Genomic DNA, 138372 nt, shown 5'->3' on the forward strand with positions numbered 1-138372 from the left:
CTCAAATGTTGTTAATGGACATATCTTCTAATTAATTTTCATAGATGGTCAGGTGTAACGTAAAAATAAATATTGAACTGTAACATAAAAATGCATGCCACATCGTATCTGACCAGATAATGAATTGCTTTAAACAATAGTAAACTGCACAGTAGATTGAGACTTTGACAGAAAATGAAAAAAATATATAATATAAAATATGAAAACAACAATTATTAATTTCATGAGTTTGAAGCGCTTTTCTGGATTTACCTTCATCAGGAACGCTCAAAGCCGAATATTTTAAAGCCGATGATGTATAAGAACCGAAACAGTTACAGAGCTACATGTATATGACCTAAAAGTACCTAATAAATCATATGATACCATTTGATTAAAAAGTATATTTCGTCACTTTGTCGTTTATCTCCAATTACAAGTCACTGAAGAAAAAAATACAAGGCTAGTTGCTTTTTTAATCCGTTCTTATAATTTATTTGGGTTCAAATATTTTTTTCTTCAAAATTTATGTGTACGCCCGGGCGTTTTGACGTAAACGTAGCTACGCGCATGGTTATGCGTCATTTTTTCCAGAGCTTCTGGGGGTCTTTAGCGGCCCCAGACCCCTTGCCGAAAATTGTGTATTTTGCCTCAGTTTTAAAAGAGGCTATTAGTTTATTCACTTGGACCTTTAAATTTCTTCTCAGAGAAATCCATCACACATTAATTTACCTGAGTAAAAACAAATATCTTCTAAAAGTTGAAAATACATGTTTTACACTCACAAAACTGCATGTGATGTTGTATTTATTCAATATCAATGATATATTTTCAATCTGTTGAATGTAAACAGTGATTCAAACATTAATAAAAGTTGATTTCTGACAAAATTTTCAACATTGTTCCTATGTAAAAACAAAATATTTGTGTTTGACAAAAATAACTGGAAAATGATGATGTTTAAATTAAGGCCTTCTTAAATGTGTTCTATAACTAAACAAAAACAAAAAAATGCAAATTTCAGTAGAAACAATGCTAAATTTTTTGTCAAAAAATCAACTTTTTATTATTGATATTGAATAAATACAAAATCACATGCAGTTTATTGAATTGGAACATGTATTTTCATCTATTTAGAAGATTTTTTTTTTACTCAGGTAAATTAATCAAAGAGTGATAGATTTCTCTTAGAAGAAATTTAAAGGTCCCAGTGAATAAACTACACCAATAGATGAATCTGTGGAAAAGTTTCATTTGGTTCGCAATACGTATTGTTTCAAACTATAAATGGAAGATAACTGCCATAATTCTAGGAGCAAGAAAAGAATGGGTATGGTGTATTAACTACTACTGCGAAATCTCTACACATTCACATGTTACAAAACTCAAAGAACGACGCTTGTATTGCTGTTCTCAATCTCAAAGTCACAGAGAGGTATGAAACTGTAAGTTCAAGATGGCCCCTAGCATAGGCTTGATCGTAATTATTTGCTCTATGTCGTTAAAGCGCTATGCCTGCATGCACATTGAAGACTGACGCAGTTGCGGGGAAATTTCTACAAACTACTGAATATGACAAACAATTTGGACTGCATATATGTGTCTCTTTCTGTTCCGAGAAACATACAAAAAAGTAAAAATGTTAAGTATCGCACAAATGAGAGACGTTATCTCAAGAATCAATATGTAATACCAGTATATACAAGAGCATTTACATCAAGCACGTGAAAAAAAAGCTTAATGTTCCGCACTGTGTTGAGCCCGCATAGTCCATCCCCTTCATGATCATAAATCCCCATATATTTATCTGTTTTTTGTACCATGTGTATACCAATATGCCATATTCTTACTCTGAATATACATTTTACTATCAATGTGCCACTCAACACAGGGTCCTGTTCTCACGCACCTATGGTCATTATGACACAAATTTCTGGTTTTCTTTGTAACTGTTCATGTTTGCATTTAGGGTTCTTTTGTTTTTTTGTTTTTTTGTTTTTTTGTTTTTTGTTTTTTTGTTTTTTTTTTCTTTAATCGTATACTAGGTTCATGCAAGTATTGAATGAATGAATGAGTGAATGACTGACACTAAGTGAGTATTGCAATAGTACGAGTACGACTAGTCGTAACGATTCGTGAAGCTGGGAAAGCCAAACAGCCTCCTACAAAAGTAGGTCACTCTTACCTAGATTTTATATTTAATTGATATTGGTTTAGTTTGACGCTCTGGTACTAATTGATCTATGTCGTATAACATGGTATAAAAAGACATCTCTGAAAATGAAACAGCGTCAAGCCTTAATTGGTTGGAAGAAAAAAGCGAAGATTTATGTTCGAATACTAAGAGACTAAAGATCATTCATTATGTGTATGTATGCGTCTAGTATAATTTAAACGCATATAACAAAAGTTTGGTTACTCAGCATTGTATGCTGCATTGTCCGAATTAAGTTTTTTTCTGATACTAAATGACTACCAATCATTTGTCTGTCCTAAGTCAGGAGCCTGCCATTCAGTGGTTGTCGTTTGTTGCTGTATACTATATTTGGTTTTCGTTAATTGTTTGTACATAACTATGGCCGTTAGTTTTCTCGTTTCAATTGCTTTTCATTTGTCATTTCGGGGCATGTTATAGCTTTTTGAGCGGTATTGACTTTGCTTATTATTAAAGGCCGTACGGTGACCTATAATTGCTACCTTCTACATCATTTAGGTCTCTGGTGGAGAGTTGTCTCATTGGCAGTCATACCAAATCTTATTTTACATTATAACGTCAATGTAAGAATCCACCTCAGGGAACAAAACATCCTTCTACCTAACGTAAACAATTTCAACTACATTTGATGCCGCACAGACACTAACGGCCCCCCACTAACCTAATAGGTTAATTTTACAATCGATGTTATTTCTGCTATACTTTTTACCAAACATCATATATAAGTACAATGTAGGGTTTTCTGTATGCATAGATGATAATTCCGGATTACTTTTGTCTACTTATATAAATGGAACGATTCTAATTCAGTTTATTCACTACACAATGATCATTTGAAGAATTAAATTATCTGTTTAAGCAGTACAAAACATTGTAAGAATTTTAATTTAGATAAATCAAATTTTCCAAATATCAAAGTTTATGACTGGAAATGCTTAAGGAAACTCAACGTGACAATTCCATAAATTAAAGCATCTAGAATTGTTACATGTTTGAAATGTATTTAAGCTTTTAATAAGAACATGGCATGTTCGTGAGAATTGCTGTTATATCGGGCGGCCGTCAAAATATCTGACATGCATTATATTTACAAATGCCACAGTGACTATAATATTTCAACTTTTAGAACGATCGTACAGAAGTGCATATGTATTAAAATGGCATACTAACAGCAGTTAGGAGAAATAATATAGGACTCAAACCGAATCAAGGTATTATTAAATGAAATTAAGGATCATCATAATAATGAAATGATCGACTTTTCCAACTATTTTCCTTGCAAAAATGAGTGCCTTGGTTTTCTACAAACTTAAAAGGCTTATTATTTTTACTCACAAAACGAAATGGACATTCTCAATTAGTGTTACACTACAACTTGAGCAATTGGAATGGTCTAAAAACGTCTCGAGCTACCAAAATTCCGTTGAATTTGATTTTTGTTACAGGTGCAATGCAAACATTTTATGCGAACTCTATGCTGTCACTTAGAAATATCGTCAGTACGCTTAAAGCTTCATTGAAATCTTTTCATCTACCATACAGCGGCCATCAATGCAAATAATTGAAGAGCATTTCACAAGGAGGGTTTGCTTTCAGCAAGACATAAATTTAACCTCAGTTTTCTGGTTGTATACAACTACGATTTGTTACCCCCCCCCCCCCCCCCCCCCCCCAAAAAAATCTATATTCATATATATGTACAAAAAAAATAACAAGTTACAAAAAACGTAATAGATATTGTTCAAATGTGTTTTCCATTTCAGGTCTTAAATACTGACGCATGGGACCTATTTAACAAATCTTTTTTCACTTTAGGGGAAATGTTTTTGAAACATTCCGATATTGCCGCAGACAAACGTGTATAGTCGTCGCTTCTAAGAATTAAACAGAACGGTCCTAAACAAAAAAGATAAATTTCTCTACAGCTAATAATGGTGATTTAAGTGTTGTTATTCTACTTTCATAGTTATATTGGATGAACTCATTAATTAAGTCAAATTGGCAATAAATAAAACGTCAAAAGAAATTAGAAATTTATGAAAATTGTTAAGAAATAGAATTTTTAACGAACATATCTTCTGCTTTTTTTAAATTGTTTTACATCGAGTTTTGGGAGGAAGAATAAGTGGTAACAACACTTGTCAGAGACTCTGCTGATCGTGTAAACACTAAATAAATTGTTGACACAGATTAATGTCTCACCTGCGAGTCATTTTGATAGTTTGATGAAAATGTTGAAATTTAAATATGCAAAATGTTCAGAGTCAAATGGACCATGAATGAGGGGCAGGGACAACTGATCTTCATCAAAATGAGATGTGCCAATGCTAACACAACTACTTACTAAATAACATTGGTTGTTCCCCTTAAACTGACATAACACGAACCATAAATTTTTTTTGACACAGATGCAAAAGCCAGAAACAAACGTGCAAGTCTCATTTCCACAATTTTGTCCAAGGGGAGACAAAATCAAACCATGAAAAATACCCCAAAAAGGGTTCACATGCACTCTGGAATTGAAACTATGGTCACTTGTCAAAATAATGTACCAAAAATGAACAGGTGAAAAGTGTCCAAGAACAGTTTTACAACAAGTAAGTTTTTCCCACATGCAAGACAGGTCAAATTATTCGATATCAAAATCTTTGAAAAGTATTATTTCTAAACTGTTAATTTATCCTTGGTAGTAACCAGGCACAACTTTAGTAATAAATTAGATACGCATTTTATGAAGTAACATTTTTTGTTAAAATTTGTTAAAAATTTAGGCAAAATGACAACTTGAACTTTTTACCCAACATAAAACATCCATAAGACAAAATTTAAACACTCTTTACAAAACAAACAGAACATTTATTGCCTTTTCCATCTCCATCACAGTGAGCCTTCAATATAAAGCAAATATAATTTCTTTGAGGTCGGTAAATCTAAACTCAATGCAATTTGAATAATGATTTAGTGTAATGTCTTTATTAAGTATATTTTTTAAGGATCTGTCCAAAATCAACCCTAACGACTGAAGTGTGAATATGACTTCCTAGGTCATTTGACATATCTGTTAAACATAATATATTACTTGCAATAATTCCAAGTGTAGAATATTGTTGATATCTTCTTGCAAATCCTCTTATGTGAAGACCTTCTTGAAATATCAAAATTTTTCATTGTGGCATATGTCCCATTGATGTTTACCCCAAATATATTACTATTCATTTCCAACAAACCTTCATATTGTTCACCTTTCTTGCATTGTTAGTGAGGAACAGATCTAATCTTGAAACTAAATGTCTACAAAAGGCAAATTGATAATTTCCCTTCTATCAAAATGGAAATAGGGCCATTTTATTCAGTATGGCTAATGACACTACAAAATTGTAAAGTATGATATCTTGAGCAACATAAGTAGAAGACATATCAAAAATCTGGGATAATGGCCTGGACATTCAAAAACAAAAACAACTTACTGGAAACATGGCAAAACATAATGATGGACACATTGATTTATTCACAGAAAGATAAGGTACTATACATTCATGCTATTTCACAGAATCATATTAAAAACATAAAAACAACTCTTGAACCTTTTTTTGAGTATTAAGCATGTTAAGTATGCAGCTTAACCATATATTTTTTTTTTATCAAATAAACATTTTGAACAAAGTATCTTTCAAAATGTTAAAATTTCAGAAACAAATCTTTATAAAAAATATGTCTGAAGGTATAAAAAATTCATTGATTGATACAAATGATAATTTGAAACTGTTACACAGATGCAGGGCTAACAGCAATTGTGTACACATATCAAAGTTTCTTCTATCATACCTGAGAAGTAAGGGAATCGAGATATCAAAAGCAATTCAACACCAATTAACAAACAAATTGATAATTAGATCACAATTATTTCATTTTATTTATACTGAGTGTCAGGAAATTCCTAAAAGCATCTAAATTCAATCACTTATATTAAAATATAAAATAATTTTAAATTGTAACATTTAACTGCATATACTGTCTTAGTTATAGATATTATGACATTGTTTATAAAAAAGTTTCCAGTGGAACTTCTGTTAGGCGGAACAAATATATGTTGAAAGTCCTACCAAACAAGAGAATCTTTCACAAAAAATCATACATATAGAGAAAATTATTATTTTTATTCCTGAATTTTCACATCCAAGTTCATCACATAATCTTTAACTCAATTACATCAGATATTGTCAAAAGAATATGATTAATTATCTACATATTTTACCCACTTATCATGCTTATCCCCTTACAAAGGCCAGAGAATTTCAAGATCCAGTTACACAATTTTTCTGAGGGTATTTAGCATGAAGAAATATCTTAATCTATCAGATGTTCCAACAAGATTGAAAATGTGCATTAACTACAGCTTTCTCCCTGTATGTAACATTAATGTGATGTGATGGAAATTTAATATCAACTTTATTTTTTAAGCTTTAAATTGGTTGTTAAAGTCTACATATGATTCAATTTTAATTTTGGGAATATCTAAAGATTGAAATTTTGTTTTTTCATTTAATTTGTTTCAACGCACTATAGTATATCAAATAATATAGTGAATTCTATCAATATAGACATTATCTAATTAAAACATATTATAAATCACTAAAATATGATAACAGTTATATGATCATAGACGTCATCATAATTTTTAATTGATACATATACTGAACTAAAGACAACACAAATTTGAATATACACATGTACACATTAATTAGTTTTTATTTTACCATGTTTACAATGTACTTATAATTTAACAACATTACTGATTTAGATAAATATACCATGTATGGACTAAGAACCTTTGCTAAATTTATTCATATTATTCTTTCAAAAGCTAAGAGACAGGAAATGAAGAAATATACCCTGATGTAATGATCTTGTCAGTTTAATGCATATATGGTTCGACTTATTTCTATTGTTTCATCAGACTCCAGTAGGGTACCCCTTAGATAACAAGGGCATGTTTAAAAATTGTTTCAGGTCACTTTGAAGCAAACTATACAGTTTTAAACTGGTCAGCAAAACCTGCAATGGTTGCAGGCCAGATTTGACCATGTTGGACCAACCTTCCTGTTAGTGATACATTTAGTACATTATTATATGTACATAGTGATGACAATGTTTCATTCAACAAATAAAATAGTCTATTGTCAAAGTAAAAAATGAGAAGATACCAAAGGAGCTATAAAAACTTTTCTCTAATTCTTTGGCAATTTAACCCTTTCCGGACCCACTGTATAAAAAATTTAATCAAAGTGTGGTTGCCAATGATCTCAGAAGATGATTGGATGAGTTTAAGGTTCATAACCTTTATCAGCTCACTGGATGAATCAAAATGTGCTGACAGGTGTTAATGAAATTGACATCTTTGTGGAACGTGGAAGGCACTCGAAGGGGATTTTTGTTTTATCAAAAATGAAAATTTATTTGATAAATATTAGAGAAACAGATTCTTACATAGTAACTCATGGATTATCCAATCTCAATAGTTAAATTATCAATCTTGATTGGATAAATCCGATAATCAACTGGTACCAATGTAAGAATCTATATGTAAATAACAGAAAAACAGGTAACACCATGGCTAAAAAAAAAGACAAAAAAGATAAATGACAATCAACAAAACAATATACAGAAAACTAAAAACTGAGCTACATGTACACCAACCCACCAAAAATCAAGGGGATGAATTCGGATGCTCCCGAAGTTTATGCAGTTCTGGCAGGGGTACCTGTCTGGTTGCTCACGGCAAGTAAACATTTTGTGATATATGACATTCAGTAATATCACAATCTGATCTCATTTTATGTAAACACTGTCTGATCTCATAAAATTCAAGACATTTAATTATTTACACTACAATCGTTGTCTGACACATGATTGTCCAAATTCTTTCATCATTTCTATAGTACCTTTAAAATAACTTTTTAACCATTGGATTAAAATCATTAACTTCTTTTCACCCTCCTTGTTCTTCTAACAGTGTTTCCTGCCTTTTTATGTTTTGGAGTAATAGAATCAGATATATTTATATCAGAAACACTTGTTTTAGACTGCTTCCTTCTTGTAGCTCTCCTCTTCCCAGCTGCTTCTAGTTTGCTTTTTTCAAGATCTGCATTTGCACTTGCTGCTGAAGATTTCTTCTTCCCTTTTTTCAAGCTTTCTTCTTTAGTCACATTCAGACGCGTTACAGGTCCAACTGCAGTTTTGCTTGTTCTTTTTGTTTTTCCATTTATGTCTGCTTTACTGTCAAGTTCTGTTTTTTCTACTTTTGGTTTCTGGAAAAAATAGGTTATCTGATAATTGTAATTACTATAAACAATAATGAACATAAATAATCTAATTGGTTGATTTCTGAGTCAGATTATGATAACAGTTTTTCAAATTTTTATGACAGCAAGGTTAACATGGTTAAGTTGATTTGTTATATCGTACTCAAAAATTTGTATGACCGCAAATACTGGATTTGGTGTTTCCAGAACACATTTTGCTCTCTGAGTACAGAGATACAGGTTTTATGACTGAGAGTCCTGATTTATAGCTAATAAGACTTTGCTTAGAGACTGAAATGCCTAAGCCCAAATTATTTCAAATATTTTTATGACAGGTACATGTAGGTATATATTATTTGAGTTCAAAGAGCATCTGCTGTCTATTCCATCTTTGTTTTGTATTATTCTATTTAGTAAAAGTTTAATCATTCATAATCTATTTGACCTTTTATTATGTCCACAGACATTTACAGCTTATCCAAAGTAGGTATTCAACAGAACTGAAAAATGCTCCCAAGTTACAACTCTTCCCTGTCAACAAGCTGACTTAATAAGAAGTCATTTTTTGAAGTAGTTCCTGAGAACTGTGACTGAAATATTTGTTGGATGGACAAAGATGACATACATGGTGATTGCAATAAAGCCCCAACTCCTAGAGAGGTATAATGTTTTGTTTGATGGTTTTGATATTGTGAAAAACACACTGGCTTTAAATGAACAAAGGATCCTGCAGAGCTTTATGACGAAATTAATTTCATTGATATGGAATAGTGGAATAAGGATCTGTCACTTTATACCATGGTAGTGGTCAATATTTATAGTGGCTTGATTACCAGGATGTAAAGGTCTACCATAAATATTATAACACCATACATGAGGTTAATACAAATACCTCTCCCTACCATGGTGACACAAACAACCTGTCAAGTGTCAACACATTTTATCATTGCCTGCCAGTGTGAAAATGTAGCACAAAGGACTGATTTAAAAGTGAACAGATTGTAAACCTACTCTGATACTTAATCTACTGAGTCATGATTAATAACACAGGAATAATGTCATTATTAACCTATTTCCCACATCTCCCTCTTAATGGTCCTCCATTTGTGTTAATTTGTCAACAGAATAGCTTAATGAAAATATATATATCAATTGCTTTCTAATTGAAAAATGATATTCATTGGCACAAATTCATATCCAGTTTTATTGCAGACTTTAAACTATCTCAAAGCTCAACTTTTATGGTTTTGTTTACAAGCTGTGTTATAACAGGAGATTCTCTACAGACATTGCAGAAATTTAAATTTTAGAAATTCCTTTGACAATTATAATTTGAAGGGGAGATAATTTATATATGAATGTATGAATGGATTATGTAAGTAACAAAAAGAATAAAATAAATCAATTCCAAAGTATTCATAAAACTTTCTGGCATCTCAAATAGCATAACATCAATATCTTTACACTTCTGTGTCAAGTTTTACATCTGGTATCAAGCTTAAAGGATTGGCACATTTAATCATTATAGAAAATATATATAATCTATACACCTTATCTATGAATGTATGAATGGATTATGTAAGTAACAAAAAGAATAAAATAAATTAATTCCAAAGTATTAATAAAACTTTTGTATTTTTTTTGGAAATCTGCGCCGGTTGACCAGAGAATCTGCGCCGTTTGAACTATTGACGTCATACAACAATCACTTTTCCATTGTGGCGTCAGATATTTTGTATTATGACTTCAAAATTTTACGGAAACCTTTGTGATGTCCAGTAATGGCAGACAAATAGTGATAAGGTGTTTTATTACAAAGTGCATCTCCTCCAAAATTGGCTTGATAAACCTAATATAATATGAGAAAAACTGTGTATCTATATAATATGTGTTTTAATTTTTTACTTCTGATTTTTTAATCCCCTTTTGTAATTTATTGTGAAGTGGCATTTTTTTCTTTCAAAAAGAGTGATGATTTTTGTTGATCACCTTTTGTCTGTTCATTATTACCTGATCTATATGTCCAGTTGGTCACACTTTCGCTGTATCATAACCCTGAACCAGCATGTTCCTCATGATGATATCTTTGTTTAAACTTTATTAAAACTAAAAAATATACATCGAGTGAACCAACACCTTCTTACTGTACAGCTTGTAAAGTTATCAGGATGGATACGGAAGTATGCTGTGGTTGTCATAAAACCACGGGAAAATAAACTAGAGGCTCTCAAGAGCCTGTGTCGCTCACCTGACTCTACTTTGGTTTTAGAAATCATGTAAAGATAGATAAAAATCATAACAGATACCCAAATAATGATTGAGGCCAAATTTTGATTAATATTGGTCCCGTTATTTAATCAAATATCCTGGTGGCCATCTTGAACAGTAAATCGCCAACAAAGTAGCAACACTTGGTCAACAACTCATAAGGAACATTCATGACATGTTTGGTTCAATTCCATTCAGTGGTTCTCTAAAAGAAGACAATTGTATGTATTTCCCATAGGGTCCTATGTTAAACTAAGTCCCCCGCTGTCGGCCATCTTGGATGATGGATCGGCTGCAAAGTAACAACACTTGGTCAACATCTCATAAGGAACATTCATGCCATGTTTGGTTCCATTCCATTTATTGGTTCTCTAAAAGAAGACATTTGTATGTATTTCCCATAGGGTCCTATGTTAAACTAAGTCCCCCGCTGGCGGCCATCTTGGATGATGGATCGGCTACAAAGTAGCAACACTTGGTCAGAACCTCATAAGGAACATTTATGCCATATTTGGTTTCATTCCATTCAGTGGTTCTCTAAAAGAAGACATTTGTATGTATTTCCCATAGGGTCCTATGTTAAACTAAGTCCCCCGCTGGCGGCCATCTTGGATGATGGACCAACTGCAAAGTTACAACACTTGGTCAGCATCTCATAAGGAACATTCATGCCATGTTTGGTTCCATTCCATTCAGTGGTTCTCTAAAAGAAGACATTTTTATGTATTTCCCATAGGGTCCTATGTTAAACTAAGTCCCCCGCTGGCGGCCATCTTGGATGATGGATCGGCTACAAAGTAACAACACTTGGTCAGCACCTCATAAGGAACATTCATGCCATGTTTGGTTTCATTCCATTCAGTGGTTCTCTAGAAGAAGACATTTGTATGCATTTCCCATAGGGTCCTATGTTAAACTAAATTCCCCGATGGTGGCCATCTTGGATGATGGATCGGCTACAAAGTAACAACACTTGGTCAGCACCTCATAAGGAACATTCATGCCATGTTTGGTTTCATTCCATTCAGTGGTTCTCTAGAAGAAGACATTTGTATGCATTTCCCATAGGGTCCTATATTAAACTAAGTCCCCCGCTGGCGGCCATCTTGGATGATGGATCGGCTACAAAGTAACAACACTTGGTCAGCACCTCATAAGGAACATTCATGCCATGTTTGGTTTCATTCCATTCAGTGGTTCTCTAGAAGAAGACATTTGTATGCATTACCCATAGGGTCCTATGTTAAACTAAGTTCCCCGATGGCGGCCATCTTGGATGATGGATCGGCTACAAAGTAACAACACTTGGTCAGCACCTCATAAGGAACATTCATGCCATGTTTGGTTTTATTCCATTCAGTGGTTCTCTAAAAGAAGTCATTTGTATGCATTTCCCATAGGGTCCTATGTTAAACTAAGTCCCCCGCTGGCGGCCATCTTGGATGATGGATCGGCTACAAAGTAACAACACTTGGTGAGCACCTCATAAGGAACATTCATGCCATGTTTGGTTTCATTCCATTCAGTGGTTCTCTAAAAGAAGTCATTTGTATGCATTTCCCATAGGGTCCTATGTTGAACTAAGTCCCCCGCTGGCGGCCATCTTGGATGATGGATCGGCTACAAAGTAACAACACTTGGTGAGCACCTCATAAGGAACATTCATGCCATGTTTGGTTTCATTCCATTCAGTGGTTCTCTAAAAGAAGTCATTTGTATGCATTTTCCATAGGGTCCTATGTTAAACTAAGTCCCCCGCTGGCGGCCATCTTGGATGATGGATCGGCTACAAAGTAACAACACTTGGTCAGCACCTCATAAGGAACATTCATGCCATGTTTGGTTTCATTCCATTCAGTGGTTCTCTAGAAGAAGTTCAAAATGTAAAAAGTTAACGCCGACGACGGACGACGCCGGACGACGGACGCCAAGTGATGAGAAAAGCTCACTTGGCCCTTCGGGCCAGGTGAGCTAAAAAGTTGAAATGGTAAAAAATGTCCAGTGAGGTGTTGTCCATTTTCGGAAAAGATACTGACAATTCATTATGAACTTTTACTTTCACTTTCATTTTAACATCGCCAAACCTATAATTGTGACGTAACGTCTTGTTAACCTTTTTGTAACCCCATGTGAAGCTCATTTTATGTACTTCAGCATTTGTTTCTTATCATTAAATTGTTCTGAAGAAGCCACCATTAGTGGCAAAACATGTAGACCAGAATAAAGCATTTCCTTGCAGTAATCCAGGATGTTGTTGTCTTTTTATAGTTTTAAAACTAAGTTAATTGATGTTTCTTTTTACCTTTAATGCAGTTTTCTCCACTTCTTCAGAGATTTTCTTTTTTCTTTTAATCTTTCTAACTTTCTCCACTAAAATATTTAAAAGTGCACTTTCAATACATTGATCCTTTATATCAACATCAGAATTATGACAAGTGTGCAGACAAAAAAAATGGGTTACAAATCAAATTAAAGTTTAGATAAATGTAAATGTCCTATATATTTATATCAACTTAAACTATTTTCACTAACAACACATAATACAATTTGTTTATTATGAAGTCTCTGTACGAAATAAGAGCAACAGAATGATAAATCAGATGTCACTTCTCTCAAAGCTTGTTATCTAATTTCAAATGTTCATTTTCATTTCTACACTTCTTTTATACTCCAATTCTGTGTTTAAAGTTTTAACGAATAAGATATAAGAAGTCAGCGGTATGGTATCTATTCAAGATCTACAGGCTTGTGGGAGAAAAATCCAAAAGAGCAACAGAAAAGTTACATTGTCATTATATGAGTCACTCATTTTTATGGAATTTTATGAAATTGGAAGGTGTTCATATTGATTTTTGTCAATGCCTCCATGCCCCTGTCTCTCCATCCCCTGTCTCTCCACCCCCTGTCTCTCCATCTGTCCATCTTGTATCAGATTGATATTTTGTCGGTGCCTCCATGCCCCTGTCTCTCCACCCCCTGTCTCTCCCTCTGTCCATCTTGTATCAGATTGATATTTTTCGGTACCTCCATGCCCCTGTCCCTCCATCCCCTGTCTCTCCATGCCCTTGTCTCTCCATCCCCTGTCTCTACACCACCTGTCTCTCCATCTGTCCATCTTGTATCAGATTGATATTTTGTCGGTGCCTCCATGTCCCTGTCTCTCCATCCCCTGTATCTCCATGCCCTGTCTCTCCACCCCCTGTCTCTCCATGTGTCCATCTTGTATCAGATTGATATTTTGTCAGTGCCTCCATGTCCCCGTCTCTCCACCCTGTCTCTCCATCTGTCCATCTTGTATCAGATTGATATTTTGTCGGTGCCTCCATGCCCCTGTCTCTTTATCTGTCCATCTTGTATCAGATTGATATTTTTCAGTGCCTCCATGCCCCTGTCTCTCCATCCCCTGTCTCTTCATGCCTCTGATTCTCCATCCCCTGTCTCTCCATGCCCTGTCTCTCCACCCCGTCTCTCCATCTGTCCATCTTATATCAGATTGATATTTTGTTGGTGCCTCCATGTCCCTGTCTCTCCACCCCCTGTCTCTCCACCCCCTGTCTCTCCATCTGTCCATCTTGTATCAGATTGATATTTTGATTTTAGGTAGTTTCCCTTGAAGTTATGATCACATGGACAAATATTCTTCTCATACTCTTAAACTCATAAATCAATTTTTAATTATTTTCAAAAAAAGAAATGACAATGCTGTTCTTTTTTGGTGTCAGGTTAGAGTAAGGAATATATCTTCTACGAATGTAATTGAAAGGGATAATTCAATTAAAAATATTTTTTCTTATCTGAAATTCAATATACATAGACAAAATGAACTTTGTTAAAGTGTAACAATGGAGGTCAGTTGAGTTATTGGTAAACTCTACCAATCAGTGCAGAATAAATTAATTAAAGAAAATCAATCATACTGTTAGGTTTCAGCTTCATTAAATATCTGCAGAAGTCTTAAGACAAATTAAAGCCATAAGTTTCTGTATCAATAGACTACTTGACATCTTATTCAACATTTTATTGAGAAGGTCGTCATTACCTGATGGTTTTAATGGCCCAGGATTACCATCGTACCACATTGTTCTTTTGTTATGGTCAGCCATGTTTTTCATGCCAGGTTTGTAGTAACACTGAAGCCATTCTGTGAATTTGGAGTAATCTGGATCTCTATTTTCTGGATCATAACCTGTACCTCCTATAATTAAATAGTTGTTAAATTAAACGAATATTGTTTTAGTACTCTCTTGTCAAAAGAGTTCCTGCAATTTAGTTACACCAATTACAAAAGTGTAATAGTCTGAAAATATCAAACACAGACTTTTTTAGGATAACTGAAAAAGTAACAAGAATATGTCCATAGTACACGGATGCCCAACTGGCACTATCATTTTCTATGTTCAGTTGACCCTGAAATTGGGGTAAAAACTCTAATTTGGCATGAAATTAGAAAGATCATATCATAGGGAACATGTGTACTAAGTTTCAAGTTGATTGAACTTCAACTTCATCAATCAAAGTGCTTGTGAGCACTAAAGGGTAAAGATTGCTTTCATTTTGCAATTTGGTGAACTAAAATAAAACATTGAATTGTATTTAACTAGGCAAATTATAAATTTGAGTTGGCATTATCTTCCTTTGTTTATGATTTTACATTTATAGTTGAACCTATTTTTATCACAGATTCATACACCATGCATTACTTATGTAAATTTTAATAAAGAAAATTCTTCTTGATAAGTATGGTAATTCAAATACACATCATATTGTAACTTGTATGTCTAAGTATAACATATCATTAATAAATTGTTTGACATCGACTGGATTGGATCTAAAGAATGATTACTTCACTGCACTATTTTGTTTGAATTATGAAAGGTAGTTATAAACCTTGGAAGATTTAAATATCAAGTCAGTACCATAGGGTTTTGAATCTTTACCCAAAAACTACCTTGACCAAAAACTTTAACCTGAAGCAAGATAAACGGACGGACGAATGGACGGACAAACGAACGAACAGACCGAAAAACATAATCCCCCTAGGTTGGGCATAAAAATTGCTTCCAATTTGCAATCAAACAATGTATAAAGCAAAGAAACATATTTTGGCAACATTCAGAATTGAGTTATTTCTTTTTGTCAAAATAAATAAAGTAGAACTGAACAGACATATTCATACAACATGTACTACTTTCTGCAACTTGAGTAATTACTTGAAAATTGTTTTCTTGAAAAGTTGGTAATAAACAAACTTCCTTGTATAAATTAGATATCTGAAAATAAAATAGATTGATATAGCCCTCAATAGAATCGGGAGGATGTACACATTACTGATTTGCCGGTATGGTGTGTGTACTCACAAAACACAATCTGAAAACCACCCATTTATTCTCTATTCTTTTTCATGGCCAACTTTTCTCTTTTTTTTTATTTTTTGCCCATCATTATCTATTCTGTAAACCACATCCATACTCTTAGACAGATCTTGAGCAGATCTTATCAAACCTTGGAAAAAGAATGAATAGAGTCATCTTTCTTTAAACCATTGTTTTCCATTATTTTTTCTATGTGGCTATATGCATAGCATACATGTATCTCACAATTTATCTATGTAGTGTTTAAAAAGTTCCTTTCTTAGACAATAAATTAATGCAGATGTTTACAAATATGTAGATTGTCTAATGGAGTTGCAAGGCCAACAAACAAAACCAATTAATCCTTTGCGTTTTAGGAACTTATATTTTTTTCTAAAATAAAAAAAAAAAAACTGTTAAAGTTTAAAACAAGTTGAACATCTTAACCACAGCTCATACCAAATATAATACATTGTAGTAAACTGAGATATTTTTGTCATATGATCCATATTTTAAATAGAAAGTAGCATTCTCTCAAATGCAACTTAAATCAAGCTATATGACTGCAAGTCCATGAGTTTCTGAGAGATTGGATGTCAGCAAGCACATGTACATAAAGACATACTGGTATTAGGCTGTTAGTTTTCTCAATTGAATTGTTTCATATTTTTCATGTTGGGGCCTTTTATAGCTGACCATACGGTATGGGGTTTTGTCATCGTTGAAGGCCGTACGGTTGCCTATAATTGATTACATCCACTTCATTTGACCTTTGGTGGAAAGTTGTCTCATTGGCAATCATACCACATCTCCTTATTTTTATATTATTTTTTTTTTTTTAAATTATCCTTATATAAATTCGGATTCCTATGATTTACGCAATAAATATGTACGATGCTGTGCACAATTGGTACTCATCAAAATGCTTACTGTCTGTTGTAACATCTGTACACACGTCGAGTTCAACAAAATGTTCTAAAAACTCACGTAATTTAGCAATATCGTATTTTGAGTCTTTTTGAATAACGATCCTACATGTTGTAAAAGTAATTATACCGTCTGTTTTTCTCCATTCATTTTTAAAAAAAAATGACGAAGACTCAGTAAAGATTTTACACAATAAGTTTTAAGACCAATAAAAAGAACTGACAGGCTAACACTAGTTTACTGATCTAATCTAATTTTTCAATTTCTGATCACTGATTTCTTGTGCAATAACTGTAGCTCCTTTGAATCTCTTATTCGTATGAGCTTAGAAATAAATATAGTTTTATACAAATTATAACCTTATTAAGTCACTAAAGAACTATAGTTTGTTTTATTCTAATGTAACGAAAAAAATGTATATTAATACTTAATCTTATTGGCAATCATACCACATCTCCTTTTTTTACTTTAATAGTTTGGGACAATAAAAAAAAAGATACACACTGTGTGATACACTGAAGTAGAATTCTAATGCCAACATGATCTCTTGATAACACTAGGGATACATATTATAACAAACCTAAATTAATAACTTCATTAGGCAACAAATGACAAAGCTGTAGTATATCTGGTTTCTCTGACTTTATTTTCACTTCATTTGTTTCAGTGAGTAGTGGCTCTAATACAGATTTTGCATCCTGAAATGGTGGAATTCCTCCCCTGAAAAAAACAAAAAAACAAGAGGGATTATTGTCGTTATACATACAAATACAAGTAACAAGGCACATTTATGTTCGACTTTGATCTTTCCAATTTAATTATTTGCTCAGGGTTAACTCTGTACAATAATCTGTATATCCCTCTACATTATTATTGTATTGTAAGTAATTCATGCTAAAATCTACCAATTACTTAAAAATAAAATAACATTAAAACAAGACAATGCAGTTCAGAATCAGAAGAAGATAATATAGAACTAATAATAACAAATTTATTTTATACCAATGTATACCTTTTTCAATTTGAAACCAATATATCAATTTCAATTTCATTTTTGAAATTAGATAAAGTCTGAGGTTCTGTACTAACAGATCTAAACAACTCTGTCGAAAAAGTTTGTTAGAATGTGATACTTGTATTTTTGTGGTTGATTTATTTTTCCCTCACATGTCACATGGCCTGAGAACACAGTTATTTCGTAGTGCATTTCTTTAGACAATAAATTCAAATTAAAATAATCGCACCTACTCTATCTCATTAAGATTTCTACAGTGTAGTGAACTATTTTTGGGACAAATAATATTAAATTTATAGAAAAGTCTACCAGCTCTAACTCAAAATATGGAAAATTCTATGTTAAGGGGGTCTATAATTCAGTTTGACAGCTTCAGACATACTAACTGTACCAAATCACTACTACTAGTGCTTTAACTGTACCAAATCACTACTTTTACATAAATATTTAGCACCCAAATTTTTTTAACATGTAATTTCATCCCCATACTTAATATTTCATGCATAAAAACTAAAGAAATGAATTTGGAAAGTGGAGCAGGATCTGCTTACCCCTCCAGAGCACCTGAGATCACTCCCTGTTTTTTTATACGGTGGGGTTCTTGTTGCTTAGTCTTTAGTTTTCTATGTTGTGTTTTGTATACTGTTGTTTGTCTTTTGATTGTGTTGTCTTTTGCAATGGCTATATATGTCAGTTTGTGTCCGACTTATGAGTTTGTATTTCCCTTTGTAATCTTTCACCTCTCCTTATCACAGTTCTTTTCCATGAACTATATATACTTCTGACTTTGTTTTGCCATGAATTTGTTAGAATTCAGATGTGGCATCATGCTATCCCTAATTCTATTTTCAGAATGTGCATGTACAAATTCAGGGATATGAGGGTATTAGTTAATGTAATCCAGGAGTTATGTATTTATAACTAGAATAACACCTCATGGGCCTCTGACAACAGTACAAAGATAGACAACTGTCAACACTTGTTTCGTAAAATATTGAAAACTTTAAACAACATATTTTAAATACACTTAAGTTAATAATCCCTGTTTATACCCCATACATGAAAGAAAAATATTGCTGTTATCTGGCATCAAGAGAATTGTTACGAGCTAAAGCAGATACATTTTGTACATTGTTATATGTCAGGAATCGGTTTTATTGTACTGTTAATTTACTTGCTACTTGATCCCTGCTAAATAATTCATTCTTTTGTTGTGTCAGTTATCAGCAGTGTTTCACCACTGTATACAGAGTTTGACAATTGTTTAAGGAATTTTTATTAACAAAACTAAGCATTAGTCACACGAATGTAAAAGTAGAATGGAATAAACCAAAATATTGCAATGTTCAAGGTTGACTTATATTTATAGGATCATGGTATTTTTTAAACACCAGAAGAGAAGTGCTGTCTTTTCAATTTCTTTATATTTAGAAGAGAGAGTGGTCACCAATTCAATGAAGTATATTTTCAATTACAATCTTTTTGGGTGTCTAAAATGACTAATGGTGTGTCAGAAAAATGGGATGTCAGAATAGCAGGTGGCCCCACTTACCATCAGTGGTTCATCTTAAACTGATTGAATCCCAAACTTACGGTAAACATGTAAACTATGCAAAATTTTATAAATCAATAGACCATGAATCAGATAAACTCCATGGAAATGTGAAGTGTCAATGCTAATACAATTGCATACCAAATTTCATTGTCCTACATTGTACCACTAGTCGTGACAGTGGTTCCCCTTAAATTGACCTAATCAAAAACTACTACATTGTTAACGGTGCTGAAAACAGCATGCCAAAGTCTCACTTTTCAACTTCTTTCAGACAGAAATAAACTCAATATCACTTTACCTGTAACATATTTCTGCTCGGAGATAGTTTCCAATACCATTAAAATACTTCTGATTCAAAAGCACTTCACAAATTGGTTTTCTGAACACAGACAGGTCAACATTCTTTAATATATTTTCTCTGAAAAGAGAAACACAAAAATCATAATTAAACATGTACATTAGGTATAAACTGTATGTATTTTTTTTCTCAGAATAAATTTATTAACAGCACTAAGAATGTATCCTATTTTCTATTCAATAAATACTGGGTAGACTTGGTGAATTTTGATGACAATAAATGCAATATAGGTACAAGTTGTATACATACAATCAGGGTGAACTTATCAATCTTTTTATAACCTTATTCTAAAGGTATACAATGGTATACATGGTATATATATATAAACATATATATAAAACAAGTCTAAAAGGGTACAACATCACCAAAAAATAATTAAATCATGAACAAATTTTTGAAATTTTGGATAACTAATATCCTTCATCAGTAAGATGTAAAATGAATCTTTATCTTGACATGTGGTAGTCAAACTGAAATAAAAATCTTGAATGCTATACAAATTATTAATAATCAATACGCTGGTAATTTTTTTCAATATTGATGTTTGGGAGGAGGAATAAATTTCTTAAAACTGTAAGAGTCCAAAACGGAAGCCTGAGTTACTGGAAACAAGTGATGGTAGGGAAAATGAGTGACACATTCTATGTTTTTTCATTTATGCCCTCTGGGGAAACTGTCCTAAGCTTTCTTATCCAAAACCTTTCACGAGCAAGTCTGTCGGCCCTTGACCAACCCTCGTTGTGGTCTATGATAGTGATGGTAAGGTTTTTGAGATCAGCTTGGGCGTGCCCAGGTGATCTCAAATGACGACTTACGGGGAGGTCGGGCTTGCAGGTGTAGTCACTTTGATGACCATTCATGATATATATATATATATAGAACCCCTTAAAAGTTATATTAAAGTCAATATTTGGGTTATATTGGTATCAAATGAAAGATTAAGGACATGAGATCAATGCAGAACCTTTGTTGAAAGTTTCTATTGAATAATAAAAAAAAATAGGAGGGAAGATACACAATGTATTTGCCCTGTTGCTCAGATCAGAAGTACCTGTTTAACCAAACTTCTGGGAACCAGTATGCTCTTTTATGCAAGTGAAGGTATGATGAATTTTTTAACACATGTCAGAACAAGGCATAGCTTTGTCACCTTATTTGATCTTAAGACAAAATAGCTATGGACATGATGGTTCATTGTACGACTCGCAGTGGCTAAAAATGACAAGTCCCTGGATTCGCCTTAAAAATCTTAGTGAGAACTCTGATACAGTGACCTATTACATACGTGCTATAGTTGCTGTAAATTTCACGTCATTTAATTGGTCTCTGGTGGAAATACAAAATGTACCCTTTAACATGCTTAATTACATGAACATGCATGTCTTTTAAATTACCTAAATGGAATGTAATCTGTGAGTACACAGGGTCCTCGTTCCACAGACCAGTTTCCATTCGGCTGCCACTTCCCAAAACGCCTATAGTCTACAAAACTCAACACCATTTGTACGCTTTTGTCATTTTCAGTTTTTGTGAAAAAATTTAGATGAGCATGTTTCTGAAGTTCATTTGCTTCATAAAAATCAAATTTACCTGACATCCCGAATTGGAAAACAATGTCAAGTGATTTGTTTTGCTTTTTCGCACATTTTTTATTTTCTTTATGATCATTTGTGATCGATTGTAATGTTAATTTCAGTTCTTTCCCTCTTGTCACAGCAGATATTGTGTATGTTTCTTCATTCCAATCAATATCTGGCTGTCGACTGACTGATGATTTAAGTATTTGCCCTGAAAAGAGATTGTTTCTACAAGTTTGGTTGACAAACTGTGCAGACATATACAATTCTGGTCCTTCTGGCATCCTTGCAGCTTCTGATACACGTGGTTAATGATTACGAAACATCACTTTGTTTACAAATATCAGAGAATTATGGGAGATTTTCCCCGCCAAATTTTATGTAAAATCATATCAACATCGGAAAACATCTCAGATCCGGAAATATGTACATAGACCTATAAGTTGTTAATTTCTGTGTTATTTGGTCTCTTGTGAAGAGTTGTCTCATTGGCAATCATACCACATCTTCTTTTTATAGAGGTCCAGAAGGCTGCAGTCTTGTAATTGACTGCTCCATAGGCTTACATGCAAATCAGCTGATCTTTGAAATTTTTTTAAATAAAATGCTAGATAGAAAAAAATTTTCATGTACATATCTAGTCCAAATAATTATGCCGTCTAGAAAGGCTATTTTTGATTTTTGCTGTTACACCTTCCCGAAAAATTATTATCAAAAAGCCGTACAAAACGTCATAATTATTTGGACTAGTACATATCATGTATGTAGTAATGAGAAAATTGGGATTTAGTCGAAAAAAGTGGGTCATGCCACGAAGAATAAAAAGATACGAAACCCTGAAGTCAAAACTATTTTTTCTACTTTCTGTTTGCTGTTTTTACTAGGCTGCACCACTTCCATGCGCGTAGCTACGTTTACGTCAAAACGCCCGGGCGTACACATAAATTTTGAAGAAAAAAATATTCGAACCCAAATAAATTATAAGAACGGATTAAAAAAGCAACTAGCCTTGTATTTTTTTCTTCAGTGACTTGTAATTGGAGATAAACGACAAAGTGACGAAATATACTTTTTAATCAAATGGTATCATATGATTTATTAGGTACTTTTAGGTCATATACATGTAGCTCTGTAACTGTTTCGGTTCTTATACATCATCGGCTTTAAAATATTCGGCTTTGAGCGTTCCTGATGAAGGTAAATCCAGAAAAGCGCTTCAAACTCATGAAATTAATAATTGTTGTTTTCATATTTTATATTATATATTTTTTTCATTTTCTGTCAAAGTCTCAATCTACTGTGCAGTTTACTATTGTTTAAAGCAATTCATTATCTGGTCAGATACGATGTGGCATGCATTTTTATGTTACAGTTCAATATTTATTTTTACGTTACACCTGACCATCTATGAAAATTAATTAGAAGATATGTCCATTAACAACATTTGAGTGTAAAAAGGTGAGTAAACTAGATCTATAAGGTCAAAAAAATTAATAGAACGACAACATTGAAATGGAGACTTGCTTTTTGACTATGTCTATATAAAGTTTTGATTTTTTGTCGATTGATTGTTTACCCCACATCTCCTTTTAAACCAATCTAATTAAAATATATATCTCTGATTTCGTTATACTCATAAGATACGAGCATACGAGTAAATATAGAATGATATAAATTTTAGATTGCTTCTAAACATATTTTTAAGCAACTGTTTTGGGCATTTTTTCTCTTAAATACATTACCATTATATTCCAAATCAGTACATTTAACTGTAAAAAAACAAATTAGACTATAAAAGAGACGTGAAAGGGATATTCAAACTCATCAGTTGAAAACAAACTGACAATACCATGTCAAAAAACGAAAAACTATGAAAAAGCAAACAACAGTATACAAAATACGACATAGAAACATAAGACTTGACAACATGGACCCCACCAAAACCTAAGGTGATCTCAGGTGCTTCAGAAGGGTAAGCAAATTCTACTCCACGTGTGCAAACCCAGTGATAAGTCTAATTCGGTAGATCACATTAGAGGAAAAGAGGACGGGATTGTGGTAATATCAACAATTGGAACATATCCGTCGTCATTAATCTACTCGTTATGTCGAACGTAAAATTTTCGAAGGGATGATTTCAACTTCACCACTTGGAACTCTTGTGCCTAGTTCACACGTACATTTAATTCGAATTGAATTCGAATCGAATGCGAATCGAATTCGCTAATCGCGTTCACACACTCTTACTTTTTAATTCGAATTGATTCGAATTGGCTAATTCGCATTAACCAATTCACATTATGCCTCGTTCACACGTACATTTAATTCGAATTGAATTCGAATCGAATGCGAATCGAATTCGCTAATCGCGTTCACACACTCTTCTTTTTTAATTCGAATTGATTCGAATTGGCTAAATCGCATTATCCAATTCGCATTAGAAATGCGTTTTAGTTAATACGAATTAAAAGTTAACGTCGTTAGGACAGTAAAGCGAATTTGACGCCTATTTCAATTCGAATTAGGATTTACGTTTGGACGTTAAACGTTTCGAATGCGAATTAAACTAATTCGAATTAGTTAATGCGAATCGAATTCGAATTACGTGTGAACGCAGCATTAGAAATCCGTTTTTGTTGATACGAATTAAAAGTAAACGTCGTTCGGACAGTAAAGCAAATTTGACGCGTATTGCAATTCGAATTAGAATTAACGTCCAAATGCGTTTAAACTAATTCGAATTAGTTAATGCGAATCGAATTCGAATTACGTGTGAACGCAGCATTAGTTCAGTAGCTTCCTTGTAAGCATCCACTATCTATCAAGGAAAAAGTTAAATCACAAAAATACTGAACTCCGAGAAAAAATTCAAAACGGAAAGTCCCTAATCACTGACTGGCAAAATCAAAAGCACAAACACATCAAACGAATAGACAACAACTGTCATATTCCTGACTTGGTACAGGCATTTTCTTATGTAGAAAATGGTGGATTGAACCTGGTTTTATAGCGCTAAACCTCTCACTTGTACGACAGTCGCATCAAATTCCATTATATTGACAACGATGCGTGAACAATATGTCACAAATAGGGGTACAACAACAACACGAACCCCACCAAAAACTGGGGTTGATTTCAGGTGCTCCGGAAGGTCAAGCAGGTCCTGCTCCACATGTGGCACCCGTCGTGTTCATGTTATTACAAAGCCGGTAAATAGTGTAATTCGGTAGGTCACATTCGTTAAAAGGGAATGGGATTGTAGTTACGACATAAGGAACATATCCGATATCATCTGTATAACGGATATTCCATAACGGTCAACTTACTCGTGATTGCGTTCGTAAAATTTACGAAGTGATGATTTCAACTTCACCACTTGAAATATGGCACCCGTCGTGTTCATGTTATTACAAAGCCGGTAAATAGTGTAATTCGGTAGGTCAGATTCGTTAAAAGGGAACGGGATTGTAGTTACGACATAAGGAACATATCCGATATCATCTGTATAACGGATATTCCATAACGGTCAACTTACTCGTGATTGCGTTCGTAAAATTTACGAAGTGATGATTTCAACTTCACCACTTGAAATGATGATAGGAAATGCAAGCTCTGGAATATCTTATCAACTGGCATGTATATACTCCATATGCAGGTGCTGCTGGAATGTTGCTACATAGAAAAGAAAAGTTTACAATTGGAGGCTGAAATCATCTCCTTTGTCGTAAAGTTTTGTTCTTAACCGACCAAGTATGTTGCTATTGATGAGTTTTTAATGACAGATATTGGTATCTCTTTCTCAATAACGCGTGAACATCCGGGGGGTTTCGCCCCCAACCAGGAGGTCGGGGTTCGGGCGTACATTTAAAAATGGCCTAGCTACGCCACTGACTTCGAGTAAACATGATATCCTTCCACTTTCCTGGTTTGATATCCGGCCAAAAAAAGATGCAATATTGTTTTTAAAATCTAAATATATGTTTCAATTCAGTATAAACTTTTAGTCAAACAGAAAAAAATGAGTCCAGAAAAAATTCAGAAAAAAAATGGACTATTTTATTTCACATCATGTTTTGAAACTGGAGTTGTAATACAAGAGTGGTACCATAAGAGATCTTATGAGATAAATTAAATCCTTGCTCACTGCTTGACAGTTTCTGAAGTAATATGTATATGTTATGTTCCATTTTTTTGTTTTTTTGTCCGTTTTTTATTCTACATAATCATTATTATCAATATCATGAATATCTTATGTTGTAATCATTGAAATTATTTGGGCAATGATGGGCCATTTTTAGGAAATACATGTTATCTTATCTTAATATCACGAAGTTATATTTACATTAACGTCCTTTAGACTCTGGTGAATAATTTTATAATTAGCAATAACACCACATCTGCTTTTAAGTACCGTTAAACTATCATTTTTACATTTTTAACTATAAAGTGGCCCATGCAAGCGTGCATGGTATTACACTTAAAAACGATCCGAAGATACCAAGGGGACATTAAAAACTCACAAGTCACAGAAAGACTGACAACTGCAATGGCAAAAAGAAAAGACGAACAAGTCCACAAAACACTACTCAGCAAACTAAAGATTGAGCAACACAAATCCCTCCTAAAGACCGGGGTGAACGCATGTGCTGTGGAAGGGTAAGCAGTTCCTGCCATCCATGCGGTACTCGTAGTGGTCCTAATTTGATATTCATGAAGAAAGCAAAGTCTCTCTGTGTCTTCTCTTAATATCAGTTTAAATAAAATTACCATGCAAGCAATGTATAAAATATTTTCATGATTCAAACGACCATCATGAATATTTATTAATGACCTTTGATATTTTTCTATACATTAAAAGAGATAATACCTAGGGCACACTTAAAAGATTTTTGGTTTGCCCAAATCCTACCCAAAGGAAAAGACAGTGGGTTGGTAGGTAGGCATTTTTTATTTTTTTCGGCAAATAGAAATTGAAGTGTCAGATGTTTTTTAGTCTTCATGCCTATCTGGTTACAAAAATACTATTTCACATCAGGACAATAAAAGATGTTGAGTAAGCAGCTATTTTCTGTCTAGGTAGGGTTAGGGCAAACAAACATATTCTTTTTTATGGCCCTACACGTTATTAAGATAGCAACATTGACTTTACTTTTTTGTAACTTTCTACCCAGTTTCTAATTATAATTATGATAGAATGTTACATAGCTTTTTTTGGTTGTGCTGAAAGTCTCTTCTTAGATAAAACATTTAATTAAAATTATTTAGCAAAAATTGCGATGTTTACTTTGTCTAGACATTTGGGACAGCAATTGACCAAAAGATAAAATAGATAATTATAAAATAATGTAATATTATGTGCAAGTTTAAATAATGTTAATGAAACTACGGTTCAAACTCCATCATGCAGACTGTTGGCTATATTCTTTTAGGGTCTTTATGCTCATATTCATTAAGCTTTTCGTGTATTTTCGTGTACTTAAAACCTTTAAGTTGGCTTTCAATTTGTTTTTGATTTGAAGTTCCTTAAAATAGTAAATCCAGAAAAGCGCTTAGGACACAATAAATTTATAAAAGTATCATTTTCACATTTCAAAACGGTACCATGACCAGCAAAATTTTCAAAGTATTTAGACAACCCAACAATGATTTTTTTTTAGATATTTAAGAATATGGCTTACTTTCCACTCTTACTTTTATCCCAACTTTGGTTTTAAAAAAAAAGTCCGTTAAATTGGTAATTAAGTAAAATGAAAATTTTCAATGAAAATTAGTTTTAAAAAATCCCGACTTTGATTTTTAGAAGAATTTCTTGTTCCTGTATGTCATTTTATAAAAAATTTTCTGATTACACCAATGCCCCCTCCCCATAAAGATGAATTGTCGATTTCCATCAAGTGTAATAACATGTAAAATTACATTTTCTTACCCCATAACTGTTACCTAGTTTGTGCAATAAATTCATGTAAGAAGGTGAAATGGTGCATACTAGTCTAAAACTAAGTCTTTTCATGTATTGCCAGTTTTACATGCAAGTCTCCAACGATGAAGACCCTAGCTAGGTCTCTTTGATTTACCAAACGTATCTTTAATACTAAATGAGAAGATGTGTTCTTCTCCAAATACCAGATTGAATTATAAGTATGATGATGATGCTGACTGGCGGCTACTTAACGTCAAGCAGCAAATTAGATGATTATTCATGACGAGGACATGTTACTGTAATATGAATATTAACCTGTATTATATAAAAATAAGGTGGTATGATTGCCAATGAGACAACTGTCCACCAAAGTTCAAACGAAGTGTATGTAAGCAATTATAGGCAACCGTACGGCCTTCAACAATGAGAAAATCCCATACCGTGTGGTCAGCTATAAAAGGCCCCGACATAAAAAATATGAAACAATTCAATTGAAAAAACTAATGGTCTAATTAATAACAAAACAGTTTACGAAAAACAAATATGACAGACATGAACCAACGACAACCACTGAACTACAGGCTCCTGACATTGGACAGGCACATAAAGAATGTGGTGGGGTTAAACATGTTTGTGAGCGCTCAACCCTCCCCTAACCTTGGACAGTGGTGTAAAAGTACAACATAAGAACAAACTATAAAAATCAGTTGAAAAAGGCTGAACTCATCAGATGGATACAAATAGAAATAGACTGACACACTGAGCCGGACCGTTTTAACGTGCTAGTTCACAAGTATAAAACAGTCCGCAGGAAGACATGTCACTCTTCCCGAATACATTAATATCACTCCGAGCCGACCAGTTTTTGCTCTAACTTCTTTATGCTTAGCAGGCAAAGAAGCAGCACATACCAATTTTATAGTCTTTGGTTAGACCCGGCCTGGATTCGAACCCATGACCTCTCGCACTCAAATGATTGATTGCTTTACGCCGCATCAGCGCAAACATCCCGAACTCGAGGCAAACACGCTACCATGAGAGTACCAAGGCGGTCTATCAGGCGTTCGATGTTTGAGAGATAAGTCATTATTGCTATATCACTCCGCCAGGAAACGTTCATATTCAACCATTGAAATGTTTTATTGTGGCGAAAAAGAAAAAAGGAAACACTGATACATTAAGACTTCTTTCTTTAGAATAGGAATATAACTTAAATGGAATAACCTGAAAAAAATACAATAAGATGTTTCTATGGAAAAAGGGAAGATCAGAACTATAAAACAATGATAATGTAAAAGTGTATGTTTTCTTTCTTTGGTAACGGAAATGACCTTATCAACCCATGTCTATAGTTGTTTCAAGTACATCCCTAAAGCATATTGCACAAGACATATATAAAATATATGAAGTATTTAGATTTTTCAAGATTAAAGGAAAAATTTTATTATTATCCGAGTCCCGATTTCATTTGCGATTTTCCAACCACATCATCGTAGCTTGGAGGCGGTGCTTGCGGTCCATTTGAAGGCGGCCCGGGTGGTAGTAATTCGTATGGCGCAGAAGGAACACACTGTCCATGGGCAAACTCTACTTGTTCAGATGGAAACGTCAATGAGAATTCTGACGACGATGTTGAATCGTTGTCTTGCATATGTGTTATATCTGAATTAAATACAATAACAATAAAAAAAAAATAAAGATGAATATCTTTAGAATGAAAACATTTCAAATTGTCCTTTCAACCAACTATAAACACTTTTGAAACAGTTACTTTTATTTTTCATTACAACAATAATAAAACACGAATCTTTAAAATTTTACATATACAACCAAAAATTCATTTTTAGAAGTCTTTTGATATTGTTTTTATTTGAAAATTGTTAAGTTTGTTGTATCATATATCTACTGTACATATGCGTGTTTGCATTTGGTTGAATTGACCCTATGGATGTATCTGCTATTAAATGAATATTAGATAACTATACCCAGTGGAACACTTCAACACTCAGAATATTATTACAATTTGTGCAGTTTTAAATTATCGACAAATCTTGTTAAAAAACCCAACGTGACAGCATTTAAAAAGAAAGACCCTTTATATAAAAATTTATTCATATAAAAACGAAGTACAAAGAAGGTCAAAATTTAAATATTCATACATTTTTTTTTTCAAAATTTTGTATAATTGTGCACTTTTCAACGAAAGCTATATAGCCGGCTCTTATATTTTGATTATAGTTTTGAACTCTATATTTCAAATATATTCACGTAAAACATCTATTCCTTCAGTAATTTCATTCACACAATATGCTTAAGGATTTTTCGCTACTATTTTTTCAATAGCAGGCTTTTTAAAAGACTATTGAAAATTGATCATAGAACTAAAAAAGCAGAAACAAATTATAGGGTTGTCCTTGTTGTTTAGATATTAAAGCCATTGAAAATTTGGCGGGAAATTATTTTCTCTAGAATTTTCATATATATTTAACATTCATTTGGTACCTTTTATATTTAAAAAAACTATGAAGAATAACAAGGATTTAATAAGATTTACAAAGTGTGTTTTTAAACGGATATGTAATTAAATTATGAAAAGAAAAGTGGGGTTAGCGGGCAAAAATTTTAATAGCACTACATGGATAAAACCAGAGGATTCCGAATATCTGACAAAAAGTCAAAAGCAAGACTTAGCGAACATCCTAAACGCCATAAAATGTAACTTATTTTGCTATACTAATATCAATAATGACAATTATGACACGTGATGACAATAATAATAATAATTTATGTTTTACCCGTTGATTCGTAGTTAAGACGATTTTCAGTGATGGATAATCTTCTTGACCCTTCGGTTAAAGTATCTGTAGATTGTTGACTCGAGCTGGAATTGCCAATTTTCAGAAATTTTCTTATAGGAGTACAAAATCTGTTTCTCAGCTTTTCATTTCTAAAGCAACAGAATAATACAACAGCAGCAATCAGAAAGGGTAAAATTTCTAAGGCTGTGTTCCTAATATAATCCAAAACATTCCAACCTACAACACATATCAAATAACTCAATAATACCTTCAAATAGTTAAATATATTTTGTTGAATTACATTGCATGGCTAAGACGAAGTTTAAAATCGAAAAGATAGCTATAATGTGAAAACCATAATTGCAGAAATGATCCATTCAAAACTTTGATAGTTTTATAACCAGATGGTTAAGATGATAAAGAAAATAATTGAGATCTGTATTTATAGATTATTGATATTAAAGACAAATAAAATGGAGTCCTTGTATCAAAAGTAAGAAACGGAACGAGTTTTGTCTCGTTATTCAGATTTTAAAGAACCGTTCATAATGTCTAGTCTACAATCTACTCGATGAGTTGTTCAGTTGATTTATCAGATTCCCAGTTGGACAGTAAGTCACGAAAGTGAAAGGCATTTTTTTCCTACCAAATGTCAATGAATTACGCCGAAATGATTAAAAACATCCGCATTTTTAATAAATAGCCTGTTCTCTTAGCTTATCCTATAGGGACATTATGATAGGAATACGACTTTTGTGTAAAGAAGTAGCAGAGATTTCCCCCCATCCTTTATGCTTCTTTGCAATGTCGAGCTTAATACGGTTCTCATGCTATCATCGCCCAATGATTTCTTCGTTTCCATTTAATGACTCTCTGTTTGGGCCTTTGGAGAGACACAGTATAGAAAAGATTACAGCACCAACTTTTCGAAATATGACAGCTGGCTTTCACTGGCCCAGTAGTCATTATTACTTTGTACTAGAATGATATCACTTTTATGTTGATACATCATTATGTATACCTGACAAATATCCAATTGGCAAAACGATGTAAAATTTTGATATCCTTACAGTGTCGTTTTCATTGTGTTGTTCTCTAACGTTTGCTACATATATATATATATATATATATATATATATATATATATATATATATATATATATATATATCGGTTGTCTTCAAATATTTTATTTCTAGATTCTAAACTTATATTTATTGCGGAGGAATCACCCTGTCTCACTGAATTGATATTTTAGTCTGGGATACATGATATTTTTATTAGTTGGTAAAGGCTTTGAACACGCTTTTAGTTACTGCGAGTACTGTCAGATCGGTACTTTGTGTCTTTTAAACTCTTTTGGTTAGTTTCTTTTAGTGTTTAGCGTAGATTCAACGAGTCAAGCCTATATCAACTGATTTTTATAGTTTGTTTCTATGTGGTGATGTTACACCATGGTTCCATGATAGGGGATAGCTTTGCGCCTGCAAACATGCTTAACCCCACCACATTCGGTATGTGACTGTTCCAAGTCAGAAACCTGTAATTCAGTGGTTGTCGTCTGTTGCTGTATATCATATTTGTTTTTTGTTTATTGTTTTTAAACACATAATCAGGGTTTGTTTTCTCGAATGAATTGCTTTTTTGTTAGTCATGTTGGACCTTTTCATAACTTGGTATACGGTTTGGGTTTAGCTCTCTGTTTAAGCCATACGGTGAGCTACAGATGTTAGCGTCTACGTTGAATATGTCTCTGGTGCAAAGTTGTCTCATCGGCATTCATACTATATCCTCTTATTTTTATATTGCAGTCATTTTATTTTTTTATAACTGTACATTTTATCAACGGTTTGACCCATTGTAACCCAAATTTACCAGGTAATTTCTATGCGTGTAAAATAAATGTAAGATTTTCAAAGATATAAAAGAATACTAGTACATTATTGATAAGTATAGTAAGTTTTCCTGCCAAATGTCGTCTGTTCTATCTAAGGACCTCGACTTCCTCCGCCATTAAAAATTGGCCGTCATTCTATAACGAAGGTCGCTTAAAGCGATACTAAACACCAACAAGCAAACAAGTATATCAAATTGTATATTATATACCAACCGGCGTCTGCATTTGGAAGGTTCTCACTTGTTATTTTCAGTTTAAGTTTCCAAGACGACTCTTTATAATATCTTGTTAGCTGCATCTTAAAAATCAACTCATAGGCTCTTTCTATACATTTTCTTTCAATCTTTTGCTGTGAGCCATCATAAACCTGCATACGAGAAGTACTCGACGATGCAATAATGATTGATATACTATGATTGAGTAAAACTTCAATACATGTACAATATATATAAATAAGATTATTGTTATACAACATTAATGTACATCAATAAGGTTGCCGTATCAGGTACACTTAACCATTTTCTTCCCATTTAAACAAACACTGTATTGTCTACCAAATAAACATCTTTAGGCAGTCGACTATTACAAAGTGTGTCTTGTCACAAGGTCAGTTGGCAAATATCCTATGTTAAAATAAGGAGATATGGTATAATTGCCGATGACGACGACGAGGGTGGTTTTTAACTACCTTTACTACCCATGAGGGTCTTGCACGGTCGGCTTCGTCAATTGCCAATGAAACAATTATCCATCAGAGTTCAAATGACGAAGATAAAAGCAATTATAGGTCCCCGTACGGCCTTCAAAAATGTGAAAAACCCTGACCGTACAATCAGCTAATAAATGGCCCGACATGAAATATGTGAAAAAATATCAACGAGAAAAATAACGGCCTAATTTATTCAATCTTACATGAGTTTAAACAGACCAGCCACGAGTATTTCAAATTAGAAAAAATAAGGAGATGAGGTATGGCTGCCAATGAGACAACTATCCACCAAAGTTGAAATAAAGTGGATGTAAGCAATTATATAGGCAACCGTACGGACTTCAACATTGAGAAAAAAAGGCCTCGACATGAAAAATATGAAACAATTCAATTGAGAAAACTAACGGCCTTATCTAAAACAAAACAATTTATAAGAAAAACAAATATGACAGACATGAACCAACGACAACCACTGAACTACAGGCTCCTGCTTTGGTACAGGCACTTAATGAATTTGGCGGGGTTAAACGTGTTTGTGAGCGCTCAACCCTCATCCTAACCCCTCGACAGTGGTTTAACAGCACAACATATTAAGAACAAACTATAAAAATCAGTCAAAAAAACTTAACTCATCAGATCAATACAAAGCAATAAAAGCCATGAAAAAGTGGGTATGTGTGGGATGTAGATATATTGTAATTCCGCAGTCATGTCCGGACAGAAAGGGGACGTGAAATCCGGTACCTCTTGTAGAGAGAGTTTCACATTAAGAACTTTTGCAACTACTGTTTGAGGGGACCTGTTATAGGGCTGAATTACTGTCCCTATCCAATATACCCACATTTCCAATGGCATTCCAAATTTCCTGCCCTTTATCCAAGTCGACCCTATGTTGCAGGCCCTACCTATTATTATTAATTGTTCATTTATTTCAGGACCGACATATTGTTATTAATTGTTCATTTAGTGCAGGACCTACCTATTATTATTAATTGTTCATTTATTTCAGGACCGACATATTGTTATTAATTGTTCATTTAGTGCTGGCCCTACCTATTATTATTAATTGTTCATTTATTTCAGGACCGACATATTGTTATTAATTGTTCATTTCGTGCAGGACCTACCTATTATTATTAATTGTTCATTTATTTCAGGACCTACATATTGTTATTAATTGTTCATTTATTGCAGGACCTACCTATTATCATTAATTGTTCATTTATTGCAGGACCTACATATTGTTATTAATTATTGTTCATTTAGTGCAGGCCCTACCTATAAATATTAATTGTTCATTTATTGCAGGACCTACATATTGTTATTGATTGTTCATTTATTGCAGGACTTACCTATTTGTATACGTTGTTCATTTATTCTCGTCCTGTACATGTAAGGAATATTTGACACTGCATGGACATATAAAAATCAATCAATCAATCAATTTTAAATCAATCATTTTATCAACTCAACCTCTAATTCGTGGACATACGCCTCTCGTCTCATTTTCTCCATAACACTTATGCCACTGATTTAATGCACACAACAAATGCTTCTAGAATAACCTTTATTAGGTAAAGTTGAAACCATAAACAACATTCGAAAAATGGTATGATGGAGGAATGACAGTCGTACAGATAATATTGCTTAAATATCTTTAGTTTTTCCACAAAAAAAAAAAGAAATCTATCTGTAAACAGCTATATTTATACTTTTTTATGTTAGATATGATACTGTGATGTATTGCAAACAATGCAATCGAAAAACATTTCTACAGAATGAGTGTCTAACATAAGTATACTATTCCTATATTATTCGTTGTAAGTTAAATATTATCATTTCTAAAGCAAAACAATGCCAAACGGAAAGCAACATTTCTACTGAGCAGAACTTATATTATGTAAGCAAAAATCACAACTTATCTATCCATTCGTCGAGTCTAAAACAATCATATCTACAGACCACAACTTTCTCATTTATATGACGATGGGTATGAATCTATTATCTACAAAGATCATAATTTCGATGTATATTAGCAGAAGAATCCGGTAGTGAAACTAATAGCTATATAGTCTATATTTTACTTATATATTTATGGAATCTGATTCATGAAGGTACTGTCTCTACAACAATGTGTATATTTGATGTTTCCGAAACCGTTATTTCTATTGACCAAAACTTACCCATTTCTGAGATTCTTCTGAAACTATAAGCTCTACATCATACGATGGTAAATCATATTCCTCAGATTCAAAACAAAGTTTCATGTTTATATAGGACTCTCCATTACCACCACTAGTAAAATTAAAAGTACACAGATGTGGGCTTGTTTTACCAAACCATGATAAAGTGTAGGTTTTATCTAGGGAAACCGTCCTGGGAATCTCGTCACAGTTGTAAGAATTAAACATTACTGAAAAAAAACGTTATGATTAAATAAAATGAAGGATGTTTAACTTTTCGAGATTTTCAGCTAAAATTTTGTTTTATTATATGGTCATTTGTGCGATTCCCAAAAGTTTTGATTTTGGTGTCATTTTTGTCTAAATTTGATTCCATAATTGTGAAAGGTTTGGTTTTTAGAATAGTTGTATATTTTCCAATATCTATATATAGTTTCGAACACCACTGACAGTAATTGAATTTTCAAAAACGCACACATATGGAGGATCAAATAAACTCCGGTATTTAGTAATTGACCACATCTTGTCCTGAGATAAAATTTACTCTCATCAGCAGCCGAATGTGTTAGATTATTTTAACGCATTTTGATTCTCGAATGTGACCTACAGAATTAGACTTTCCACCGGGTTTGTATTTACAAGAGCAACACGACGGTTACCATGTGTGGAGTAGGATCTGCTTATCCTCCGGAGCACCTGATATCAGCCCCGATTTTTGGCGAAGTTTGCGTTGCTCAGTGTTTTGTTTTGTTTTCTATGTTATGTTTTGTATAATATTGTTTGTTTTTTGCCATGTCATTATCAGTTTGTTTTCGACTTATGAGTTTGAATATCCTTTTTGGTATCTTTCGCCTTTTTTTAATTGTACAATCTTGAGATTAATGGTTTAGTCAGACGATAATATGCCTTTCGTTACAAAATGGTTTGTTTTGTTGTCTCGGCAATGCAAACATTTAGATAAATTTCATGAATATTGTATTTGTGTTTTTGTTTCATGTACTATGATGTTAGTGTATGCATGTTTTATGTCTTTGTAATTTTTCTTAAGTACAGTAGCGTCATTGTAATTACATGCAATATGGACGCAGTATCTTAATAGGTATATCATTTACGAAACACCTGAAGCTTTCCATCCAGGTCACAGTTGGGCGCTAGGGGTTATGGATACCCTTTTCTCTCTCTTTTCCATGTGAAAAATAAGAATAGAGATGCTACTGTTTAAAATTTAAAGTAAACTATTTAAGAATATTTGTTGAATAAATACAAAAAAGGAAGAAAAAAGGGGGTCCATACCCCCAATCGCCTTTGGTCAGGGTTTACTGTTGTCATTCATGTTGTGCCTGATATTCATATGATGAAGACATAATCTTTCAATCAGTTTAATTGAAGTCTGGAGCTGGCATGTCAGTTAACTGCTAGTAGTCTGTTGATATTTATGTATTATTGTCATTTTGTTTATTTTCTTTGGTTACATCTTCTGACATCAGACTCGGACTTCTCTTGAACTGAATTTTAATGTGCGTATTGTTATGCGTTTACTTTTCTACATTGGCTAGAGGTATAGGGGGAGGGTTGAGATCTCATAAACATGTTTAACTCCGCCGCATTTTTGCGCCTGTCCCAAGTCAGGAGCCTCTAGCCTTTGTTAGTCTTGTATTATTTTTAATTTTAGTTTCTTGTGTACAATTTGGAGTTTAGTATGGCGTTCATTATCACTGAACTAGTATATATATTTGTTTAGGGGCCAGCTGAAGGACGCCTCCGGGTGCGGGAATTTCTCGCTGCATTGAAGACCTGTTGGTGACCTTCTGCTGTTGTCTGTTCTATGGTCGGGTTGTTGTCTCTTTGACACATTCCCCATTTCCATTCTCAATTTGATTTGATCAACATCAAAATTTCTCTAATGGGCTATTCATTTAAATCGATATAATAAAGAAAATGGATAGTTAACTTTGGGAAGCGAAATAAATGTAAAAAGACCTTGCATTCGTTATTAATGTCATAGAGAGCTCAAAGATGTTATGTGATTTGTGGTTTTTTTTGTTGTAAAGTATCTAGTTTATTGTATGTGTTTACTTACGATCAACTGTATTTGAAAGTACTGGTCCGGTAAATACTGAGACAATCGTCGCAGCACAAAAACTGATACATGCATAACTGTTATACATATTTATGGTCTCGAAGTCTACAAAATCATCAAAGATTAAAAAACAAAATCCCAATGCCAGTACCAAACAAAATGTCGTTTACCTCCCTTGAAAGTAAGATTTAGCAATATTTTTGATAGAAATGATTAGCAATAACACAAACATGCCAAGCCTTTTAAACAAATATAAATGGAAGAACGATTTAAAAATAGACGAATATCTATCTACATTAGAAAAATGTTGTATGTGTGACATTGTGGAAAAAATATTGAGGGAAAATCAAATACAATTTGAAAAAAGGACTTACTTTGTATCATTCAATTTCGTTGTCAATTTTATACATGTATACACAATTTTGATTTTATTCTGTCCATTTAATATTGATTTTGTGTGAGCATTAATATTTACCCTATTTCATAATCATTTGTATATACACGTAGCCATGATCAGAATGACACTGGACATTTAACTGGGCTTTCAAATGATATATATATAATTAGTTCAGTATTTCTTTACGACCGCATTTTTCTTAACCTTGTAATAAGACCCCGTTAATATATATTTGGAAATCTTACATTTTTACTACCAAATTTTTACATATTTGTGACATCAGTTAATCACACGCACGGGGGAAAAATATATATTTCAAAACACTATCGAATTTCATTGTCGTACAATTACTAGAACGATGTAAAAAGGAAAATCTGAAATTTTTATTCATTCTATAAAACTCATTAGTTTTCAATTCTGTGAAATCTTTCGGTTTTTTACCGAATATACAAAGATTTTTCTTCCGAGTTATAACAATTTTATTTTTATTTTTAATCCCGGGTCAGAATTTAGGGCACTTTAGATTAAGCGCATTGAACATGAAAAAGCATTTTTGAAAATTTTGACAACCTGTAAACTCTTTAAAAAAATGAAATTACAATGACTTATTACAAGTTTCTTAAGGAGAACAAAATCTGTATTTTAAGCTTTTAAGGAAGAAACACAAAGTAACTCAATATGTAGGTCCAGAACCAGCAGTGTCCATATTAATACCACATAACGTGTTCTCATACTGAAATGCATGTAATATTTGCCACTGGAAATTTAAAACAATCAATTAGTATCATCTTTTTATATTCATATCGGGGTCAGATGGCCATTGACGATCGCTCAATCCTCTCAACTAGTTCAAAGATTTTCTTTAGAAAGCGATATGTTGTTGATAAATGAATTTTTGCTTTTGTGGTGTAAAAGAATCAGGGGTTAAAGGGTCACTTAGTTTTTTTCATTTACATAAGGAGTCGCCAATTATTTTGTCACCCTGTCAGTCTGATATCACTTTGTTCAGCTTCCAGTCCTTCACTACGTTATTTCTACACCTACATGGGTTTGATATATAGGTTAACTCATAGTACTCCGAGAGGACGTTGCCACTAGCATGCCACCAATCTGGTACATGTATTAGAAATACTATCTACATGAAGCATTCAAGAGGCATTTAATCCTTTGAGTTACTATCTTAGAAACATCAAATGAAAAAATAAAACAAAAGTCATATTTTAGATAGTCTGCGGTAAAGGTTCTTTCAAAATATACTGAAAATTCGTGTTTTAACTTAACGTATTTTATAAGAGTGACACGACGGGTGTTGAATGTAGAGCAGGATATGCTTACCCTTCAGGAAGACCTGAAATCGCCCCCAGTTTTTTTGTTTTTTTTTTTTTGGGGGGGGGGGGGGTCGTGTTACTCAGTCTTTGGTTTTCTATATTTATGTTTTGTGTACTGTTGTTTGTCATCTTGTCGTTTCATTTTTTTTTTGTCATGGAATTATCGGTTTGTTTTCGACTTATCTGTTTGAATATTCCTTCGGTATTATTTGCCTCTCTTTTATTCATATTAATTCGAAGTTTTCATTTATCTTACATAATTTAAAAAATATTCAAAAAATACTCTTGTCACTTCGCATTGCAATTTAGATAATTTTGTTCATTTCACAGCATGAAAGAGTCATATATTATGGAAATATGCATACAGAATTTATGAATAAAGAGTCTGAAAATGAAATTCCCAATGGATATCAGATGGAATACCGGCATGAAGTATTTATGAAAACACTTAGTAGGTAATTTCCAATTACTGGATCTCGTACGTATAGTTACTAAATGGCGAGGTTACAACTCATTGAAACTGTCAGCATCCAACAGATAGAATATAGGAGTAGATTGGAATCGGTTATTAAACTATTTGAGACTTGGACGCATATTTATTAGATATCAAGTAAGTATTTGAAAAATCAATTGATGGATACAACTTCTCAAATAGATTTTTATTTTATTTTGATTTGTATCATATGTTTTAGATCGTTAATGTGTTCCTTAAAAGCTTTCTAAATTCTGTTTCGATTTTCAATAGTATCTATGGAGAGGCCGCTTTATCGAACAAAGAAAGCGCACGATCTGTTCAAAATTGTCTGCACAGATTTTTATCGGCGAGTTTCCAATTTGTGTCTGCGACTCTACAATGAACTTATTTGAGTAGGTCAGCTGAAGTTTCTACCATGTGTTTTTGTTTGCATATATAATAACATGAATTAATCCTAGATTAAACTCTAAATTAATATAAAACATAATGTAGCATTTTGGTACGTTTAATCTCGACGTAAGCGTTTAGTACGTGTGATTTAAATATACTGTAACTGGGATTAATTTTTATTTCACAGCCACAAAAGCAAAATGGAAGCCACGAATAAAAGATTTTGAAAGGGAACTTGATCAAAATGTTGTTTATTTGCGGATACGAGATAACTTAGAAAAAAAATGACAAGTGAATTCAGGAAAAGTTAGAAAAAAAGCTTGTCATACCTTTGTGTTAATCATTCTATGAAGGAAAAACAATCGATATCATTGACACGTTATTGAAAAGTAAGCAATGTTTCAATCGTCCCTGGAAAGAATTCCTGGGAAAATAAGACGAGGATTTGTTTATCAATCTTCCGAAGACATTCTCCCTTCTTTAAGAAAAAGACATGATTCGCGCACAACTAAGGAAAAGGAAAAGATTCAACGCAGAGTTGTTAGACATGATCTCTATCCTCCTTTTAGGGAGGAACAAAGTCGGCCGGGAACACCCGTAGTGGGTACCCGGCTTGAACGATATGCAAGTGGTAAAGGCCGAAGACCACAGATACCATATGAAACGGCTGATATGTATGCTAATAACGGGATGTACAAGATGCAACAAAAAGGTTCAGCAACAAGTCGACGAGAAGGATCTGGAAAACAATTGCTTTCTGCAAAGAGATGTCCTACTCCACTTCCGAACGAAAAACCGCTCACAAAATTATGTTGGAACCATCACAGAGGTCTGTTTTACACGAAATACTAAGATCACATCACTTGATTTTTGCTTAAAGTGTCACGTCTATCACTAACTTTAAAGAACTGTTAAATTGCATGATTTCCTCAGCATTATTGCTTAAGTTTTCAATCTGAAACAAAACTTGCTTGCATATGCATATTATTTCCCTAATGATCATATAAATAAAAAGTTCTTATTTTTCATAAATAAAATTGAGAATGGAAATGGGGAATCTGTCAAAGAGACAACAACCCAGCCAAAGAGTAGAAAACAGCCCAAGGCCACCAATAGGTCTTCAACACAGCGAGAAATCCCTGCACCCGGAGGCGGGCTTCAGCTGGCCCCTAAACACAAATGTGAACTAGTTCAGTGAAAATTGACGTCACACTAAACTCCGAAACATATAAATGAACTAAAATTAAAAAAACATACAAGGCTAATAAAGGCCAGAGGCTCCTGACTTGGGACAGGCGCAAAAATGCGGCGGAGTTAAACATGTTAAGTAAGATCTCCCCCCCTCCCCCTACCTCTAGCCAATGTAGAATAAACACAAACACATGTAGCAATACGCACAGTAAAACTAAGTTTAAAAGAAGTCCGAGTCCGATGTCAGAATAGGTAACAGCAGAAACTAAGCAAAATGACAATGGTACATAAATTAACAAAGGACTACTAGCAGTTACTGATATGCCAGCTCCAGACATCAATTAAACTGATTGAAAGAATATGTCTTCATCATATGTCATATATCATATATACATCATATATACTAAACTGTTTACTGTCGTCATAAATTAATGGAATCTCGTTAGAGGTTGTTTTAAGTTATGTATATACCTTTACGTATTTTTGTAATTTAGAAAATTTGGTGTTGAAAGTGTTTAAAATCTTCTATAGTCTGCGAACAATTAGTCAACTACTTAACTAGCATCGGGACGATTTAGTGCTTGGTATGTTGTATAAACACCTGTCTAATCGATGCTGATGACCTTATTATCTATGCATGTTGACCCGTAAACATAATTATACAACATTGTTAATGTTTTGTTGTTGTTTTGTATTTGTCTCATTGAAGTAAAATACAAAGATCTCAAAACATTCATTTGTGATAAATCTGATGTAAGGATTATTAAAATATTGTAAAAAAAATAGGGTTGAAGATTTTAAAAAGGGTAAACTTTTAAAGACAGACACCTTTGCCAAAAGAAAAAAAATGTAAAGGGTTCCGCGGAACCCTGTGTCCTCTTCTGCGATTGATACTGTAAGTGTTAAGAGCGTAATATTGACTGTAAAAAAACAAGTCCATTAATCAGTAAAATACGGAATTTTTTATTTGTAATCTCATTTTTCTTAATATTTTCCAAATTTTGATCTGTGTGCTGTCTTTTGTTGTCATAAAAAAAAAACTTGTGTCCAAGTTTCATAAAATTCCTTAAAATTTTACAGAGATATTGATGTCTGAAAAACTTTAAACCTTAGACTGTGTCGTAATGCAAACTGCACAAAAAACCTAAATCCATTTATAAGTAAAATATGGAAAAACGAACACAAATATATTTACAAAATTCCTCTGGATACTTTAGTTTTGATCATACAAAAGCTTGTGTCCAAGTTCGTAAAATTCCATGAAGGTTTGATACAGTTATTGGTGTCTATCTTATTTTACCACAGACTGAATCTAAATGTAAACGGCAAACAAACAAAAATACTAAATACGAGTGAAAGTAAGATCGCTATCTCTCGCTTCCAAGAAAAATTGTCGCAGTCTCGACAAAAAAGGACTGGAAGTGAAAAAAATACACTCCACAAACAAAATACATAGAAAACTACACAGGAAAGTTTAAGAACTTTACCTTAATACAAAATCAAATTTATAAAAAAATATACCGTAATACATGCTATTTCGTGAACCCTTAAAATTAAATCCGAATGTGAAAATTTGAAAGAAAATAAGACAGAAACAACATAGGCAAAATAGAAATGAAATTAAACAAAACTAATAGTTAAGCAGCACGATCCCCTGTTACAAAAAACCCGGGTGAACCAGTGGATGATCCTGGATGGGGGTTCCGTGGCTTGAAACCCCCCCCCCCCCTTAACCTGGGTTGGAACCCCCTTTTAAAAATAGCTGGATCCGCCCCTGGGTGAACTAAGGTGCTTTAAAACACACAAAAACATTGTCTGCTCCACTTTTGGCACCCGATGATTTTTATCATAATATTCATCTTATCTGTTTTCAGAATTAGTAGAAGAGGACGATTCGGATGATGACATAATAATAAACGAAATGTTAGATATCCGGAGACAACATGAACGTCATTTTACAGCCTCTACCGTTCACATAAATAAAAACAATTTTGACGTTACACTGTCGGACTTAGAAAATGACGCAAGTCATAAGCCTCAAGATCCAATTCAGCTGACGCAAAAAGTTTTACAGACACTGAGAAGTGACAATGTTAATAAAAATCAAAGGATTGTACAGTGGTTAATGGACTGTGAAGAAAAGAACAAATTCACCGGTTCACAACTCCCGTCTCATTTACCGGATATTATGATAAACGCTCGCCATGCTGCTTCCGCCTCGCCTAGTATGATAAAAAGAATGTAGTAAATCTTTTTCAATGGAATAGTTCTTTTGACAATATTGCTTCTGATCTGAAATATTTGATCGTCGTATACTTACATTGAGTAAAATTTATTGTTCATCGTAGATCTAATGAAATACAAAAAGAAGTTCTCGTAGTGATGATGATTAAACATTGCTTGCAAGTAAGAACTTTTTAAGATCTTGCTTCCTTTAGATATTGTATTTCAATACCGTACAGTACTTTAATGTCATTCTAAAAAAAAAGTGTCTATATCAAAACAGTATGCCATAACAAATGATTTGTATTCTCTTTAGGTACCTGTTGGTCATATATCTCCTGCTTTCATTTTGATGGCTTTTGACTTTCCTGATGAAGGTAAATCCAGAAAATCACTTCGGATACAAGACATTTATTAAGTTTTATAATTTTTAATTTAAATTTCCATGCTTTACAACAATATATAAGTATGTTTAATTCAATTTGGATACCTTTCAGTAAATTCTTTTCAAACGAAGTAGGAGAACTATTGACTGTCAGGATCAAGATGAATACAATTGGAAAAATATAGACATCAGAAAATATAGTAACAAAGACCAGTACAATTAAATTAAAAAATACATTCTCACATGGAAACAGCAGACAACACTCTAAATGAACTAAACGTATAATGCTAATTTCAGTACACAAGACATTTGTTTATTATTTAACCATACACTATGCTCAGGGTCAAAAGTATGGGAAGACCAATATATAAAATGGTGCATCACGTTTTGAGCTATATGTACTGCCATAAACAAAACAAAATTGGAATAGTGAATCCGCTTAGTTAGTTACAAGTTCATAATAAAACACGTACAACAGCATTTTGTGCGCAACACTTCCGTTTTTTGAAGAACCATCACCTTGTGCGCTTGGGAAGCCAAAAAAAATGAACATTAATAGCTTGAATATGACATACACAAGTTTTTATTCGAATCAAGACATTATCGTTTCACGGCAACACTAGCCATGAGACAGGTTGTAATCTTAAAAAAACAGGCGGGAGATTCCAAGGGTACATTCAAAACTCATAAGTGAAAGAAAAACAGACAACGGCAAGAAAAAAAACCCCGAAAATACCGATAAAAACCAAAACACTTCATAGAAAAATTGAAAACTGGGCAACACTAACCCGCAAAAAAACACAAAATGGAAGCACATCCTGCTCCACATTTAGCACACTAAGTTGACCATAGACTAGTAGCCGGCCGTTATTTGACAAGTTTGACAATAGTTGTATATTCCGAAGGCACATATACTGAACAGTTTACAGAGGGAACCATCCTAAGTTGACCAACAGTCACAACGAAACAAACACCAATTTCAGAATGCATGATACGTCTTTGTAGGTACTTATATTAAAAAAAACATTTGGGAAGCTACCTAAATCATTACATAATGGTGCCAGCACCTAAACTTTAAATGTTTCTATGAGCAACATATCCTGAGTTAAGTGACGCTTGATTTTTACATCATTGCATTATTAAAAACTAAACATTACTTATAAAAATACGATAGTGCAGCAGAAGCATTGGCTGATAGACGGTAAGTACATGTACATATATCCTAAGAGACTATAGTCCACACGCAGTTGTTCCTACTTCGTGATAGATATCGTTAACTTTGATAACGATTTCCGTATGGATGACTTGATGTGTCCGGAATAAACACCAAACAGTAGCTTTAATGTTCTACTATTAGGATGATGATGTCCGACAAGTGATTGATTCAAAATATTCTTACTAGATCTAATTTAACTTGAAACGAGAGATTATGTACAGTTCGGTCTGATTCAAAAAAAAGATTGTTATATGATAATAAACAATGTGAGTCCTGTTAAACACTAAACTTTTCATGTTTGTGTAAATGCTGGTCTAAATAATTTCTGGACTGTAAACCTCCTGGGGAAAACCTCAAGTCACTTCCGCTATCCGATGCTGAAATGATGTGCAATACTGGTAGTTTTCTTTGGTCAGTTGTTTGGTCTTGACCATCTTCGTGTCTTTTAATAACGATACTGTCTATCCTCCATTAAATTGTAAATTCTACTAATGGCCGAACAAAAAAAAACATCAAAAAACTGGGGAGCATCAAAACAAAAAGGCCTAAACAAAAGAATTAGATTGTAACTGTGAACTTTTTCCGAAGGAACTTGGAACATTTATAAACTGAAAATTTAATGAACAAAAAGTAAAATAACAAAAATACCGAACTCCAAGGAAAATTCAAAACCGAAAGTCCCTTATCAAATGGCAAAATCAAAAGCTCAAACACATCAAACGAATGGAAAACAACTGCCATATTCCTGACTTGGTATATGCATTTCCTAATGTAGAACAATAAATGTAAAACAATTATCGATCTAATAGTAATCAGAGTCACTAAAATCTAGTCCAAATTCGAATTACAACTACTTAGTTATAGATAATCCTATGTTTTCTGAACCTTAAATATCAAACAGTAACCTCAAACGAATTTTAAAAGTATAAAGACGTCATCATAATGCAGTCTGAGAAAAGTATGAACTTGTGCAATGCTTAAAATAAGTATCGATAGAATGTATAACTATATGTGTAATATACAAAATGTTTTTGTGCATAAAATACCAAAAAGACATCAACAGAATAGTCAAAGCAGCTTAAGACAACTTTGTTTTAGGAGTTTCAATTCATTTCTATACAATTATATCATTTATATCCGTTCTTGGTTCGTGTTGTTCAAACTTTACTTTTTGTGTAGTGTATTGTGAATCGATCGTCTTTCCGTCGTTTTTCTTTTAAGGCTATGGTATTTATTTTATTCGATATGGTTTTTGATTTCCCACCCCCCCCCCCCCCCCCCCCCCCCCCCCCTTTGGGATTTTCTTGGGTTTTTTTTATAAACTGAAAAGTTAGTTGAAATATATCTTCTTCATTCAGATTCTGTCAAAGCATTATTTGACTAATTATTATCATAATAGACCCACCTAAACGTAAAACATTATAACAGTATCTGTAAACAAATTTACTAGAATTGTAAGATAACATACATTAAATACAAGAAACAAACAATTAGAGACTACATGTAGATATTGCAATAATTAATACTTTAAGTCCTGATTAAATTTTCTTTTTCTTTATAATTTGATGGTACTAAAAAGGATGTACGAAAAGATATTTCATAGAAAACAAAAGTGCACACGCTGAAATGTCTCGCCTTCTTTACTAAACATTGATATTATGTTGATAATCCTAAATATAAAGCTTTACTACAACTATCACATAAACTTAACATGATCCAAGAAAATGAGGTCAATGTCATATTAACCAAACAAGAAAAACATGTACACGTTACAATCATTCAATACACTAAATATATTTGACCTATTGCTCATAGTTTCTTAGATACAGACTTAACCAAGAAAACTAAACATGGACCAATGAACCATGAAAATGAGGTCAAGGTCAGATGAACCATGCCAGGCAGACATGTACAGCTTGCAATCCTTCCATACAACAAATATAGTTGACCTATTGCTTATAGTATTAGAAAAACAGACCAAAACACAAAAAACTTAACACTGAGCAATGAACCGTGAAAATGAGGTCAAGGTCAAATAAAGCCTGTAAGACTGACATGTACATCATAAAATATTTCCATACACCAAATATAGTTGACCTATTGCATATAGTATTAGAAAAAAAGACCAAAACTCAAAAACTTAACTTTGACCACTGAACCATGAATATGAGGTCAAGGTCAGAAGACACCTGCCAGTTAGACATGTACACTATACAATAATTCCATACACCAAATATAGTAGACCTATTGCATACAGTATAAGAAAAACAGACCAAAACACAAAAACTTAACAATAACCACTGAACCATGAAAATGAGGTCAAGGTCAGATGACACCTGCCAGTTGGACATTTACATCTTACAGTCCTTCCATACACCGAATATGCTAGACCTATTGCTTCTAGTATCTGAGATATGGACTTGACCACCAAAACTTAACCTTGTTCACTGATCCATGAAAGGAGGTCGAGGTCAAGTGAAAACAGATTGTCTGACGGGCATGAGGACCTTGCAGGGTACGCACATACCAAATATAGTTATCCTATTACTCATAATAAGAGAGAAATTAACATTACAAAAAATCTGAACTTTGTTTTCAAGTAGTCACTGAACCATGAAAATGAGGTCAAGAACAATGGCCATGGACATGTGACAGATGGAAACTTCGTAACATAAGGCATCTATATACAAAGTATGAAGCATCCAGGTCTTCCCCCTTCTAAAATATAAAGCTTTTAAGAAGTTAGCTAACGCCGCCGCCGCCGCCGGATCACTATCCCTATGTCGAGCTTTCCGCGACAAAAGTCGCAGACTCGACAAAAATCAAAGCATGCCCTGCATTACTTTTGTGGCGAATAAGAACTTATTTTCCATACACTATTGAAAAAACATAACGGTTATTGTTCAAAAGGGAAATATTTATTTCACCTGCAGAAGTCCTGTCAATGGATGTGCAAAATTTAATACATATAATTGGATAATAGAAATCGCTAAAAATACCGAATACTACAACAAACTATATCAGCCACCAACATCCAAGTCCTCTGGAAAAAACATACATACAACCAAAGACAAATGAACAATACGTGGTCTGTCTTACCTGACTTATGTTCATATTGTAGGGAGAGACAATTAAAACACAGACCAAAATCTTTACAATTTGTAAAATGTTTTTTAAAGCGATTTCAGCAATATAATTGAATTTCTATGTTTTGTGTTGTGTCATTACTGTGGTGCAATGTTGTTTTACACTTAACCGACTTTCCGTTTAGCGCCATACTCGTATCCTACTTGTCAACTTGTTTATTCCTTTTATTTAATAGTTTTCTTCAGATTCAACCAGAAGTGTACTCTTATTGATCGCATTTATATCATCGGCTTGAAGTTATAAGAGATTCGAAAATATATACATGTACATTCCTGTCTCTCTGGAATAGGATATTTGAGATTCTCCTATGATTGTTGCCTGTTATCTATTTTTTGCATGAAGAAATATTTCTCGTATCACACTGCACGGAGTGTGATACGAAAACGTGATACGAAAATGCTTTAATTTGGATAGCTTATCCAGCATCTTGAGACGTTAATACGACATTACTATTGGATATTCTTTGGGTCATTGGTAACTATCAAAGATAATAATTTTGAAGAATGGGTTCATGTAGTACGTATGTGTCGTCATCATTGATTGGTCGGAGGTGCTGATGGAGGTGTATAACGTATAGCGGTTTCATAACTTGGAGGAGGCGTTAATGAATCTCCTGCAACAGACAAAAAGTAATATTTAATGTAGTGTGAAATTTATGAGTGTCAAATGGGAATGAATTAAGGTAGTTTAATATACACATTGATGACTTTTACCTGAAAAAAATGTATAATTTTAATACTAAGACCAACATTTTTTTTATAATTATAGTGCACTATTATAAATAGTTAAATGAACACATCATGATTTTTTCTATTTCTTTTCAGATAAAAACCGATACTTCATATGCAAGATGAATCCTGTAACTGCACCCCCTGACGTCATCGAAATTCGAATTCTTCGATTACATTTATATGAATGATTTTATATTGAAATGAAGTACGCAAACTTTTAGAAAACAATAACCTTCTAGATTTAAGCAGGTATGACAGCTGGCAAGACCTTATAGAACTGAAAGTAGACCTGCTGCAAGTTTGCAGTTAAACAGAAAATAGTGTTTGCATATGTTTGCTGCTAGCTGCAAACTTCACGCAAACATTGCAGCTTTTTGCTGCAAGCTTGCGGCAAGTTTGCGGAAACACCAATGTTTGCAGTAAGATTGCAAGAGAGTTCAGATAATAAAGAATGTTTGCCGCAAGATTTCAGAAATCTTTGACCATTCTATATGTTTGCAAGAACATTGCAAGAATTACACAATATTGACGTAGCATGCCTGGTTGTCACTTCCCGGAAGCTAGCAATTTGAAATTTTGGGCTAGGTCATGTTGATTGTGTTTGAGAAATGCTATATGTAAGAGATCAAGGAGGCATTTTGGTTCATTGATATAAGATATTCAATATGTAATTGTGTAAGTACAAATTAGTCATAGAACTGTAAAAAATAATTAAATTCACCATCATACATATATATAATTATAACTTAACTTTGTTTGAAATACTCTAGCTATATTTAGTTTGGATTTTGTAACTGATTAAATATAAACTGTTTAATAAGTTTAGATCTATTTCAATTCTGTAATGAAATTATTACCTAGCTTGTATATGCTCAATACACATTTGAGATTTATCCATTTATATTTCTTTATATATATTTACATTTGAGCATGCTCCCCATTCAAAAATGAAATAGTTGTATGTATTTCTTTATATTGTTAAAATAAACTTTTTCACTTTTTTGGTCTTTTGGAAAATGTTGGTTGTGCTGTATTTGGACCCCTCTAACAAGAAATTTGTTTTGCATGCACACGTATAAAAATTGCGGTTCTTATCCAACGCAATCATAGGTTTGAACGTTGTTTTCAATTTAGACTTGTATATATTTTTTCGTTTGGGCTTGTATTATATTTGCCTTCGGGTTTATATGATCCGTTCATCCTATTTTGACTCCTCAAAATTCAAGAGTCTATCCTAAATTGAGGTAAATTATATGGCCTTCCAAATACCGTTTCGATTCCTAACATTACTGAAGAGACATTAATTGTCGAAATCCGGATATGGTGTACAAATATTTGCACCTCATGTTTGCGGTATACCATCTTCCCGCAAGTTTATTGTTTTCTGTTTGGTAATAGATTAATTATATGATCCATTTTGTTACATCTCATGATCCGTTTATTTGGCAATCGCCAATGGCAGTCAGCAGGGTTTAAGAACATCAATTGTTCGACCTGCTAGTCAAATGTGTTTTGTTAAAATATACTTTTTCACTTTTTTGGTCTTTTGAAAATGTTGTTTGTGTTGTATTTAGACCCCTCTCTCAAGAAAATTGTTTTGCATGCACACGTATAAAAATTGAGGTTTTTATCCACGCAATCATAGGGTTGAACGTTGTTTTCAATTTAGACTTTTTTCTTTATATATATATATTCACTAAATCATAGATACGTTAGCAAGTATTCTTTCAAAGGCTGTATATGTACAGGATTTTCTTTTTTGAGAATTTTGATGTGTAATTTGAAAGATATAAATTAAATGTGTCTAGGCACATAACATTGGTATATATGTGTAGTTCCTGCAAGTATGCTGCAAACACGCAGCAGAAAGAAATAATAAGTGTTAAAAAGTTTGCAGCAAGTTTGCAGCAAATCTAATTTGCATGATTATGTTTGCCGCAAGCTTACCACAAGCTTCGTGTGCATGGTAAAATGGTTGCGGCAAATTTGCAGCAAACATTTGCTAAAAACTTGCGGCAATATTTGCCATTAGTTTGCTGCAAACGTTTGCCACGAGGCTTATTTTTCGGTAAGGGAGGGCATTAGTGTTTTCCTGGCACTTCTAGTTTTATTTTATTCAATATTTATCATTTTGACATGCTCGCTATTATTCTTCCTGGTATCATCGTGGTAGATATTGATGAACCATATAAAAATGGTTATGGTCATAGAGATGTATTTTTTTTTATTAGCTATTGTTATTTTTTGTTTTATTAATGTTATATATATTTTTGAATTTTTTAAACTTTAATCATAAATTCGTAGAAAAACGACGACGTAAAATGTTATTTCGAAGATAAATACAATAATTAAAAACAAACTCCGTTCATAAATTTAGAAGTTGAAATATAATTGAACAAAATGATAATCAAAAAAGGGAAAAACATATAAACGACCTGAAACTATAGTTGATAAAATCATTGCGGATCCACTGTAATCGAATTTAACTTTTTTAAATTACAATCATCCACGATTTATATACCATAAGTATTTAGGTTTGTACAGAAAAAATATATTGGATGTTAATAAGACTATAAAGTGATCAAACACATTACGAATACCGTTTGCTATGATCGTATCATAACCATATTGGTCTTCTTATTATGTTTCGATGATTCAAATTCCTAAAATATCAGCTTCCAAGCTATCATCTCCTCTGTCATTCATCTTTCCACCAAACTATAGCCATTCGGCATTATGAGCTGCATATACAAAAGTTTATCCATTGAACGATTATAAATAAAGCTGAATTCGAAAAAAATAATGAGTGTGTGCTTGAATCTGTGGAAAAACCAATAGATGCATAATATAATGTAATTTAAAGTTTATATAATAAATGATACCTTGTAATGTATTGTAATCCGGTGGTGGTACGGAAGGCTCCGGCATTAAAGTCGACGTGTGAGTCTGTTCTGGCTCTTGTGGTATTGGATTCATTCCTGTTGTTTCCAAAGATGGATCTTCATGACTCTCGCCTCTCACACTTAAAATTAAAGTTGTACAGCAACCCGCCCATGCAGTACAACACTCCCCACATGGCTTACATATATTTTCACAATCACAGTCACATGAGGGTAAATTTGCTGTACAGTCAAAACATTCACATTTGAAACAATTACATACAGCCTCGCCAATACAAGCAATACCACCACCAATGCTTTCTACTCCTCTTCTAGGTCCTCGGCCAGACTTGATGCAGAAAAACATACCAAATGCACAAACAATAAAGATTACAACAGAAACAACAGTTATACCTATGTTGCTGCTGGTTGGTGTAATCTTTTTATCTGAAATTCAAAGCAGAGAAACCAGGTTGATTAACGATTTAAAAAAAAGTAAATAACAAAAAAAAATGTACTGCAAGGGAAATTCAAAACCGAAAGTCCTTTATAAAAATGGCAAATCAAAAGCTGAAACACATCTCATGCATAGAAAACAACTGTTATATTCTTGACTTGGGTACAGGCACTTCCTTATGTAGAACATTGTGGATTAAACCTGGTTTTATAGCTAGCTAAATCTCTCACTTGTATGGCAGTCGTATAACCGAGGGTTTTCCGGCTATAGTAATTCAAAGACGGAATACCAATACTTTAAGCTATATTAGCAAGGTCCGGACAGTACCAGACCTAAGACCTCAACTGACTTCCGAAAATATCATTCAAAAGCATATATATAAAATATGTATCTATAGAAAAGGATTAGTGTCCAACGGATTAACTTGTCAACGTCAAAGTGATTTCAATTACGACGAATATATATTTAACAATAGAATTAATTAAATACAAAGAAAGGTAAAAGGTTAGATAAACGGATTAACAAACTATCACTTTAGCACTTAAAATATATTGTCTGAATTTGCTTTATTTCTAATTCACATTTTTCCAAATCTTCCAGGTTATATTCGCCACGGAAGCAAGACAAGTCAAAAGTTGGGCTAGTTGGCAGACCTTATTTCATCGGGATTGTACCCTTTTTCATAAGTGGGGCGAGTTGGCAGACCTATATTCAACGGGATTTTACCCTTTTTCAAAAGTGGGGCGAGTTGGTAAACAAGAGTGGGGCGATTTTTCAGAAATGGGGCGAGTTGGTGAAAAAGTGGGGCTATTTGGTGTGGGGCGATTTGGCAGTGGGGCGACTTGTCATGGATTCTCAGCCACTACTCCACCTAAACTCGGTCTCCGAGTTTGCTGAATTGAGACAATTTCACTTCGGTTATCTTCGTGGGTATCCTCCTTGTCGTTGGCGTTGATGCGAATTGTTGGAATAGTTTGTACGCAAACTTTCAATTTGATTCTCGGCGATTGAAAGTTCACGAAGCAAGTTTTGATGTTCACGTATATTGTCGGAATTTAGTACCTTGAGTTTCTGAATTTCGTCTTTAAGTGTTTTGATAAAATGACAGTCTTGCATCTCAGCATTTTTCAAATCCATGGTTAAACGGTATCTAGTGTTAGTTAAATTAAGGTTTTCCTCTTTCAAACGCACTATTTCCTTTTCAAAATTTTCAGTTCTACTTGTATGCTCAGGTAACTCCCGGTCGATCGTTTGGATTAGTCGAACATGTTGTAAACGTTCCAAATTTAATTTGTCAAAACTGTTCCTTAACATTACATTGTCCTTAATAACGGTATCCAATTTCGAATTTTCACATTTGAGGACAGCAATTTCTTTCAGTGAGTTTCGATGAGACGCTTTTAGCTTGTTTAGGTGCTGTTTCGCGGATTCGTCCTGTATGGAGCATGTAAAAGTAGAGATTTCCTTGTCCTCGAGTCCTTGAAACGGAAATTGAGACATTTGTTTCTTCTCTATAAACTTTCTCACCTGTCGCTGTCTCTTTTTTGGTTTTGGGTTGCTGACAAATGCCTTCACGTGAAAACTACACATGCGGGCAAAATGTCCATGATGTCTGCATTTGTAACAATAAGCGTTTACTGCATTACACCGATGGTATGTGAAAACATTCAATATCTTAATTTGATTAGGGACTTTCCGTTTTGAATTTTCCTCGGAGTTCAGTATTTTTGTGATTTTACTTTTTACCGCAATATTTGCACAGAAATTCCAAACAGGTATCTGATCTTCTCATCGGAAACGGATGTCCATTTCTGCAAGGCTAGTAATTCGAAGGTCATTCCATTCTGTTGCTTCTGAAGGTATTCATTTGCTAGTTTGGGGGAACTAGCTCAGGATTGTGCCCGGGTCCTCAACCAACATATAACCGGGGGTTTTCCGGCTATAGTAATTCAAAGACGGAATACCAATACTTTAAACTTTATTAGCAAGGTCCGGAAAGTACCAGACCTAAGACCTCAACTGACTTCCGAAAATATCATAAAAGGTTAGATAAACGGATTAACAAATTGTCACTTTAGCACTTAAAATATATTGTCTGAATTTGCTTTATTTCTAATTCACATTTGACCAAATCTTCCGGGTTATAGTCGCATTGAATTCCATAATATTGATTATATATAAATGTGTGAGCAAAACAAACAGATATAATTGGTAAAATCGTCAAAAATTGGGGTACAGCAGTCAACATTGTAATATAATATTAATCACTATAAAAACAAATAACTGTTTTAACAAAGAAACACAAAATGGCATAAAGACAAAGTACATAAGAAAAAATGAAAGACAATGATTCAAAAATGACCATAGGACAATAACACAAACGCTTTAAGTAGAAAAAGTTGGTTTTTGTTTGCTCAAAATATTTTCTTGTCTGTAGTTCAAATGTTTTCGAAACTAATTCAATGTTTACTGTACCCTATGTTGTTCTTCTGACCGAGATGAAAAAAAAGGTTGAATAAAGAATGAATTATAGAAATCAAATTTTCTCTAAAAATTATTATAGATTCTTTCAGCCGTTTCATTTCAGCATAACACAGAAGGTCTTGATATCAGATACATTGTTAGACCACTTATCTCAGAATTTATTTCACACAAGGGTCGTTTTTAAAAAAAAAGTATTTAACATTCAGTAGCTCCATGTGTGTACTTTTAGCTTTTAACATCAGTTTGACTTATTCTTAAAAGAGCACTAAATCACAAACGAGATTTGATGCAGAAAAACATACAAAATGCACAAACAATAAAGATTACAACAGAAACAAAAGTTATACCTATGTTGCTGCTGGCTGTTGTAATATTTTCATCTGAATTTTAAAGAAGAGAAACCAGGCTGACTAACGATTAAAACGCTTTTTAGTAGAAAAAGTCGGTTTTTGTTTGCTGAGATTATTTTCTTCTGTAATTCATATGTTTTTTGAACTAATTCAATGTTAACTGTACCCTATGTTGTTTATCTGACCGAGATAGAAAAGGAGTTGAATAAAGAATGAATGATAGAAATCACATTTTCTCTAAAAAATATTATAGATTTTTTACTTTCAACAGAAGATCTTTATATTAGATACATTGTTAGACCAATTATCTCAGAATTTATTTCACACAAGGGTCGTTTTTTTTAATTAACTGAAAACTCATGTGTGTACTTTCAGCTTTTAACAACAGTTTGACTTAATTTTAAAATATCGCTAAATCACAAACGCCTGAATATAGCCAAATCAGCAACTTAGACAGAATTTTAAATTTGTTTATCTCAAAACTGTTTTAGATGAACATCCTAAACCAAATCCAAAATTATGCTGAAAGTAAAGTTATATGTCTGCTGCTGGTTGGTGTAATCTTTTTATCTGAAATTCAAAGCAGAGAAACCAGGTTGATTAACGATTTAAAAAAAAGTAAATAACAAAAAAAAATGTACTGCAAGGGAAATTCAAAACCGAAAGTCCTTTATAAAAATGGCAAATCAAAAGCTGAAACACATCTCATGCATAGAAAACAACTGTTATATTCTTGACTTGGGTACAGGCACTTCCTTATGTAGAACATTGTGGATTAAACCTGGTTTTATAGCTAGCTAAATCTCTCACTTGTATGGCAGTCGTATAACCGAGGGTTTTCCGGCTATAGTAATTCAAAGACGGAATACCAATACTTTAAGCTATATTAGCAAGGTCCGGACAGTACCAGACCTAAGACCTCAACTGACTTCCGAAAATATCATTCAAAAGCATATATATAAAATATGTATCTATAGAAAAGGATTAGTGTCCAACGGATTAACTTGTCAACGTCAAAGTGATTTCAATTACGACGAATATATATTTAACAATAGAATTAATTAAATACAAAGAAAGGTAAAAGGTTAGATAAACGGATTAACAAACTATCACTTTAGCACTTAAAATATATTGTCTGAATTTGCTTTATTTCTAATTCACATTTTTCCAAATCTTCCAGGTTATATTCGCCACGGAAGCAAGACAAGTCAAAAGTTGGGCTAGTTGGCAGACCTTATTTCATCGGGATTGTACCCTTTTTCATAAGTGGGGCGAGTTGGCAGACCTATATTCAACGGGATTTTACCCTTTTTCAAAAGTGGGGCGAGTTGGTAAACAAGAGTGGGGCGATTTTTCAGAAATGGGGCGAGTTGGTGAAAAAGTGGGGCTATTTGGTGTGGGGCGATTTGGCAGTGGGGCGACTTGTCATGGATTCTCAGCCACTACTCCACCTAAACTCGGTCTCCGAGTTTGCTGAATTGAGAAATGCACAAACAATAAAGATTACAACAGAAACAAAAGTTATACCTATGTTGCTGCTGGCTGTTGTAATATTTTCATCTGAATTTTAAAGAAGAGAAACCAGGCTGACTAACGATTAAAACGCTTTTTAGTAGAAAAAGTCGGTTTTTGTTTGCTGAGATTATTTTCTTCTGTAATTCATATGTTTTTTGAACTAATTCAATGTTAACTGTACCCTATGTTGTTTATCTGACCGAGATAGAAAAGGAGTTGAATAAAGAATGAATGATAGAAATCACATTTTCTCTAAAAAATATTATAGATTTTTTACTTTCAACAGAAGATCTTTATATTAGATACATTGTTAGACCAATTATCTCAGAATTTATTTCACACAAGGGTCGTTTTTTTTAATTAACTGAAAACTCATGTGTGTACTTTCAGCTTTTAACAACAGTTTGACTTAATTTTAAAATATCGCTAAATCACAAACGCCTGAATATAGCCAAATCAGCAACTTAGACAGAATTTTAAATTTGTTTATCTCAAAACTGTTTTAGATGAACATCCTAAACCAAATCCAAAATTATGCTGAAAGTAAAGTTATATGTTTTCTGTTGGATGCGACTTAAGTCCGTTTTGTTCACGGCGTCCTTCCATTCAAAAGTGTTCAAAGTTCTGTAGAATTTGTAAGATTCATCAAAAAGCCAGCTGCAAACAGTGTTAAATAATATTTCGATGGATTTTTATGGAAATATATTTATTTATTGAGAAGTATTTAAAGTCTATCAAATTGACTCTTCAATATTCACTTTCCAGTAGGACTTAAACATTTTGTAGATTTTGATCACGTGAATGAAACAAATACAGGTTACATCAGCTCACCTAATTGAAAGCATTTTTTCTTCTAATTGTCCTGTTAAATTAAATGTATGTCTTTAGCGCCTTTTTTTGTTATTTGTGAACGAATATTACCTCTAAAACGAAATGCTGTGACTTTGATGACGAGGTAGGTCTTTGGTAGTGGTTCTATATATCTATTTGGTAACATAATGGTTATGGTTAACATGTACGCCTGCTTTACACAGGTTTTCTCTATAGATATGTCGTCTCTCGTATAATACTGCAGTGGACAAAAAAAAAATGAATAGAAATAGGTGAAATCATGGCTGTAAATCTCCTTGCAGAGACATCTTCTATTTAATAATTCTTACTTTTATGATATTTAATATTTCTAAAAAAGACGAAGATAAAAATTTACAAATTACATAGAAAATTAGAGATTGAGCAACCGAATCCCGTTGTAATAAACCAGCAAATCCCCTAATAATAAACCAGTAAATGCAATTGGTAGCGTAAGTAGAGTAATAATTTCTGCTGTAGTGATACTCATCGTTTTCAACATATTACGTAATCCAGTAAATTTCATAATCAGTGCCACCAACAACTTTCATCTTAACTCATCAAGTATGTCCTTATTTGAAAAAGTAAGGTCTCGAATAGCATACCAGCTCAAAGATTGCAACGTGAAGTTCACGGTATGGCCATGATGAGGAAGAATTTTAATGAGTTAGATATTTATGTTATATTCTTTCCTGTAAGACATTATAGATCAACAAATATACAAATAAGAATATGTGGTATAATTGCCAATGAGACAACTATCCACAAGAGACCAAATGACACATAATTTAAAAACTATCGGTCACCGTACGGTCTTCAACAATAAGTAAAACCAATACCGCACTGTCAGCTATAAAAGGCCTCGAAATGACAAATGTTAAACAATTCAAACGAGAAAACTAAAGTCCACAAACATTGGAGAATCAACTTAACCGGAACGCCAATATTCTCCACCTCCTCGGAGTGTGATCAGTACGATCCCTCTCAATTTAGATTGAATCTAAATTTTCAATTTTTGCGACGAATGTTAAAACTAGAGTTTAGCTATCGAGATTGTAGAAAAAGTGTAAGTAACGATCGAAAGTTTATTTTTCTTATATGTTTCGGTCTGTCAAGTGAATTCTTTACCACTAATAATAGCGTAATTATCCGTTAATTGGGGGAGATGGTATAGCCTACATTCGATTTTAATAAGTCCTCACATCCCTCCAAAGAGGGTGTAAAAGCACAAAACCAATTAATGAGAAAGAATCCTCTTATCACTCTTTAAGTCTAAAGAAAGCTTAACTGATATGAACGTTATCTGATTAGTATAAAATTGAAATCTGAGACAGAGGATCGTTTTTTTGCACCCATGTGAATATCGATTTTTTGTTTAAATAAAGACATGTTCACTGTAATCCGTAACCCAATGTGTTGTCAATAAAAAAAAATGTACTTACCCATTTTGATTTACTCCCTGTATAATTTTTTACTTGCAGCTCAACATTACCCATTGAATATGGTAAATCAAATACCAATGACTCAAAACATACTGTATACGATCTATGCTCACTACTCTCTCCACCAGTAAAACTAAAATCACATAGTTTTGGAGAAGTTTGTCCATGCCATGATAATTTATAAAATGTGCTCTCCGTTAGTCGTCTGACGTATTCGTCACAATAATGAGACGCAAACTGTACTGAAATAATTAAGTACTTGATTATTAGTTTTACTTAAAAAATAAATTTAATTTGAAATAAGACCAACATTGTAGAGCTATATGACCAAAAGGAACATAAAAAAACGATAGAAAGGTCAACTTTGTTGGACCCGTCGTTTTGTAAAAGGTTCTTAATTTATAAACGGAGAATTTAAGAAAAGTTTGTTAGAAATAATGTCAGAATCCAACCCCGCAAAGCTTTTTGTATATTTAGTAACTAACAACCCACCAACAGGCCCTAGTGCTAGTATATGAAAATATTAATTTAATAATTTCGTGCGTCCGAAGCGCTTTTCTGAATTAACATTAATCAGGAACGTTCAATCCCAAAAAGTTGAAAGCCAAAATGATGTATAAGACCTAAATACGTGACCAAAAGGATTATAACAAAATATGTTTTACATCAAGTTTTGCTAGCTATCGGGTCGTAGTATATTTATTCTCGTAAATTTCGAGATACGTATACGTCAACGCGTTTGATACGATTGAATACGCTATCATCACCCAAAGCAACAAATGAATCAACTCAGATGTAATATTCTATCAGAAATTATGCACGACATGTACTTTGGATACCACTAGACTTTCATTAAATGCGTCATTATACCAGTTCACATACAGCAAGAAGTCAGCACTTAATGTATACATGAAATATGGATAAGTTTTTTTTCCATAAATGTTTTGTTAATAGAATTTTGAATTACTTGAAACATCAAGGTTATTCTACAACCAGACATAGATGACCTCAGTCGGTTTTAGCCAAACTTTTTGGAAATTAAGGCTTGCAATGCTCTTCAACTTCGTGTTTGATTTTTGGCCTTCAAAACGTTGATTCGAACGTCATAACAATTTATGCCTGGTATGGTTAGTGAGTTTTTTATTTGTTCATTGAACTTGATTTGGCCCAGTAAGCATGAAACATAAATTAGAGTGACCTTCCTTTTATAGTTTGTTGTGTTAAATCATGGCAATATTTTTTTCCATAAGACTCAATATGGTAATACAGTTATAAAATTTTCAATATGTTTCTTAAAGATAGATATGTGCTGGCATGATACAGAACATTCGAGTGTTCGATTTTACCTCTTTAAACTAAGAGGATTAAGTACCAACAATAAATAAATAATACAATTTGCGATAGACCATCATGTGCTATAATTGTGATTGTGAACAACTGAATTTGGATGACCGTTATGGAATATCTTTATTGCAGATGTTTATGGATATGTTCAAATTGTCGAAGGTATTCTCCCGTTCAAATTTTCTTGATTGTGACATATCCCAATATGACTTAACAGGTAATTTATACTAACTAATGGTAACTCTACGGTTGCTGGATGTGGAACAGAATATGTACTCTTCAGGAGCACCTGATATTACCCCTTATTTATTTTGGTGGGGTTCTTATTAGTCAGGGTTTTTTTGTACTGTTTTGTAGACTGTTGTCTTTTTCCGTTTTTGGTAAAAGTTTTAGTATCTCCTCGTCTAATGAGTTTTTATTCTCCCTTTTGCATCTTCCATCTCTTTTTCAAAAATAAGTATATAGATATAAGAAGATGTGGTATGAGTGCCAATGAGACAACTCTCCATCCAAGTCAAAATTTATAAAAGTAAACCATTATAAGTCAAAGTACGGTCTTCAACACGGAGCCTTGGCTCACACCGAACAGCAAGCCATAAAGAGCCCCAAAAATTACTAGTGTAAAACCATTCAAACGGGAAAACCAACGGTCTAATCTATATAAAAAACAAGAAACGAGAAACACTTATGAACCACATCAACAAACGACAACTACAGAACGTTTTACATACTAACAATATAATTATAATACCGATTTGCGTGTGCGTGATACTGATTTTGAATGACATTCACCAGGTATGTTCGAGACCACATGTTTTGAAAGTTAAATTGTAATTAAAGCAGTAAAAAAATGAAACTTTTAAAATATTTTACCAAAAGGTCATAAACAGAACAGCTACTAGAGCGACACTACGGGTGCCACATGTAGTGAAGGATCTTTTTACCCTCCCGGAGCACCTGAGATCACCCCTGTTTTTGGTGGGGTTCTTGTTGCTCAGTCTTAGTTTTCTATGTTGTGTTTTGTGTACTGTTGTTTGTCTGTTGTTCTGTTTTAGTCATGGCGTTGTCAGTTTATTTTCGACTTATGAGCTTGAATGTCCCTCTGTTATCTTTCGCCACTCTTCTACAATAAACTTTTCCTTAGGAAGATAGAACATTAGTTTAATTACATTGTGTTTTTAATGAGTTGGAAGTTTACAGATAAATTGTATCATTTTTTTAAAATAATGCCGATAATGAATTCCTGCAGCCTTTCTATGTCTTCTGTCTATACGTGAACGGTTTTACCTTTTGAAAGTTAAGCTTATCTTAGCCGGTTTATTCGATGAAAAGTATGGTTGGCTGGCTTTGGTCAGCGCCAATGTTTTCATTCAATAACTTGATACATTTTTGTAACCATTCAACCAATGCTTTTCAAATTTTTACATGTTGTAATTGATAACAGCAAAGTTGACATAATTTGTCATGACGAATCGAATTTTCACCTTTACCATTCAACATTTATGGCCCGGAATTTCGTTATTACAATCAATTGAACAGATGTACAAAATCGTGGTTTTCTGTCATAAGACACCAGCGTTTTAGATGATATAATGTACATCGTTTATTAAACGATTTTATGTAGACTCAGTGTTAGCTAACCGACATTAATAATATCATATCTGTGTGAATTTGTAGCCAAGGATAAAGCTTCACAGTAACTACTAAGTTACCAACTTATTATCGCGCATACTTTTTTTCGCGTTTAGTCGTTTCTATTTGTATTCGCTGCGATTTATTTTCGCGGTGTTCTAATTTCATTGATGTATTGATATAAGAAAAGATAGAAGTTTAACATATTCGAGACGATTTATATTTGCATTAGTTTTCTACTCCCGAAAGTCGCGAAAATTAGTTGGTTTACAGTATGTATGGCTTACTAGCGAACTCGATAATATATGAGTAAACTTACAATTAATTGAATAGAATCCATAACAACTGTTCATATGAAGGCCAATCAAGAAAATTAAAACGACATTTTGCTCTGTGATAAACTGCATTCTGAAAAATGTATGACGAATATTACTACATGTGTTTGAACATCAATGTAATGATGTATACTAATACAGGTGCTTTTTAGCAATTTATATAACCACTATACAGTGAATTATAATAGAAGCCGTTTTGGTAACATTATAAACAATCTCGACTCGTTCGGTAACCCAAATTTGTTTAGATCCAACGCATTTGGACTTTGATGAATAATTATCTCATTGGCAATGATACCACATCTCCTTATACATGAACATATATTAAAGGCTTTTGATTGAACGTATTTCAAATGAAATTGTTTCCTTTGTAAATACTGTTGATTTAATAGAATTAAGGTTCATCATAACAAATGGACAAAAATGGCTGTATTTACACTTCAAAAACTAATCTGAGTACAGACTAACCTAAATATAAAAGTTAAATGCATTTTGTGTTTCAGAAAGATAAAATCTTTTTTGGATTTTGATGGGCATTTTTTTTTCGTTCCTGCAGAAGGTGTAAAAATAAACTAAGTTTGGATACAACTTTGAGATGCTCCCTATCAGGTAACAACTATTGTATTGCATTAATTATCCTTGATTGACATGGACAATAGACAGACAATGGGTATCTACACAACTATAGGGGAGTTAAAGGTGTAACTGGGTGGACAGTATAAAAGCAATTCAGGTGTTTGTTTATTTTTACACCAACAGCAGGAACGAAAAATAATGCCCATCAAAATCCAAAAAAGATTTTATCTTTCTGAAACACAAAATACATTTAACTTTTATATATCTAGTGGATGCCAGGCCTTCAAACTTTTCAAACTGGACAGGCTAGTCTGTATTCAGAGTAGTTTTTGAGGTGTAAATACAGCCATTTTTGTCCATTTGTTATGATGAACCTTAATAAGTCATGTCAACTTCCTGTATGGCGTGTTTACTAAATTAAGATAATACCTTTCTTACTCATTCAAGAAGATGAAGTCCTTATATATTGCCAAGAATATTTCTTCTGTTTTTATCCATTTTGTTGAATCAATAATTTCAGTAAATGTTACACAAATTGAAATATTCCACAGCATTATTAGAGCATAGAAACGGAACTTATTTGTACATTTATTATGACCTAAAAATAGATATTGATTGGGGTTTAAAAACAGCATTATAATCGATATACATTTAAATGATACACAACTAAAATTCGTGTGGGTTCTATAAATCTTTGAACATAAACTATTAAAAATCAATTTTTCATATCTAATATCTGAATTCTATCCTATTTTTTGCTTATTGTTATACATCCAACTCGGACAATATTTGCCAGAATTTTGTGTAAATTATTTGAAACGTTTCCCTTAGGTCTCCATAGTAAATATGTATTTCACAATCTAATCAAAGGCATATATAGTACCCTATTGTATGTCTTTGATCAACCATAAATAGATGGAGGTACAGTTAATGACCACACCATTTACTCAAATGCAAATGACAATCCTTTGACCAAGATGAACTCCTTTTACAATGTTTTATATACAAATATGTAGGGTAAAATTATGTTAATACCAATTCATTCTTTCATTTCCTTATATTTCCTAAAAAAGGAATTTATACATTAGACCTAATGGGCAAATTTTTGACTACTTAAAGGAAAATTCTGAAAAAAATGTTAAGAGTTCTTTTACTAAATAGATAAATATATTCAATCTGCAAAAATAAACAACGAAATTAAATTAAAATTTTTTTAACTTCCATATTTTCCCAATATATAGATTTCTACGTCAACTGAGACAAAAATAATTATCAAAGATTTTTTTTTAGAAAAATGTTAAACAATCAAAGTAACATTATATACGAACCATCAAACGTCGTCCTTAACGACGTTGTTAATGATAATCTCACTATCCCTGATGATCAAAGCTGAAACTGGTCGGATACTGAATGTTAACCTAACATTTTATTGAAATTTAATCGTGTTACTCAAGATATTAAATATCGGTCATTTATATAATCATAAATGTAAAAAATAGATGTATATTTCATTTATGTATTGTTTAGAGTATCGTTATTCCTTACGATCTGACCATCTCGTAAAAATGATCCCTTTATCTAGATGTTTTTATGATTGTTAACGATTTTGATCAGAATTGGAAAGGCTGTCCTCGCTTTTAATCACTAGACATTAATGATAAAAAAAAAATGACTCCACAATTCGAACAGAATATTGAAAAATTTGGTATCTGAATGAATATCATAATGAAACTGTTGTGTTTTGTGTATTATTGTTTGTCTGTGTGTCTGCTTGTCTGTTGGTCTTTTTCTTTTTTAGCCATGGCGTTGTCAGTTTATTTTCGACTTATGAGTTTGAATGTCCCTTTGGTATCTTTCGCCTCTCATTTTTAAAGTACTTTTATCATATTATAAATTTTAAAAAAACCTAATCCAAACGGGAACTTTTGTATCAAAATTTGCGTTTATAATTTTACATTTTTAACAGTATGAGTTTTGCTCATTATTAAAACGAACTCATTTCAGATACCAGGCTTGTACTTTGTTGCGCAAGAGGCGAGTTTCGTCTACATAAGACAAATCATTGGCGCCCGAATCAAAACAAGTGGAGCGCTAAAAAAATCAAAGTTGAACAGCATTGAAAACTACATCTACCGAAAAATGGTGCCAACTATGGCTAAGACCATCTATGCTTGTTGTAGCAAAACGCAGTGCTTCAAATACTTTAAATTTATGTAAATGACCATATCATGAAATATCATGTCAAATTTAGTGCTGACTTTTGTGCTGATGATACCCCTGAGGAATGCAATGTCTACCAACAGTGGCAGCGACTCAGTAGTTGTAAATGGTCATCAATTGAATATACCAGGCTTGTGAAGCCAGCCGCCCCTTAGTGGCTCTCGAATTAAAACAATTGGAAGGCCAACATAAATAAGAAAATGAAGAGCAATCAAAACCCAAAAAAGTTAAAGTTGAGGCAACATTAATTTACCGATGTTCAAATCTCACATTAAACTGGAAAATACAAATCGATGTAGAATACAAAAACCTGAGATTTAAATGAACTAGAAAAGGCTAACGATGAATATCAGTTATTAAAATCCTAGCGTTGTGATCTTTTGATGAATGATCGACGAACTGTCATTCATATAACATCTCATTATTTCTATATATTCATCACGCACGATTGAGGCCAAAACGATTGAAAGATAAAGAATGTTTTCGAGCATACAACCAAAAAGACATATACAGAACAGTCACAGCAGTCTAACATCAACTTCGACTTCAACCTTAGTTTTATGCATTTATACATTTTTTATATCCTGTCTTAGGTAGGATTCGTGTTGCTCAAACTTAAGTTTCTGTGAAGTGTTTTTCGTGGATTGTTGATTGTGGTATATCTTACAGTCGGATTTTTTTGTGTGGCCATGTTGTTGTCTGTTTTTATTCGACCTCGATTTTTATTGCTTCTTGGTATCATATTGCTATGTTTTATAAATTGAAAATGTTACTAATTGTATCACATGTGGAACATGATCTGCTAATCCTTACGGAGCACCTGAGATCATCCCGGATTTTTAGTGGGGTTCGTGTTGCTCAGTCTTTAGTTTTCTATGTTGTATTTTTGTTTACTGTTGTTTGTGTTTGGTCGTTTTTCGTTTTTTGCCATGACATTGTCAGTTTATTTTCGACTTGTGAGTTTGAGTATCCCTTTGTTATCTTTTGCTCCACTTTTAAGAGCGGATTTAACTTTATATTCCCTTTTTATAATGGTATGACAAAGGGATGTACAAAAAGGCATTTAAAAAAAATTATAACATGCCCGGTAATAACTTTCAGGGGAAACAGAATAATTCTATGTAAAATTTTGAAACACTTAAATCGCCAGCAATACCACACAGTACAAATTACCTCATCGATGTTTTTCTCCGACGTTAAAGACATACAACCAAATACAAACAGCAAAAACAATATATGGCCCAAGTAGCCTGACGTATGTATGATGTTGTAGGGAGAGACAATTGATACAAAGACCAAATTCATTGTAATTTTGAATATATCATCTAAACTCATACCACCAAATTGAATATAATTGAAACTTTTATTTAGTTTTGCTTCAATTTTGCGGTGTTGTTTACAACTGAAAGAAGATACATTTAACGAAATAAATCTATACTTTTGCCAACTTGTTTTATTCTTTGTTTTAGACAACATCTACTAAAAGTGCGGTTTTTTTCCGGATTAAAACAGAAATGAACTTTTTTAGATCTCATTCATTTCTCTGTTTAGGGTATCAAGAGCTTCGAACGCATATACACGTACTTCCTTGATATTGTCCCTGGAACCACGACATTTGTGAATAAGCGTTATCTTAATTTTTTGTTTGTTTGAATCGACAAATATTCTTTGAACGTCACCAATTGAACTGATAATTTGTAAGAATAAGTTCATAAAGACGTCATGTCATCATAGTTTTTATATATAGAAGATGCCACAATACACAACTATTTTTTTTTTGTCGCTCGCTCTCTCTCTTTCTCGTCATGGGTGATTGTATTATAATATTTAATACTTGATCGGAGGAGCTGAAGGTAGTTTATAACCTGTAGCGACTTCATAGGTTGGAGGAGGCGCTAATGGATCTCCTGCAACAGACAAAAAATGATCACTAATATGTAGTATGAAGTTTAACAAGTATTTGTATTGTCAAAAGTATTTTAGTTGCCTCATCGGCAATCATACCACATCTACTTGCTTTTTATAAATAAGAGTGTTTAATGACAATGAAATATTGAATGGATTGAAGTTAATTGAATATTATACTTTGCTAACTTTTACCCGAGACAGAACGTTTGATTTCGAGATCAAGAGCATTTTTTTCATATTTATTATGCAAAGGTACACATGGTTCGATGCGTTGATGAACTCATTTAACTGTTACACTTACCGTGGTGTTTAATTTCTTTAAATATTATATTGGTTGCAACGAAAATGTCGTGATTTCTTTTTTTCAAAATAAAATTGATATTTCACATGTGAAAATAATCCTGTTGTTTCACTCCTCTGATGTAATCAATAATGAATTTGATTAGTTATTCTATTACTCAGAGTCCAAATCATATTGTTTTATCCACATTCGTCCGTCCGTCATTTCGAAATCAAAACACTATATGAATTTTGTTCGTTTAACCTGGTGATAATAAGCTTTTGTTTGGTTAACAAGTGTATAATGGTAGCTACATATGTTTTTATAGATCTACTTTTCATAGATTTACGGTCCGAAGACATAGACAATTTCGTAAAACCTCTTTGTAACAGCAACAAGGGCTTAAGTGTTTTCCCGGCACAAAAAAAAAATTTTTATTTATTAATTAATTTTTCCATGTTTGCTATTATTCTTCTAAATATCATCGTTGTAGATTTTGACGAATCACATGAACATGTTCATAACGCATAATGTGGTCACCCTTATTTGGTTGTTTTTTTATAACTTCTATGCCAGAGATAATTTTTTTCTTCTTCAAAGAATAGTAATAATCTTAAATTATTTTCGAAATATACCGACAACGTGAAATGACATCTTGAATAAATAAGTATAAAAAACTAGAAGTGTGTAAAAATTATGTGTATCAATTAGAGTTCTGAAAACTATTCAATAAAAGATTATTGAATAAAACAAGTGTTCAAACGACATAAACAATTGCTGATAATCTATAGCAGATCCAGTGTTGCATATGACATTCCTTATTCAAAACTTTCCTTGAAGAAGTATCATATTCTCATGTTGTTTTGTAAAGCATTAAAAATAATAATTTGACATTAAATATTAAGATATGATTCGGTTTTAAAACATTACGAATAATGATTGTCATGATCAAACTATACTATTACATTTATCGTAGAATTTTCTTTCCTCTATCATACAATTGCCCTTATAAGCTGCATTTTAAAAGTGTATTAATTGACCGCTTGGAAATAATCTAAATAAGCAAAAACAATAGTTAATAATGAATATATGATTTGAGCTGAAATAATCAAAATAGGTTGTATTTGTGCGAAAGTCAACAGTTGTATAACATAATGTATACTAAGAGTAGTAAATGATAATAAATACCTTGTAATGAATGGTAATTCGGTGGCGGTCCGGTAGGTTCAAGTATTAAAGACGACACGCTAATCTGTTCCGGCTCCTGTGGTATTGAATCCATTTCTGTCGTTTCCGACGAATGATTTTGAGGACTCTCGCCTCTCACTCTTAACACGAGTGTTGTACAACATCCCGCCCATGCAGAGCAGCATTCTCCGCAGGGCTTGAGTATATCGTCACAGTCACATGATGATAAATTGTCTCTACAGTTGCAATCACCAAAACATTTACATCTCAAACAATATGATAACGCTTCACCAATACATGAAAGGACGCCACTAGGTCCCGTATCCGACTTAAAACAGCGAAACATACCACATGCACACCCAATAAATATCGCAACAGAAAACACAGTTAAAATAATGCTGGAGACTGTTACAGCTGGTTCTTCTAAAATTATAAGTATATATATAAAAAATAAGATGTGGTATGATTGACAATGAGACAACTCTTCACAAGAGACCAAATGACAGAGAAATTAACAACTATAGGTCACCGTACGGCCTTCAACAATGAGCAAAGCCTATACCGCGTAATCAGCTATAAAAGGCCCCGAAATGACAAATGTAAAATAATTCAAACGAGAAAACTAACGGCCTAATTTATGTACAAAATAATGAACGAAAAACAAATATGTAACACAGCAACAAACGACAACCACTGAATTACAGGCTCCTGACTTGGGACAGGCACATACATACAGAATGTGGCGGGGTTAAACATGTTAGCGGGCGCCTAACCCTCCCTTAACCTGGGACAGTGGTGTAACAGTACAACATAAGAACAAACTATAAAAATCAGTTGAAAAAGGCTTAACTCATCAGATGGATATAAAGAGAAATACATCTAACAAAAACACAGAGTGGACGTGGCCGGGTACTTGTACATCCCAACAACAAAAAGACACTAAGTACAGATCTGCGAGTACTCGCAATTACTGACAGCTAGTTCAAAGCCAAACGTAACAAATAAAAAATAAATCATGCATCTAAGACCAATTGTTTGTCAATGTTTTATTTAAATGTAAATACTATTTAAGGTGTTACAAAACACCTTGACTAAAATTTATTTGGCTTGTTTAATTTTCATAAAATTTGGACAAAATATTTACTTTGTCCCTTTGACAAAAATATAAAAAAATCAAAAAAATTGAACCATAATTTATCGGAAAAATTTAATTGGATATATAGCTGTTTGTCAATCACTAATTTTGATCATTAAGAAGCTTAATATTTCCTTAACAATAGAACGTGATTAAAACATTCACCTGATATTAACAGAGCTATCTCCCTGTAGTGTTATGTACCACCTTAAAACAGAGTTACTTTTATTGAAGCATAATTCGGTGTTGATCTTTTTAAAACTATTATATTGTTCAATACCATACTTTATAATTAGATCTGTTTTAACGGTGTCCTTTGATGTTCCTCTGATCGAATAATACAGAAGGGTTGATAAGAAAATGAATTATGAAATATCAGGGGTTGTTTTTTTATTTCGTTTTGATTATTATATAATTAAATCTCTGATTTAAAAAAATATATCAATTTAACAAATCCAGTTACTTCAATTGGTATGTGCTTTTTGGGGTATTTTTTTCGTCTGGCATTTCAAATTTAGTAAACCTCGTAATTTCAATAAGGTCATTAAACGACCTTTAGTATTTGTATCCCAAGCTGGTTACATGTTATGCGTGCAACTTTTTTATCATTAAAGATTATCACCTTCTAAACGAGAGGCTGTCACTTTAATGATGAGATAGGTCTTTTGTGTTGGCTCTGTATATCCATTTGGTAAAATAATGGACATGCTTAACTCGTATGCCTGTTTTACACAGGTTTTCTCTATAAATCTGTCAGCACTAGTATATGACTACAATGAATAAAAGAAGGTTGATAAGAAATAGATGAAAACAAGGCTTTTAAATTCCGCGCCTAGAAACCTTCTGTTGAATCTGTCATATTCTATTCTGATTGGAGACTGTTTGATATTCAAGCAGTCAGACGCACTATGAAATGATGACAAAATATTAAAATTATAATACAACTTTTTACTTAATTTTGAACATTTTAAAATTTATTTGTACAATCATTATCGGCAGGGCATTGATCTATCAACAAATTGATAAAAGTCTAAACCGTATAACTAATAATATATAAAATAAATCTGAGAGGTTCCTTTGTAGCAAAATTGTGTTGATATTTTTTGCAGTTTGTTTTTATTTGTTTTTTTTAGACATTTATTTATATGGTATTATATCATTTAATATAAATTGTTAAATAAAGAAAAAATAAACAGTTTTGTACTGCATTCCTGACACGTAGTGTTGTCATTTTAGCGGTATTTTCAACATTGTCATATAAGCGGTATGTTTGGCTAGCCATAAAACCAGGTTCAACCCACCATTTTTTTCTTAAAATGTCCTGTACCAAGTCAGGAATATGGCAGTTGTCATTTACTGTACAGTCCGTTTCTATATATGTTGGTGTTTGCTTTTGTTGTAGATCAGTGTTTCTGTTGTTCCGTTGTTTTCCTCTTATAGTTGATGTGTTTCCCTCGGATTTAGTTTGTTACCCGGATTTGTGTTTGCTTAATAAAATTATGACTATTGAACAGCGGTATTCTACTGTTGCCTTTATTAATACGGACCATCAATGATTATAAATTGACACCATCACGGATTGACGAAAAAGGAGAAAAATACTAAAAATAAAATGCAGGTTGAGCAACGGGGACCCAAATCAAAACCGAACAATAAAATTATCAGATTTGGAAGAGTAATGTATCATGTTTCCCAATGGCCTATTCGAGACATAATACTCATAATCAACATTTCTGTCATACAGGATTGGTGCTTCATAATCTAGTGCGATACCATATTCAGTAGCGTAAACAACCACTTTGTTCTGGTTGGTTTAGGTAACCTCTGACACCAATTTTCGGTAACATTCACCGAAATATTATAGATGCGTAAAAGGTTCAAAGGAGATAACTTCTACCTACTATATCATGGCATAATTGCTCCTTTGTAAGCATTACCCCTCTATGAAATGGAAATCATGATAAGAAAACATTATATCGAATATCATATCAGCTCAAAAAGCTATGTACTCTAAATAAAGATGCTGTTTAAATGCTGCCTTATAAAAATGGAAAGTTTTAAACAAGTAAAATTTATAGTCCCAGTGTTCATGCCATGGTGATAGGCAGAAACAAGCTACACATGGTGTATCCTGGTATAGTGATACATATGCAGGACTCGGGGTGCGATGGGAACGCTGAAGTACAATGGTCCTTTCGCAGAAGTGCGATGGTTTGGCATTACGTTTGAATATTGGAACGTTTTCAGATACAACGTTATTTTAGATACAACAGTAATTTGCAGACAGGAGGATAAGATTATGAAGTTTACATGCTAACAAAAGAAATAGAAGGAAAGGGAAAAGAAAGTAACGAATGATTCAAGTCCAGAACATTTTTGAGCAGTGCAGGTGGAGGTCACAAAAATATGTAAAACAAAGTCAAGCAGCAAATCGTGGGGAGCAAATCGGCTGAAAGATGTCATTGAACATTGGTCTGAAGATGGGCTAACCAGTGTTCGGAAGTATGCCGCAAACTTTTTTGTACGACACTAATAAAATATTTTGCCCTTAATATTAATTTTTACTTCTTTTCACGTATGCTTCATATGAGTTCGTGTGGACAATTGAATAATAAAATTAAATATTAGCAAATGTTTTTCTTATATCAAGTTGATATAATATTGTTTTATTCCTAAGATAAATCCTGCTTCGTCAGATAATCAGCACTCTAGCCAAATGTTATTGTGGCTACAGGGTTAATCTTCTACCACAAGTTAGGCCGTAATAAACACGACTGGTCCCTAAGTGTACTTCCTAATTTCTCCTGCTCAGCGTAGGGGCAGCTTTTAAAGTATTTGGTGAAACAAGTGACATGTCTCGACATAAGTCAAGCATAAATATACTTGGCGTTTTTTTCACTCTTGAAAACTGTTACGACATCAGATAAATGGAATGTTGTGAGTACTTTCTCAGCTATGACATGACGAGAAAAAGTAACATTTGATTACATGAGATGAATCCTGCGTAGAACTAGTGACCGACATGGTTGAATTTTTTTTTATAGCAATTGAACACTTCATATAAAGACGTGTCCTCCCGCTTAAATCCAGTATACTAATTCTGAACCATCCAGTATATGTTTTGGCTCCATACTGCTTCATGCTAAGCGGAGAATTATATGATTTAAGTTTTGAAGTCTTTGGTTTCACCTGACTAGAAATCAAACCCAACCTTCTAAATGCAATGCTAGCACGCTTACCACTACACAACCACATTAAACGTGGTTTTCACTTCAGACCATTGCATTTTAGCTAGTATACACCATCAACGTCAATGTCACAGTAAGACCATCGTACTTCAGCGTAACCACCAACGCACTTCAGCGTAGCTATCTACAAGTTAGCGTCACATTGTCATCATCACACTTCAGCGTGTTAAAAAACGCACTTCAGCGCGGACCATCGAACTGCAGCATGACCATCGCATCGGAGTACCATCGCGGTTCAGAATCCTTCACATATTTATAACTAATATGGTATCATTCAAAGTATGCACTTACCCATTCACTTCCCGTTTTATTTTGTACTTGCAGCTCCACATTACCAGAAGAAGACGGCAAATCAAATAGCAATGACTCAAAACAGACTTCATACGATCTATGATTATTGAACTCTCCTCCAGTAAAACTAAAATCACATAGTTTAGGAGAAGTTTGTCCATTCCATGATAAATTATAAAATTTACTCTCTGTTAGTCGTCTTGCGTCCTCATCACAATTATATGACGTAAACTGTACTAAAAAATAATTAAATATTTGTATATAACTAAAATTTGTAGACTTATAAAGAGAGCGAAAATTAGAATTTTTCTTAGTTTGAGAATATTTCAAGCCATTAAATTATGTTAAGACCGATTAATATTTCAGGAAATTTCCAGTGTATATACAAAAACAATCTAAACCAACAAAAATACCACGAGACAAAAGACATTCATAGTCATAAACCATCAACAAATGATTAAACGTAGAAAGTCCGTTTAAAAGACAAACTGAATTGGAATGCAAATGGAAAAATACAATTTTCAAATTAAATCATTTGCCAAACATTTCTATCCTGATAAAATATACATGTAATATTGTTTTCAGACAATGTATATGTGTTCATTGATACTGTTATTATCTACACTATACACAAAGGAAAATTAATATTTGGATAAAATCAACAACTATGAATTAAAGAGGAATACAAAAAACATCTGCGATCATGCATTCGTCAAAGACACAAAAAATAATACACTCAAACACTCAAGATATGATTTAATCTAACAATATTGCAAAGATGTTCCTTAAAACAACAGTTTTGTTGAAAAGCTTTCCTTCTAAAAAAAACCTTAAAACTAATAATTAATATGTATGACTAACATTCTACGAGTTTGCTTAAATTCACGACATAATAAGTATACTTACAATCAACTGAATATATTCCATAACAACTGTTGATATGAAGACAAAACAAGAACACGACGGCAAAAGTATGCTCTCTAGTGACCTCCATTCTAAAAAGCATTAACACAGATTATTTCACGTGTTTTAACCTCAATGTATATAACTACTGGTGTGTAAATATGGAACGCCACAGCTGTCTTATGTGGAACTCTGATATTACTTTATGTTGTTTTATTATTACTTGATGATATTTTGTCTTTACTTAATATGGTTTTGACATTACGTTATGATTTTTTGATATAACTCAATATGGAATAATCATTACTTAATGATATTTCGATATTACACGATATGGTTTCGTATTGACTTGATATAGTTTTGTCATTACTCAATATAGTTTTGTCATTACTCGATGTGGTTTCACCATTATTTAATGTGGTTGTGTCATTAGTCAATGTGGTTTTAACATTACTTGATGTGAATGTGACTTGACGTTATGTAGTTGTTTCATTACATGATGTGGTTTTGTTATTTTGTAATGATGATTTGCCTATTCTTTATATGGTTTTAACATTACGTAATGATGTTTCAAAATTTGACGATTTTACACTACATGATGTGTTTGTTTCATTATTTGATGTGGTCCTGTCATTCTTTGATGTGGTTATCCCATTACTTGATGAGGTAAAATCACGTGACCAATTCGGAAAAACCTGTTCTATTTTTAGATAGATTTCCATGTTGTATGTGCCTTGGATGAGTGTGGCCATCCATCGAATTAGAGTTCAAATTAAAGTTCGGGTTACTGTTTGAGTTAAACTTTGAGTTAGTCTTCGATTTCGAATTCAAGTCATTATTAGAATTAAAGTTTTAATTAGCATTGAGTTTCGAGTTGGACTTCGAGTTTGAGTCACATTTAAAGGTAGAGTTCTAGTTACAACATTAAATTTGAGTAACTTTTTGAGGTAGAGTTTGAGTAAGATTCGAATTTAAGTCTCATTAAGATTAATTAAGATTTTGAGTTGAAATTCGAGCTATTTTATATGAGTTCGTAATTAAATTTTCTATCGCGGAACAAGGACTTTTACTCGGGCTTCCGAAAAGAGGGCTCCGGGGTATGCGTACAAAAGATAAACGCAACATAGAAGTTGAAATAAAGTTAGATGTGGTGTGATTGACAATGAGACAACTATCTACCAGAGTTTAAATGCAGTGGATGTAAGAAATCATATATAGGCAACCGTACAGCCTTCAACACAGCGTATAGTCATCTACAAAACGCCACCATGCACCATGTGAAAAAATTCAAACGAAAAAACAAACGGTCTTATTTATAAATAAACAATCTACAAAAAAAAGACATACATTTATACAACGACAACAATTGAACTGCATGCTCCTGACTTGGGGCAGGTACATAAAGAAAGTGCACGTGGCGGAGTTTAACATGTATGTGAGCGCTAAATCCTAACCTTACATCGGACTGTTACAGTTGTGTAACAGCACAAAACGAGAAAAAAAATGTAAACTAGACAAAGTGATGCCCCCGCACTCAACTCATTTAACCGCTTATGTCCCAAATTGACAAAAAAAGTTCGATTATCTCCCAAAAGAGCAAAAGATGATAAAAATAAAAACCCTGTCCACATGCACACCTTCAATATATGTACAAACAGACAGTAAAGAGAAACTTCCTAGGATTCAAACTGTAGGAGGAGTTAAGCGGAATAACTGTATACCCATAATGGGACGGACAGACGGACGGACGGACGGACGGACGGACATGGGTAAAACAATATGCTCCCCCCCCCTCCCAACTTTCAGTTGCGGTAGCATACAAAACAGTTTCATTTGGCTGGTTCAATAGATCGGTATGACTGGGTAATATAAATCCATCGGGGTGATCTCGGATGCTCCAGAAAGGCACTCGTCGTGTTATTCGAGAAAGTACAAACCCAGTGATTTGGTTTTATTTGGTAGTTTACATTCAAGGAAAAGATGACGGCATTATGGTTACGACCACTGGAACATGTCCGTCGTCACATGTGAAACAGATATTCCAAAAGTTTATTTTTCAATTAGTGCGAGGTAGATCAGGGAATTCAATTGATTACAAATAAAAGATTGATATTCGTATAAGTACAAATGACACATGTACATTTAAGCTAAAAAAATTCGGAGAATTCTTATTTTATAGTATTGATGCTTTGTCGCTTAGTCCGAGCCCCAAAAATACTGCTTCCGTTTGAGAACTTAGGATAAAAACAACAGGACCAAGTGGTTTGGGGATATCTTAATTATGTCCGAAATACTGTAAACGTTTTAATACTTTTTTTCTTATTATTGTCTGCCGTTCCCCTTTTTCATACCAAGTAACTCTGAACAACCACTCGAACTTTAATTTGAACTTTAACTCAATGGATAGCGATACCCATCCAAAGCACATTAAACAAACGATATATTGAAATCTGTTTAAAAATAGAACATATTTTTTTTCCGAATTGGTCACGTGGTTTTACCTCATCAAGTTATGGGATAACCACATCAAAGAATGACAGGACCACATCAAATAATGAAACAAACACATCATGTAGTGTAAAATCGTCAAATTTTGAAACATCATTACGTAATGTTAAAACCATATAAAGAATAGGCAAATCATCATTACAAAATAACAAAACCACATCATGTAATGAAACAACTACATAACGTTAAGTCACATTCACATCAAGTAATGTTAAAACCACATTGACTAATGACACAACCACATTAAATAATGGTGAAACCATATCGAGTCGTGACAAAACCATATTGAGTAATGACAAAACTATATCAAGTCAATACGAAACCATATCGTGTAATATCGAAATATCATTAAGTAATGACTATTCAATATTGAGTTATATCAAAACATCATTACGTAATGTCAAAACCATATTAAGTAAAGACAAAATATCATCAAGTAATAATAAAACAACATAAAGTAATATCAGAGTTCCACATAAGACAGCTGTGGCGTTCCATATGTAAAAGTATTTCATTTCTTTTCTTGACTGCGTCGCATGAATTTTAAACCACAAATAAAAATCTATTATAGAATATAATAGATTTATAATTTCAACTTTTTTAGATGAAGCATAAATGTTTAATTTTTGTTTTCTTTAAAAGGCATCCACGCAAAATAGAGACAGAAAATACTATACTTATAAATAGAAGAAAAATTCCATTGCAAAAAAGAGAAAAAAGATCAAAAGACAAATAGTTAACAAAACACAACATAGAAAACAAAAAACTGAGCAAAATTATTTATCGTAGCGAGCAAAAATTATAACACAAAGTAAACGATACAGCACTAGTTTTTAATCTACAAGTTGTGCAAACAAGTGGGAAATCTAGTGACAAAATATTACCTTCACTGTAAATACTAAAAACTAGATCTTCTCAATGTTTGTCCCTTTTTAGCAAGGACGCTATCAATTATGGATTCACTGGAAAACGTTCTGGTGAATAGTAAAATTAGAAATAAGTTGAAATAAAAAAAAACTTCCATTCAATGTTATCATTTCCTTCCTTAAGTAGCAAACGACGAGTACAGCAGGCTATATAATCTTGATGTAAAATTGGTTTAAAATGTTGCTATGCAAATAAATTTCTGGAGTACTAGCTTCAAATTATTTTTTACTGGCTGTATACCTTTCTGGAACATGCTAATAATTCGTATATGTATATACAGCTAGATCAGAGAAAGTCAGGGAAAATATTCCAAAGGAATCGATTGATATGCAGCAAAGATTTGCACTTTTGAAATTAAGTTACTAAGCAAATTCAAACGGACCTTATCTCGATGTAAACATTGAATGTGAATAGATCGAGAAGAGCGCAAATACATGTACAAAAATCGAGACGACCTTTTCTTTAAATTGTATAAAAGATAGTAGAAAGATACCTACTTTATATTTATCTTTAATTTCTTAACCTGCACAGACAGACTTTTTTAATTTTCATATTCACGAAAAGACAATATTTCTCTTTTGAATGTACATGTGACAAGAGCAGACCGGTGTGCTCGATAACTTAGGTGTGAAAAAATAAGTATACTTTGAGAACTGGTAACATGCTAAGGACTTTGTGGAATTTGTGACCCGAAAGATCTTTAGATTTTGTATTTTCATGATTTTTTCCATTTTTTTTTTTTTATCAATATGCAGCAAAGATTGGCATTTTTTAAATTTCATTTTCACAAGCTTCTAATGCAATTATCTCGATAATTACTGAACATAAAACATCGTGTATTTGCATGTATATTTCTAGTAACACAGTTTAACAAATAATTTCTTTAAAATGAAAAATTATTATTTGGAAATCACTTTTGGTCAGTATCGTCACCGGCATTGTTTTATTATTGACTTTCTCGACTCTATCATAATAAGAGTGAATTTTCTTTTGTTTTCGTTCACTGGATATCCCACTGAAACTATATTTAACAAATGCTTTAAGAAATAATTTATCAATGTAGTTGTCATCATTCAACAAATGGTCATTCTCTGTATTATCAGAGTTTGATTTCAGCAAAAATTTCTACTGGTCATTACAGGTACAAAGTGGATGTCTAATTATTTCCTTACAACCTTGACTACAGTTCGGTATAGCTCTGACGTCGGATGGTTTTCATAGGGCGGTCAGACACCAGAGCAATCTTAAGATCTTAAAGATAATATTACTATATTCTAACTAATTATATGCGTTTAGAACAAGTCACATGTTAAACTATATTTTCAGAGGTAGACTTAAAACAGCCGAAAGAAGAGTGAAATAGCACGGTTATTTTTTTTAGAATATCTGACACAATCAAAACAACCAATCAAATGAATTGGTGCTCTTCTTCTCGCTTATTGATAATAGTAATATGACAATATACCGTATAAATAACCGGAAGAAAAGTGCCGTTATGAACTTTTACAATCAGTTCAAAAAGTGCTTTATATGATTAGCAGAACATTAATGAGTGTCGTTTTAAATTGAATATTTCTTGTTTTAAATGTTTCTTTATTCTTAAATATAATGTTTCTTTATTTCAAGTACCTAAATAGATTATAGATTTCAATAATTTACAACTTAATCCGATGGCAATTAAAAGTGCAAAAGATAATACATGTATCTTACACTCAACTACAAAAGAAGCAAGTATCGCTATTTTACTAAGTTTAGCCGGAGGGCAATAATCCGATTATTATTGCATATTATTGGACAATAATAGATATATTTTATCAGAACCTTTTGTAATGTTTTAAGATCCTTAACTTTGAATTAATGTATAATTGTTTTGTAAACTGTTGCTTGGGCAATCTACCCCTAGCTCTCAAGCTGTAAACTTGTCTGTGAATAAATTTGTATATATTGTATAGGTCTTGAGTGTAAGGCATCCACAGTGTCGATTATAGACCAACAGACTTTAATGTAACCTGTAGGAATTTACGGGGTTATAATTATAAAGGCTATAATTGTATAGTATCGCACGAATTTCCCCACATGAATCTACAAAAGATGATAGAATGATAGCAATAGCATAAGCTAATTCCAAGTTTTGTATAATTATGAATATAAATACATATTTTATATAGTATATGTAAACAGTGTAACATATTTTTTTCGTTCATTATTTTGTACATAAACTAGACCGTTAGTTTCCTCGTTTAAATTGTTTTACATTTGTCATTTCGGGTCCTTTTATAGCTAACTATTCGGTATGGGATTTGCTCATTGTTGAAGGCCGCATGGTGACCTATAGTTGTTAATTTCTGCGTCATTTGGTCTCTTGTGAAGAGTTGTCTCATTGGCAATCATACCACACCTTCTTATTTTCATATGACATTGTAATTTTTTACGTAAAACATTATTATTTTCTGTATTCAACACTCTGAGATAATATCACCATACATGTAGATATGTAACTAAGACATTGAATAATAATACAGGCTGTTTGTTACATGTACATTAAAAACAATCCCAACTGAACGGGTTTTTAAAAGTATTTCTAATATGTTTCCCCATTGTTACTGTTGATTTATAAATACGGATTGACGTTTAACTTTGTGTGATGTACATTGTATATTGTGTTTCCTTGATTTAGATATTAATTTTCTTACTCATTTAAGAAAGCGAAGTCCTTATATTTTGCACAGAATATTTCCTTTGTTTTAAATCATCCTTAGAATCAATAATTTTAGTAAATATCAAGCATATTGCACATACTATATAAACTAATTAGGGCATAGTAACGGGTCTTATTTCTACATATATTATGACCTAAATATCGATATTGAATGGGATTTAAAAACAGGTTTATTTATAAATATTTATTTAAATTATGTCCAACCTAGTTTATGAGTTCTATAAATGATAGTAAAAGTTTAATGTCAATTTTAACTTATCATAGAACTTAATATACTGACTTACAAATCGTCAAAAATTGACGAAAAGTACAGAAAAGCACTTGCGCCTTATTCCCCTAGAACGGACGAGTCTAAATAGAATTAAACTTATATGACAGATAAACAGTCCTTCGACTGATATATACAAATAACAGTCGAAAATGGAACACGATTTAACGGTTATATTATTTAATATTTGAAGCTTCAAATAAACACTGTGGGATGTTTGTGTGTGTGAGAGATAATGATACACCTTTTCGTCGTTATTAAGTACGAGAGGTTAGCACGTAAAATCAAATATTACGTAATTAGATAAAATTTGAATTTTAAGTATTTGTTTGTTTTGTTATGAAATGAATTATTTGTTGTTGTAATTTTGAAGTTATAGATATTCCGATAATAACTTTTAAGATACCAATTTTACTGCAACTGTAAACTCCAAAATTCTATTTTGATTTTTTTTTTCTATATTTCAAAATTCAATTTTCAGTCAGTTTCAATCATAAATCTTTTTTCAATATGATAAATGTGCTCAATTATGACGTCATAGTTTTTTATGAATAAGAGCTTGCTGGATTTTATTTTTGACAAAATGTTTACATATTTTGTAATCAAATTTTTATTCTTATTGCTTATGTTACATTTCATGGAATGTTAGGGCCAATACCTACTCCTTTATATTTATAAAATTCAAATTTCTAAAAATGATTTATTATTCTATAAAAGAGTTTATTAAAACACTATACAGACCTCATTCACAACTGACCAATGAATGTTCTGCACAGAAACTTTTTTTTTATATTTGGCATTTTTTTATCCGTCAGTAATCAGGAAATATATTCTTAAATACCAGACTATTAAAAATCACGAAGTAAATCTCTTCCAACAATTAATTTTTTAAATAGCTTGTTTTCCAACTTCCTATCAAATATACCCAAATGCATAAGGTTCTTGAAGTTTATTCATGTAAATGTTCATTTTGGTTTGAATTTCGCACTTTGCCTACGCTACATGGCATGCGAATTCAAAATGATGACATTAGTGTCGTCTGTCCAGTCCAAATGATTTGTGAATTTTTATTTTACAAAAAAAGCAATGACTGTAAACTTCAATGAATAAAATCGTTTTTAAACATAACAATTGTAACATCTTCAGGATCAAGTAATGTAGATTTGAGATGTTCGTTCAAAATGTGTATGAACGATATATTTTGGAAAAATGCATCATCATTTTTTCAAAACAATGTACTACAGTTATTTTAGTCATCCGTCGTTCACTGTCTTCGTCTTAATTCAGCGAACACTCTGATCTTTCCTAGCTTTATAGTTGCTCGCTGTAATTATATTTCGGAATGCTGAGTCCACAATGGTCATAAAGTTTTTGGCCTTTTAATTTTTTCATTCGATCGTCACTGATGAGTCTTTCGTATAGTGACCGAGCGTCTGTCTTACATAATTATAAGCCTGGTATCGTTGATGAGTTTCTTATTTGTCAAGACCACAATAAGACAAAAGTCAACATAGTAAAAAAATATTGGAACAATATATGGTAATGTTGAGTGTTTTGTAAAGAAATAACTAAAAATAACCATAACATTATAGTTTTCATTATTATCGTATAAATGGAAATATAACATTATATTAAGTGTATAGGCATTGCACTAAATACTATCCTGTACAGTTTACAAAGATAAATTCAAGAAGATGTTGTATAAAATATACTCTGAAATCAGCCATTGATAATAAAGTGTCTTTTTCGATGATATCATTATGCTGCTATGTAGTTTTAGCTCTCTTAGTTACTTCTAGAATTCTATGAAATTGCACGTCTTATTGTTGTACTGTTTGTACTTTTTTGTACTTTATAGTTATTATATATTGGACTGATTTTACTCTATTGATTTTAACTGCACCTACATGTGTTTACAATGTATAATTCAACTGATCGAGATTAAAGAAGGAGAAGATGAAATATTTCAAAAACTTAAAATGTGTTCTTGTACCTGTCGGCATATCGTTGATGGTAAATCACGTTAAATAAATCCCTTTCTTTCTTAAGACATGAGACGGTTTTGGGCTTGACGTTTTGTATAGGCATCTGTCTAATAGAAAAACAAAGGATACTTGTATGGGGTATCCATCCATGACACAAAATCAGTACATGCACAGCAAAAAACACACAAAAAGCAAAGGAACAGTGCTTTTATTGCTGTTCTTCATCTCAAAGTCACAGTGGGGCCTTCAACAGGGAGCAAGACAACTCTCATCTCACTGCAAGTTTAAGACGGCCCCTAGTACCGGATTGAACGGAATTCTTTGCAAATATAATTTGGATAGACTTTGTAAGATGTAACACCACCTAATCGGGTCCGGTCAAAAAAGAACATATTGCAAAGTAGTACATATAAACTTTTACAGTATGTTGACTTACGATGTCTTGATTGTTCTGTGTCGTTGGTTTGTTGTCTCATCAAAGTATACCTCCCATCACGTTTTATTAAATCCCTGGACTTCTCCCAAAAATAAAAAAAAAAATAGAAAACAGTAAATCCTTGCTAAAGTGAAGTCCGTTAAGCTGTGTGGAATGTATACATACGCAGTCACTTTCAGTCGAAATCGGAACGTTTAATCCGAAACGCAAATGAAAAATGGGGGCTGGCTTTATTCAGACTGTGTTAAGCAGGAACAATCGATCAATCCTGGTCGACCTACCAACTGTATTAATTGTTAGTTTGTTTTCGTCCTCAATATACATGTAACATTTGTCACTGCACGTTAATCAATCAACCAATCTATTCATTTATATTTTTTTATTGTGCTTAACACATCCATAACTGCAACATGGAGTTCAAAGTGTGTAATATATACCTCGTGTGAATAAGGATGTGTTTCATCAACTTTTCATCAATCTCTTTTCGTTTCGATAGCACTTTGATGTTTCGTCTGTACACTTGTTCATCATTTTTCCTTACATGAAACTTTGGTATCATGAATACTTTGGGAGGAGCTCGAATATAAACATGCAATTACGAATTATGTTTTGGAGAAGGGTCTGTTCCAATGGAGATGGGTAGTCGACTCCTTTTATAGCTTTTGGTATTCAATGATCGCCATGACGATTTTAACCAATTTTTCATAAGCGGGTTATAGCATAAACGATGCCAATTTAAATGCACAAGATGCGTAAACTATCATAGTAGAGAAACCGCAAACGGTTAAATAAGATCTATCATCATGTTAAATAATCTAAATCAGCAATTAGATCCTAAAAGGAGTTATTGCTATATATTCCAGAACGATTTTAGTTATCATAGCCTATGTGATGGTTGCAAAAACTACAGTAGACAGAGATAACTTTTGAAACTCAATCATCAAAGATGACAGGGAAAGTCTGCAAATAAGTTAGTATGATCGAAATTGTAAGTCTACTACTCATAAGAGCTATTTTCTTTAATTAACGATTTCTCCAATTTTGCGTTTTTTGACAATTGTCATGTAAACTGTAATAAATAGAGAGAAACTTTAAGTAGCAAAAGCAGTTAGCAAAACAAGATGTAACATAAGTAAAACGGCGAAAATCGTCAGTTGATCCCACACAGAAAATCATCGCCCTTAATAAACGGAACGTCTATCCGTTTTCTGTCTTTATGGAAACTTTATAAGATAAAGATAGTGACACTCTAGAAACAGCAAATACCGGTATAATCACCTAGACAAGATCTGCAAATGAATTCAGGTGACTGCGATCGTAATTTGCAGCGATATAACAGTCATTGCCCCTCAATGACGATTTATTTTCTTTCGGTTCTACTCTCCTTCCCCTAGTATGATTGGACAGGATGCAATGTGGTCACACTACTTTATAAATGGAGGTTAACTTAAACGACATAGACATGAGAAAAACTGCAATAATCCGACAACACTATTAACAGATATAAACGGGCTTCGATAACAGAAAATAGTCAAACTGTATATTTCAAATGAATACGTTAACTACTTGTAAATGAATTTGACACGGACTGTTGTAAAAAACACTTATAAGATTGTTAATTCGTCTATCCAGCGGATTGATTCATTTGTAAGATGGTAGACTACGTTATCTAAAAAAACTGGAAAAGACAAATGAGTAAGGAAAAGCTGATGTTTATGTTTAACTGACAGAATGAAATGAAACGTATTGTTGGCCCTCTTGTTAAACGATTTGACTATGCCCCCATTTATACTGAACATCAAACACATGTTAATAAATCAGTCCTATTTCACTATTTTACCCTTCCACATTTGTATTTTAAAATATACGTTTGAGTTTTGCAAATGGCAACTGATTTTTATTAGCTGCCAGTTCAGAAGAGGAACAGGAAATAGAAACGATTTCAACATCTAAGGTAATTTCATAATTAGTAAATAATAAATTGCTTATATTTTTAAAAACAAGGAGATAATAATAATGATTGCCTAACAGAAAATGTTAACCCCGCCACATTTTTCATGTGCCTGTCCCAAGTCAGAAGCCTGTAGTTCAGTGGTTATCGTTAATTCATGTCTGTCATATGTGTTTTTCTTAAATTGTTTTGTTATGATTTTGGCCGTTATTTTTCTCGTTTGAACTGTTCCACATTTTTCATGTCGGGACTTTTTTTAGCCGACTATACGGTATGGGTTTTGCTCATTGTTGAAAAATTGCTTTTATCCACCTATTTGAGCTTTAATGGATAGTTGTCTCATTAGAAATCATACCAAATCTCCATATGTTTGTATTCATAACAACATCTAAAGGTTACTGTACATCTACAGGTTCCTTCAACAATAAGCAAAATACATACTGTGCAGTAGTCTATGCTAAAAACCCGGTATGTGAAACTATTCAAACGAGAAAACTTGCAGCTTGATTTATTGTGCACAAACAAAAATGCTGAAAATTGCTTAAATTCTTGAACAGCGAAAACAACAAATTATTTCAAAGACAATATATTTTTCTAACATATTTGATGAATACAAGGGACTGGGGAAATCATTTTTGAATGCTTTCATTGCAAGTCATGTTTTTCTAATGTTGACAATATCTTTGCCACACGATCATGAACAGTTTGACTACTTTAGAATATCTTAGCTTTTTGTCTGTTTCTTGACTGTATCACTCTGTTTGTATATATTATAGGAAAGTCAATTGTATTTGATATGTTGAGCTTCCTCCGGTACCATAATGATACTTGATGCCATCTGTTACTTCTGAGTGATTTCTTGCTTTTTACTAGTTGGATTAAAAACAAAGACAGGCGAAAGATACCAAAGGAACATTCAAACTCGAAAGCAAACTGACAATGCCATAGCAAACAACGAATAGCAAATTTAACGAAAAACGACGAAAAGACAAACAACAGTACACAAAACACAACATAGAAAACTAAAGACTGAGCAACACAAACCCCATCTAAAACCGGGGGTGATCTCAGGTGGTCCGGAAGGGTAAGCAGATCATGCTCTACTTGTGGCACCCGTCGTGTTGCTCATGTAAAAAGTAAAATAACAAAAATACCGAACTCCAAGGAAAATTTAAAACGGAAAGTCCTATATCAAATGGCAAAATCAAAAGCTCAAACACATCAAACGAATGGAAAACATGGAAAGTACAAGCCCGGTGATAAGTCTAAATCGGCAGGTCACAATCGGGGAAAAGGGGACAGGATTGTGGGGGCTGAAAGTAGAAATAGATGAAGCCTATTAATGTTAAGGTCGGTAGATCAAATTCATAATGTCAAAAATAGCTGTACATTGTATGACATTTTCAAGATCTTGGTTCATTGAAGCAATTGCTTAAAGACTGCTTTAAATTATTTTTTTTTTAACTTTTATTAGGCATGTAACTCCAGATCTTGTCGGTTAGCCTGTATCATGGGAAACCCAATTTGCTTTCTAGATAGATCCATATTTAGTTGTGTTAATGGATGATGACTCGAATATGCCATTATGAATTTATAATGCATTTACTACATGTACAAGTTATGATTACGATAAAAGTGATTTTTTTCTTTGTACCTTCAAGCATAGAAAATTGAAACACAGAGACAGACAATACATCTAACAAACATTTGTTTTCTTTCAATAAATGTGCAATATGGGTAGCATCTGTTGGTAGGGCCAATTTTTTACTTGTATTGATTTTGTATGGACATTACGGTTATCATATTTTGTTATAAGGATATGATCAAACCAGCCCTGATATAACCCAATCTTGTGCAATGCCCAAATTAATTAAATGTACAGAAAAAATAAAAAGAGGCAATTAGGCATGTTTTGAGGGAGCTACCATTTGATTTTTATGGGGGGGGGGGCTAGGATGAAATTTGAAAAAAAGGCAGGACAGGAGTTTTGAGTAAAAAAAAATGGCAGGATGAGCAACTTGGTAAAAAAAAAGGCAGGATGACAATTTATGTAAAAAAAGTCGGGATAAACTAATAAAAAAAAAGGCAGGACCGAATAAAGTGAAAAATAAAAAGGCAGGACAGAGATTACAACTAAAATAAAATGCAGGACAAAATTTTTCATCCTAGCTCTCCCATAAAAATCAAATGGTAGCTCCCTAAATTGTTAATAAAAAGATCAAGGTTTATTGTAAAATATACAATAGTTCTTTAAAATATTGCACCTGGACAAAGTAACAAATTATTAAAGCTTTAGAGCCAGACAGTAAAGATTATACTGTAAATTTTCATGATGTTGTACTGAACTGAATAATTAGAAAGTGAACCCAGACAAAAAAATTAAAAGAGTTGTCTAAGATTGCACAGTCTCATAAAAAATCAGAGTTACATCAGCTTATTTCAGTCACCATTCATGCCATTGATGAAGCTCGTAAAAATTCATCCACATTTGGAGCAAGTGAGCTAAATAATTATGCACGCTTTTTCAGCTGTTGATATAAGCCTACAGTTTTTACCCACTATAAGTACACAGGTAGACCATAAGACCATGATGACCGATATTTGCTATTCATTTGTAAAATATCATTATAATTATTGATAAAGTTAATTATTTTGCAAAGTTGATTTAAGCTATCTTATTATTCTGCTGGAAAAGGCCAACTAAACAAATATGAATTATTTTAAAGAACAACAGCTGCTTACACATGAAAGGTATTTAAGGATTATATAAAACTGTTTTTTATTATCTCAAATTCGATATCGATCTCTTTTAGCCTTAATTATGTCAGGTACCACATATGGAGAAATATATGCTTATCCTTCCGGAGAATCAGAGATCACCCACAGATTATGCTAGTATTAGTGTGGCTAAGTCTTTAGTTTTTTATGTGGTGTTTTTTAGATTGTTATTTGTCTTTTTGTCATTTTTCGTTTTTTTGTTGTTGCCATGGCACCGTCAGTTTCTCTTCGACTTATGAATTATAAACGTCCCTTTTGATACCTAATTTACAAAAGTGTCCTTACAAACAACGTTATATATTGCTGGGTCTTCCAAGTACTCCAAGAAACCTGTTTTTCTATAGGAATAAATATCAATTTTATAAGCAATCACACCATGGCAACCGAGTTACTGTAACACTACCTACTCTAGGGGCGGTGTAAATCAGAAATTCCAAAGATCCGTAGGAATACAAAAAATCTAAGCTACTTTCCTCTTCCCTTTACACAAGTATTCCCTATTTCAAACTTAAAGACAATTTAAAGAATTGGTCCTATTTTGTTTAATTAAAAATGATCAACATGGATACAAATATCTTGCTTATGGAGGAGATAAATCATACTTTGCAAAATAATTTTTTTCTTATTCAAACAATAATTCTCTGAAACTAACATTATCAAGATACATGATTTCGAACAAATTTTTTACGTTTAAAGTACGTTTCTATCCTAAAACAAAAGGCATTTCATAGAAACCAACTGTACTCCTCTTCTTGCCGACTTGTTCCTTTATTCATATCAGGCTGACTTCACTTAGGAAGAATGAAAAGATGCTAGCATTAACCTTTAACTACACGCTCCGCTATAAAGATGATGTCCTCTCATTAAATAGTCAAATTTGCATTAAACAATATAAATAAAATTATATTAATCACTAAACATGATAAAAAATTAAGGATGATCTGTATCCAAAGAAAAAGGTATTGTGAATTAAGATTTCGCAAAATATTTTGGTGGTGCTGTCCTACAATTAACCAATATTCAATTTAGCACAATAACCATATTCGTATTGCCAACTTGTTTAACCGTTTTACATTTAAGTCTTCTTCATCTCAAACAGAAGTGTACTTTCTCTGCATTTCATTTATATTATTTTTCTTGAAGATTCAAAAACACTTATATACCTATATGGAGCTATTTTCTTTCAGAATAATGGGTCTTTCTTTTGATAAAAACAACTCAAACGATACCAAGTTCCAATGAAATGTGCCTCAAGGCATAACATATTGACCTTTATAGGGTCATTATCTACCGTGATTGAAATAAAACTAGACTGTGAATTAGTTTATTAAAAATATGTAATTCATTTGAGAGTAATCGTGCGTTATTGCAAATTGGGATTTTATTGTACAATTTTTCATTTTTACTAGCTTTTAAAAGGTTGAAGGCAGATACCAACCATCCTTTCCTCCATTTATTTGACTGAAATATTTATAAAAAAAACATCGTAAACGCAGAGTTTAGTTTTCAAAACAAATAATCTGAAGGTTTGTTTATTAATCGGGACAATTGAAACATTATTTGGGATACATTCAATAATGTTAAATTTTTCATAATAAATGTTAAAACAAGGCAAATTCTATTACATTTATTTGTAGGATTATTAAGAAATAAAAGTATACAATCTTGTTGATTCACATCTTATTGGAAATCGTACTATGACTTATGGATGTCCATTTTTCGTGTTGCATGTACAACACACATTAGGATGTCAGTATTGACCATGTGGTCTGTCTTTATTTTAATAAATCCTGACAGCAGTCGGTGTGTTTAACGACAAAAATCCTACTAAAAATATACATTATCTATGACATGCATGTACCTTCCTGATTCACTTGAACCCGACCTTTTTTATTAAGCGTTATCTAATTTGTCTCGTTGGATTCGCTAACATTCTTGTAGGGGCACCAATTGCACTGATAATTAAAACAATAAAAAGTTCACGTACTCTCTCTCACACACGTATATCGTAATTAGTGATTGTGCAATTATTCTAATACTTGGTCGGAGGTTCTGACGGTAGTTTATAACCTGTAGCGACTTCATAGCTTGGAGGAGGTGTTAAAGGATCTCCTGCAACAGACAGAAAAATCATCTGAAATGTAGTGTGGAATTTAACAAGTATGTTTATTGTCAAAAGTATGTTTATATGTCTCATTACCAATTTTATTATCATCGAGTGTTTCATGACATTGAAATACTAATTTGATTTGATGGTAAATGAATCATTATCATAGTTTGACAACTTTTACCTGAGACAAAATGTATAATTTAGACACCAAGACCCTTTTTTGAATTTTGTTATGCTAAATACTTGTAAGTAGTGCTTTGATGCATTGATGAACTAACTATAAAAATAAGAAGATGTGGTATGATTGCCAATGAGACAACTCTCCACAAGAGACCAAAGGACACGGAAATTAGCAACTATAGGTCACCGTACGGCCTTCAACAATGAGCAAAGCACATACCGCATAGTCAGCTATAAAAGGCCCCGAAATGACAAATGTAAAACAATTCAAACGAGAAAACTAACGGCCTAATTTATTTACAAAATAACCAACCTGTTACATTTACTGCATATATATTTCAAATAGAAATATAGCTATGTCTCCTTTTTTTTTTTTACAAATAACAGCATGTGAAACAAATCATGAACTTTAACCCTTCGGACGTCAACAGTACTCGAATTTGATTAGTTATTCTTTAACTCATTGGCAAGATCATACAGTGTTATCTACATTCGTCATTCCGTCATTTCAAAATCAGAAAATTATACTTTTTTTTTCGTTGTACCTGCATATATTTAGCTAATTTTCATTTTTTGTTTTGAGAGACCTCCTTTTGAATAATCTCCCTTGTAACAACATGGAAGGGCTTTTATGCTTACTGGGAACAACTAATTTTCTTTTCTTTATTTCTATAAATATCATCGTAATAGAAATTGATGAATCTTATATTCATATTTTCCCTAATGTTTAGCCGATTTATCCTGTACCAGGCCTGCTGATTATTTTTTATCTAATCAACGTGTGGTCCGTTTGGTCGCATTTTTTCTCATAACAAACTAGTTGATTGTGCGCTATTCAACATTTTACTAATCTATATAAATATATAGGTACCAGTATGTGAAATTTTAATATGTCATTGTTAATGCAAAAGAATAGATTTCAATAATTTAGTAGGGTGTCTTTCAGCCATTTGATCTTATTTTATGGTAAATCATGACAAATGCAGAATATCTAATTAGATATACATACATTGGTCAATAATTTCATTAACATCATAATTTCAAGAAACTCATTTCATATGATTTTAATATTGTCGTTCAAAGTGACAATTTTGTATATTTTGCAACAAGAATATTTTCCATCATCTAAAAAACAAGTACCTGCCTGTTTAAATTTCTGCTTTTTACTGTATTTTTGTTTGTTAGAATAATAGATGTATGCAATACCCCAATATGACAGCAACCCAAACAACACAAAAGAAAAATACTAAAAGTCATCTCGGTCGACGTATATAAATGTCCTTCAGCAATAGACAATTGTCTAGAAACATTGGTATCCAAAATAAACCCTATACTTCACCAGAACTTGTAAAACATTAAGACTGTATATAAAGTATTTCATTGTCCACAAATCACAATACATCCCATACTTTCTATGATATTGTGTAATGCTTTATCGCTGTGTTTAACTCACCTTTTTTTGTCAGAAGTAAAATATCTAAATGTCTGTCACCAACACCTAGTAAATATGTCACCATACAATAGCAAACTAATAAAGATAAAAATTTCAACTTTTTATCCTTGAATTATTTTTACCGATTATATATATCTACACCTTTTCATTTTTCAGATCATAACTACACTTAAGGAGTAATAATAGTTGACTATATAGTTCAATGCAATTAGTAAGTTCACCAAGCATTACTCGTACAAAATGTAGTCTGGCTTAAACTCCTCTAGAAAGCGATAACACATTGCTTAATTATAGTCGGCACCTCAGTGTTGACATAAATTATTATTGATATGGTCAAAATTATGAATTAAGTGCTTACAAATCTTTGACATTTGGTCTTTTTTATTTTTTCAGTAGAGCAGCCCTGATGAGTCTTTTGTAGACAAAACACGCGTCTGGCGTTTAAACTTAAAGCCTGGTATTTAAGATGAGTTTAATTTCAAACCTGTGCCTTGTTGAGATAGATACAGATATTCTGTTCCACTATTGCTGTTGATATACTATGGTTTCCAACAAAGATTTTGATTATAGCACTCTTGGGAATAGCTGTTATGGATATAATATATTATGGATCTTGCACTGAGTTTTTAATATTCTTTTTCAATATTTGTGAACTGAACAGTATGGTTATAATACAGTATATAGCTACTAGCATATAAACTGCTAGATCTAAAGTTTCTCAGATCAACTAGAAATAAGGAATCCCCGAGTTCTAATTTTTGTTTCTCATAACAAAATAGTAGATTGTGTGCTATTCAACATTTTATTAATCTATATGAATATATAGGTACCAGTATGTGAAATTATAATATGTATGTATCATTGTTAATGCAAAAGTATAGATTTCAATAATTTAGGAAGGGGTCTTTCAGTAGTTTGATCTTATTTTATGGTAAATCACGACAAATGCAGGATATCTAATTACATTATATTGGTGTAAGTATTAAGAAAGCTAATATGCATGATGTGTCCACTATATTGTATAAAATCCAGTAAGCATGATAAGTACAGGTAGTTAAAATATATATAAATGAATGTAAACAAAGTAATGCTGTTAAGCGGTTTATTTTTGCAAAGTTTAATTTCACGTATTATAGGAGCAAACCTTTAAGAGAGATTTATTTTCTTGTTTCTCTTGCTACTTCATATAATCTTCCTTATAGATCAATTTTACAGATGGGTGAAAATTTTTATTGTTATTGCAACATGAGCAAAATATAAGCCCCTCACTAAAAATTTCTTCGCGGTTTTCAGTGTTCTGATTAAAATGATAAACATAAATGTATCAGTAAGACTGAAATTAGGTAACAGTGATCTATTGGTTAGTCAAAATCTATGTTTCTTTATTTAAAAGAATTTGTAACCTCAGGACCTTTATCATATTTATTAGTTTAATCCATGATTATTTTGTCTCTTTTAAGACCAAAGTTCTTCCAATACACAGAAATACCTAAAAAAAAACTTCAAATAAAGAGTGTCAACAGAACATAATTAATCCCTATCACAACTTTTAATATAGTTGTCAATGACCTCTGGTGAGGTACCATAGGCTGCTCCTTCCATTGGAGCATGCTCCTTTAGAAAATTATGTATAGTCCCATCTGTTGCTAATAGTTCTGCTAAAGGTAGGTATTCTTCAATCATCTGAACAAAACTTGTATAATAAAATGTATACTTTTATAACGGGTCTTATTTGTTTTAAATTTTAAATCTTAATGTGCAAATCTACTCATTATAACTGATTCAGAAGTAATCTTTGTTAAATTTTTACATATGCAATCAGGATTTGGTCGAACATACTGGAATATCTGTGTTATATAAATGGCAACAGATATTTTCCATTTGTCATAATCCCATCTTCCTTTGTGACATCATTTTGTCAATTGATATTTTGCTTGTCACGAGCAAAACTGCTGATCCTTCTGTAATTCATTACGGTACTGTTTGAGTTGCTCTGTGCTTGTTCAAATAATCCTTTTTTGCTAACTCTTTAGGAAGATTTTTTTAAGTAATGAGAGAATATCTGCATATTTTTTCAGAGGTTATACTACATTTCCCCTGCTAATCCCAATCTTTCCAATATATGAACAGACAAAAAGATCACCATACTGCATAGCAGTTTTTGGTCCTTGACCGTTTGTTCAGTGTTTTAAATTTGTAAATTAATATTACCAGAATGTTCCCATTAAACAAAGAAAAAATAGTACTGCTGAATTACACAATAACTGCAGAAACTTCACCTTCCAAACAGGAATTGCACGTATGGTCATGTTAAGTATATCCTCTATTCTTAATCCAAAGTATCGGAAAACAGAAGGAAAGTATCTTAAAGAACTAAAGAAAGCTCATACATTACAAGTCATTGCTGTCAAGCTGCTGATCAAATATGAAATCATTCTGTTTAGCAGTTTTTAAGAAAAGTGTGACGAATATATTTTTTTTCAGTCAACATGTTGAATAAAGAGCTGCGCCATGAGCGCATGAAACGCCCGTAAACCTTTTTGAGTTATTGTCTTCAAACCGGAAAATCCCCCCTTTTTTCTGGATACAGTCTGAATACTCCAAAACGGACGGACGTACGGACGAACAACGATATACCATAATATTTTTACGTCTCATAAACGGGTGTATAAAAATCAAAAATATCGGAAAACAGGAAGTAGATTTTCCACAGGTCCAAAGGCTCACTCACACATTACAACACATACCTGACTGATGAACTGATAAAAAGTCATAATGTTTGGTAGTACTTGAGAAATGAGTGACACAGCATTTAAATTCGTTCAATATTTAAAGTATCCAATAACAGGCAGCAGGTGTCTGACTGGTCCAAAAAGTGCACACCCATTAGGAATTATTATGGTCAAGTGGCTGACAAAAATTGTTCTGTTAAGTTGTTCCTAAGAAAATGTGACAAGCATATTTGTTTGACGAATGGAAGAACATTGCAATATAGCCCCAACTTTTAGAGTGGGGTATAATTGTATAATTCACAACATGTTTGCTGCTTGTTGCAATTATTTTATATGGCGTAAGTTTTAATTCTTAAGTTTTTGCCTGAAGTAGCTACAAATAAATATAAATTGTAAAGTTCGGACTTTATTTATCATGGAAAGCAAAATAAATACCTTTATCAGAGAAATGAAGGCTTTAGAGCAAATGCAATGCCATTTCCGATATAATTAATATTTTAAAAGGGCATAACTTTTTTAAAAATATTTGATCGGCACTGATTTTCGAAATTGTCCAAGACAAAGCTGATATCATCCTATGATATATGTTTCATAAAAATCTCGCATGAAATGTACACATGAGAGCGCTAAAAATGCAATCTTCCATATAGTTATTATTTCCAAGGATCAAGGAAAATTGTTGATCAGCACTGATTTTCGAACTTGTCCGATACAATTCTGATATAAACCTATGATATAAGTTTTATAAAAATCTGGCAACAATTGTACACGTGAGAGCACTAACAAGACAAGACGGACAGACGGACCGGCTGACGGACGACGCCCTGTATTTCTATTTCCCAAGCAACGCATCGTGACAATTATGACCAGAAACATTAAAGACATTTCATATCAAAGATTATAAGTTAATGACATCACCTATATGTTATGTACAAGTTATCATTTTGTACAAATTATAGTTTGTACAAAAACATTGTACAAATTATAATTTGTATTTTAACTTTGTACAATTTGTACAAAATTTGACTAAAATTCACTTATAACTTGTACAATAATTTATAGTATAAAAAAAGCATTGATACACACTATCGAAATTTTAATCAATGACCACACAATAAACCTTATTTACAAAATACAAAAATACCCAAAGGAAATGTAATTGATACATGCATGCCAGTTAATTCTGATAGTACAATAAAAATTGGCCCCAGTGACAATTCTGATAGTTTAATAGAAATTGGCACCAGTGACAATTCTGATAGTATAATAGAAATTGGCACCAGTGACAATTATGATAGTGTAATAGAAATTGGCCCCGGTGACAATTCTGATAGAATAATAAAAATTGGCCCAGTGACAATTCTGATAGTATACTAGAAATTGATCCCAGTGACAATTAGGATGACACTGACGTTGAAACATCAATCATACGTGCCAGGAAGCGTGCACTGTCTGGCCAACAGATCCAAGCTGAATATCTAACCAAGAAAACGAAAGGGAAATTATCAGAACTTGCTGTAGGGGAAAATTTCATTATACCAAATCCTCAGTATGATCGTGCCCAAACTGATCCTCGAAATAAGGTGCAATTATTGAATCTGGAGAAATTGGGTACCGCATTGGAACAGCTATAGGAAATTTAACATGACATTTGTCGAGAAATCAAATTAAAGCTGTTAAAGACACATCTTTATTCGGTTCCTGAGCTTCGACTTTCGCTACGTGAAGCAGTTAAAAAGCTCTCAAAAACTGGTGGTCAGGGGTTTCTTTCATGTAAATGCAAATGGGGTGCAGCACTTCTAAATGTAAATGTAATAAGCAAAAGATGTTGTGCAATTCCCGATGCCATAATTCACTCACATGCTCAAACAAATGATACAGAACTATTTTTGTATTTTGTAAATAAGGTTTATTGTGTGATCATTGATTAAAAATTCTATAGTGTGTATCAATGCTTTTTTATAACAAAATCCATACCGTTAATTATTGTACAAGTTATAAGTGAATTTTAGTCAAATTTTGTACAAATTGTAATTTTTACAAGCAATTTTTGTACAAATTACAATTTGTACAAAGTCAAAATACAATTTGTACAATTATGTTTTAATGAGAGAATATTTATATGTTGTGTACAAGTTATCATTTTGTACAAATTATAATTTGTACAAAAAAATTGTACAAATTATAATTTGTATTTTGACTTTGTACAAATTGTAATTTGTACAAAAATTGCTTGTACAAATTACAAAATTATAACTTGTACACAACATATATATAAAAATTGATAAATTGATTGTTGTCTGCCTAGTTTGAAATATTTCATGCATATTCAGGACAATTATTTTTGTAAACTCATCCACAGATTTCATATATCTTATATCTTTATAACCGGAGACATTAGTTGTAGTGGTTTCAGCTAAAGATCATAACAATCATATAGTTACCCTAATTTTCTAAATGTGTGCTGAAAAGGAAGACCTAAGAAAAGAAATATTATGTTTTTTTCATTAAAATTTTAGCTTGTAAAAGGTGTTTAGAATGTATGAATACATAAGCATTGCATTATCCTTATCAATTACATTGTAATCTCATAATGGGCTTTTTATTCAAAAAGAAAATAAAACAAGTTGTAGGTAATATTACGAGCAATCCATAAAAAAATCTGTAGCAGTAAAAAGATTGAGTTAGCTCTCTTTTAATGTGAATCATCTGATATGTTAAAAATAGTAAAGGGAAATTCCAATTATAATAGACAGCCATTTCCTCACATTTGGGAAGTAAAAGAAAACATTATTTATAACAAAAGTAAAAGGTAATTAGAAAAAATGATTACAAAATCAAAACTTCTTTATAAATATTATACATCAATATAGATTACTGTTCATTAATGTGTATAATATGATTCATGTATAACAAACCTAAAAGTGAAAGTTAAAATACAGATAAACATTAACACTAACATGACTAAGAATAATCGATTTAACTTTTATTATTGATCTTTCAGTATAACCATAAACAAGAGCCTCTACTTAACTTCATCTCACATTTTGCATATACAGTTATATAACATTCAATGACAGTAGAATACATTTACTCAAAAGATATTCCATTCTTAATTTATACCTCCAAAGTTCTTTTAGGTTATAATTCTGTAAATTTTTATATAGACAATGCAATTTCCCATAGCAACTCTTTTTACGGCTGAAACTGTGCCACTTTTACTATGAGATTTCGTAAATAAACTGTTGACACAGAGATATGTCTCGCCTGTCGGCATAAAATTCAAAAAAAGAAAATCTGACGGACAGCAGCTAGCATTGCTTATTAACCAAGTCACTGGACCATGCCCACAAGTCGACAAACTGAGATGTACAGACAATAATGTAACTTTATAGAAAATATTGTTGCCAATTGTAAGTAGTTCCTATCAATCTAACTTAAGCAGAAAACTTAACAATGAAAATTACTAATTAGTTCAAAGTATGTGGACCATGTCCTAGGGGGCCTCATAATAGTCGTCAAACTGATATGCACTGATAGTAATGCAACTTGATAAAAATATCATTGATCTATCACAAGAAGATCCTATCAAACTAACTTAACAATTGTTGACGCCGTCGTCGCCGTTGCCAGTTTACAATCCATATGTCTCGTTTTTTCCAACTTTCGTTTAATACACCATTTTCTACATAAGGATATGCCTGTACCAAGTCAGGAATATGTCAGTTGTTTTCCATTCGTTTAATATGTGTGAGCTTTTGATTTTGCCATTTGATGATGGACTTTCCTTGGAGTTCGGTATTTTTGTTATTTTACTTTTTTCCCATAGGAACTTTTTTTATTGCTTAAACTGTGCCATTTTTACTATGAAGTTTCGTAGAAAAAATACATCCTGGAAAAGACATTTCACATGCACTATTTGTTGCAAAGGGCAAAACATAGGGCTGTGCGGCATAATTTTCAACATTTATATGCCTGGAACTTCTATGAGTTTAAGCTACTACTAAAATTCTGTACTACTCCTCCTTTTGCTTTGAATCTTCCTGAGAATTTAATTTGACCGCTATCCAGCTGTATGTATACTAATAAAATTCCAAAATTGTGTCTCGATGATAATAAACATGGAGATCATATCTGGGAACCAGAAGGTAAAAACCTTTAAGATTAAGTAGATGACATAATATAAATACAAGCCATTACAGCTGCACTGTTTGCTACTTCACCACCAAGACATATATATAGAATCATCTATATGTTATTCTGACATAAAGTTTAAAAACTTCTCGACTTAAAATTATGGAAAAAAAGTGCAGAATTCTTTAAGATGATGTTCCTGCATACAGTGAATTGAATGTAAACTGATCCTACACAAAATTTGATATTTTTTAGACAAGAAGTGCAGATAACTTGTTCACAGCAGCAGAGTGAATTAAAATTGTTGTAATTATGAAAAGAGTGTCAAGGGCATTTTAGAATGGACCTTTGTTACTACACATGATGCATTAACTGATAGCAGATCATTTATTTACTCTATGATTTGTAGTTGTTTATAAATTGACCTTAACAAAAAAATTCATGCATACGCATAAAGGTTAAGGTGACCTAAATTTAGCATGGAACTTCTTCAACGGACATAAAAAAACACATTTATATCCGGGGACCCCTTCCAGACTTTGTTCGGTGAGGTGAGGTGAGAATAACTTAACTAATATCAGCGCTTGATATAACCCACACTTATAAACTTGTTAACTGCTGTTTGGAAATACTTTTAGTATAAGGATGAAGTCATCAATCAATATACAACTTTTTAACATTTGCACTTGTGCATACCCTGTTGACGGAGGCTGCCATGTTATAAAGCATACAATTTCCTGCAAATTGGTATATATGTTTACCAAAACGTATTATGAAAATAATACAGACTTCATTCTCTGTCATAGGTTACACCTGCCTCATATTAATGAACACAAGGTTCATTTTAACTTTTAATTTTGATATTCCTGTTTGCCCATCATCACATTCTTTGTATTTTTGATTAATCCCTGAAATCAAAATACCTTTCTCAATTCATTACCAAAATAGGAATATAATTTCAATTTTTAATGTCAATAATTGTAACAGCTTTACAATCAACATAGCTTTTAAGAATTTAAGGAGAACTAATATAGTATGTTGTACTTTTAATTTTTGCAAAGAATTCCGCTCAAGCCGATGCAAGGGGCCGTCCTAAACTTGCAGTGAGGTAAGATTTTTTGTTTTGCTCCGTGTTGAAGGCCTCATTGTGACATTGAGATGAAAACAGCAATAAAAGCGCTGTTCCCTTTGCTTATTGTGTGTTCTTTTGCTGTACTGATTTTGTGTCATGGATGGATACCCCATATCTTTTTTCTTATATACATGTTAAAATGTTCTATGAACTTTTCTTATTAAAGTAGTTTTTTATAGAGGATGCACCTGACATGACCCCCTAAATTAAGCACAAACAAATGAAAATTTGACCACTAAGGGCTATTAAAGGCATCCCCACACCCCTTAAATTCAGGGTCAGCACCTGTAATCCTATATAATACTTTATAATGCTATCTGTAAACAAATGGATATGAGTGTCCATATAAACCTCTTAAATCAATTATTGGTGATGAATAGGAAAGTTACACAAGGACTTTTCATCCATAACTCATGTTGTGTTTGGGCATTGTTGTATTGGTGTAAGATATGCTGTAAATGGGAAGTTAACAATGAATAGATTAAGGAAATACATTATAATGATATCTGAAAGAGAAATGGTATAAGTAAAGCTCATAAGTTGACCAAGCTATTTGTAGTAATGTATTTTGAGAAATTTTTAATATAAATTGTATGTTTTTTTAGAAGCATGGACAGAGAGGACCGAAGACGTTTCTTTGTTATTGGATCCGTTATTCTGGAGGTTGTTACTCCGGTGTTTCGACATAAACTGGAGAACAAATACACTAACCATGGATCTGGATGCTTTAAAGATTATTTAAACATTCCGCAAGTGGTTCATACTCTGTTCCATTTACGACACAGATACACGAGCTGCTGTACGGATCAAAATAATTGTACGAACAATAAGTCACTTCCTGTCACCTACTGTCAGTGGGACCTTATGTATACAGAAAACCCAGGGCCAGGTCAACATCACTGCTACTGTAAATATACAGCTAAGCTTGTGCAACTGGAGAACCTTGACACCACCCTGTTAGGACTTATTCTTCTCAACTGTTGTACTCTTGGGCCACCTGAAAAACATGCAATCCAAACCCTCAGGCAGTACAAGAATGATTACTTAAGCCACAACACAAAATGTGGCATAACAAAACATGAATATGATGCATTGTGGCCACATCTCACATTTTTTGTACTACAACTTGACCCAAGCAAACAAGATGATCTTGTTAGAATAAAGAACAGACCAATGGATGAACCACTTTGCACCAAATACTTCATTGACCTTTTGGATGTTCACAAACAGCTGGATCAGGTATTACTGTGTTATTAAGAAATACATAAAGATATATAAATGCACTTGTTTTATTATTTAGAAATGTTTCTAAGTCATATTTTGGTATGAAAAAGTTATAAAAATATAAGGTTAACAATTTTTATGCCAGATGTATGTTTAGTCTATGTAAGATTGATCATTATTGGCTTTTGAATTGAAACTGTTGGAATTCAAATCAATTACAGAGTTGAACAGCATTGAGGTTGGGTTATTGTTTATTTTCTTTGAGAGAACTATTAAGCATTAATCAAAAATTCTTATCAATCATGACTATTTTAAAATAGAAATATGCATTGAACAATTCAATAATTTGCAGGGACTGACAAAATACCGGTACATTTTCTTTTGCAAGCTTGAACAAAATTGAGTTCAACACATCAAGATTCATCTTTTTTAAAATCCATTACAATTGTAATTAAAAAATAAGATTCCAATTAAGTAAACTCAAAGCCACATTTATCTGGTTACTTGAACAAAGCCAAAGTATGGTATCCAATATGTAGGACAAACAGGACGGGAATTTTTTAGACCAACACACGAACATCTATACCGCTTACGAAAACCTAAGAAATTCAAAAGTATAATATACCAACATTTAGATAAACACAATCACAATATTAAATTTATAAGATTCCAACTTCTCGAAACGATCCAGAAACAACAAGGGCAATCGCATAAACAATTTGAAGATTCCCGTAAAATTATCGAACTGTCTTGGATTAAACGACGTCAGCATATCCCATGGGTCCAAATGACAATATACTGGGACAAGGGAACATATCTAAAACTTCTTCTATTGATATCATGAATATTGTTGATAATGAAAACGTTATAATAGGTCTCATGGCAAACGTATCAATCGAAATCAACGAATTAAAAATCGTATAAATTATACACTTGATGATCTATCTATATTTAAAAACAATGGTAGGCATCAATTATTATGTAAAGAAGGTCAAATTCCAATTAGTAAATTACATGATATCTTCCAGGAGTGTGACACAATCTCGTTCTACAGCCCACTCTATGAATATTCGCGTATAACTGCAGCTTTTTGCCACCATAGGCTGTTCCCACGTATCAATAAACCTGAAGATCATAAGCGGCACTTTCTGAAAATTAAATATATTAACAGAGGTATTGATTTCATTAACTTATCGAGTATATTTAATGACTCTACCATTCAAAGCTTTATACCTCCCTATTTTGATAACACAGAACCACCTATTATATCGTATACATACAAAAAACCCAGCAGAAGTTTATTTTTTAATTATACGTCTGCTCAGTAACATCAGACGTCAATGTAGAAAATAATACTCCTCTAACTTGAGACTGTGAATCGTCGAATTTTATATATGATCCCTATGGCCATGTTATTACGGGGGACATCAATATCCTTCAAGACCAAGAGGTTAAAAACTTTTTGAAAAAAGGACCAAAATATCGTCCTCTATTTAAAATAGATTGGAAATAGTGTCGTCAGGTAACAAAAGACGTTCTTTCATCGTATTGTAAAAATTGGTGTAAACGGAAAAACCCTGATAAAAAATCTCTTGATTCTTATTTAAATAAATATATGAATGTTGTGGGCATTCAAATATCACATTTTGAAAATAATTCAGAAATAAATAAAAGAGTACATAATACGCCTATTTCTAGAATAAGAAACAAACTCCAAGTATTTTCAAGGCGGTTTATGTTTATGCCGACAAAACAGCCAACAATGTTGTGGTGGTATGCCGTAAATACTACACAGACGTTCTTAAGAAAGAAATTTTAAATTCTTCCACATTCAAGTCTGTGCGCCCCACAGAGAGTCATACAGTAAACAAACATATCATAACCACATCACAGCTTAAGGCCTCTTCAGAACATTTGAAGGTCCCTACTATTTATTGGTCACCTAAACTACACAAAAACCAGTAAAATATTGTTTCATCTCAGCCTCTAGTTAGTGTTCTACAACTAAACTTTCAGTGCTTTTAACTAGTTCCTTAACTACTTACTATCAAAGAACTTATCATTAACTTTAATTTTGTAGTAAAATATATTAAAATAGTGGAATTAACTATTTTTGGAGTGTAAACAATTCTTTGGATGTTTTAGATAAATTACGTGCTTTTGATGGTCCTTTTGATTCTGTTGACAGTTTTGACTACTCTACACTACACTTCCACACAATCTTATCAAACAAAAGTTTTCCTATTTAATTAAATGGTCGTTTGGTAAATCTGAATGCAAATATATTTGCTGCAACTCATTTAAAGCCTTCTTCTCAAATGAGAAAGGTAAATATGCTAGATATACTTATTGGAGGTGTGATGAGATGATTGAAGCTGTCATTTTTTTTTCCTTGATAATATTTATGTACGTTTTTGCAATAAAGTTTATCGACAGGTTGTATGTATTCCTATGGGCACCAATTACGCCCCTTTAATAGCAGACTTGTTCTTGTACTATAATGAATCACAGTTTATGACCAAACTCAGTAAAGACCCGTCTAAATTGCATTTTATTGATAAATTCAACAACACTTACCGTTATCTTGATGATATTTTTTCGTAAAATAAAAATATACTGCCGAAATTTACCCAAAAGAACTTACTTTAAATAAATCATATATAAACGGAAAAAAACTGTCCTTTCCTAGATTTAGATATTCCAGCTTTACAAGGGAAATTCTTCACTAAAATTTACGACAAAAGGGACGATTTTTCATTCCCTATTGTTAATTTTCCTTTTTTGGAGGGCGATGTGCCTTTGGCACCATCTTACGGTGTTTAAATATCACAACTCATTCGCTATGCCCGTGTCTGTTGTAACGTTTTGGGTTTCAATGAACGTAATCTGGATTTCAATGAACGTAATCTATGTATTACTGGTAAATTATTAAGTCAGGGATTTCGTTACCACAAATTACTTAAAACCTTTACTAAATTCTTCCATAGATATAAAGATTTGGTTTTGAGGTTTGATTGTACTTGGAAAACTTATTTCAAACGGGATAGCACATCCTCATTTTTACGAAGATGTTGATTACCGAGCCCGGAAATTTGGAAACGATCCGGGTAAACTTATCGATCCTTTAGATAAACTTATTCTAAAAGGTTAACAATTCAACACTATAATTAGATCTTTGAATATTATTTTTATTGGTATTAATATTGATTTTGTTATCAGTAAATTAAGATCAAACTAAATATTATTTGTATATACATATGCACATTCATGGCTCTACAATCTGTCGATACCTGTATCTTGGCATTGCACAAGGTCATGTCTTAGTCTGACTGTTTATGACGTCTTTACACTTAATCCATTGGAAGTTGGATGTGTACTGATTGATATTTCAGTCTTAGATGCATGATTTTTTTCATTAGTTGTTATTGGCTTAGAACTAGCTGTCAGTAACTGCGAATACTCTCTGATTTGTACTTAGTGTCTTTCTGTTATGTGGATATATAAATACCTGTCCACGTCCACTCTCTGTTTTTGTTAGATGAATTTCTATTTGTATCCATCTGATGAGTTAAGCCTTTTTCAACTGATTTTTACAGTTTTTTCTTATGTTGTACTGTTACACCACTGTCCCAGGTAAGGGGGAGGGTTGGCGCCTTCAAACGAGTTAACCCCGCCACATTCTGTATGTGCCTGTCCTAAGTCAGGAGCCTGTAATTCAGTGGTTGTCGTTTGTTGCTGTGAAACAATTTTGATTTTCGTTCATTATTTTGTACTTAAATTAGGCCGTTAGTTTTCTCGTTTGAATTGTTTTACATTTGTCATTTTGGGGCCTTTTATAGTTGACGATGCGATATGGGCTTTGCTCATTGTTGAAGGCCGTACTATGACCTATAGTTGTTAATGTCTGTGTCATTTGGTCTCATGTGGAGAGCTGTCTCATTTGCAATCATACCACATCTTCTTATTTTTATATAAGATAAGAGATTCAAAATAGTTTGATAAAACATCCATCTGATATGTTTTAATTGGTTAACGGTCAAATTACAATAAATTTTCTCATAAATTTACTCACTTCTCTTTCATTATAAAACGTCTTATAAATACTTCATTTTTATTAGATTGCATTAACAGTTCAAGAGCTAAATTCTACATTTCAAGAATTAAGCACAACAGTCCATGGACTTAATACATCATTACAAGGAATAGGATGGAATATGCATGGATCGTTCCAGGGAATGAACACAACTTTACTAGGAATGCAGACATCAATGAATGTAAGCTTTCATGTTAAAAACATTGCTATAATGATTGTCAGCTAAGATCAACTAAACTGACTTAAAGGGAAATCACACTATTTATACTACTAATAATAATTCATTGAAATTTTGCATGTAGACAGATCATACGTATTACGATATTTTAGGCGAAAAAAAAATTGGGGTCACCGATGTTGTTTTCGAGATATGACGTCATCAAAACTTACAGAATCGCGTTATAACGAAATATAGAAATAGCGCTCTAAATTTCTAAAAAAAGACAAACTTATTGAAAAACGATGTTTAACCGGAATAACAAAAACAGTCAAATGTAACTTGTACCTTATGAGCATTTATTTGTCTCGGTTTCCTTATTTTTGAAGGCCTTTGAACAGTTCCCGCCATTTTTAATTGCTATTTATAATAGATTTTTCATGAAATACAAAAAATCGACTAATGTTTTTCCCTTCAAACTTCTGCATAAGTTGCAATTTCAGGGAAGATTTTAAAAGCATAAATAAAAAAGGGGGGTCACCGATGTTTTAAGTCCGCTAAAACGGATATAATCTTATTATTGAATTTTGGCGGGAACTATAATAACCTTTTCTGTTTTACGTTATAGAACGACGTTGCTGGCATAATATCATTTTTTAACATTTTTTAAGGTATTTTGATTATTCATTGATATTTTTATCAATCTATCGAATCGTTAAACATAGATACAATAACAGTTTATTATAAAGTAATTGTCAAAGTTGAAGTCATCTCATTTTTTTAATTGCATTTGTTGTATGGGGAAAACGAATGTTTGCCTCATGCCGTATTATAGAAATAATTTTCGGCTTCCAGATAAAGAATCTTCTACCTCGGAAGACTGAGGGTATCCGTGCTGAAAAGAACACTTTCCTTTTAGTCTGCAGGCAGAATAATTTCGTTACCATAATTTCACTAGCTTGTCCATACGCACCGGGAAGATAAAATCTGAAATGCCGTGTTAAAAATGCCACAAATTCAGCACGTTAAAAGAAACCTATTTTCGGTAGGAATTTAAAATTGGCTAACATTTCCGTAATAACACAACGCTTCATAATTTCTTCGAACTGTGGAAACCAATTTTTTTTCTGGGTTCTATCATCCCGCATCCATTCATACATCGTTTCATGTTCATTGTACCAGAGACATTGTATTATATGTCTCTGATTGTACATAATATGTTCAATGTTCATTGCCTGTGTATTAAAACTTTATGTATTACGTATATTTTATTACCGTTCGATTAATCGCTCAACTTTGGTATGTTATGAGAAATACAATGCATCTGATAATTTAGAGTTAATTGACAATAAAATACACATCACCATATTGATATCGGGAACATATAATGTTCCCAGTTGATATGTAATAAAAAAAATCGTAAGGGTTCCGCGGAACCCAGTGTCTAGCCTACTTTTGCTATTGTCTATGTTTTCAATGTGATAGGGGAATGCACATAATTGATGAAGTTAATGAAATGGTTTATGAATATAATAAATGTTTTAAAAACTTCAACTGCAGACTCTATGTAATGTTAACTGGAAGAAAAACTAAGTCCATTTATAAGTAATATACGGAAAAACAGGAAATAAATTTTTACAAAATTTCCTTCTTAATACTAGCTTTTGATCATAAACAAGCTTCTGTCCAAGTTTGTATCACTGGTTGTTTCAAACATTTCACTCATCCCCCAAGAATTTCTGGGGATAAACTGTCAAATTTCATACAAATTCATTCCAACACCAATTCAACATCAACACTACTAGGCTTCCTCATAGCCTCCTTATAGGCTTCCTCATAGCCTCCTTATAGGCTTCCTCATTGCCTCATTATAGGCTTCCTCATAGCCTCATAGGCATGATAGCCTCTAGGCATGATAGCCTCATAGGCTTCCTGATAGCCTCACGCATTTATTTTGAACCATCGTTCCAATTGGATTGGTGTGATGTCAAGCCAGGGGTCTATACTTTGCTACTTTTCAGTATGCACATAGCTAGGCTCTTGGTTTAGGCATGGAGCAAAAAATTAAAATTTTTAGCTGAGTAGATTCCCCAAGGGCCAAATTAGTGATGTATATATATAAAATAAAAGTTTTAATTCAATTATGATTTATGTTTAATTCAAACATGGATACCACTGGCATTGCTACACAATATTTCCCAGGAGTTTATTTACAAGATAGGTTATGACAGGAAAAAAAATTAGGTTGATAATAATGTTGATGTGAGCACTAAATCCTTAATTTTACATATCATGAGTTCAAATGGTGAGTTCTGAAAGAAATCAGGGGTAATTAAATTATTAAAATTACTATGAACTCATTATGTGTGACTTTGAGGATTTTGTTCACCGACACATTTATTAGCAAAAGTCGAGAAATATAGGGCAGAAAGTTACATCAGGATGGTTTAATTGTCAGGTCAAAGAAATTTGCAAGAAGGTATCAGGTTGGATGTTTACTCAGGTGTTAACACACATTTCCCTATTACATAACAGACTAACACTTACCAAAGAAAAGATACAGTATGAACAACAGACAATTAAAATAAGATTAGTACAACATCACATCAAACATAAATTAATTTACCCTAAAAAATATTTACAAAGAATCAGAACACAATGCAAACATGGAACAAATGACAATTAAACATATTCAGGACCTTTTCTGAGAATTTTGTATAAATAGGTACTTATATGTTATATAAGTAATGTTTATACATAGTTTGATTTTCATTACACTCAGTGGTCATTATTTTAGGATTTTCCCAGGATGTGTGTTTTCTTTACTGTTGAGATGAAACAGATTTATTATCATATCTCAATCAGTTAGATGTGAAGTTTATCACATGTTCTTAGCAGGAGGTTTAATTACATCAGTTCCAATACAAATATACATGTCTTGTTAATTAGTGACCACTTGTGGCATTTGGCTTCCTTTGTCCTTTGTTCTTTATACATTAACCTGGGTGCAGTTTTAACTCCTCCCACATAGGAGTATCCCATTAAGAAGTTGTGTATTAAAAACCTGTGTATGCTGCCTTGAGTATCCATTTATTTAAATGCAGATTAAGCAGTTATTAGACTAATCTTGGCTCTAATAGTGTTTTAGCTAAAAACTTGCCACCCGCCGACCCCTCCTTTCACCTTCAATATTGCCATGACAGGGGAATCAATCTCAGCACAGTTTATAGCAGATTTATAGATTTCATTTATGAAATTTTATCACTGGTTGTTTCAAAAATTTCACTCATCCCCCAAGAATTTCTGGGGATAAACTGTCAAATTTCATACAAATTCATTCCAACACCAATTCAACATCAACACTACTAGGCTTCCTCATATCCTCCTTATAGGCTTCCTCATAGCCTCCTTATAGGCTTCCTCATTGCCTCATTATAGGCTTCCTCATAGCCTCATAGGCATGATAGCCTCTAGGCATGATAGCCTCATAGGCTTCCTGATAGCCTCATGCATTTATTTTGAACCATCGTTCCAATTGGATTGGTGTGATGTCAAGCCAGGGGTCTATACTTTGCTACTTTTCAGTATGCACATAGCTAGGCTCTTGGTTTAGGCATGGAGCAAAAAATTAAAATTTTTAGCTGAGTAGATTCCCCAAGGGCCAAATTAGTGATGTATATATATAAAATAAAAGTTTTAATTCAATTATGATTTATGTTTAATTCAAACATGGATACCACTGGCATTGCTACACAATATTTCCCAGGAGTTTATTTACAAGATAGGTTATGACAGGAAAAAAAAATCAGGTTGATAATAATGTTGATGTGAGCACTAAATCCTTAATTTTACATATCATGAGTTCAAATGGTGAGTTCTGAAAGAAATCAGGGGTAATTAAATTATTTAAATTACTATGAACTCATTATGTGTGACTTTGAGGATTTTGTTCACCGACACATTTATTAGCAAAAGTCGAGAAATATAGGGCAGAAAGTTACATCAGGATGGTTTAATTGTCAGGTCAAAGAAATTTGCAAGAAGGTATCAGGTTGGATGTTTACTCAGGTGTTAACACACATTTCCCTATTACATAACAGACTAACACTTACCAAAGAAAAGATACAGTATGAACAACAGACAATTAAAATAAGATTAGTACAACATCACATCAAACATAAATTAATTTACCCTAAAAAATATTTACAAAGAATCAGAACACAATGCAAACATGGAACAAATGACAATTAAACATATTCAGGACCTTTTCTGAGAATTTTGTATAAATAGGTACTTATATGTTATATAAGTAATGTTTATACATAGTTTGATTTTCATTACACTCAGTGGTCATTATTTTAGGATTTTCCCAGGATGTGTGTTTTCTTTACTGTTGAGATGAAACAGATTTATTATCATATCTCAATCAGTTAGATGTGAAGTTTATCACATGTTCTTAGCAGGAGGTTTAATTACATCAGTTCCAATACAAATATACATGTCTTGTTAATTAGTGACCACTTGTGGCATTTGGCTTCCTTTGTCCTTTGTTCTTTATACATTAACCTGGGTGCAGTTTTAACTCCTCCCACATAGGAGTATCCCATTAAGAAGTTGTGTATTAAAAACCTGTGTATGCTGCCTTGAGTATCCATTTATTTAAATGCAGATTAAGCAGTTATTAGACTAATCTTGGCTCTAATAGTGTTTTAGCTAAAAACTTGCCACCCGCCGACCCCTCCTTTCACCTTCAATATTGCCATGACAGGGGAATCAATCTCAGCACAGTTTATAGCAGATTTATAGATTTCATTTATGAAATTTTATCACTGGTTGTTTCAAAAATTTCACTCATCCCCCAAGAATTTCTGGGGATAAACTGTCAAATTTCATACAAATTCATTCCAACACCAATTCAACATCAACACTACTAGGCTTCCTCATAGCCTCCTTATAGGCTTCCTCATAGCCTCCTTATAGGCTTCCTCATTGCCTCATTATAGGCTTCCTGATAGCCTCATGCATTTATTTTGAACCATCGTTCCAATTGGATTGGTGTGATGTCAAGCCAGGGGTCTATACTTTGCTACTTTTCAGTATGCACATAGCTAGGCTCTTGGTTTAGGCATGGAGCAAAAAATTTAAATTTTTAGCTGAGTAGATTCCCCAAGGGCCAAATTAGTGATGTATATATATAAAATAAAAGTTTTAATTCAATTATGATTTATGTTTAATTCAAACATGGATACCACTGGCATTGCTACACAATATTTCCCAGGAGTTTATTTACAAGATAGGTTATGACAGGAAAAAAAATTAGGTTGATAATAATGTTGATGTGAGCACTAAATCCTTAATTTTACATATCATGAGTTCAAATGGTGAGTTCTGAAAGAAATCAGGGGTAATTAAATTATTTAAATTACTATGAACTCATTATGTGTGACTTTGAGGATTTTGTTCACCGACACATTTATTAGCAAAAGTCGAGAAATATAGGGCAGAAAGTTACATCAGGATGGTTTAATTGTCAGGTCAAAGAAATTTGCAAGAAGGTATCAGGTTGGATGTTTACTCAGGTGTTAACACACATTTCCCTATTACATAACAGACTAACACTTACCAAAGAAAAGATACAGTATGAACAACAGACAATTAAAATAAGATTAGTACAACATCACATCAAACATAAATTAATTTACCCTAAAAAATATTTACAAAGAATCAGAACACAATGCAAACATGGAACAAATGACAATTAAACATATTCAGGACCTTTTCTGAGAATTTTGTATAAAACAAGCTTCTGTCCAAGTTTGGTACAAATCCAGGATAGTTTAAGAAAGTTATTAAAAATTTTAAAACTTTAACCACAGAGTGAATGTTATGTTAACTGGCAGAAAAACTAAGTCCATTTATAAGTAAAATAATGATAATCAGGATTTTTTTTTTACAAAATTTACTTCTGGATACTATCTTATGATCATAAACAAGCTTCTGTCCAAGTTTGGTAGAAATCCAGGATAGTTTAAGAAAGTAATTAAAATTTCAAAAACTTTAACCACAGAGTGAATATTTGTGGACGCCGCCGCCGCCGACGACGACGACACCGACGACGGAATGTAGGATCGCTATGTCTCGCTTTTGCGACAAAAGTCGCAGGCTCGACAAAAATCTTTTAATTTGTAATAAACGGATCTAGTTTTTTTCTTGTTCTGCTATACATCTATCCGTGTTTCTGTGGACATGTTGATATATTTTATCTAACTCTAGTTTTTTGTCGAGCCTTCGACTTTAGTCGGAAAAGCGAGACATAGCGATCCTACATTCCGTCGTCGGCGTCGTCGTCGTCGTCGCCGGCGGCGGCGGCGTCCACAAATATTCACTCTGTGGTTAAAGTTTTTGAAGTTTTAATAACTTTCTTAAACTATCCTGGATTTCTACCAAACTTGGACAGAAGCTTTTTTATGATCATAAGATAGTATCCAGAAGTAAATTTTGTAAAAATAAAATTCCTGTTTTTCCATATTTGACTTATAAATGGACTTAGTTTTTCTGCCAGGAAACAATACAGTCACTCTGTGGTTAGAGTTTTTAAATTTTTAATAACTTTCTTAAACCATCCTAGATTCGTACCAAACTTGGTCAGAAGCTTGTTTATTATCAAAAGATAGTATCCAGAAGTAAATTTTGTAAAAACAAAATCTATTTTTTCCGTATTGTACTTATAAATTGACTTAGTTTTTCTCCCAGGAAACAATACATTCACTCTGTGGTTAAAGTTTTTAAGATTTTAATAACTTTCTTAAACTATCCTGGATATTTACCAAACTTGGACAGAAGCTTGTTTATGATCAAAAGCTTGAATCTCGAAGGACATTTTGTCAAAATTTTGTACCTGTTTATCCGTATTTTACTTATAAATGGACTTAGTTTTTCTTCCATGTAACATTACATACAGTATGAAGTTAAAGTTTTTAAAACATTTATTAGATCCATAAACTATCCTAGATTTATACCAAACTTGGACAGAAGCTTCTTACAATCAAAAGATAGTATCGAGAGGAATATTTTTATTGATTTTTTTCCTCATTTTTGTTGAGCCTGCGATTAACAGCAAAAGTAGGCGAGACACTGGGTTCCGTGGAACCTTTACGAATTTTTTTATCAGATGACAAATGAGAGTGTGGATAACCTTTGAGGTAGAATAAGAGTTCAAGTTCCAGCTAAATTTTGAGTTAAAGTTCCAGTTTTATTTTTAGTTCGAATGTTAATTCGAGTAAAAGTTCTAGTTAAAGCTCGAGTTCCACTTAGAGAGTTATACTGTAAGATAGAATAAATTCTGGTAAGAGTAAAAATTTTGAGATCCGATGAAATTAAAAGAAAGATTGCAGTTTCTATTTTCTGTTGGTGCACCTCTCTTTCTTGAATTGTATATTCTTTTATCACATTTATGTTTCAGTATGGTATAGCCTATAACTGATTAATGATAGGTAATTTGAAAATAACTGATTGATTGTGTGTGCCACTTTCAGCACTCTGCTATATCATGTTGGTCATTTTTTTTTAAAGAACCAAGGTATCAAGAGTAAATCAGCTACCTTTGTATTAAACAAATGGTTGTCCTTTACAGTCATGATCGGAATCTGACAATCTCCCTATATCACTGTTTGTTGACATGCAAGTGATCACATTGAGTGATCTGATCACGAACCTACATCTAAACTACTATTTTTTGTTTTGTTTTTGTTTTTTTCTTGATTTTTGCAAAACTTTCAGTGGCAAATATTACATGAATATCAGCACAAATTTTTTTTCTATATGAGATGAATACTCTTTCACAAGACGGACCTTAATGTGATGGTTACAGTTTAGCACTCTGAAATACATGTTTCTCTACATAAATACATGTGTGTGTGTTAAATATTTCTCTTGTAGGAGACTTGTAAAGCCAAATATACAGTGTGGATTTTTTGTTGTTGTAGGCAGTACGGTCATCAATAGGACAAAAATAACTAGGCATAGTGTTTGATATTCCCAGATTGCTCTGACGTCTAGCGGCCTTATTTTTTAATTTGCTGGTCGTACAGTTCGCTATAATTGACAGTTTGAAGAAATACTACAAAATATGATTTTTTTTTGTGCCCAAATTATGTAAGCCTGTACAAAGAATTAAAGGAAGATTGAGTATAATGTACTATATAATACGGTGTTAAATTCTGTTTGATTTCGACAGCCAGCAACCGATGTAAAATTGTGTATGCTTCTTTTACAGTGATGTTTAACTGCATGGCGTTATTCTTAAATAACGTTTGATATTTCAACAAATATGATTACTCTACGAATCACTCGTGTTCATGTGTTTGTGCCCCCCCTTCCCCCCCCCCCCCCCCCCCCCCCCCCAAAAAAAAAAGAAAAAGAGAGACAGAGAGAGAGAGGCGTTTGACACCAAAGGAACATCGAAACTCATTGTTCTTATTTACATCCCTCTGTTGGAAAGAAAACTACAAATTCCGGAAATTGTACGCTTACATGCTGTTACTCTTGGTATATTGTTATTTTATTCCAGTATATTCCCACATACCGCATCGCGACGATACGATGCCAACAGTTGGGTTACACTAATGACAGGACAATTGCCTGTATTGACCGGATGATATATAAATAGTCAGAACTTTTTTGTTATTTGATAGATTATTTTAATATTTGAAGACCTTAGAAATACTAGACTATATTTTATGAAAATCTAATAAAAAAAAGTTGACCGGACGGATTTCACACTCACTGATGTACGCTTTACATATATTGAACTGATCGACAAAAAGTGTTACTAGTAATATCTCTTTTGTTTTACAATATTTTTTCATACAACTAAGAAATCTGCGAGATCAATAGTTATCTTATATGAAAATTTAAACTTTATAGTAAAACAAAATGTTTTTCTAAAAAAAACAAAGTTGACCGGACGGATTTCACATTTGCCGATGTACGCTTTGATTATACTGAAATGATCGACAAAAAGAGTTATAAATATCTCTTTTGTTTTTAAATTTTTTTTTTCTTCGTGAAACTAAGAAATCTGCGAGATCAATAAATATGTTATGAAAATATAAACTTTACAGTAAATAAAAATAATAATAATAATATCTTTATTTAAAGAGAGTAACTCATTTGAACCCAATCGTAAGGTAATTCATATCAAGACCATATCAAGACCACTTTCGGCTATTTTTTTGCCATACATTTTGTCCGTTTCGAGTAGAATTTTCATCAAAACGTCATTTGCTTTTTCTGCTTTAGTGAACGTCCCTTTGAGCGGGCCGCCATTTTAGAAATTAGCAACCTTTACGACGGACTCGAAAACGGCGACGTCATAATACGGTCACGACACTATAGCGGCGCCGAGAGCGATGCGTATAAACAATAGTGTGATTTCCCTTTAAATAGTTCTGTTACCTATCAATAAACTTGTTCAAAATTTTCTACCATTTCAAAAAAAGATCAAAAACTAAAATGGCCGGGTTGCGCAGAATGTTTCTTAATCAATGGAAGATGCTGTATACTGAATTTTGAAATAATTCCTCAAACAATTCCATAATAGCAGGTGCACAACTTCAACATATGTGCAATCTTCATGTTAAGTTTCATGGATCTCTGCTGAAAATAAACTAGGTCTACACTTCTCCTCGCCTGGCATTATCATACTATAAGCTGCTTTTGGACTTTGTTCAACCCGGCCATTAAAACAAAGATTAACAAAAGTTTTTTGCATTGAAAATCAGATTTGTCTCTTAACAGCAAGACTCTCATGTTGATGGGGAAAGATTAAAAGTTAAGAATATTGAATTCACATTTTTTTTTTATCTAAATATAGGTCTGATGAGGGTCTGATAATAAAAATAAAGTGCTAACTTGACAAAACAAATGATTATGTTTACTTGTATTAAACCCCTTCCACAAAGCAATTAATCAATATTTTTTTTTATGTCAAACAATTCCTAGTTTCCATAAGAGTAAATCCACATATTAATAACAAGGTTAAACGATTTGATTTGTTACATTACGCAATTTTTTTTTTCATAAAGCACAAGGAGCAACAAGAGCCCACTTAACTGAAAATGAACCTGTTCAAGAAAATTTCTATTTATGTCTATTTTTAAGTTGATTTTATAAAAAGATGACAATAACAGGTAACTCAGTATCATGTACTGCATGTGTTGACGTGCTTAGCATACCCAACTAGTTATTCAAAGTATCAGAAAACATGAAGATGATATATGACTGATCGGAAAAGCACACACATTTTCCAACTCACCACTTTTAATCTAGTGACCAAATATGAAGTTATTTTGCTAAGTAGTTTTTAGAAAAAAAAATTAAGTTCATTCAACATATTTCTCTAAGAATAGCATGACAAAATATTTGTTGGACGAACAGTTAGACAGATGGACAGACAAAGTGAATGCAATATAGCCCCACTTTTTGGGATGTATAATTTTCAATAAATGTAATCATGCTGTCATGGAAAGTTACTCATCGGTATTATTGGTAAATAAAATATAAACTTTATTCGATTTTCAAACTGTTTTTGGATCCACAAATATAGATAACATGCAGATATCAAGCTCAATAAACTGTTTCAGTGTTTATCAACAGGAACAACACCTCTTAATAAATATTTACTGGGTTCTTGTCTGTGCTTTATATTTCCTATTCACAAATTTATTTGACAAATATCTACATGTGCATTGATAAGTGATATTAGAGATAACAATTCTATAAGGAGATTTGTTTTTGGGTTCTCTAGCTTTTACCACTTTGATACAATAAGAATCTAAACATACTACAATTGAATGAAGAAGATGAACATCTGAAAACAGTATTGTTTTTACCGTCTTTTTGGATATTAATAATTATAACATAATAAAAATATTCTTTATATTTAAAGACGATAACACAATTAGCTAAAATTTTATCTTCCCTGAGGCCCTCATGAAGTGCAATGAAATATAACAAACAAAGAAGTACAAAATAGTCGAACAAACAAACACATAAAACAAAATCAAATAAGACATGGTAATGAATATGCCATTTTTCCAACAGGTAAAAACGATGAATTCATACAGTATTGACATCATACAAATTACCTCAACAATGTTCAAAGTTCAAGTGTGTGACAAATATGCAGATGATTTACATTATGGTATTTAATCCCATGTATGAGACATAAAAAAGTTAAATTGGCATCAGATTTCAATGCTACTTTTATGCCTTATTAATTTGTTTGTCATTTTATTTTAAGAAACTACTATACTATGCTGAAAAGGAAGTAACATGTTCATGTCAAAGACAGAATCCTGATATTCATAGTAAGTGTTATCACACTCTCTTTATTTACACATATGCTATAATGTCATAATATTAATTAATAAATAAATTTGAAGCTTTGCCGTTGTCTTTTAAATTCCACACGATTCCATGGGCAACACGACGGGTGCCACATGGAGATCAGGATCTGCTACCCTTCTTGATATCACTCCCGGTTTTTGGTGGGGTTAGTGTTATTCAGTCTTTTGTTTTCCATGGTGTTTTTTGTGTACTTTAGTTTGTCGTTTGTCGTTTGTCGTCAATCGTTTTTTTGTCATGGAATTGTAAGTTTGTTCTCTACTTATGAATGTGAATGTCCATTTGATATTTTTGTCTCTCTCTTTCAGATGAACAAAATTATTCTGTTTATCAAAATATCAATATTGTGTAGAATGAAGGTTTATTTTAAAATAAAAAAGTGTTTAAAGTAAAGTACATCTACATTCTACTGGAAACATACGAATTAAAATACAAATGCAGTTAAGACTATGTATGTACTTAAATTATATCAATGATAATGCTGTGCAATCAATTCTTTCACGGATCTTCACATGTGAATTGTTGAAGTTAAATTTTGATCAATTTAATTTTTTTTAAATTATTTTAAAATTACACAGATTTTATGTATCAAATTACCACATTTATATCCTATCTACTCTAGGAGTTCCTTTCTTACTATATCATTTTAAACAATTTCATTTATTTCATGTATAAAGAACAAGAAAGAAAATCCTACAACCTAGGACAAACTATCTTCTATGAACATCACCAATTTACAAGATTATCCTCAAGCTGTTATTTTGATTGTAACAAAGCTGTCATAACAGATGATGGACTTGTGGCCTGTATACATACGGAAGATTCCTCAATAGAGATTTATAATACAGATGGTTCACATGTTGGTACAATACCCCTACAGAGTAAGCCATTTGATATCTCCGTAGTCAACAACTCTATAGTAGCTGTTACACAGCCTGGCTTATATAGAGTAGATATGTGGGACATAAACAAAAAACAGAAAGTTAAATCGATACAATTATCTACCAAGTGCTTTGGCATCACAACTATGAACAACAAGGTAGTAGTGAGCTGTAGACGAAGATTGTTGATCATAGATCCTCAGACAGAGGATACGGAGAAGACTATTGATATTGGTGATCATATTCCTTATGCTCTCAGACTTTGTGGTTCTGGTGATAGTATATTTTACACTTGTGGTGTTAGTTATTACCTGTTCCATTACAGTCAATCTAATAACAAGATTTCAAAAGTAAAGCTACCATCAAGGCTCAGAGATATAACCCTACTACAAGATGGCAGTGGATATATGATATGTATGGATGGAACAGTGCAACATGTATCATCTGATGGAAAGAAGTATAAAAAAGTTACTACAAAGGGACTGACCTCTTTGAGATGGCTTACTGGAATATATTATAATCAGGTAAAAAGGCAACTGGTCATTACAGATGGAGACTCAATTACAGTGTTTAACGAATGCTGATATATACTAGGATTTAAAAATGTATTTTCTTCAATATCACCAAAATGAACTAGTTACTGCAAGGTATTACAGTGAATGTGAGAGATCTTGAGAGAGGATAGAGAAACTATACACTATTTATCTTTTATCTTAACTTTGTAAACAGCCACATCCGTTGTTTCTGACTTTGTATACCTGAATGAATGTTTGGATAACGGACTAGAAAGTCAAACATGTAAACATATATTGGGTTTTCTCTTTCACTAAGTTTCCAATTACAGCAACACGTGTAAGCCGTTTAAATCACTATATGTTCTATGCAATATTAATTTTGTACAATATCGTAGAAAATAGCATGTACAGGACTACATTGATTGGAGTGATAGTAGAACAAGAACAAAGAAAACAATGTTAATTGAATTCCTTGAGGTAGATGTGTTTCACTATAGTATTGCAAGAATTGATTGTACAAAAGTAACAGTCAAACTTAGGCTACATGCATAAAAATTTCCCTGAATTAGCCAGATTTCGGGATGTTTGTCCTATATATAGGTTTTCCTTAGGTTCTAATGCATGCCACAAAATAAAATAAAACTAGTATCCTTTTAATAACTACAAAAATACATTCATCTAGGTATCACTGACCTAATCCATTAGAGTTATTATCTGTAGTATACGTTGATCCTGTCGTAAATCATCCCCATGTTTAAACATAGTTACACATTCACTACCTGTTTATAAAGTCAGTGTACACGGCATCAAAGCACTCTATAAAACATTGTTCAAAATAAGACAAGTAAATATATATACATATATCTCCCAATCTCAGTAACATATCAAATTTTTTACTTAGATCATTATTGAAAGCTTTTCTGCATTGTTCAACATAGCAACTGAAACTGAAGTAATGTAGGAAAAGTAAATGAGATAGCAACAAAACAAAATAAAAGTTGAAAAAATATAGACATTTAGATGTCACCATATGTATACTTCGAAAATGACCAGTACTTACAACTAACGTAAGCTTAAAGTTCTTCCCATGGAAAAATCATGAGCTAATGAAGAGACTAATCAGTGAACCCCCAAATCAAAAAAGTTAAAAAGACCAAATGAAGTACAACATTGAAGCACATTCACAACTTTGTTATACATATCTATTATATATCCCTTTTCTTCATAAAAGCACAGGACTTTAGTAATGTAGCCTTCTCAACACAAATACCATTCATTTTCACATTAGTATCCAAGTCATCAAAACTGGAAAAGTTTATTTTGGTTACCTCATTGTCTTGCAGTAAGGCTCTATGTCTTTCTATCTAAAATGTTAGTAGTTGAAACTGTTAAAAACAGTTATAAAACATTACAGTCAACACTGTTGATGAATACTGCTGCTTCGTTTAGTTTAATCTGTGAGTAGAGCTCACAATTGCATGACACCCACAATACAGATATGCGTTAATCCATGTTTTGTTATTAGAAACCCTAAAATTCCTTCAGGGCAAAGCTATAAAAGCAAAATGAAAAATGTTATAAAGTTTTCCTGACAATCATGTGTTGTTCAATAAAATATTATAATGATAAAAACGGTTTACCTTTTTCCTCCTATTTCCAATTTTTCTTGTCACAGCCTTTACGATGCTTATTAATCTTTCTATGAACATTTGTTGTCTCGCCAGAGTAGCTCTCTTTAAACGACATTCCTGGCCACCCCTGTTTCCTTATTGCATTACTGATCACTCTATGCCTATACTTAAAACATTTAGTAAAAGCAATTTTGAAACATTTTCCTGACATATGAGGTACACTGTTCATATTTAAAAAAAAAATTCCATTTCGTTTTCAAGTTTTTTTTTTCAACTGAAAAATTCAGATATCATGTCTATTTATATTTTTATAGTGTGCTTTCCATTTCACTACAAAATTACTAGAACTTTGGTTGAACTCCCAAAAAGATATCCTCTGCCGTGGAAATTTAATTATCTCCCCTTTTTACATGTTTACTTGAGATTTTTTTTTCTTTTTAAGATCGGTTATATCAATATTTGTCCAATTTTAAATGAGAAATAATAACACTTACTTCATATAGATATAAGCAATAGGGACCCGAAGCACGGCGAAAATATCACATAACATGCAGGCTGGTGTTTTCATATTTTTGTTATTTTAAGTTTCAAAATCCGCCAAAAAATACATGAAACTTACATTGTGACGACGACAATAGTCTTGACGTTACACCTGCTAAATTTGAATGGTCAAAATTTCGAAATGGCGGAGAAATCTCGATTTGAAGCATTGAATCCAGATCGGAATCACTGAAAAAAAGGAAATTTACGGAAAAGGTGGAGCAGCGGGCGGTTATAGAGTTTTGTGTAGACATCGGGAAAACGCCAACAGAAACACACAAATTCTTAAAACAGTCCGAGAAACATAGCAAAGTTAGTCGTTCATTGGTATTCAAGTGGCACAAAAGGTTTTGGGACGGAAGAGACAATTTGGAAGACGATGAGCGGGCAGGTAAGCCATCTTTCAGGAAATCAGATGCGAAAAAAGATGAAGTTCTGAACGTTATCAACAGTGACCGGCGACTAACAGTTCGCGAAGTTGTAGACAAATGTGACATTTCTAAGACTACAGCGCACCACATTTTAGCAAATGATTTAAATATGAATCGAGTATGTGCTAGATTGGTACCGCGACTTCTTACAGCAGAACATTTAACAAAAAGAATGGAATTGTCAAATCAATGTATTAAAAAAGTTTCTACTGGTGGCATACGATTTCTAGACAGAATAATTACAACCGACGAAAGCTGGTTTCATTACTACGATCCGGAAACTAAACAACAGTCAAGTCAGTGGAAAAACTGTAACTCACCGCCACCAAAGAAGGCAAAGATAACCAAATCAATGGGAAAGAATATGTTCATTCTCTTCATGGACAGAAAAGGAATGTTACTGACACATGCTGTACCCCGTGGCCAGACTGTTAATTCTGAATACTACTCCAAGGTATTTAACATACTATTTGCTTTTAAAAATAATGAATGATCTTATATTAATAATTAAAACCTAAATAAAATGAAATAAACAGTTTAAGAAGGTGTTTATCAAAGAATAAAAAATAAATTATCAATCTTATTTTTAATTTAGATGCAATACGATTAAAAGTCCGTTTATTTTGTACTTTCAGGTACTGAGGCGATATTTCGTTCAAGCTTTGAGAAAGAAACGCCCTTATATAGCAGCCAACATAGAGCAAGTGATATTACACCAAGACAATGCACCGGCCCACATTCTCTAAAAACTCATCTAGAAATTGATTTACTTGGATTCGAATGTCTGAAACATCCTCCGTATAGCCCTGACTTAGCGCCAATGGATTTTGCGGTATTCTTGCATATCAAATCTTTTCTCCGTGGACAAAGGTTCGACGATTTACCTGAACTAATACAGGAAGTAATGAACATAATCTTAAAAATGAAAACAGAACAGTTTGAGAAAATATTTGATGACTAGTTAAAAGATGTAAAAAATGTGTTGCTTTGAAAGGAGGCTACGTTGAGAAAAGTTAAAATGTTGACGTCGTCGAACGTCGGAACGTCGGAAATATTTGTTTGGGTGCTCCGGGTGAGAGTTTCTGGTGATTTTTAAATTGATGAAAATACGATTATTTAAGCAGGTACTGTAATAAAATTTTGTACACTTAATCAGTAAATCAGTAAATTAGTTATATACTTGTTTTATTTATTTGGAACGGGTAAATAATATTTTATTATCAAACTTTACGGACAACCCTCGTATATGGGATGGATGGACGGACAGACAGGGTGATTTCTATATATCCTCCCAACATACTGTGTTTGCAGGTATACAATTAATGTACAAGTTTTGTAATGGTATCCATGTTTAAAGAGATGAATATCTATATAAATAAGACAGTCCTATTTGTCTTCAAAAGGAGGGTTGTTCAAATGTCTTATTCATTATAATTGCATCAAATACAGCTTTAAAATAGTTAATGCCTTGGCATCATGTTAACCTTCGTTAATCTCTTGGTGTTTAATTTCATTCAATGTGAACTTTCTTTTCATCATTCAAAAAAAAAATTTGTGGAAGTGAGCATTACATTATTAAAAAAAATTAGTTAAATGTCTGTTAAATATAATGACTCTAACAGTTTGCATAATGAGCGAGAATTGATTCTTATACGACCGCAATTTTTTGCGTCCTTATAATGATATAGTATGTTGTCGTCGTCTTCGTTGTCTTCGTCTGAAGACATTTGGTTTCCAGATAACAACTTGAGTATAAGTGAATGGGTTTCTATGAAATTGTACCACAAGGTTCCGTACCACAAAAGGAAGGTTGGGACTGATTTTGGGGGTTATTGTGGTAACTCTTTAAGAATAAGGTTGAGGAATTAGGGGCTAAAATGGGGGCAAAAACAAGCATTTTTCTTGCTTCAGGACAATTACTTGTGTATAAGTGTATGGATCTCTATGGCATTGTACCACAAGGTGCTTTACATCAAAATGAAGGTTGGGATTGATTTGAGGGGTTATTGTGGTAACTGTTTAGGAATTAGGCTGAGGAACTATGGTCTAAAAGGGGGCCAAAACAAGCATTTTTTGTTTTGTTTGAGGACAATTAGTTGTGTATAAAAAGGAAGGTTGGGATTGATTTTTGGGGGTAATGACCCTAACCGTTTAGGAATAAGGGCCAAAATGGGGCCAAATACAATAGTTTTCTTATACTATGACCAATTTCAATGGGGTTTATTTCAAAGTCTAGAATTTTTGGGTTTCTTTGATATGCCGAATCTTACCGTGTATTCAGCTTTTTAATTTCGAGACCCACTTTTAAATTTGTTCACATTAAGTGCCAGTCTATGTAAGAATCAAGCAATTTTGAGAAAAATCAAAACATGGGCGGAAAAACCCACCGACCTAACCATCCTATTTTGAAGTTACCCTCATCCTGAGTAAGAAATGGTAGGTCTTTCGTTTGTGCGTGTCTGGTAATTAGAGAAATTTCTAGTTTCATATCAATCCATGAAGGTTTACAAATTTACCATGTCAAAATCCCACACTGTCTGTAACTGTTAACTGTAAAAAAACTAAGTCCATCTATCAGAAAAATACAAAAATGAAAGGAAAATATATCTTCAAAAATTTGCTTCAGACATTATCTCTTAATCATAAAAAAAAGCTTCTGCAAAGTTTCATAAATATCTATGAAGGTTTGATAAAGTAATTGATGTGTAACAAACTTTAACCCAAGACTGTATCTATTTGTTAAATGTAAAAAAAAATTAAGTCCATTTATCAGTAAAATACTGAAAAATGAAAATAAAATATTTTCAAATTTTGCCCTGGATTCGGTCTTTTGGTCATAATCAAGCTTCTGTCCCAAATTTCCTAGAATTCCATAAAGGTTTGACAAAGTTATTGTTGAATGACAAACTTTAATCTCAGACTAAATCTGAATGTTAGTTGTAAAAAAAACTAAGTGCGCTAATCAGTAAAATACGGAAAAATGAAAATAACCATTTTCAAAAAATTTAGCTCTGGATACTGTATTTTGGCCATAAACAAGCTTCTGTCCAACTTTCTTAAAATTCCATGAAAGAGGGACGAAAGATACCCTTCCGGAGCACCTGAGATCACCCCCAGTTTTATGTGGGGTTCCTGTTGCTTAGTCTTTAGTTTTCTATGTTCTGTCATCTGTACTATTATTTGTCTGTTTGTCTTTTTATTTTTGGCCATGGCGTTGTCAGTTTGTTTTCGATCTATGAGTTTGACTGAAAGAAGTTGGAAAAGTAACAGAAAGTGCTATTCCAAGTGATATTGGTGATCTTCAGTGAGAAATGAAAGTTATATTGAAATTTCAAATAGAACAGAAAGGAAATGAAAGCGCTATTCCAAGTGAAATTGTTGATCTTCAGTGAGAAATGAAAGACCTATTAAAATTTCAAATTGAACATAAAGAAAAAGAAAGATGAGGAAACAATTTCCCTTAAGTTATCCAAATTGGATTTGATATCATTCACTAGCCACAAAGCTAGTTAGGTGGATTGAGTTTTGGGACTCTTTCGAATCATCAATTCAAAAAAATACACGTCTATCAAATATTGTGAAATTTAAATACTTAAGAAGCAAATTGCAAGGACAAACCAGGCTTGCAATATCTGGGTTAACACTGTCTAACGATAATTATGAGCTCGCTGTTGGTATTTTGGGAAAGAGATTCGGAAACAAACAAGATGTAATTGATTTACACTACAACCAAATGATTAATTTGCCTTCTGCTACACATAGAACAACAAGCCTGAGAGATTTTCTTGATAAAGTAAAAATACACCTAAGAAGTTTGGAAGTGTTACAAGAAGATGTGAATCAAGATGTGTTTATTTCAATTGTGAAATCAAAACTACCTAAAGAAGTGCTATTACAGTTAGAAATACAAAAGGACTCCATAGAAAAGTGGACGATTTCCAATTTATGTGACAAGTTGAAGGATTATGTGATAGCCAGAGAGAAATCAGGGGTAACAGACACCAAAAAGGATAGCAGACAACACACGCAAAATGTGAATCAAGTAGATTCAAACACTTGGCGTCATAAACCTTCATTTAGGAAAAACGGGAATTATTCAAAACCAAGATCAGCAGAAGCTTTAGTAGTTAAGGTAAGACGAACATTACGACGACAATTTTTGACAAATGTCGATACTGTGGTGATAAACACTGGAGTGATGAGTGCCTAAGGTACAAGAGTATTGATAAAAGGAAAGGAAAACTCAAAGGGTGTTGTTTTAAGTGTCTTAGAGAAGGTCATAAGTCAGTGGACTGTAAACGGAGAAAATTGTGTATTTATTGCATTGAGGTAAATTCCAACCATAGAAGTTTGTGTCCGAAAAAAATCTGTTTGAATACATCAGGTGTTCATTTGTCGTAAGAATTAATAGTAAATAGAAGTCCAGACAGTGAATATTTAGATAAAACGACGCTTCAGAATGGCCATACAATGGGATATAAAGCAGATGAACAGGAAAACGTATTCATCACATCTAGTGAAATGGTTCTTATGCCAACTGCAAAAAACCGATGTCAAAAATGTTGGCAGTCCTTTACAGCAGACAACATGTGTTCTTTTCGATTCAGGATCCCAAAGGATGTACATTTCGCAAAGTTTAGCACAAAAATTGAAATTAAAGGGTGAAAAGGACGAAAAAATTAAGCTAGTTACATTTGGAAGTGAAAAAGCAAAAGGTGTGAAAACATGGAGCACAAATCTGGAGATAAGATTGAAGAATGGAAAATACTTTAGTATTGTGGCAAATATAGTCCCAGTTATCAGCGGAAATGTACAAAGAAGAAAACTAGATGAATCAACAATTACCCATTTGAAACAATATGTTGGTGACAGTGAACTTGCTGATGATATACCAGTTGAAATTGAGTCATCAAGTATGGATATACTGATTTGAAATGATTATTAAAATTGAGAATGGAAATGGGGAATGTGTCAAAGAGACAACAACCCGACCATAGAGCAAACAACAGCCGAAGGCCACCAATGGGTCTTCAATGCAGCGAGAAACTCCCGCACCTGGAGGCGTCCTTCAGCTGGCCCCTAAACAAATATGTATACTAGTTCAGTGATAATTGACGTCATACTAAACTCCAAATTATACACAAGAAACGAAAATTAAAAATGATACAAGACTAACAAATGCCAGAGGCTCCTGACTTGGGACAGACGCAAAAATGCGGCGGGGTTAAACATGTTTTTTGAGATCTCAACCCTCCCCCTATACCTCTAGCCAATGTAGAAAAAACAAACGTACAACAGTACGCACAGTAAAACTCAGTTTAAGAGAAGTCCGAGTCCGATGTCAGAATAGGAAACAAAAGAAAATAAACAAAATGACAATAATACATAAATAACAACAGACTACTAGCAGTTACTGACATGCCAGCTCCAGACCTCAATTAAACTGATTGAAAGATTATGTCTTCATCATATGAATATCAGGCACAATCCCTCCTGTTAGAGGTTTAGTATTATACCGTCATAAAATATATGAGAAGAACATAACCCGTGTCATGCCAACAACTGGTTTTAGAATAAATATGTTTAGTTCCGATGCAAAGACCCTATAAGTGAATCAATATTAAAGCCAAAATATGCAATCTTTAATGACCTGACAACAGTATCGTAACTATATCCCTTCTTAATAAGTCTGTTTAAAGATTTTGTTAGCTTTTGAGGTGAATACTGACATTTTTGTGCTTTGTAAAGAAGATTGGATGTGAAATACCCGAACGTATAAGATGTCTGCATGTTAAGTTATATTTACGAATGATGTCCTTATACCGATGATAAAATTTAGTAAATGTTTTGACTAGTTTATGATATCGAAAACCCTGGAGTAATAATTTTTCAGTAATATATAAATGTCGCTCGCTAAAATCTAATACGTTGTTACATACACGAGCGAATCGTACAAGTTGAGATATATAAACACCATAAGTATTATTCATATTTAATACTTTTAAAAAGAATTGAGGTTCAACCTGGGTTGTACCTTCTTGCCTCAAACCTTGGCTGGATAATTACAGGAAGAGCAAAAGATGCTTCTGATTGTAAAGATTAAACAGGACTGTTGATTCTTTCACATGTTATTAGTGATGTTATTTCTAGAAAGTCGGGTGTTATGCCAAGGGAGTATGGATTTATTTCTCAGCCAGATCTCACTGATTTCTTAAACTTGGAATCTATTGGTATTTCCGATCAGTTGAAAAATTCAGATGATGAATAGGCAATGTAATTGCTCAGGGAAAAACTTAAATTCGAAAACGGAAAATACCAAGTAACTTGGCCTTAATAACAAGGAAAAGATGGATTTGTCTCTTTACGTGTATTGTAACACGCGCTGTTCATCTAGAATTGTTACAAGATATGACGACAGAGGAGTTTTTATATGGATTCCAAAATATAAGGCCACTCAGTTCAAAATTGGAGGTGTAATTGTGAATTCAGTGTGGAAACAAGTAATTACTAGTAAAGATGTGCAAAGTTAAATTTCAAATTCAGAAATTGGTTAGCACCATGAATGGGAGGTTTCTATGAACGACTAGTTGACCTTGTCAAACGTTCATTAAAAAAAACTTTAAACAACAAATTACTTTCTGAAGTTCAATTACTAACTACAGTGGAGGAGATAGAAGTAGTTGTGAATTCCCGTCCCCTTGTATATGTTGGGGATGATGTCAATTCCAGAATAACGTTAACATCGAGCAATTTCTTATTCCTTAACCAAAATATTGGTGTTCCTGATATTGATTGTGACTTGAGTGATCCAACATGAATTCCATTTGCAAGCAACAGAGATAAATTACTAAAGATTTGGAAGAAAGGACAAAGGTTGTTAGATTCGTTCTGGAAGATGTGGCGAGAGGACTCTTTGATGAGCCTTTGAGAACGAATGCAGACGTCTTTAAAATGTGGAAGAGTTCGGTCTCCTTTTCCTGAAAAACAACAACATGGTAGAAACAGATATTACTGAAACTGGAAATAATGTAGAAGACCAGGAGAGTTCAAGTGACATTGAGATTCAAATAAGTGATGATGGTGATAATGATGATGAGGATAATGTTAATTTCGCTTTGGACACTTCAAATCTCAGAATCAGAACTCAAACATTAACACTAACTTGTGAAAGAAAAGTATATTATGTTGACGATGTTGAATCAGCTATGGAAACCATTTGCTACCAGGATTTTAGCGAATTTTTTGTTTAAATTTCTGTTTGGGAGTGTCGCGAATTATTATTGTTTAAACGTTTTTTTCTCCTTTGATATTTTGTTTTACATTAAACTTGCTCCATTAATTATAAAATTTGTCTCCGTTAATCATCTCCTTTAATTGTTATATGTTTCTCCGTTATTATAATTGTGTATCTCTGTTAATTGCTACAGAAACTCATTCCATTGTTTTGCAACTTTATATTCACAAATACCTCGTGCTTTTATACTTTATTTGTCCCTATAAATAAGAATGGTAAAAATGGTTAAAGATGACTTTAGAATTGAACTGTAATATGTGAACTGTATGTATGATGTATTACAAATGATAGAACAAATGTTAAAACGGTGATGTGTTTTTCATTAAAATAAAGTGGAATTAGTGGTGAACCTCTCAATCAAGACAACAACAAAAAATACAGTGTTCGTAAACATCTACCTACGCAACAGTTTGAAGTCTTTGTTGAAGTTGGACATAACGTTGTTGAACCCGTTTACTTGGTGGGTTGCCTACATAGTCTTGTTGTATCAAGTTTCTCACTGTAAATACTTCTTTCTGGCATCATTCTTCTACTCTCTATATCGATGGGTGGGCATAACCTACTAAGTTGAAAAATTTGTTGTTCCAACCCTCACATTCATTGTTGGTTCTTGAATCACCATTAACTATCGCTTCATGTACGTTCCATACAGTTGGTGGGAACATGGCTGGAGTGCGACGCACAACTAATAGGAGAGCTTGAACTGGTGCTGCATTTTGTCTTAGGTTGCCACTTACATACGTTGCGTCAAAGTAATCAAGGAGTTTTGCAGCTTCTTGTGGGTCATCTGGACACAAAGTTCTTAGAAGGCGGACACCATTTGGCTATCAGCTACAGGTAGAAAGGCAAGGCCATCCAACATACCACAGTACAAGCGGAAGTCATCACTGATCTTATGGTGTGGAACCAAACCAAGATTCTGTATCTTTCTCTAAGTTGCTTGGGTAAGATGGTAGAAATATCCCTGGTGGTTGATATGGCGACCAAATACTGCTGAGACTGCACGTAGAACGGCATCCTCAAAGTCAGTTAACACAGTCTGAACATTCATCTGTTCATTGTCATAAAGTAGGAACTGTTGGTTGTTTAGTTGTTAAGTTGTTGATTGTTATAGTGAATTCTGCTGGCAGTGTGGCATCTGCAAAGCTCTGATGAATAGGTGGTGCTGGACGCTGGTAGTGCATTGTGCGTTTACAGTTGTCTTCTCTATGCATCATTGCTTGAACACAATCGTCACATGTGGATACAATCTGGGTGAAGATCTGGCTTGGTTTCTCTCTGGTGATAGTAGCCTGCTCTTTCATTGCGTATCTTGACTTTATGTTGATATCACTTGGATCATGGTTGTGTGTTTGGCCTGGAGTTGGATTCTCATTCTGTAGTGAAGTACTAATGAACCCTTCACATACAGTGCTGGATCTCTTGACGCATTTCCACCATTGTAGTGTCTTTTTGGTAGTATGCTTGGTATACATGTACCCCTGGTAGCAAAATTGGAAACTCATAATTGTTGATTTTAATGACTTCCATACTTGATTTGACAAAACTGGAAATTATCCTTTCTTTTATAGAAAAGTCAATGAAGTCATACATTTTACTTTAATTTGAGTCAAAGCTAGAAATTCTATAATATGGCTTGACCATATGTTATTTTGATATTTTTTTCTATAGCTGTGTTTTTACCAATAGCATGTGAATCCTTTAATTTAGCGTTAAACAAACAAATCATCCCCATTACTAGTAGTTAAGTAATTACAACAATTATTGATAGGGACTGTTGAGATTAATAAGTGGCTTCTTGTGGCACTGTTTCCCTTTTTTGTAGACCTTTCACCTCCTGCATTGGTAGGAAGCCATACCGATGAAATACAACTTGAGCTCATTAATAAAGAAAAGGAAACACTCAGCTTTTCCTGTTTGTTTAAGAGTCACTTTTGAAAAAGAACATATTTTATCACACTTTTATAAGTAAAAATGTCTTTATTTATTCATTTATAAAAAAATAAATGAGAAAATATAATAATTTTTACTTTAAAAGAGAGGCGAAAGATACCAAAGGGACATTCAAACTCATAAGTAGAAAATAAACTGACAACGCCATGGCTTAAAAAAAGAATAAGACAAACAGACAAACAGCAGTACACAAAACTCATTAACTCATAAAATAAATCATAAAATCTGTTGATAAAATTGTGCTAAAATGTGACGTTTCCTTTATACATCACAATTGTATTAGTTAATATTTATCTATTTAATTATTTATTCATTTATAAAACAATAAATGAAGAAAAATATTAACTATTACTTTAATTCAAAAAAAAAAATCATGAAATTTGTTGATAAAATTGTGCTATATTGAGACATTTTCTTATATACATTTAAAAATCTACCACTTAAAATAATTGATCTGATACAAGTATTTTATGACTTTTTTCTATATAAAAATAAGGTGTGGAATGATTGCCAATGAGACAACTATCCACCAATGTTCAAATGAAGTGGATGTAAGCAATTATAGGCAACCGTACGGCCTTCAAAAATGAGAAAAACTCATACCAGTTTACCCAGATCGTACCTAAATTTAAAAACTCCATTCTAATTATTCATTTCATACATGTACATAGTGACTTTTTCATGTGTATACCAACATACTTCTTACAAATAATTTTACTCAATCATATATTGTGACTTTTTTTCCTGTGACTTTTTTTCTTGTAACTTTTTTCATAAGGATTTTGTGACTTTTTTCTGTGACTTTTATTCAGTTTACCCCTCCAACACACTACTCCGTCCAGTCGTTTTGATTCTTGTTTCCCTTTCTACCTCGTTTGTATCGTTTGCTGCTTAATTTTATTTTTTCTTCCTGAAACTGTCGGAAGAAATGATTACATAGGAACTCTTTTAATTGATTCGTTAATAAAAAAAAATCAAAAATGCTACTGCAAACTGAATAGCTGAAATGTTAATGATCTTATAGAATTGTCTTTTTGAAAAAAGAAGCCTCGTATGGCTCTTTATCAGACTTGTGTTTGTACACTTCTAAATTCAGGCAAACAGTTGCAAGATGACTTGATATGGATGATGATTGGAATGACTTAGAAGGTTAGTGAATTAAATACATGCTAATTGGATATTCAAAATGATTCATATAGCTTATGAAATCTCTTTCTCTTATCAAAATCAATGCAAAAAGGATTGTGCATTACAATTCACTTGCAGCTTTAAAAACAAATTTTCCTTACCCAAAAAGGTTTGATACAATTAACAATCATTCAATTGCAAATGTTTATCCTATCCACCAAGACTATACACAGTGGAAACAAACAGCCCCCTTACCCACCAAAGAAAACCCAAAGAAACAAGAGTATAATTCAATAATTCAACAGTTTTGAAAGGACCATTTAACTTAATAAAATTTTGTTTAATATAAATGATAAAAATGATTAGATAACAGGAGCAAAACAATTGGTGTTTTGAAAGTTTTAAAATTCTGAACATATCCATTGGCGAGCGTGAACTCAAACTGTTCTACCCTTCAGTAAAAAGAAAAAAAAAGTAAATTATTTAAAAAATTATCGGACACATTATTTTCAGATTACCTCTATAGCTTACCTGTATGATTTTTAGTCCTACTCGTACTCTTGACCCCGAGTCTGACAGTTATTGTAAATCTCTAAAAGGACTTGCGAAACTGACTTATTAAAGAAAAAACTTCCTGTTCATTAGTTACCCCAGTCCAAGAAACATGTAGCTGAAGCCAGCCTCTGGGTGTGGGATTTACTGTGTTGAATGCTCATTGGTGACCTTGGCTGTTTTCTGCTCCTTGGTGGTTTGTTGTCTCTTTGACACATTCCCTATTTCCATTCTCAATTTTATGTACAGTCGAACCTTGTTGTGTCGATGTCGAAGGGACCAGACCAAAGTATTCGACTTATTCGAGGTTCGACTCATCCGAGGTCAAGTGTGTCGTCATAAATTTGGAATGAAGGAAATACGATATAAGATTTCTGTAAACTAGATACTTGTAACAGTGTGCATTTTTTCGATATGACACTTTATGATTGTGTATTCCATCTCCATATTTTTTGGTCCTTCATAATAATTAAACACACAACGTCGCAAGTACAGATACAAATCATGCACAAATGAAATCAATAGTATAAACAAATATTTACAAAGGTCAGTCACTTTAAATTATGAAATCACTCGCGGAACGAAAAAAGTTCTGAATTGTCTCTGGTGAGGTCGTCTGCGTTACATTGAATTATTATGAATTTATCATAATTGTCTAAATCCTTTTATTTATTGTAATTAATGAATTTTAATTCTAACGATTCATTTAATCTTGGCTTGGGTCATTTAATCTCATTTGAAATTATTAGGTTAAATAAGAAATACATCCGATTTGAATTTTCATCATTAGGTCTACATCTTTCGAAATTTCTTACTTTCGAACTTCGAGACATCGGGGTCAATTTACATTAATTTTACATGGACGGGACTATGAAATTTACTCGACTTTACCGAGTATTCGAATCAACCGTATTCGACTTATCAGAGATAAGTATGCATGGATCAAACGGGAATTTTACTGGGACCAAGAAATTACTTCGACTCATCCGAGGCCTGTATAGGTCACCGTACAGCCTTCTACAGCATAGTAAGCTATAAAAGGCCCTGAAATGACAAATGTGCAACAATTCAAATGAGAAAACTAACGGCCTGATTTATGTACAAAATAATAAAAGAAAAACGAATGATATCAAGTTCTTTCCTTTCTGGAATGATAAACGTTGGCATTAATAACAATAATTCATCAGAGACATGATACTTTCATATATGAAATAGCATTAAATTTTAAAATATTGCACATCAAATCAAGAAACAAAGAAAGTAAATTAATCATTATCCATGAATAACAATATTCAAAATTTATGTACAAAACAAATAAATAATTGAAAAAGTGTGTATACCTTTTTAAAGTCTTTATGGATATATGCATCAGTCATAGAACAAAAATTTTTCATGAATAGAACAAAAATATTGTGAGTTTGATTATAACAAACTGATGAAGTGCTTCTCTTTACTAAAGTTCTTGCATAGAACAAGATGGTTACATTTCCTCCAATACTGAAAAATAAAATTAAAGTTATTATGAAATAAACTAATTATGATATTTATCTTTGATGTTTTAAAAATCATTGTTTCGTTCCATGTCTTATATGAATAAAATATATGCATTCTTAGCTTCTTGACTTTGTCTTTGATCTTAGACATAAACCTAACAAGAGTGCACACGCTGAAATGTCTCGCCTTCTTTACTGACCATTGATTTTATGTTGATAGTCCTAAATGTCCTAAGACTACAACTATCACAGAAACTTAACATGATCCAAGAAAATGAGGTCAAGGTCATATAAAACAAACTGGAAATACATGTAAACCTTACAATCATTCCATACACCAAATATGCTTTAAATATAGTTGACCTATTGCACATTTTAAAACTTTACATTGATCAATGAACCATGAAAATGTGGTCAAGGTCAGATGAACCCTGCCAGACAAACATGTACACCTTACAATCATTACAAGCTTTAAATATAGTTGACCTATTGCATATAGTATCTAAGAAACAATCAAGCTTGATACAGCACTGAATTTGGATTGTGATTAAATATTTGACACAGCACAGGTTTCTGACACAGAATGAATGTGGTCTAAGAACTTAAAAAATTTTAATTTACCTATTCAAACCATATCATTATTATTTGCTTTTATATATAAATCAGAAATAACCAATTTAATATGGAAAATTTAAAAAAAAAAAAATGGAAAAAAAAATCCCCCCAAATTTTTTGAACCCCCTTATAATTCATCACCACCAAACTCAACCCCATCCTTCCCTTTGTGGTATGGTACCTTGCAGTACAATTTCAGAGAGAGATCCATACACTTAAACACAAGTTATTGTCTGGAAACTAGAAAAATGCTTGTTTTTTTGCCCCTTTTTGGCCCCAAATTCCAAAATGTTTAAGGCAATTAACCCCAAACTCAAACCCAGCTTTCCCTTTGTGATATGGAACCTTGTAGTACAATTTCATAAAGATCCATACACTTACACACAAGTTATTGTCCTGAAACTAGAAAAATGCTTGTTTTTTGCCCCTTTTTTGCCCCTAATTCCTAAAATTTTGAGGCAATTACCCCCAAAATCAATCCTTACTTTCCCTTTGTGGTATGGTACCTTGCAGTACAATTTCAGAGAGATCCATACACTTGAACATAAGTTATTGTCTGGAAACTAGAAAAATGCTTATTTTTGGCCCCTTTTTGGCCCCTTATTCCTAAACGTTTTGGCCAATTATCCCCAAACTCAATTTCAGCTTTTCCTTTGTGATATGAAACCTTGTAGTACAATTTCAGAAAGATCCATACACTTAAACACAAGTTATTGTCATGAAACTAGAAAAAATGCTTGTTTTTTGCCCCTTTTTTGGCCCCTAATTTCTAAAATTTTGAGGCAATTACCCCTAAAATCAATCCCAGCATTCCCTTTGTGATATGGAACCTTGTGGTAAAATGTCAGAGAGATCCATACACTAACACACAAGTTATGTCTGGAAGTTACAAAAATGCTTATTTTTGGCCCTTTTTGTCCCCTAATTCCTTAACTGTTAGTACCATAACCCCAAAAATCAATCCCAACCTTCCATTTGTGGTATTGAACCTTATGGTAAAATTTCATAGAGATCTATTTACTTAAACTAAAGTTAGAGTGCGAAAACCAATGTGTCTTCGGACGACGACGACGACGCCAACGTCATAAAAACTCAATATTGACTTATTGACCAATGAACCATGAAAATGAGGTCAAGGTCAGAAGATAATTGCCAGACAGACATATACACCTTACAATCATTCCATACACCAAATATAGTTGACTTATTGCTTATAGTATTAGAAAATAGACCAAAAAACAAAAACTTAACATTGAGCAATGAACCGTAAAAATGAGGTCAAGGTCAAATAAAACATGCCAGACTGACATGTACATCGTAAAATATTTTCATACACCAAATATAGTTGACCTATAGCATACAGTATTAGAAAAACGGACCAAAACACAAAAACTTAACTTTAACCACTGAACCATGAAAATGAGGTCAAGGTCAAATGACACCTGCTAGTTGGACATGTACACATTACAATCATTCAACACACCAAATATAGTAGACCGATTGCTTACTGTAAATTAAGAAATTATTGCGTGCATTCATTATTGCGATTTTGTCATTTAAGACAAAAATGCGATTTTAATTTTTGCGATATTGAGAAAAATCCTGTTTAATTCACATAAAAATTTTCAAAATGCGAGTTTAAATTGCGATTATAACCCTGTCGCATTTTTCGCAATTATAAAAACATCGCAATAATTTCTGAATTTACAGTATATTATCTGAGATATGAACTTGACTATGAAAACTTAACCTTGTTCACTGATCCATGAAATGAGGCCTAGGTCAAGTGAAAACTATCTGACAGGCATGAGGACCTTGCAAGGTATGCACATACCAAATACAGTTATCCTATAACTCATTATAAGAGAGAAATTAAGAACACAAACAATCTTAACTTTTTTTCAAGCAGTCACTAAACCATGAAAGTGAGGTCAAGGACAATGGACATATGGCAGACGGAAACTTCATAACATAAGGCATCTATATACAAAGTATGAAGGATCCAGGTCTTCTACCTTCTGAAATATTAAGCTTTTAAAAAGTTTGTTAGCGCCGCCGTAGCCGACACCGGATCACTATCCATATGTCGAGCTTTCTGCGACAGAAGTTGCAGGCTCAACAAAACTCAATATGATTCTTCTCCTCATTACACGTGACCAAACGGTAAAGGAAGAATGCAATCATATAATAGTATACAAAAGTAGTTGATCTAGAATGCGAAAAGATTACAGTCTGATAAAAAATATTTGAGTTAGCATACAGACACCACAATGACTGATGGACTGACTGACTGATTAATGAGTCAATTTATATAACTTCAAAACCTCTATATAAGGGTATAATAAATATAGGCCATACTTATTTCTCATTTAGTGTATCATATCATGCTAGCAGTGCTATAATGTGTCATGTAAATGAGGTAACTTGATAAGGTCTACTCATAGGAACAGAAGTGACATTATTTGATATATAATTTGAACAGACTACACACATAGTGTTTAATTAATAGTTTTTTTGAAGCCATTGATAGGTAAAATATTTTTAACTTGCTTGCTTATCTTAGCAAATGTCATTGTTTTTTGTTCAACATTACACCAATTTTATGTCATAATAGAAATATAAATATTGAAACTTTAAGCTTTTTCATTTCTGTGATGATCCGATTGTAAATACTGCTCATTAAAATTATCCAATACTTAAACTATTTCATGAACTAACTTTTTTTACTTTTAAGGCAAATTGGACATAACCATGACTCATGTTGGAGCAAAATAGGGAGTTAACCATAAAATTAATGAATCCACAGCTAGTAGATTTCATCTGTTGTGTGGTCCAGATGTTTTGATTCTGAACTTAAGAGTTGGAATGAATTAAGCTAAATGTCTACTAAAGCTTATTATACTTAGTTTTGACATTTACTATTAAAATTACCCTTTTGATCAAAAAGAAGATATACAAATCTACATTTTACAGTTACAGATCTCAAGGCCTATTGTGTATGCTGTTCATTTCATATTCCTTATAAAAACAATGTGTAAATTTGGCATAACATTCAAAAATATATAACAATGAAAAAAATACTGCAAGTTTGTGCAAACATAATTTTTTTTCTCTTTCTTTTTATGATAATCGTTAAACTTTAATATTCAGTTTCATTATACCTACCTGAGCGATTTTATGTAGATTCTCAAACACAGCAGCCATCATAGCAGTAACACTGATTTCAATCAAGCTTTGCATGTAGTGTACAGCTTCTTCATCATTCAAATGGAGTACAAATTTATCTTGTACCTGATAAGATATAATAAAAAGTAATCAATGTATTAACTCATAAGCAATAAACTTTCATGAAAACGTTTTCTAGAATAACATGACAAATTAAGTAAAAGTAAGAACAACATCTTGACAATGACAATCGTTTTACTGATGCTTGACCATGACAGTACTAGTGTTGACTGTTCATAATTCTCTGTCCTCAATGTTTGCTAATTCAAACCTCTTTCATCTTTTGTTTTAAAATAATTTTGATAAAAATAAAGTTAAGTTTGTGTTTTATCTGTTTTTGAGTGGTTGGTATTCTGATATGTTTGAACTTTGGTTTGTATTACAGCAGACAGCAGTACATTATTCTGATCTGTTTTTCTACTCTGGTTATTTATGGCCAATTGTATGCTGTTGACATATTCCATATGAAAAACAATATGTCATTTACGCCAGTGCCACATGTGGAACAGGATCTGCTTATGCTTCCTGAACACCTGAAATCAGCACCAGTTTTTGGTGGGGTTCGTGTTGCTCAGTCATCAGTTTTTTATGTTGTGTTTTGTAGATTGTTGATTGTTTTTTGGTTGTGTTTTTGTTTTTGGCAATGGGGTTGTCCATTCGTTTTTCGACTTGTGAGTTTCACTATCCCTTTGGTATCTACAGTCTCTCTCTTAGGCATTCCATGCATGTATACATGAACATGCACTGATTACAATACATCTATTGATAAAAAATATATTCTTTTAGTGTCTCGTGTGAAACTGGATCTTTCTTATTTCTTATTTCTAATGTTAAAAACCACATGTTTCAAGTATGAAAATTGGACTGTCAAGTAGAGAAATATCTTATCTAACTTGAGGCAGCCACAGTAGTATCTCCAGCAAAATCAACCGTTTTAATTATCTTTGTAGATATAAGGACATTACCTTTTTCACAGTTTTATCAGGCTCTAATGCGATATCAGGAATGCTGGCATCTACAACCAGGGCAAACAAATTCAGTATCAAATAGGCAGACCTGTAAATATATAGCAAAAATACACCAGCATAAAAATTTGACTAAAATTATTTTTAAAAAGTGGACAAATATAGTCAAATGCGTTTTGTTTAAATAAACTTTTTCACTTTTTTGGTCTTTTGGAAAATGTTGTTTGTGTTGTATTTAGACCCCTCTACCAAGAGATTTGTTTTGCATGCACACGTATAAAAATTTCGGTTTGCATCCAACGCAATCATAGGTTTGAACGTTGTTTTCAATTTAGACTTATTTATATTATTTCGTATTATATTTGCCTTCCGGTTTATATGATCCGTTCATCCTATTTCGACTCTTAAAAATTCAAGAGTCTATCCTAAATTGAGGTAATTTATATGGCTTTCCAAATACTGTTTCCATTCCTAGCATCAATGAAGAGACATTAATTGTCGAAATCAGGATATGGTGTACAAAGTTTTGCACCTCATGTTTGCGGTATACCTTCTTTTCCGCAAGTTCTTGTTTTCTGTTTGGTGTTAAATTAATAATAAAGATCCATTTTGTTATATCTTGTGATCCGTTTTTTGGCAAACGCCAATGGCAGTCAGCAGGGTTTAAGAACATCTGTTGTTCGACTTGTTAGTCAAATGCGTTTTGTTTAAATATTATTTTTCACTTCTTTGGTCTTTTGGAAAATGTTGTTTGTGCTGTATTTAGACCCCTCTACCAAGAAATTTGTTTTGCATGTACACGTATAAAAATTTCGGTTTTTATCCAACGCAATCATAGGTTTGAACGTTGTTTTCAATTAAGATTTATTTATATTTTTTCGTTTGGGCTTGTATTATATTTGCCTTCGGGTTTATATGATCCGTTCATCCTATTTCGACTCTTCCAAATCCAAGAGTCTATCCTAAATTGAGGTAAACTATATGGCCTTCCAAATACCGTTTTCATTCATAACATCACTGAAGAGACATTAATTGTCGAAATTCGGATATGGTGTACAAAGTTTTGCACCTCATGTTTGCGGTATACCATCTTTTCCGCAAGTTTCTTGTTTTCTGTTTGGTATTAAATTAATAATAAAGATCCATTTTGTTACATCTTGTGATCCATTTATTTGGCAATCACCAATGGCAGTCAGCAGGGTTTAAGAACATCCGTTGTTCGACCTGTTAGTCAAATGTGTTTTGTTTAAATATACTTTTTCACTTTTTTGGTCTTTTGGAAAATGTTGTTTGTGCTGTATTTAG

General features: G+C 32.8%; 6 protein-coding genes across 8 annotated transcripts; 2 read left to right on the top strand and 4 right to left on the bottom strand.

Annotated features, from left to right (window-relative positions):
• Positions 1-5682: 5682 nt before the first annotated feature.
• LOC127734611 (endonuclease 8-like 1) lies at positions 5683-21887 on the bottom strand. Its single transcript, XM_052244583.1, has 6 exons — positions 21365-21887; positions 19911-20030; positions 17623-17762; positions 14804-14959; positions 13067-13134; positions 5683-8502 (listed from the first exon to the last, which is right to left on the bottom strand). Exons 1-6 carry the CDS (start codon positions 21829-21831, stop codon positions 8173-8175), a joined length of 1281 nt encoding a protein of 426 aa, XP_052100543.1. The 5' UTR covers positions 21832-21887; the 3' UTR covers positions 5683-8172.
• Positions 21888-28642: 6755 nt separating this feature from the next.
• On the bottom strand, positions 28643-46001 carry LOC127734615 (uncharacterized). 2 transcript variants are annotated; one of them, XM_052244589.1, is made up of 6 exons: positions 43234-46001; positions 37133-37237; positions 35053-35282; positions 32374-32527; positions 30263-30502; positions 28643-29129 (listed from the first exon to the last, which is right to left on the bottom strand). In XM_052244589.1, the coding sequence occupies exons 2-6, from the start codon at positions 37218-37220 to the stop codon at positions 28915-28917; spliced, it is 927 nt and encodes a 308-aa protein (XP_052100549.1). In that variant the 5' UTR covers positions 37221-37237; positions 43234-46001; the 3' UTR covers positions 28643-28914. The 2 variants fall into 2 exon arrangements, with proteins under 2 accessions (XP_052100549.1, XP_052100550.1); XM_052244590.1 differs by lacking the exon at positions 43234-46001 and adding an exon at positions 41385-41754.
• Positions 39558-43421, top strand: LOC127734616 (uncharacterized). Its single transcript, XM_052244591.1, has 2 exons — positions 39558-40551; positions 42788-43421. Exons 1-2 carry the CDS (start codon positions 40119-40121, stop codon positions 43156-43158), a joined length of 804 nt encoding a protein of 267 aa, XP_052100551.1. The 5' UTR covers positions 39558-40118; the 3' UTR covers positions 43159-43421.
• Positions 46002-46165: 164 nt separating the features above from the next.
• Positions 46166-63089, bottom strand: LOC127734613 (uncharacterized). Of its 2 annotated transcripts, XM_052244585.1 has the most exons (6): positions 62908-63089; positions 61887-61975; positions 58592-58833; positions 57222-57369; positions 51498-51941; positions 46166-48497 (listed from the first exon to the last, which is right to left on the bottom strand). In XM_052244585.1, exons 2-6 carry the CDS (start codon positions 61972-61974, stop codon positions 48418-48420), a joined length of 1002 nt encoding a protein of 333 aa, XP_052100545.1. In that variant the 5' UTR covers position 61975; positions 62908-63089; the 3' UTR covers positions 46166-48417. The 2 variants fall into 2 exon arrangements, with proteins under 2 accessions (XP_052100545.1, XP_052100546.1); XM_052244586.1 differs by lacking the exon at positions 61887-61975.
• A 3329-nt stretch (positions 63090-66418) lies between these two features.
• LOC127734614 (uncharacterized) lies at positions 66419-79913 on the bottom strand. The gene is made up of 7 exons (XM_052244587.1): positions 79780-79913; positions 77044-77133; positions 73655-73743; positions 72749-72984; positions 69832-69979; positions 68075-68497; positions 66419-66605 (listed from the first exon to the last, which is right to left on the bottom strand). The coding sequence occupies exons 3-7, from the start codon at positions 73740-73742 to the stop codon at positions 66526-66528; spliced, it is 975 nt and encodes a 324-aa protein (XP_052100547.1). The 5' UTR covers position 73743; positions 77044-77133; positions 79780-79913; the 3' UTR covers positions 66419-66525.
• Positions 79914-96442: 16529 nt separating this feature from the next.
• LOC127734607 (uncharacterized) lies at positions 96443-121017 on the top strand. The gene is made up of 6 exons (XM_052244569.1): positions 96443-96510; positions 99570-100203; positions 104307-104462; positions 115741-115807; positions 116522-120296; positions 120478-121017. The coding sequence occupies exons 2-5, from the start codon at positions 99574-99576 to the stop codon at positions 117307-117309; spliced, it is 1641 nt and encodes a 546-aa protein (XP_052100529.1). The 5' UTR covers positions 96443-96510; positions 99570-99573; the 3' UTR covers positions 117310-120296; positions 120478-121017.
• The last annotated feature ends 17355 nt before the right edge of the window (positions 121018-138372 follow it).

Source organism: Mytilus californianus, unplaced genomic scaffold (genome assembly GCF_021869535.1).
Source record: "Mytilus californianus isolate M0D057914Y unplaced genomic scaffold, xbMytCali1.0.p SCAF_3, whole genome shotgun sequence".
NCBI classification, from domain to species: domain Eukaryota; kingdom Metazoa; phylum Mollusca; class Bivalvia; order Mytilida; family Mytilidae; genus Mytilus; species Mytilus californianus.

Coding starts and splice junctions, on each gene's coding strand:
- LOC127734611 (XM_052244583.1), bottom strand. CDS start 21,831: ATGCCAGAAGGACCAGAATTGTATATGTCTGCACAGTTTGTCAACCAA. Junction 17,763..19,910: donor CGAGCAGAAATATGTTACAG/GTAAAGTGATAT, acceptor TGTTTTTTTCAG/GGGAGGAATTCCACCATTTC. Junction 13,135..14,803: donor TGGGCCATTAAAACCATCAG/GTAATGACGACC, acceptor TAAATATTTTAG/TGGAGAAAGTTAGAAAGATT.
- LOC127734615 (XM_052244589.1), bottom strand. CDS start 37,220: ATGTATAACAGTTATGCATGTATCAGTTTTTGTGCTGCGACGATTGTC. Junction 32,528..35,052: donor CAGAAGAATCTCAGAAATGG/GTAAGTTTTGGT, acceptor TCTCGTATGCAG/GTTTATGATGGCTCACAGCA. Junction 29,130..30,262: donor TCTTAACTACGAATCAACGG/GTAAAACATAAA, acceptor TATTTAATTCAG/ATATAACACATATGCAAGAC.
- LOC127734616 (XM_052244591.1), top strand. CDS start 40,119: ATGTTTCAATCGTCCCTGGAAAGAATTCCTGGGAAAATAAGACGAGGA. Junction 40,552..42,787: donor ATGTTGGAACCATCACAGAG/GTCTGTTTTACA, acceptor ATCTGTTTTCAG/AATTAGTAGAAGAGGACGAT.
- LOC127734613 (XM_052244585.1), bottom strand. CDS start 61,974: ATGCAGTTTATCACAGAGCAAAATGTCGTTTTAATTTTCTTGATTGGC. Junction 58,834..61,886: donor TGGATTCTATTCAATTAATT/GTAAGTTTACTC, acceptor TAATTATTTCAG/TACAGTTTGCGTCTCATTAT. Junction 57,370..58,591: donor CAGGGAGTAAATCAAAATGG/GTAAGTACATTT, acceptor TGTCCACTGCAG/TATTATACGAGAGACGACAT.
- LOC127734614 (XM_052244587.1), bottom strand. CDS start 73,742: ATGGAGGTCACTAGAGAGCATACTTTTGCCGTCGTGTTCTTGTTTTGT. Junction 72,985..73,654: donor TGGAATATATTCAGTTGATT/GTAAGTATACTT, acceptor ATTATTTTTTAG/TACAGTTTACGTCATATAAT. Junction 66,606..68,074: donor GAATTACCATTCATTACAAG/GTATTTATTATC, acceptor TGTCTGTTGCAG/GAGATCCATTAGCGCCTCCT.
- LOC127734607 (XM_052244569.1), top strand. CDS start 99,574: ATGGACAGAGAGGACCGAAGACGTTTCTTTGTTATTGGATCCGTTATT. Junction 104,463..115,740: donor GAATGCAGACATCAATGAAT/GTAAGCTTTCAT, acceptor TTTTATTTTAAG/AAACTACTATACTATGCTGA. Junction 115,808..116,521: donor ACAGAATCCTGATATTCATA/GTAAGTGTTATC, acceptor TCATGTATAAAG/AACAAGAAAGAAAATCCTAC.